The sequence below is a fragment of the Ahaetulla prasina genome, chromosome 1 (genome assembly GCF_028640845.1).
Source record: "Ahaetulla prasina isolate Xishuangbanna chromosome 1, ASM2864084v1, whole genome shotgun sequence".
Lineage (NCBI taxonomy): Eukaryota > Metazoa > Chordata > Lepidosauria > Squamata > Colubridae > Ahaetulla > Ahaetulla prasina.
Genome location: NC_080539.1, coordinates 377,317,629 through 377,440,547, shown reverse-complemented (window position 1 = coordinate 377,440,547; position 122,919 = coordinate 377,317,629). Strand labels below are relative to the sequence as shown.

Here is a 122,919-nt window from a genome sequence, read left to right as displayed (position 1 = left end):
GCTCGGAGGCCCCTCTTTTTTAGCAACAATTTTGAAAAAACCCAGGTTTAGTCGATGGGTTCGTTTTTAAACGGTTTTATATGCGCGTTCACCGTCTTCCTTGGTGGGAGGGCTGCAAAGCAGGGGGGAGCTACTCAGCCCTTTTTCCTCTTGGCCCATCCAAACAGAGCTGAGCACCGGCAACCGTGGCCCTGAGGGGTTTCGAGGGGCAGGTCAGCTGGGGGCTGGCAGGGAGCACCTCTCTCTCCCCTGCCAGGATTCAGGGGTGGCAAAGCGAAACCCGGAATCTCGGAGATTTCCCCAAAGCCTCTCGGGCTGCACCAACAAGGGCTTCCGCGGTGTCCTGAAGGGGGCGCTGCTGAGCCACGAGCGGCCATCCCTCGCCTGCCTTCATGGCCCGTGCTGGGGGGGAGGGGCTTCCGCATCCCATCCCTTTGGGGCGTACTGCCCCGCTTCTCCCCTTGGCAGCTAAGGGCAGTTTTCACAAATTGCAATTAGCCATAATGTCTCCGGTCTTGGCTGAGCAAAATACCTGAACACGCCAATGAAGGCTTAATTAACAAGCCATAGTTTAACCAGGAATCGCTTAGCATGCTTCTGAGACAAGCTTGTATGCACGTATGCGCCTGTGTGTCCCCAACCGTGCCGTCGCCGCTGCCCTTCCGGATTTTGCCGCCCCCCCCCCCCGTGGCCGCCCAGCATCCCTCTAGCAGTAGAGCGGCCACACCAGCCCGGCGGTCGGCAGCCCGAGGAGCCCCTCCGGCAGAGCCACGGGAAGGGGCTGGGGGCGCCTGCGCCTCCTTTTGCCGTGGCCATCCGGGCAGGGGAGGTTGGACACGGGTGCGGCCCAAGGCAGAGGGGAGCCGCATCCGCACCTGGGCGCCTTTCTGCCGCTGCTGGGCAGGTGGGCGACAGAGGAACTTCCCTAGAGTGGGGGGCTCAGGCTTCTGGGCAACAGGGGAGGGGCGACTCCGCCTGGAAGGAGAAGTCGCAGAGGGAGAAACAGAGACCCTTTTCTATCACTCCCCTCCCACGGCGGGGAGTGGGGCAGGGAAAGGCAAAGGCACAGAAATGGGGGCTGATGGAGGAGGGGGCCAGCACGTCGGAGAGTTTTTTCAGCTGGTCCTTCTGACCAAAGCGAGCCTCCAGGCCCCCGCCCGCCCCTCCTTCCCAGTTACAGGTCCCGTTGGGAAAGAGGTTTCAAACGGGGATGGCAAACTGCGCATACCCCCCATCACCTGGAAGGGTCCTCTTACTTCGCCCATATTCCCCTCCGTTCCCACTGCCCGCTGCCTATGCACAACTACTCCCAAACTCATCCCACATTGGGATACAAGGCACATCGTGCGAAGCAGCGCACCCCCGCCACCAGCATGAGGCTGCAGCCGGGTCTCTTTCGGGACAAGGGCCGCAACGCAGGGGCGCCAGTGCTCTTCGTCTTCTCTTGTGCCGGGCGTGGGGGGGGGCAGGTGATGCTGGATTTGGACTGGGCAGGCCGGGGTCCTTCAGCCATGGGACCTCCTTGGTGACTTTGAGCCAGCCTACCTTGCAGGGCTGTTGTACAAAAAGGGCCACCAAAGGAACACAAGTCCTGACTTGTATTAGGACTGGCAATATCCCTCCCCCCCAAGACCAGCAATCGTAAGGAGTGCTGCGTGCAGGAAGACCCTGGCGAAGAAGGGGGGGAAGGTCCTCGGAGCTGTCGGTCTGCTCTACCAGCCCCCGCACCGCCATAACAATCCCCTTTTCCCAAGCGGGGGAGAGGCACAGCTGGGAGAAAGGGGATCCTGCGCGGGAGGGGGTTCCTTTCCTCCTCTCCCGCTTCCTTCCCAAGCCCCCTTCTGGGAAGGAGAACCCGTCGCAGCCGTCAAGCACGCCTCTCTTCCTGCTGACTTAATAAAGAAGCCCGTTTCACACGAGCTCAGCTCCTCCTCTTTTTATTCGGGCTCCGAAAAACTACGCCGGCAATTGAGGCTTCCTCTTCGCCCTTTGCTTGCTTGCTTGCTTGCCCGCCGGCTCTTTCTGGCACTCCGTTCCCACGCCACCGACAACACTCAAAGGCTTCGCGGGAGCGCGCAATGGACGCGTGTCGCGGGAACCCAATTCCGAGGAAGGCCCGCCGCCCTCCTGCCAGAGCAAAGGGGAAGCGGGGCCGCCGCCCCAGAGATCATCCGGCCTGACGCTCTCCGAGCCACGACCCGTCGCCTCCTCGGACTCCCGATCTGCCTCCTCCAAGGCCCGGCGTCAAGCGGAGGGAGAGAGGCGCAGGGCCACGACAGGCGGGAGAACGCGAGGATTCCGCGGAGACCAAGCGCCGCCTCCCCTGGAGACCCGCCGCGTCGGGCGAAGAACGGCGGCACCTCGCCTCGACGGTCCAAGATGGCGGCCCCGCGCCGAACTACATCCACCGGCAGGCGCCGCGCGGCTCCCCCCCCCGATTGGACGCGCCCCGTTTCCCGAGGTGCCCCGCGACGGGCGTCGCCTTCGGCCGTCCGTTGGCGCGCGCCGCCATTTCGTGGGATTGAATGACCCGCGCTCGCCCGGCGGCCTCCGCTGGCGCCATGGCCTCCTCCGCCGCCGCCGCCGCCCCCCCCGCGACGCCCCTCTCGCCCGCGCGGCTCTCGCGGCTGCAGGAGAAGGAGGAGCTGCGGCAGCTCAACGACCGCCTGGCCCACTACATCGAGCGGGTGCGCGCGCTGGAGCTGGAGAACGACCGGCTGCTGCTGCGCGTCTCCGAGAAGGAGGAGGTGGTCACGCGCGAGGTGGGTTCGGGGGCGGGGGGGGTGCGCGGCGGCGGCGGCGGCGGGAGGGGGCGCGTGCTGGGGGCTGGGGGCGTCACGGAGGCTCTCTCCCCTCCCGGCAGGTGACGGGCATCAAAGCGCTGTACGAGGCGGAGCTGGCCGACACCCGGCGGGCCCTGGACGAGACGGCCCGGGAGCGGGCCAGGCTCCAGATCGAGGCCGGGAAGCTGCGCGCCGAGTTCGAGGAGCTGCGACGGAGGTGGGCCCGCTGGGGTGGAGTGGCAGCCGCGACGGTGATCCTCCCGGGGGTGGGGGCAAGAAGGGGGCCGGTCAGCTGCCCCCCCCCCCGCTTGTTCTTGATCCCAGGAGGGGGAGGGGGACTTTCGGCGTTCCAGCCGTCTGAACCCGGAAGGAAGCGGGGCAGCTGCGGGTCTCCGCCTGGCACGCAAGGGGAGGGGGAGGAGGAGGAGGGGGCTCCTGGCTGGGCCTTTGGGATCCCCGGAGCCTCCAGCCGGGACTCGCCTCTTCCAGGCAGGCGGCATTTTGAACTCTGCCCCTAACCCTCTCTCAGGGTCTCTCAGGCAGGCACACCTAAGCAAAGCCCAGCGTTACCCCTGGATAACACCCACTTGATCAGGGTGGAACCTTTTGGTCTCATCCCCTCCCCTTATGGCAGGGGTGGAGGAGGGGGAGGACAGGCTGGTGGACACAGAAGCTGCTGCTGCTGTTGCTGTGTTAGCTGGAGGGGAAGAGCTTGCAGCCCTGCGCTTCCTGGGTCTGCTGGGGAGACTTTTCAGTTTCTCCCCTTTTTGCCCCCTTGCAAAAGCCCCTGGGAGCCACAGCAGCTGCAGGGGAGGGGTTGGCAGGCAGTTGTTTGTTTGGGCACCGTGTCCCCCACTGCTTGCTCTTTTTGGCCAGGGGAGCCATGGAAGGGCAGGTGCTGAGTTGGAGCATGGCTCTCTGCCAGCCTTGTCTGTGCCCATGTGCTCCCCACCTGCTAACGGAGGCGCCACTTGAGCCTGGGCAGCCCAGGGATGCACGTGTGCTGCCCCCTGCAGACAACCGAAAGCCTGAAGCCTTTCACTCCTGGGGAGCCAGAAGTACAAGTTGGGGCACCCAGGAACGGCATTCTCCGTGCCAGCCTTTTCCCAACGAAGACGGGGCAGAAGGTTGCTGGTCACCCCTCCCTCCTGTTTGCAGCCGCTTCTCTCTGCCCTCCCCCTCCCCATTGTGGGGGCTACACGGGGCAAGGGCCCCTTAAGGGATGCACATAGACTGGGACTGTCCTGGGGCAGATGACCCAGGAGATCTGAACGCACAAGACTTCTGAGGCAGAAGCCATCCCTCTGCCCTTCAAAACAGTTTGATGGCATGCTCTGGTGGCATTCACTTGATCAAACCCCCACCATGTTCTTGCATCATCAAATCTTGTCAAGGGTTTGTGATGATAATGCTAAAAGTAGTTTTTGCTAAGTTTGTCTGAAGCTTACAAATCAGAGTGAATGAGTCCTGCACAGATCCCAGTTTTATACATTAATCAAATTGCTTAAATATTGAAAGTTGGTCCTGATGCTCCCAAATTAAACATCGCAGGGAAAAGCTTGTTTATGCTTAAACTCATCCCTGCACTGTTTCTGCCCCCAAAGGATTCCCTCGTGTGGGTCTACTTCTTTTTCTGCCCTTGGCCCAGATTGGCCTGAGCTGAAAAGGGCCAGAAGCACCCGGGAATTGCCCCATCTTGGATGCCTGGAAGCATTGCACGAGGGGCACCCCAAGGGAAGGTTGGGGAGGCGCTCTCTTGCCTCCTCCCTTAGCTGGGCAACCTTTTTTCTTTTTCTTTCCTCAGCTACAAAAAGAAGGACGGGGAGTGGTCCACCTCCCAGGGTCGCATCAAGGAGCTGGAGGTGCTCTTCCATCGGAGCGAGGCAGAGCTCACAGCCACTCTAAGTGAGAAACAGAGCCTGGAGGCTGAGGTGGCTGATGCCCGGGCCCAGCTGGCAAAGGTATAGGCATGGCAGCTGCCGAGTGAGAATGTGGAAGGTGATTAGGGTTAGTCCTTGTAATGGTCCAGTGGCTGAGAGAGAAGCCAGAGTGGCCTCTGTAGTGTGGCTCCTTTCTCCTGGGTAACCTCAGAAACCACCGGTGCCGAGTGAGACTGGACAGCAGCAAGAGATTTTGGTGAATCAGTTGCTTCTGCAAATGAGGTGACAGTTGGGTATGAATTTTTGGGGCTGCATCGTGAGTGTCTTCATGACAGATTTCTACAAGTGAATCTACCTCATGGAAAGTTATCTCTGTGGATCTTGTGGGGCGGGGGGATCACCGAAGCCTAAAAGGAAAAAAGGGCCGCAAAGCTGACAAACTCTTTCAGTTCTGAAATGTACATGCCCTTGGCCTTGATCGGTCCCTAGCTGGGCAGGGAGCACACAGAAAAAGATAAAAAGGGTTGCTGCCAAGAAATAGGTGTGGTTCCCTGGGAGGTCGCAGAGGGAATGATGGCAAAGATCTGTCAGCTCCTCTCCCTCCTAGGATCTGAACTCGGGATTCCTAAGTCCGCTTGAGGAATGCCCCAAGTGCTCCCCCAAAGCTCAGGCTGACAGTGGGTGACTCAGTGTTCGGGAGGCAGGGTCACAGCCTGAAAGAGCGGCTCATCCTTTGCAAAAGAGAAGATTCCAGAGACCAAGGCAGAATTGACCAGCCGGCCGAAGCGAGTTGTTCGGAATTGACCAGGGAGAAAGGAAGGGAAAATCCTGACAAGCCCCTAACTCAGAGGGTTGGGGGGGGGGCTGCAATCCAAAGAGGAGGATGCAGGGGGTGAAAAGCGGAAAGAATGGGCCCAAGAGGGGTGGATTTTCCTTCTTTATAGAGGTCTTCGAGTAGTGCCTGGAGTGGCCATCTATCCAGATACGTGGTGGTTCCTGCACAGGGTGGGACTAGATGGCCTCTGAGGTCCCTTGCTTCTGTGCTTGGGTGGAGCTGTGTGGACTGGAGGGGGGTTTGGAGGGATTTATATGCTTTCTCCCGCCCCAGTGGCCTGGAAACACCCTTTGTCCAGAGGCCTCGGCCCCAGAGTTTCCTCCCACTTTCCCCCAGTTTGCTGAGCTGGCGTGGGGGTGGCTGTTTGGGGACAAGCCTACAAGCCTACGTGGAAGCACAAGGGAGCCATGGGGAGCCCATCTCTCCACTCCAGAGGTCACCAGGGAGGACCTCAGGTGCTCCTTGGGAGGAGCCCACTCAGTGCCAGCTCACCATCCTCATCAGAGGCTCCTTGGTTCCTCAGGATGCAGCTGTCTGTGTGGTTTGCGAAGTGGCCATCTCCCCTTTGCGCCCTCTCCTGCTCCTCAGCCCACAGGACAGCCAGAGGGGCTGGGAGGGGAGAGCCAGTGCTTGGGTGGGGGGTTTCCCTGAGGGAGGGACCCTGGCCGCTGTAGACGGGACCTCTCTTCCCACTTGGCTCCAATGGCTGTCCAGAGGCGGCTCCTGGAGCAGGGGGAAAGGGAGCTCTTGACTTTGCTTTGGGTGGGGGCCAGTGAGGCAGGAGCTGCCTGGGGAGGGGGAGAGGCTTGGATGGGCCAAAGAAAGGTTAGGGTTAGAGTTAGGTTGGCAGGTAAGAGAGTTGGAGATGCTCCTGGGTGGGGGCCATGGGGGCGGTCTCTCCTGCCTGCCCATGTGAGCTCAGCCTGCCTGGCAAATGAGCAGCCCCCACCCCCCACCCCGAGGTCCAGCTGCAGAAGGCTGAGTGCTCATGTCTGGTCTCTCCCCAGTCGGAGGACGCCCATGCTGTGGCCAAGAAGCAGCTGGAGAAGGAGACCCTCTTGCGGGTGGACCTGGAGAACCGCTGCCAAAGCCTGCAAGAGGAGCTCGACTTCAGGAAGAGCATCTTCGAGGAGGTGGGTAGGTGGGGCGGGCTGCCCTCAGGTGAGAGGCTGCTTCCTGGAGGGCCCCCCTTAAGGGGAGCCACGCAGTCCCATGGTGCTGATCCAGCCGCTCCATCCTCAGGAAGTGAGAGAGACTCAGAAATGGCACGAGCGCCATCTGGTGGAGGTGGACAGCAGCTGCCAGAAGGAGTACGAGTCGAAGATTGCCCAAGCCCTGGAAGACCTGCGCAGGCAGCACGACCACCAGGTGCAGCTCTACAAGCTGGAATTGGAGCAGACCTATCAGGCCAAGGTGAGGGCCTTCCCCATGGGGTGGGGGGAGGGAGGCAGTAGGCCAGCCTTGTCCTGGGGGATGGGGGCATCTTGAGACCAGCGGGGCCCCTGGGTTGAAGCCCTATCATGGGCCCTCCCTGGGGGGGGGGGCTGTCCTCTTGCAGAGAAGCCCACAGACAGTGGGCAATGTGTTGACCTGTCCTCAGCTGGAGAACGCCAAGATCTGCTCAGATCAGAACGAACGGGCAGCCAGCGCCGCTCGGGAGGAGCTGAATGAAGCCCGCATGCGGATCGAAGCTCTCAGCTACCAGCTCTCTGGGCTGCAGAAGCAGGTGAGGCTCTTGCCAATTCCAGGCTTGGGCTTGCCTGGCGAGATGTCGTGGGTGGGGTTGGCCCCTCCAATCCATGTGGACCTGCTTTGGGTGCCCCCCCCCCGGATTGCCTCTGGTGACCAGCCTCGGGCCCCTGGAGAAGGAAAGTGGGGGTCCCTAACAGCCCCTCTCCCTGCCCCTCAGGTGAGCACAGCGGAAGAGCGGATGCGGGACCTGGAGGAGCTGATGGCCGGAGAGCAGGAGAAGCTACGGAAAATGCTAGACGCCAAAGAGCGGGAGATGACGGACATGCGGGAGCAGATGCAGCAGCAGCTAATGGAGTACCAGGAACTGCTGGACGTCAAGCTGGCCCTGGACATGGAGATCAGCGCGTACCGGAAGCTGCTGGAAGGGGAAGAGGAAAGGTAGGTGTCCCCTAGACCCAGAGAAGACGGTTAGAAGCAGTCCCTTTGTGGAGGGAAGAAAAGCCAGGGTCCCAGGAGCCCCCCTCCTTGACCAGGCATGGCTCTGCCCGTGGCCCAGGTCCCTCTTGCTTCCCTGCCAGGCTCAAGCTGTCCCCTAGCCCTCCATCCCGCATCACCGTCTCCCGGGCCACCTCCTCCAGCACCTCGGGCACTCGCTCTTCACGGGGCAAGAGGAAGCGGGCGGAGGCCGAGGAGCTGCCAGGACAGATGCCTAGTGGGAGCACTCGTGGGGGGGGCAGCACTGGCAGCAGCCTCCAGGTCACCCAGCAGGCCTCGGCCAAGGGCAGCATCAGCATCGAGGGAGTGGACCCCGAGGGGAAGTTCGTTCAGCTGAAGAACCATTCTGACAAGGTAGGCTCCCCTGACCCTACCGGGCTGCCTTGTGCCCCCCATCCATGGCTCTGCTCCTTAGGCAGGGGGCTGAACCATCACCGCCACCTCCTTCTGCAGGACCAGTCACTCGGGAGCTGGAGGCTGAAGAGAACAATTGGGGAGGGAGAGGAGATTGCGTACAAATTTACTCCCAAGTATGTCCTCCGGGCCGGGCAGACGGTGACGGTAAGTCCTGGAGCGCCCTGCCCTGTGGACAAGGGTGGTCAGGTCAGCGCCATAACCTTCTTATTTCTTCAGGGCCTTTTACAGCCCCTCAACTCTTCAGGGATTTCATTTCTGTTCCTACACTCCCCCCAGGCACCCAATGCCAAGCGGGTGCCCGATGCCAGGTTCTGGGTGGGCTCCGGCTGGCCAGGATGGGAGAGCTGGGCAAGAGCCAAGCGTGTTTGTCTTCCTAGATCTGGGCTGCTGAGGCTGGGGTGGCACACAGCCCTCCCTCGGTGCTGGTCTGGAAGAACCAGGGCAGCTGGGGCACTGGGGACCACATCCACACGTGCCTGGTGAACTCTGAGGGAGAGGTATGTTGGGGAAGGGACACGGAGGGGGGTAGGAAAGGGGGCTGTGAAGCGCCCTGGGTGTGGTCAGCCAGAGGAAGGAGATAAACTACACGATCCCAGGTGGCACGACCCCAGGAGAAGAAAGCTCTCCTGACACAGAGGGAACTGCTCCTATCTGCACTGAGAGAAGCGGGGGAGGGGGGGCCCTGGGAGGTGTTAATTCGCACCTTCCATTGAGGCCAGGGTTGGACTCCAGCCTTCCGCCTCAGGTGCTGCACAGAAATTGGCCTTTTCAGGAAAGGGGACTTGAGATGGTGGTTGCTTGTTGCTTGGCATCCCCAAACCTTGGGGACAGGGTGTTGCCCTGCTTGTATTGTATCCCTGGTCTTTAGTATCCCCCTTCTGAGGCTTCTTTGGATGGCGCCCTTCTTCCTCTCCCTGCTAGGAAGTGGCTGTGCGGAGTCTGACCCAGCTGACGACCGAGCTGCAGGAGAACGGGGAGGAGGAGGAGGAGGAGGAGGCCGAGTTCGGGGAGGAAGATCTCTTCCACCAGCAGGTAGCCTCTGAAAGTGGCTATTCCCTGTCCCCCTCCCTCTTTCCCCTCAGCTGAGGGGAATAGCTCACCTCTGGGACAGCAAGAAGGGCGAGGCAGAGCCACTCCTGGGCAGAAAGTGTCCGCAGGGAGGTGGCTCCCCTTCTGGTACGTAGTGGGACTGCCCTCACCAGGTAGACCCTAGGAGGCCTTTGGCAAGAGACCCTCAGAACCACACACAGCCCCCTTTGCATGGGGGGGAGGGGGGTGCGGGAGCCTTGGTGCTTGAGGGACCTCCCACTTCAGGCTGCCTTTCCTCTTCTCCTAGGGGGACCCCAGGACCACCTCCAGAGGATGCGCCCTCATGTGAAAAGAAGGAACCCTTCGTCTTCCCCCTCCTTCCCCCCCTTTTTTTTTCTTTTGCCTGCATTTCTGGGAAACTATTTTTCTAAGTCTTCTATGGCTTATTTTTTACTTTGAGCGGAACTGAGTTTTAAAAAGCAGGAAGTGGGTCTGCCCGGGTTGCCTCTTGTGCTCTTGCAGCTGCTTTTTAGCCCCGAGCAGAAGGGGTGGGGAGGGAGGCACGGCGTTTCCTGTGGCAGCTGCAGGGATGAAGAGCTTGAAGGGGCGGGGGGGGGGGGCGCTGGATTCCACCTTGGAAGAAGCAGGCGATTCCAAACTCTGGGCTTGTGTCCAGAGCCTTTTGCCTCCGTTCAAACAAAGCACAGAAGGGGATACCACAACCCTGGGACAACCCGGGAGCCCGGCTGGTCTCTGTGGCCTGGGTGGGGTGGGGTGCTTGCATGGCCTCTGCCTGAACATCTCCAACCAGCTTCCTGTTGAGAATCCCTCTTGTGACAGGATGGGCCAGCATTCGGGAGCCATGGCAGGAGGACGGGACACAGGTGAGCAGGTGATCACCACCACCACCACCACCCCTTCCCCTCTAAGGAGGGATGGGCAGCAAAGGAGCGGTTGGAGACGGGACACATAAGGTTGAATCCAGAGGAGATCCGGCATAAAAAACGCTGGCCTCTGCCACGAGCTGAGGGCAGCACCAAAATCAAGCCCAAAATGACTTGATTTTTCTTAGGTGTTGTGAAGAAAAGAATCCTTACGGAACCAGTTATTTCCTGACAGATCATAGAAATACCGTTGAAATGCGATCTGGCCAACTTTTTGTATGAGAGGTTGGATTCTAAAGTGGTTTTGAGTTGCCAGAGGCCGTTTCAGCTGGGATTCCTGGCCCTTGGGGTGAACACATCCCAATTTTAGTCAGCTCTCATGGTCCAAAAATTACATTTGTGTTTAGCGCTGATCTTCCTCTTTGAACACTAGCCTTGAAACACACTGCCTTGGTTCTTCATTTTATGTATTTTTTTAAAAATGACAAAATTTTAATGAAAAAAAAGTCTTGAATTTCAGTGAGCTACATTCCCAAGAGTTGGTTGCTAGTCCATCACCTTCGATGGCAACATCGAAGGGCTGGACTGCCCTCTGTCACCTTGGCCACTCTGTCTCACTTGCTCTGAAATTGAAAAGAGCTTGGAAGGGACTGGAGACTGTCCAAAATTGGGAAGACCCCCAAATTCATAGAGTGCAAAGGGACGTCTAATCCAAGTGATGTTTCTGGGACGTGATATCAAAGAGAACAAAGGAAAAAATTGATGTCTGAGACGGTGCTTAGCTGTAGCAAGATTGTGACTAGGAAATCAAAACAAATAATGTTTAAGCAGCAAACATTACAGAGATGTTTCAATACTACATAATGTGTTAATAACCAGTGTGAATTAATGTAAAAGTATTTTAGATGTAGAAACTCTGAGCCACTTTCTGTGGAGCTGCTAGTGTTACAGCTCAGAAAAGGGGGCTTGACGTGGGATAAGGTTACATAAATTCTTATCTATTCCACACACACAAACACACAAATCCTCCCGGTCAGTTTGCAGGAGGGAGGCTGGATGGACCACAGCCATGCTTCCTGTGTGATTCAGGATTGGGGGGAGGGGGTCTGTCGGAGGAGTCCATCCTCATAGAGCCTTGTCTGTGGACCTTCTGCCTCCCAGCGCATCAGCTGCAACATACACACACACACCCCACCCGAACCCTTCTTGGGGCTGGCCTTCCCTTTAACGGCCTCCAACATGGAGAGATGGAGAGGCTGAGCCGGAGGTCACCCATTGACCTGTCCATGGGGCAGGAAGTGGGGGCAGAGGGGCACAGTTTCAAAGGCACCCTCCAATAGATCTGCCTGCCTTTCTTCACCCACACACCCCTTCCCCACAGTTTGTGGGGCTAACAGTGAAGACACAGAGGTGCAGATTCTTTGAGAGCCATATTTGGACTGCCTTGATCTTTCTCTGGGTTTTTTGCACTGCTCCCTGGAAGTGCTGGGGGTGGGGGAGAGGAACCAGGGTTAGCTAGGAGATCCATTTAGCACCTGACCAGCATTTGGTTGTGACGTCGTGTGGTTGGTTTGCTCTGGAAATACTTGCTTTATACTTCATACAAAATGTGACTTAAAATTTATTTTAAACCCATGTTTACACATAGTTATTGATAAATCTTAGCACCCCTTTGAAATACACTGGATATTGGGGGGGGCTCTTTGGACCCCCTCAGTTTCATCCCTGACAGCCGCAGCTTTCCTCAAAAAAAATCGGCCAGCCAGCCTGGACCCCACGAACTGGACTTGAGAAAGGCCCAACTCCTCTCCAGCCTTTTCCCTTCTCTCCACTGCCCTGAACACATGCACTGGGGGGAGCACCTTTGTGGGGAGGAGTGCTGGGAGTGCTTGGCCAGCTCGGCAGGATCACACTACATTTTGCAAGCAATACACTTTCTGAAAGCCCTTGTGGCGAGGCAAGCATTGACTTGATTCCTAACCCATTTCTTTTTTAGAAGTCTATTTTTGTAGCAGTGTGATTTGTTTTGTTTTATTTTGTTTACTGGGGAGTTTTGTTTCCCAAAATGGGAACGGCTGAAAGGATCTGCTTGTGGTGGGAGGGCACTTAACGCTGGCCAGTGCATCATGTTTTCAGGGGCAAACTGACCCCTTGTGTTTTTGTGTTCTTATGGATATGCATGCTTCATGTCTTGTCTTTTTCAGCAATCTATAATACATTTTTTGGACTGGAAACATTTTGTACAACACAAATAAATGTTTTGCATTTTTATCTGGACTCTTGCAGCAAATTGTGAACAGCAGTTGAGTGCCTATCACTCCACAAGATGCTGGAAGCTCTCCCCACCCCCAATTGGTTCTGGGGCAGAGGGATGCTGGGGTGGGGGTTTCCTCTGAGGTGGGAGGGGTGAGATTCTCTTCATTTCTCCTGTGCTCCAGTGAGTTTTTAAACTGTTTTCAAGCCTTTGAGCAGCCAGCCTGGCCATGGGGAGATTTGCCTTCTGCTCTACCAAAAGCCCAGAATGGGAAGCCCAAGGGTTGGGCACGTGCACAAATACACACCATGCACATGCTAGGAGGAAGTGCTGACAGCAGCCCCCCCATTCTCGGTGGGCAGCCAAAGGTGGCTGTGTGGAGAGAGCAGAAAATCCCCTCAAGTGGATGGCATCTCTGCAGCTGCTCTTCCTGGGGGATTTAAGCTCAGGAGGGCAGGTTACATCTCTGCATTGGTCCTGCAGAAACAGCCCCAGAGCAGTTCCTGGCCTCAAAGTTCAAGGCTGAGGAAGGAGTACAGAGAAGAGCAACAGAGGATTAGGGTTAGACTGGAGCCTTAACCAGTTGCAGAAACTGGTCTAAGGAAGAGAAAGGAGTATTGACATGATAGCCGTCTTCTAATATCCGAGGGGCTGCCACAAGAAGAGGGGGTCAACTTATTCTCCAAAGCACCTGAAGGCAGGACAAGAAAACGGAAACTCCTCAAGGAGAGAAGCAACCTAAAACTAAGAAATTTCCTGACGGTATCAGTGGAAATAGCTCCAGAAGTTATAGGTGCTCAATCACTGGAGGTTTTTAAGGAGAGACTGGGCAGCCATATGTCCGGAATGGTAGAGTCTCGGTGGGCAGGACTACAAGACCTCCGAGGTCTCTTCCACCTGTTATTCGTTGCGTTCGTTTGCTCCGGGTGGCTCTCCGCTATCCAGTGGGGTCTCGTCAGGGCAGCTGGTCCGCCTAAACCCTGCTTGGCCAGAAACCGGGCGCAAAGACAGCTCTTTGCCCTGGGACGGTGCAGGGTCGTAATGGGCCGCTGTCCCTCCCTCAAAGAGCCAAGGTCTGAGCTGGAGCCCTCCGACTCGGCCAAAAGTAGCTTTTGATTGGGAGTCGGTCTCCCCCTTACAAGCCTCGGCTGAGCAAGAGAGGGGGCTTCTTGGGGTGGCAGGACGGACGTAGGCGTCAGAAGGGGCACGGGAGCCCGGGGGCCGCTCCCTACCCCGGAGACCCACAGACTCGTGGGGTTGGTTTTTCCAGCTGGCAAGCGGCCTGGGCGGCAGAGGCTCCTCCCTCTGCCCTGCCTCCCCCCTCCAGTATATAAGAGCTCTGGCATATGCTCCGGACTGGCCAGACGCTCGGGGAGCAGCTGGAGGGAGGGACGGCAAGGGGGGCCAGAGGCCGCGGGGCCGAGGCCGGGATGGGTCTGACTGCCGACGCCCGGAGGAGAGCCGAGGGGGACACCTTAAAATACTTCGTGGAGGATCCCGGCACCGGGACGCTTTACAAGCGAGGACAGCTTTTGGGACAGGTAACCCTCCCTCGCCCTGGAGGCTGCGCGGGGCGCTGGACGCGGGACGCCGGGCGGCTGCAGCTCTTCCGAGGGCAGTGCCGGAGACTGGGCAAGCTGTCCTGAGCGGACGCCGTGAACCCGGCGGCGGGGAAGGGTCAGCTGCCGGTCTCCTCTTTCAAGTCCAGAAACTACGAGCGAGCCAAGGTCACAGGCGGGGAGCCGCGAGCGACCAGGCGTGCCCAGAGACAGACTGGAGCCGCTCGGCTCCTCTGATCGCCACGCCTTGCCTGCGCGCCCCGGGAGCCCGAAGCTTCAAGTCCTGCTTACTATTGCCGCTGCAGCCGGCGGGGGGCGGGGTTTGCTCGCCTCTCGCAGCATGCTTTCAAAGAGCGTCTTTTCCTCCTAAAAACTTGCCCAAATATCAGCTGCTCTTCTGCAGAGCCGGAACAGTGTAATCCTGGCCGGCCAGTAAGGCAACTCCCGCCTTCAAAATGTGCTCGTCTCTCCCGGGCCTCCCTAATGGCAGAGGGGCTGCCATCCTTCGGATGGAGCTGGCTCTGAGTGCAACTGGCACATCAATGGCCATTTCTTCCTGGCTTTTCCAAGGATTGGAGAGGCCGGCCAAAACAGACAGTTTCAGCCCTGGGATGGGATCAGAGCTGGTGATTTGGGGGGGGGGTGAAGCAAAGGTCTTATCTTCAGACCCAGAACAACCCAAGTGCCCTAGGTAGGAGGGACAAAGGCTACTTCGACTGACACACCCCCCTCTGCCTCCTCACTCCCAGGGAGCATTCGGACAATGCTATAAATTTACGGACACATCCACCAACAGAGTCTATGCTGTGAAGGTGCTCCCTCAACAGCGAGTCACAAGGCTGGGAAACCGAGGAAAGGTAAGAGGGATTATTAGAGTGAGGGGGCTTGGTGGTCTTCTGCCAAATTCCTCTCCTGGGAGATCAGCTCCCACAAAGGAAGCGCCAACCCTGCCTTATCGGAGTCAAAATAGAGAAGAAGGGCAGCATGAAAATCTCATAAAATTAATTAGTGAATGAATCTTCCCCTGGTTGCAAGCTTCCTGGGTTGTGCTGTCTCTGGATGGGGTGTGGGGGGAAACCGAATTGGGGTGCCCAACCAGGAGCTGAAGAGGTTAGGTACCGCCTACCCACCTGACCATCTCCTGCAGGCAAGGCTTGTCCACACAAATTCCCCTCTTCAGCTTCTTTCAGTTCTGCCAAAGCATTTCTGTCTTTGCCAGCCCATCCGGTCACAATCCAGGGGTGGGATCTTCTATACACTGACCGTTGCTTGAGGGGGTTGTTGATCAGAGGTGGATGGAGGCCCCAAATGCTTTCCCTGCTGGGCAAGCCTCTGGGATGAAGGGATGGGGCCAGGGCAGGGTCCTACAGACCCCACAGACGGGCCAAGTGCCGAAGGCACTGAGAAGGGCTCACATAGAGCCAGCTTCCTTTTAGGAGGCTGGGTGAGTGGGGCAAAGCTGTCTGGTGAGTTGAGAGGGAGGAACTGGGCTCGGTGGCTTCCCGTGGCTGCGTGGCTCTTTCTTTCTCACTTCGGGTACTGACCTTGGACGTCTTCTTGGGTCTCCCCAGGTGTGCTGGGTTTCAGCTGATTCTAGCACTTCTGCTCTCTCGCATGTGCCCGTGTGTGTGTGCTTGAAATGTCTTAGGCTTGTGACTTGGCTTAACTCTTTGCAGGTTCAACGCGAGATCGAGCTGCACAGCCAGCTTCACCACAGGAACATAGTGGGGTTCCACCAACATTTTGCTGACCAGGAGAACATCTACCTGGTGCTGGAATACTGCAGTAGGAAGGTTAGAGAGGGAGGGGTCCCTTTTTTTCCACTCTCCCATGGGAATATTTAACGGGGAAGCTAAGCAGAACCTCCTAGAGTGAGGAGCAGGCTGCCAACCTGGGCAGCTTCTACAGGGTTTGCTTGCGCTGTTTTATATCCTCACAAGTAACCTGAGAGGTCAGGATGAGAAAGCTTGAAAGCAGAACACGGCCTGAGATCAGGGAAATGGCCACCATTGGCCAAGGGACCTTGAGGTGGTCAGAAGCCTTAATAGTACAGGCTGTCCTTTCTATTGGGAGACCCACCTGCCCCTCGCCTGAGCCCCCTCCTCCTCAGCCCCTCTCTTCATTCTAGTCCCTGGCCCACATTCTGAAGGTCCGGAGAACGCTGACGGAGCCAGAGGTACGGTTTTACCTGAAGCAAATCACAAGTGGCCTGCAGTACCTCCACCAGCAAGGGATCATCCACCGTGACCTCAAACTGAGTAGGTGGCAAAGACTGAGGGTGGGCAGGGGGAGAGAGGAGCCCCAGTGCTGGGCAGTGGCCCTCAATCTGCCCTGGGCTCCAGGAGTCCTCTTCCTGGGAAATCACCATCGGGTGCAGCTTATGGTCAACGTTTCTTTATCTATATGCCATCCACCCAGCTCAGACAACAACCAAAACCATAAAAAAGAGGAAGGGGACAATCCAGTCAAGGACACAGCAAATAGAATAAAAGGAAAACAGACCAAGAACCTGGATGATTCCTCCAAGTTGTCTTGAGCCTGGTGGCCAGTTTGCTTTCCTGGGTGCCAGCACAAGAGGCTGGAGGGGCAACCCTGCCCAGGCCCCTCCTCCTGGCGGGGGCACGAAGATCAGGCCACAAGGAGATGAGTGCCTTCACAGGGGAGGGTACCCTTTTCAGGAGCTCCACCCTTGTCGATGGGGGCTCTGGGAGCCCCCCTCCCCGGGGTTGCTGGTGGCCAGGAAACTCTAGGGAAGGCAAGACAATCTTTGCGGGCACCATCGGGACCCCACCCTCAGACTGTCCATGCCCCACACGCTCCCTTTCCAGGCAATGTGTTCATCACCGAATGCATGCAGGTAAAGATTGGCGACCTGGGCCTGGCAACGCGGGAGGACCGGGCGTGCCCGAAGAGAGGGTGAGTGCTGGATTGCAGGGGAGGGATGGTGGCAGGACCCCTGGAGCGAGGGGGGAGGTGTTAGGTTCATCTGCCAGATCTGATGGCTGCCTGGGAAGCCAGTGAGCAGCTCTGCAGTCAGGAACCTTGGAGGGCAGGGAGATTCCTATGTGCCAGAATTGGTAAGCCCCACCTGTCCTGCAGACCCTGCATTTCCCCCCCCCCGTTGAACCTTCCTCCCCTCCTCCTCCAGCAGCACCCCCACATGCTTAATGGGTTCTGTCATAGGGAATCTGATCCCACCCCCGCCAGTAGCTACATGTGCATTTCTGAATTCAACTTTCTTCTCTACAGGGTGGTCTGTGGGACCCCCAATTACCTGGCCCCCGAAGTCATAGCTAAGAAGGGGCACTCCTTCAAGTCAGATATTTGGGCCCTGGGCTGCATCATGTAAGTGATTCCCACAGGAAAGGAGGGTTCCTTTCATTCTGGGGGGAGGCTGGGCAGTGCTCGGGGGTGGGGGGGTCTGCTGATGGGGTGGGGGGGTGGGGCTGGCCATGGGTGGGTCAAGGCACATTTGCCTGACCTTTTTCTCCTCAGGTACACTGCCCTTGCTGGCTTCCCACCCTTCGAAATCACACACAAGCAGAAGTTGTTCCAGAGGATCCGAGAGGGGTGCTACCCCCTTCCCGGCCACTTCTCCCCAGCTGCCCGCAGCCTGATTGGGAGGCTGCTGGCCCCTGACCCGTCTGGCCGCCCTAGCCTGGAAGAAGTACTTGGCCACCCCTTCTTCACCCAGGTGTGTCTGACTGCCCTTCGGAGTAAGGAGGACAAGCGGGTGGGGGGTCCCGATTGCAGCCAGCTCCCCTGGGGATGATATGGCTCCTCTGAAGACTGGCTTCTCGGTTGATTGAGGCTTTTGGGGCTGGAAGGAATTCAGTTCCTCCTTCACAGAGACCCCTTTGCTCCTTCTCTGGGCCCTCCTGAGTTGCAAAGCCATGAGCTGCTCAAGTGGAAGGACCCAAGGAACTCCGCAGAAGGCAATATGCAATAATAATACTATAAAATCATGTCTAAACCTGTATTAAAGCAACTTTCAATCAATCAAAGCCAGCAGAATTAAAACAGGATGAACATAAAAAGTCCGCATAGAATTCAAAATCCAAATGCTCATCAGAAGAGCCTCTCTTGCTCTCCTAAAATTTGGGAGGTAGCTGGAGCCTGGAGGAAGCCTGACCCAGAGAGGGTCTCCTTCTGGCTGCCCCCTCCTCTTGCAAGGAAGGCGTCCCTGGGTTGAAGGAGCAGGAGGGCTGTGCTGGGTTCCTCAAGAGCGGATGGCTTGGGGGAGGATTTCTGGGAAATGAATTCCTGGGGCTTGGGTCAGGGGCGCCCAGGTGAATTCCTGGGGTGGGGGCCAGAGCACCTAAGAGCCTCCAGCAGGTGAGCTGCTGCAATCTGACCATCCCCCCCCAACCCTCATTGTGCTCCCCAGTTAGTCCCTGGGGCTCCCTAGGTAGAGTGTGGGGCTAGTAATCCATTCTGATGGGCATGGCTATCCAGCCCCAGCCTCCCCACAGATTCTGCCCCCTGACCTCACCTGCCTGCCCCTCTGAAAGGACTCGGGAGAGCCTCCCCTCTCCAGCTGTCACTCAGGGCAGACTGCAGCCTCTCCCTCGAGGGTCCCGAGCAGGAGCATAACTTGGTTTCCGTCCTTCCTCTCTCCCCAGCACTTCATCCCGGCCAGGCTCCCCTCTCGAGCTTCTCGTTCTGCCCCCATTTTTCCTTTTGCCAACCCGCTTGGAAAATTCTTCCAGAAAGCAGCCATGCTCCTTTTCCGGGGCACCCCTCGCCAAGACCCCCAGGCTGGTGAGTGCTCTTGGAAGGAAAAGGTGATGGGGGATTTGGCAGGGGGAGGGGAGCCAATTCTCCTAACCTTCTCCCAGTCCTTTTGCAGGTAACAAACTTGTTTTGTAGTCCTCAGTGTACTACAGAAGGCAAGTGTATCTAATCGTGTCCCTCTACTGCTGCCCCCCCAGTCAGTCCTGCACCCCAAGAACAGGAGGAGATGCCACAGCTGCAAGAAGAGGGACCTGTTGCCCCTCTCCACTTGGTAAGAAAGCCCCGCCCCCCCTGCATCAGGGTCTTCTCAAGTGTCATCACTGTGGCTTTGTGGAGCTCATTATCATAATGATTATTCAGAGGACTTTCATAGTCTGGGTGTTTTCTGATGGTTGGGTGCTAAGGGAGACCCTGGGAGTCTTTTCCCCTGTTTGGTACCACTTGCCCTTCTTTCCTTGCCTGATGGTGATGTAACTGACTGGACTTCCCTCCATCCGGTCACCTCTCTGCCATCTGTGTGGCGAACACTTCGTGTGACATCCTTTTCCCTCAATCTTCCCATCTGCCAACTGGGAATCAGAGCAGACCTTCCTTTCCTTTCTATGGCAGCTTCTGCAATGTTGTTTTACTACCTCCGTATAAATTGGGGCCCCACCAGGCTGCCTTTGCCAGGGGGTCTTTTGAGAAAGCCCACCTGGTTCTTCCCACATGGCACCCCCCCCCCGGCTCTGGCCTTTGCAGAGGGTCCAGGGTGGTGCTGCTCCCAAATGTCACAGCTGGAAGGCATTTGGGGAACGCATCTAGCTTCGGCATCCCTGCTTTGTGGGATTCACGGGTTGCTTTCATATGCCTCCCCCCCAAGATCCTGAAGAAAGAAGCCAAAGAGGGGAGCATTGACCCCATGGAGGAGCCCAGCTGCCTTTCCCCCCAATTGCTCCGAAGAGGGTCCCTGCGCAGCCGGCTGCCCGAAGGTGAGTGGAGACGCAGGGAGGGCAGCGGGCACGCAAGGGAAAGCTAACACTGTTAAGTTCGGGCAATGAAGAGGCAGGAGACGATACAAGTGACAACAGCTCTTTGGTTTATTGTGATCCCAGCAAAAGCCAACAGGCAAAAACCCCTCTTTAAATAGTATTTTGGCTGAGGCATCAGCCAATCAGCAACGTGCATTTTCCCGCCCAAATTTCCCTCCTAAAATTCAAATACATTAAAAACACCTCCACCACTGTTTCTCTCTCCCTTCTTTCCTTCCTTCGTTCCCTCCTGGCAGATGCCGCTTGGGGCCCCAGTAAAGTGCTGGGGAGTGTAGACCGAAGGCTGTGCCGCTGCTTGCAGATGACCCCCCTGGGTAAGGCTGCTGCCTGACTGCCCCACAGTCTCCCTGGGGTCTGCCTTGTCTTCTCCTGGGGGCTTGGTCCCCTCTTATGTCTCCCTCGGAGGGACTGGCCAAAGACCAGAAGCTCATGCCCAAGGGGCTTCCACCTCTCTGGCCATGTTGTGCCAGCTCCTCTCCTTTCTGTGTCATCATCTGGCAGTCCTGGGGTGAGACCTCTCTGCAGCTGCCCCCAGCCCCCTCCAGAAGGACCTGAAGACCTGGCTTTTGCGTGGGTGCTGAGTGGCAGTAGAGGTTTCAGGGTTTTGTACTGTTATTTGTTGCAAGCCAAGGTCATTTTATATTACGTAGATAAAGAAGTAAATCCTGCCCATCTAGGAAGGGGTGGTTGGGCACCGTGCCAGGTGAGGAGCTCCGGTGCTCTCCTTGGCACAGAGCCTCCATGGGCATTTTCATATTCCACAATAGACCTGCACTGAATCTTGGAGGACTGGAAACTCGACAGGGCCGGGGGGGGGGAACAGGGGGTGTTACGCCTCCATCCCATTTGGGCTGAGCAGGGCACCTCTCTCTCCAGTGAAAGAGCTGCCCGAAGGCCTGTGCAGTGCCCGTCCTGCCCACATGGCCACCAAGTGGGTGGACTACTCCAATAAGTATGGGTTTGGCTACCTGCTATCCGATGGCTCAACTGCGGTGCTGCTCCCCGATGGGACCCACATGGCCTTTTGCCCCCAGCACCAGTGAGTGCCCCCTTTGTGAGTCAGGCACAACCATGCTGTGTCTGGTTTGGGTTAGGGCAAAGAGACCCAAGCCCTGGGGGGGGGGCAGGGTACACCCAGTCGTGATCCTGGAGAGAAGGGGACCCAGGTGTTTTAGAGAGCTGGCCTGGCTTCTCCTATCTGTGAGGGTCCTTTCGGGTGCCCGCCCTACATTTTGGCAATTCCTCCTTTGATTCCCCCCCCCCCAGGCGCATCTGCTACTGCAGTGAGGTGGAGAAGTCCGTGTCCTTTGGGTGGCGAGAGGTGCCACTTTGCTTGGCCACAAAGAGGCGCGTCCTTCACTTCTTCACTCAGTATATGCAGAGGTGGCTGCAGGAGGTGAGAAGCTGGGAAGCGGGGGAATAGGGATCAGCAGAGAGAGGGCTGTGGGACCCCCACCAAGGGCCTCTGCCCCCTGGTGACCCTGCCTCTTTTGCCAGGGCGGCCCATGCCAGACCAGCCCCAGCAGACCACTGAGGGCCCTTTCCCTCCTGCATTTTGCAAAATCCGACAAAGCCCTCCTGATGCTCTTCAGTGATGGCACCCTCCAGGTAAGAGGAGGCAGGCCCCAGCTGCAGTGGGCTGGTCCTTCACACCCACTCGGGCGGGGAGGGTGGTTGTGGGTTGGCTCCAACCACCCAAAGTGGAGAGGAAGGTTAGGGCCTGCAAGGACCAGCAAAGGATGCTGGAGACCCCTTTAGCAGCCACCTTCCCTCACCCCAATCCTGACACACACACCCAGAGGGTCGGCCTGCTGGAACAATACTCAGGCACAAACATTAGAACAAGTGAGGTGCCAACCCTCGGGCACCAGCTGATGCCACTCCAGTCACTGGGCACATGCAGCATCCATAAAAGAGATTGAAAAGAGAAAGGCAGAAATTGTTCAACTGAGAAGATGGGCCTTCCGAGGAGGCCAGGGGGCTTTGCTAAAGCCAGAAGGGATGGAGGGCTGTGGGACTCAGGCTGCTTTGTAGGAGGAGTAGCTGCCACGTCTCGGGGTCTGCACCGTCTCTGCGGATCCTTCCCTCTCAGGCTCTGCTGGATTCATGGAAGGGAAAAGGGCCGCTGAGGGTTAGTTTTGGCTTCTGGACATGCCTTGTGTCAATCCCAACCTCACAATTCCTGGGATTTTCGTCAGTGCATTGAGCCGGTATGGTGGCAGAATGGAGCCAAGGAGCCAAATATGGCAGCCCCCCCCCATTTCAAAAGCTACACAAAGGGGCTTTTAAACGGCCAAAGGCCTTGGCTGCTTCATAACGTGTAAAACCCAGGGGTGGGACAAAGTTAAACTACAACCCTGGTATGGAGACGGGGCCTTCCCTAGTGGGTGGAGGATGGTGCCAGCTTCCCCTTGCCCAATTCTGCCAGCAGAACTCCCCGCCGTACCTTGTGTCTCCCAGGTGAATTTCTACCATGACCGCACCAAGATTGTGCTCAGCCGCTCGGCCGAGGGAGTGGACCTCTTGACCTTCGTGGACTGCCAACATTGCAGCACCACCTTTCCTCTGGGCACCCTGGCACGGCAGGGCTGGACGCTGCCCCTGCGCGAACAGGTGCAATATGCCCTGCACTTGCTGCACTGCCTCTAGCAGATGGTCCCCTCCCCACCCCCACCCCAGCCCAATTGGCCAGCCAGAGTCCAGCTCTTCTGACCACGACTGCCACTGGAGGGCCTGGGTGTCCTGGAGGCGGCCTTTATGACTCACCTTCCTTCCAGGGACCCCAGATGGCGCATGTAGGCCTCCCACAACAACCCTCCTGCGGGGCAGGCCAGCTGAGAGAGGAGCTCTGGCCTCAATTCCCAGGCAGCATCTGGGGCAAAAGGGGGGCAGAGGCTGGGTCTCCCTCTTCTATACCAGCATCTTCACCCCAAGGGTCTCCAGATGGGAATGGTGCCTTACCCCCCTGGAACAGGCTGGGAAAGGGTGCAGCCCAGTGGTCTCTTCAGCTGTTGTGGGGAGGCTCTGCAAGCACAGTGGGGTGGGGAGGCCATGCAGGTCAGACTTATGGCTGCTGGAGGACAGAGTCCAAATGGGTGGGGGCTTGGAGGGGGCTGCTTGGCTGAGAGGGCAGCAGAAGGGGGAGCGAGTTCAGACAGTCGCAGGTTTGCAGGATTGTGGTGCTACAAAAGGGCAGGAAAGCAGGGGATGTGTCAGAGAGAGAAGCGGGTACGTTGGGGGCAAGTAGCATGGGAGCCCTGCAGAAAGGGCAGGGCAGGTGCAGGGAGGGAGCGTGTGGGGGGCAGGGCAGCAGAGGCTGCATGCAGACAGTCTCTGCTGCTTGGCCCAGGGCAGAAATTCTTAAGGCCAGCTGGCTCCCCAGGGCCAAACGGGAGTTACTTTCTCAGTGCTGGCTTGGAGCAGCCCTTAAGGGGTCCCATGAGGTATGGAAGGGGCCGCCTTGGCTGGCTGCTGTTACTGGGATGAGAGGCAGCTGGGTACAATTCTTTTGAAGTCTCAGTCACCCCAGGGGGCCCGAGACAGGGTCCATGTTTCCTTGGCAGTGCCAACATTGTTATTATTTATTAAATGTGTGTGTGCCAAATCTTTTCAGTCTCACAGCAGCTTACAAGAAGTTTGAACACAATACGATTAGAAGAAACCTGAAGTGAAATGACGTTATGACACAACTACAACAAACAAACAGGCCCAAAACAGGAGCAAATGGATGTTGCTGTAAATACACCAACATCCATGGTGTGTGATCCCTCCCTGGAGCCCCCCACAACCCTCCTGAAGGCTCTGGCCAAGGAGGCCCATCTTGTCCTGCCTGGTCCCTCTCCCCAGAGAAAGGCCATCCCCCCAGCAGCGGCTTCTCCTGGAGCCTGGGCAGAGCTTCTGGGAGTGGGAGGGTCTCAGTGGGGAAAAGCCTGCAAGCAGCCTGTGGCAGGCAGCCTCCCCAGGACCCAAAGTGCCATGTCAGGCCACCTCAGAGGGCCAGAGAGAGTCCTCGGCAGGAGAGGCTGGGCCTGGAGGCATGTATAAGCGCACCAGCGTGCCTACCTTCCCTGTCCTAATGTTTTCTTTTATTCATATCCTTTACATGTATTTATAATTATGTTTACACATCTATAGTCATAAAACAACATGCTTGGAGAGACCTCCAGGCAGGGATGCAGGGAGGAGCTCAGGGGCACCACATCTGCTCACCCGGACATGAGGTGACTTAAAAGGCAAACTGCAGGTTTTCCCCCACCCCCATCGGGAAAGGCTATGTTTCCCCTAACCCGTTTCCTGGGGGGAAATCGTTAACTGTCCAAAGACAGAGCAACCAAAGACCCGGCTCGCCGCTTGTGGGCTCCTGCACGGCTTCTCCCAGATGACAGCGAAGTAGACACTCCACCCCTGTCCGCTGGCCCAGAGGACCCCGCAGAGTCACTGCTTCAGAAAAGAGGCCCCCTGCCCCGCCTTGCCAGCCCCAGCGGGAGGGGGCCGAGCCGCCCTAGGCCCTCCCGAGCTCATGAAGGGCTGCCCAAAGCCTTCGCCTTTGCGGGGAGGGCACCTTGGCCCGGAGCTTTCGAGCGCCGCCTCGGGCTCCCCCGGCAGCACCCGCCGCTTTTGAGAGGCGTCGACTGCGAGGGGCTACGTGTCCCGCGAGCAAACCAGCTGCCGCCGCCGCCTCCTGTCCCCAGGCCCGGGGGAGGGGAAGGGCAGCAGGTGGCCGAGCCCCATTCGGAGCTCCAGCAGCGCACATGGCTAATTTGGACGCTGCTATTTAAATCGCAGGCAAGCTGAAGAGAGACGGGAGGAATGGGTAGTGGGCTCGCAGTCGGCCAAGACCGGGCCAGGAATGCTGGAGTTCCCACTAGATCACCCACCCGTCTGCCCCAGCAGTCCATATCCTGGCTGGCATGCAGATGGGAGATGTAGTCTTGCTACAGCAGGTCAGGACCCATCCTCCCCCTCCATCACAACTATGCACCGCACCCTCGCAACACGGGGAGGAAAGGCCAGGCCGGGAACAGCCCCGAAATTGCAGGAGTGGGGCTGTGGATCGTAGCTGCCTGCTTGCGGTCGCCGGACCCAGGGATGAGCCTTGGTCCCCGCAGGACGGGAAGGCGCTGTGCTGGTCCCGGCCCGGAAGCCTCGCTAGCTCAAGGGGCGGCTCAGGTCTTTCTTCGACTACAGAGATTCAGGGGGTGGGCGGACAGCCCTGCTTTGGGAAACGGCTCCCCCCACTTCCCCGGTGGACGGCGCCGTCACTCTCCAGGCCGGGCCCGCGTCAAATTGCAGCTCAAGCGCCGTCGCCATAGAGCCGCCACCGGGCTGCGAGCTCCTTCGGGCGCTGAAGACCAGACGAGCACTGCAGAACTTAATCTGCCTGGATGCACCCCCAAAATAAACGGCCTGAAATTAGCCCAGGCTAAAATTAGCCCAGCCTGTCGCCCTTCAACGGCGGCTCCCGGATCCCCCTGGAGGGGCCGGTGTTGGGGAGAAGCAGTCGGTTCAACTGGAGGCCCGGAGACCTCCGCCCCACAAAGCAAGCCTTGCATAAAAAGTGTCGGATCTGGAAATCAAGCGGGAATCTTCCCGATCCCGTGGGGATATAGGATCTCTCTGGAAACACCATCGAATACTATTGCACCATGAAATGCAGGGTGGCGCAGTGATTAGAATGTGCCTGCAGTTTGGCAGTTCGAATCACACCAGGCTCAAGGCTGACTTAGCCTTCAATCCTTCCGAGGTGGGTAAAATGGACCCAGATTATTGGGGGCCAGAGGCTGATTCTGTAAACCCCGGTAAAGCATCCGGCTGCCTTCTGAAAAAGCATCTTTGGGGCAACCATGATCTTTCAGCTATGCACTTTAGTATGGACACCCTTCAAAAGGTGAGGGAGTATGAACCGATTCCCAGAAAAACAATTTGTAGACTACAGGAACCATCTGAAGTTTGAGATGCAGACAAGACAGACCCCCCCCCAACAGCCTGCACCTGTCTCCAACAGGGAAGGGACACAGGGCAGAAAACATCCTGCAGCCAAGAAGGCTGCACACTATTGGCACTACCCGTGGGACCCTGAGGACACAGGTAATTCTTCCAGCAGCCTCGATGACACTCATAAGAATGCAAGTGACCAGCTGTCTGCAAGGAATAATAAATCCTTCCATTCCCCACCATCCAGTCAGAGATGAAGAAACTTCTTGGATGAGAAGTGAAATGTCTTCAAAGAAAAAACAAGGAAGTCCAGTTGTCTTCTGAAAAAGCACCTTTGGGTGTCACTGTCAGGAAATGGGATTTTGCAGTATCCTTCCCCTGGAGTTGGCTGGGAATGGAGATTTTGCAGTATCCTTCCCCTGCCACACCCAAGCCACACCACACCCACCAAGCCACGCCCACAGATCCAGTAGTAAAAAAAAAAATCGAGGAGGGGGAATTCCCCCCTCATGGAGAACCTCTTTTATTTCACTGATACCAAAAGAGGAACAGGATTGTTCTAAACCTGGGAACTATAGGCCAATCTCGCTTTTAAATAAAGATTATAAGATTTTTGTTAAAATAATAGCTAATAGATTAATGTTGATTTTGCAGCGAAGAATTCATAATGATCAATCTGGATTTATAAAAGGGAGACAGATGAGGAATAATGTTAGGCAGATTGTTAATTTACTGGAGTATTTAGAAAAGAAAAATTTTATTCCAGCAGCATTTATTTTTCTTGATGCAGAGAAAGCTTTTGATCGATTGCATTGGGATTTTTTATTTAAATTAATAGAAAAGATGCAATTTGGAGATGGTTTTACAAGAATAATTAGGGCAATTTATTTTATTTTATTTATTTATTTATTTTTATTTATTTTTCATATTTTTATACCGCCCTATCTCCCTAGGGACTCAGGGCGGTTAACAACCAGATAAAAATATACATATAAATACAAATAAAAACATCCATTAAAAAACTTATTATAATTGGCCGAATAATTAAAATGATGATAATAAAAATAATAAAATCCCCATTAAAACCAATTCGAATTTAAAATCTAGTCCAGTCCTGCGCAAATAAATAGATGTCTTAAGCTCGCGGCGAAAGGTTCGGAGGTTATGGAGAGCAAACAGCACAGATTATAATTAATGGTAGCTTAACAGATCTTTTGTATACTGAAAGAGGTAATTTGCAATTAAAATCTCTCCACGTACTAAAAGAAGAAGGGAAAAATTATACTTGGTTTCAATATGAACAACTACGTGCTAGATGGAAGGAAGATCAGAAAATTGGTATAGAGCAGAACGAGGGAAATTTGGTAAAGCAAATTAATCAGTCTCAGGAGCATATAAAGAGATTGTATAATGTGTTACTTGAAATAGATTCTGAAAGGGACTTGGTAAAGGACTGTATGATAAAGTGGGCACAAAATTTTCAGGAGCCAATATTATTGGAAACTTGGGAAAAAATTTGGGTTAGAAATGTTAAATTCACGCAGGCACAGAATCTGAGGGAAAATTTTTATAAAATGTTTTATAGATGGCACTTAGATCCTAAGAAATTATCGTGTATGTACCCAGATATGCAAGCAAAATGTTGGAGATGTAATTGTGATGATGCTACATATTTTCATATTTGGTGGACTTGTAAGGATATAAAGCCTTTTGGATAAAAATTTGGTGGATTTTACAAAATGTTTTGAAAAAGAAGATAAAGTTCCTGCCGCAATTTTTTTTGTTGGGAATTATTACGGACTGTACAGTAATTGAGACTAAATTGATTTTAAATCTAATAACAGCAGCAAGATTACTAATAGGACAATACTGGAAGAAAAAAGAAGTACCTACAATAGAAGAATGGATATTGAAAGTTGCCAATTTGGCTGAGATGGCGAAGATACCAGCCTTTTTGAAAGACAATACGCAAGAAAGATACTTAAAGGAATGGGAAAAATGGATTGACTATATTCGAAGTAGATATCAGACTAAGAGTTATCAGACTGTTTTTGAATGATTACGATGTATTATTTTTGATTGTTTTCGGGGGAAGTTAGGAATTGATGATTGTAGGGGTATAATTAAGTTGGGACGAAAATTTTTTAGCATATGTTTGTTTTATTTAACTATACCTTTTATTTTATTTATTTAACTATACCTTGTGCTCGGTCCGGGAAGTCGGGGGGGGGGGTTGTGAAGGGAGGGGGAGGGGAGGTGGGGGGAAAGGGGGAAAATTTTTTCTGTAAAACCTTTTGAATAAAAAAAAAATCGGATTTCACCACTGACTAGGGGTGACATGATAGCAGTCTTCCAATATTTGAGGGGCTGCCACAAAGAAGAGGGGGTCCACCTGTTCTTCAAAGCAACTGGGGGTAGGACAAGGAGCAATGGGTGGAAACTAATCAAGGAGAGAAGCAAACTGGAAATAAGGAGAATTTCCCTCCCTACTCCTGAGGGAAGGATATTACAAAATCTCCATTCCTACCCCGCTCGGGCCAGTTAGAGGTGGTATTTGCCAGTTCTCTGAACTACTCAAAATTTCCGCTACCGGTTCTCCAGAACCTGTCAGAACCTGCTGGATTTTACCCCTGCCCCTAGTGCTTTTCTCTAGATTAGCCATACTCAATTTCTGGAACCATTTTTGTATGTTTTAGCCTCCAGTCTCCTTTTTTTAAATTGTGACCAAAACTGGATGCAGGATTCCAAGTGTGGACTTATCAGTGCAGTATAAAACCGTACTAACACTTCACATATCAATCCCTGCAACACTGCAAGTCACCTGTTATGCCACCATACCTTTGTTATGCAAAACCAGATGCAAGGACTGTGCATTGAATCAGAAGGGTCTTTGGAGTCCATCTAGAGACCAACTCTCTGCTTAGTGTAGCATCTCTAGACCAACTCTGAAAGGTTGGTCATTTGAAAACCTTGGCCCAAAAAGAGGTCACTACTTCACAGGGCAGCCTCATGGAGTCAACCACTCCTCCTTCCTGACCTCACAGGACGAAGTGTTGAAAAGATGGGAATTACTTTGAGGGAAAGTAATTTGGCTGGTTTACAATCCTGCTGTATGTGGCCGGGGAAGGGGAGGAGGGGGCCAAGCTCTCCATGCCAAATCTTTTGGTTTTGCGCATTAGCAGACACACACTCCAGGGGGTCACCTGGCGGGATCCTTCTCTGCAGCCCCTTCAGAGTATCAGCAAAATTTACGACACCCACCCTGGCACCTCAACTGCGGGGGGTGGGTGGGTGGTTGAGGCGGGGAGGGATTTGAATAGACTTGCTGATCTGTCCACCCTCAGGGGCATTTTCTTTATGTATGTTGTCATTCTCTGGGATTGAAGTAATGCTTTCCTTGTGATAGCCACCCAGAACTACGTTTGCAAGATAGCTGGCTCACTGGATCCCATGCCGAATTTTAACACCCACCCACCCACCAAAGATGCCATCTAGGGCAAGATGTAGCTCAGACAAGATCCATAAGTGCCCCTCGCCATATCAGAGGCCAATGACCGCTCTGTGTTAGGTTACCATCATGTACTGGACGCAGGAAGGGGCAGTTGGGGCCCACTGGGTCTTGTAGGAAATCCATTCAGGATAGTGGCTTAGAAGCTGGTGTGCGATTGTGGGGGACGGTTGAATCCAAACCCCTCGCATGACCCGTGGAAGGTCCAGGGAGACGGCAGGCACAGCCGGGTTTCCCCATTTCCCTGGCTGTCCAGGCTGGCAGCCACTTTTGGTTCTGTAGGATCCGATCTGGGTTGGTCACCGGGATAGCTTACCCTTTCCATTCTTTCCAGCCGCCTGAAACGAGGACTCGTGTTTGGTGTCAGGAACCAATTTTTTTCCACTACTTCTGAGAATGTGACCAACTGTGGGACAAAGAGGGAGGGGCAGACGAGCCGAGCCCCCCCCCCCCAGGCCCTGGTACCCTTCTCCTCACCCTGCCTCCTTCCAGAAACTGGGCTACTTCCAGGCAAGGCAGACCTCTTGGGAGGCCCCCATTGCCACAGCAGCCAGCACGGGGCCCCTGCTCTGAGCCCCAAAGGACAGCAGCGGAGCCCAGAGACCAGTCAAGCTTTGGCGCTGAATTACTGTAGGCCCTTTGCAACAGGAAGAGGCCAAATCTGCCCCAGGCAACGGAGGCCCAGGAGGGAGGCCATCGGCAGGGCAGGGCAGGGCAGGGCAGGGCAGGGCAGGGCAGGGCAGGGCAGGGCAGGGCAGGGCAGGGAGCTCTGGAGCCTCTCGTAGGCCTCCAGCCTGACCAGAGAGGCCTCTCTGCCCTCCCCTCTCCAGGACTGCAACACCGGTGGCAGCAGCTGAGGCACCAAAGACCAGCCACCCAGAGTTGAGATCCCCATCGGCCCAATGTGGACCCCCTTCCTCCGAGTCTGGCTTCACACGGTCCTCCGCAGGAGAAAACCCTCACACTGGATGCCCTGGCCAGAATCTGCCCTGCGGCCATTGAACGGATGGGAACTGCTGGGCTCAGCCAGAGACCAGGCCTGTCCAGAGAAGGTCCAGGCAGAAGGAAAATGCCAGCCCTTGCAGACTGCCCCTCGCTCCCACTGTCCACACTGGCCCTTCCCAGGCCAGCGTCACAGGCTGTGGGTTGCCTCCTGTTCCTGGAGGGCTCCGTGCCCCTCAGGAGAGGCTCCCTCCAGCCTGGGAACCCACAGAGCCCCCTGGGAAACTGAATCAAAGCTGGCCTGGGGTGGGGTCAGATCCCTGGCTCAGAGAGACATGATCCCAGGGCGCCCCACAGGCTGCCCTTCCCTTCCCCCTTGGAAAGGGCAGAAACTCTCCCCAGAAGGTGCTTGTCTGAAGTGAGGCTCGTTCCATCCATGCCTTGCATGCCGACGACCCCGAGCGCCCTTTCTAGCACCGCCACCACAGAATGCGGGTGAGAAAGCAGTTTAATAATGCTGCCCTCCCTCCCTGTGACTAGAGCAGGGGGGCAACTTCAATCCAAGCACACCACTAAATCTACCATGGCAGCATCCCGGGAGAGGGCCATGTCCAGGGCTGTCCCAGAGGGGCAGCAGCCACTCAGCACGCTGAGGGCAGGGAGACGGGAACCACGGCCAGCCCCTTGCTTTCCAGGAAGGCGTCCTGGGTGGGAGACCTTCCAAGGAACTGGAGCAGCATCTCTGCAGCGTCCACCGACCCGCCTGGCCGAAGGATGCAGTTCCGGTAGTCCAGCCCCACCTGCAAAGAACAAGACAGGATCTGTCTGGGGGTCCTCCCCTTGGCAGGCGGGAGGGAATCTTCCCCAGCTTTGTGGGAGGGGTTTCCATACCTTGGAGTTCATGACCCCCTCCTGCTTGAAGCGGGTGTAGAACATGTCCATGGAATAGACCTCACTCCACAGGTAGCCGTAGTACTGGGCGTCGTAGCCTCCTGCCAAGTGGCCAAACGTGGCCGGCATGTTGGTACCTGAGGGCAAGGAAGGAGAGGGCGGCGTCAGGCCTGGCTGCGGCTAGGTGGGGGGAAAGGCAGTAACCCCTCCAGCTGGGACTGCGCACTTGGGAGGCTTCCAAGGCCCTTCTGAGCAACTTCCTCCTCCTGGTTCCCTCTCCCCCAGGGAATCCAAGAGGTTGGCTTTGCTTTAGACAGCCCCAAGAGAGGGGGGCCACCCAGTGGAATCCCTCACAAACCAGATCTCCTGGCAGAAAACGTCCCCTATTGATCAGCCTACACTCTGAGAGAGAGTGGCTGCTCCCTGCATGGACTTTGGGGTAACAACCTAAGGAGCACCCAGTCTTTCCTCTCTAGTCCTTGGAGGCCGGCAGGGGCCTTGGGTGACAGAGCTGCTGAACATGGCCAGGCCTCAAGCAGGGGCTTTGCTCACCAAAGCCGAATTCTTCCCTGGCACGGATGGCCTTGTGCTTCATGCCGGACAGCTGTCCTCCTGCTTCCCAACCCCTCCCAAACCGGGGGTGGGGGGGACGACAAGTGCCTTGACCATGCCAGGCTGCCTGCAGCCTCTTTCTACGGACTCACCAGGGGTGGCTGGGACCCCCAGGATCTCCTCGCAGAGCCGGGCATATTCCTCAGCGGGATCCGCTTTTGGCTGCCTGTGAAGCGCCTGATCAACCTTGGCCAACACAATCTGCCGCAAGTTGAAGAGCCCTGAGAAGCAAAGGGGGAAAAGAGGCATGGGTTAGGGCTAACCCTGACCCTACCTCTGGGCCAGTCCCTCATGGGATACCCGGCACCTCACCTGGTACTGTCAGTTATGCTGCAGCGCAATTGGGGAGGAGAGGTCTTCACAGACACCCCCCTCCCCAAGGCAGGATATTACTTGAGTGTGACACCCGGCTCAAGTCGGGTGGCTTCTGCCAATTGGGGTCCTTCGGCCTATGTCCTCTCCCTGGGCCATGTTACGCCCATGTCCTCTCCCTGGCTCTGCAGGACAGCTGGGGCAGAGCCCAAGTGGGGCCAGCCTAGAGAGAGGGCACAGCCCACCACAACAATTGCAAACACACGAGTGGCGGGGCGCAATTCAGGCTCCCTGCTGCTATCTGTCCCTCCCACGGCCCTAGATTCAAGGTGGAGAGCTGGCCAAGTGGAGAGAAGGCTCCCCCATGGGAGAAGGCTCCTTCCCCATGAAGACCGTCCCCCCTCCACAGGCCCAGCAGCCACTCACCTGTGTTGGCCTGGCGAGAGCGGATGAGCTTCTCCAGCAGCTCGGAGGGGATGCGCTCGGCCGTCTTGTAGTGCCTGGCCATGCGCTGCAGGGGCACCTTCTCCCACACCCAGTTCTCCAGCATCTGAGATGGGGCCTCCACGAAGTCTCGCTCCACGTGGGTCCCGCTGAACATGGCGAAGTCGGCCTGTGGGAAAAGGGGGTCAGAAAGCTCGCCTCGGGGGCAGGATGGGACCCCCCTTCCCTGGGGCCTGCGCCTAACCTGGGAGCACAGCTGGTGCATGACGTGGCCAAACTCGTGGAAGTAGGTCTCCACCTCATCGTGCTGCAGCAGGGAAGGCACCTCCTGCGTTGGCTTGGTGAAGTTGGCCACCATGGCAGCCACGGCGGTCTGGCGGCTGCCATCTGGCAACAGGCATCCGGGCTGCAACCCGAAGCAGGCCGCGTGCCCGTATTTGCCCTCCCTGGTGCACACAGGAGCCAAAAGAGGTGGTCAGAGCAGCCCTGAAGCAGACGATAGTTTCCAAAGACTGACAGCGGCCCATTTCACCCCCAAATGCTCCCACTTACAGGCATAAATGAAGACCAATTCCTTACTCTGTTGTAAATGAGCCAGAGGCAGGAAACCTCCCTGGAGGCTTTTGAGAGACTGGACAGCCATTTGTCTGGAATAGCATAGGGTCTCCTGCCTGAACAAGGGGCTGGACTAGAAGACCTCAAAAGGTCCCTTCCAACTCTGTTAGTTGGTTATTCTGTTTTTTTGGAAACACTGGAATGGTATGCTGACCCCCCAAAAAGCAGGTGATGGGTTGCTACCCATATACAGCCTTTGAAAAAGTTAATGGTTATTTCTGAAAATAAACAGAGGCCTTGAATAATAAATATTGTTTTGCTTTGTTATAAACTGCCTGGAAACATTTTTTCCTGGGGCACTATAAAAAAAGTCTGCACATAAATTTGGTATCTGCATATTTTGCTCGCACCATTTTCATGTTTGCATCACTCCTGTTTTTAAGTTAGAACAGGTGAGGCTTACAGGTGAGGTAGGAAGCGATTCTGCCCAGGACTCTTTCCTCCCTGGGGGCCCGAATCTTTGTGCAAGTGGAAGACGAAGCCAGAACTTCAACAAGGTTCTTGCCTGTGTGCCAGAAGGTAAAGACAACCAACCCTGCGAGTCCATAGCAAGTCACTAGGCTACAGGAAGTGATGGAGACTCAAGCAACAGAAGAAGAACCAACCTAGGCCAGCAAATCTGGAGAACAACACAGTGGCCAACCTATTGCGAGAGGTCAATCTACACTCCCACACACACACACACACAAAGAAATTTCACAGAACGTGCAAACTATCATACAATGTCCTTACTTTCCCACGCAGCCCAGATCAGTCTGACATGGAAGAAAAGATGCCAGGCGTTCAAGCCAGCTTTAGGAAAGGCCGAGGGATGGGGGCAATGCTGCTGCTGCTGCTGCTGCCACCTGCTGGGAACTGAAAAGGCCAAGGAACACCAGAAAGAAATCCCCACCAGCTTCAAGGATGATAGAAAGGCCTTTGTGTTGATCACATGAAGCGGTGGAATGACCCTAAGGAAATGGGAATCCCAGGAGGTCTCCTTGTCCGGGTGAGACACCGAAGGGCAGGCCAGGAAGCCTCAGGATGGCCAGAACATGGAGAAGCTCCAGGCCGGGGGCGGTAGGGGGGAGAGAGGACAAGGTGACATCCCCTCGCTTCAGTTATTCAGCCTCTATGTGGAATAGCTGTCAAGGAAGCTGGACCGGGAGAAGATGAGCAGGGCTTGGGAACTGGTGGAAGGGACACCTACAGCCTGCGCTGGGCTCTCATGACTCTAATGGCCGAAGACACACCGGATCTGCAAGAAGGGAAGTCCAAGAGCAGAGAGGGAAGGGACGCAAAAGAAGGACCGAGAAGGCCCCCCCCCCCCGAAGATCCACAGGCAGAGCAAGCACCCTCAGGGTCCTCAGTGAAGTTACCCAAAGGGCGCAGAGTTTCTGTCTCTTGGGGTCAGCCACGGACAGCGGAGGAATCGGATGTCAAGAGACCCGCCACAGACGGCAGATAAAACAGCCGCGAAGGCCTCGGAAGGAGGCTCAGATGCCTCCCTCCCTACAAAGACCTGAATTGGGGAAGTTCCCCCCTGGCCCTCCATGGAGAGGAAGGCTGGGCTTTGAAGGAGAGGAAGAGGATGGACGCCTCTGGACACTGGGGTTGGACAGCAGCCCCAGAATCCCAGGGACAGCCAAGCAGACCAAAGAGCCCTTGAAGAAGCAACCCGGAGGGCTCCCTTGGAGGTGCCCATGACCCATCCTCCTTCGTCGGATGCCTCAGGCGAAGAAGGTCCGGCTTTGCTGGGAAAGGGGGATGGAGAGAGAAGAGGATGACCAGCAGCCATGGGGAAGGACTCAGCCACAGGGACAACAGAGGTCCCACTGGGAGGCTTGAAAAAAGAAGGTGGGGACTGACCCTCCTGAAAAGAAACTGAAGCCGTCATTGAAACTGTCCATTTTGTCAATTTCTCTTTCATTTTTCAAACCTTTCCATCCGAAGCTGTGGTTCCCAGACTGTGTGCCCCGGTGCACTGAAGCAAACTGCAAGACGGTGGCAGCCTTCCTGGGTGAGGTGTGGGAAAGCGTGGGGAAGGCTGGAGGGCACCAGCAAGGAGCGGTCAGCAGAGAGATAGGGGGAGGCTCTGCAGAATATTTTAAACTCACAAGGGAAACAACGATATTCAGTGTCTGCCAGATTCCACGCAAACCACCAGCCTAGACACGACTGCTGAGATGCTGGGGGGTGCCACAAATTGAGAAAGTCAGTAAGCCTCTGCCCTTTGTGGCCAAAATATTCCCCAACCCCTCTGTTTCAAGATAAGTTCTCAAGGCATTGCCTATCTCTGCACACTCGCTTCCTTCCCAGATCAAGGCCTGAGGTGTGCTAATTTCCGATTGGAAAACAGCGCCCTGAATTTGGAAAGGGGCAACCGGAGCTCTGCAGGGAATCCCAGCGGCCTCTTCATTGAAGGCAGTCCAGCAGCCCGGCCTTCTCAGAGCAGCCCACGTCCCATGTCCCACCGCCTGCCCACTCCTCAGGCTCACCGCGGGTAAAGGTCCAGGTAGAACTGGCCAAGGGTCTCTCCGGAGGCCAGGTCCTGCACAGTGTAGAGCTGGACGTCCTCATGCCAGGCCTGGGAATCCTCCTCCCGGCGGAAAGTAAGCCCCAGCAGCTCCTGGTAGATGCCCAGCAAGCCTTCCGTCACCACTTGCATTGGGAAGAACTCCTTCAGCAGGTTCTGGTCCACGCTGTACTGGGTCTCTTCCACCTGATTCATGTAGTAGCGCATGTCCCAGGCATTGATGCGCCCATCGAAGGGCAGTGCCCGCTGTTCGCACTCCCTCTGCTTCAGGCCCAGGATCACTGCTCGCTCCTTCTCGCCCAGTGGCTTCAGCTTGGCTGCCAGCTCGTCTGCAGGGAGCCCAGGAGGTGAGCAGAGACCACCGGCCCACTGGTGCTGAGCTTGTCCCCTCCACCCACACGAGGGGAGCCCCTGCCAGAGCCTTGGGGGGGGGGCACTGCAGCCAAGTCTCTTCCCACTCGCAGACACATGGCCCCTTCCGAATTTCAATCTATAACACGTTTCCCCTTTACACCCGCCCAGGCCCCTCCCCAGCAGGGCTCTGGGGCTGCTCTGAGGTAGGAGCTCAGGCATTCCTGGAGAACGCAGCCCTTGATCCCTGAGCAGCCAGAAGATGCCGAGGCGGGCAAGGCTCCCCCATCTCTCTGCTGACTGCTCCTGGTTGGTGTCCTCCAGCCTCCCCCACACCTCACCCAGGAAGGAGGCCACTGTCTTGCACTCTTTGGCCATGTTCATCTCCAGCACAAAGGCCGCGTGGGTATCGAACCCCAGGAGCACCGACTTCTGGGCCCGCAGCTCTACCAGTTGCTGGAGGATCCGGCAGTTCTCCTGTGCCGTTTGGGGGGAGGGGAGCAAGTTCAGCCTCTGGGGGGACCCTCTGCCCCGCCAGTGCAGGTGCAGGAAAGGCCCCCCTCTCCCCCATACCTCTTTGCACCGGGAGTTGAACCGCTCCTCCATCCGCTTCCGGGTCTCAGGCACATGGCACTTCTTCATCAGGGGAAAGTAATGGGGGTACTTGAGGGTAACCTTCAGCTTGCCATCCTCCGCCTTCTCCAGGGAACTCAGGAAATCCTCGGGGAGCCCTCCTGAAGGGAAAGAGCCCCGTTAGGCAGGCTGAGCCCCTTACAGCCAAGACCACCCGCCCACTCGGAGAAACCCGAAACAGGCCCTGGCACAGCTCTGTAACCCATGGGTGCAGTTTTCCCCACCCCAACACCCTAACCCTAACACACACACACACACACAGGCTGTGTGACTTTGGGTCCCCACCTGTTACAGCCAGTTCAGGAGAAGCAAACAGAAATGGGCTGCCAGCATTGCAGGGCATGAGTGGAGAATGAGCGGAAAGAGGTGGTGGAGGAGCAGGAGGACTCGCAAAGGCAGCCCAGCTATATTGCTCTGAACATCGCAGGAGGGGCTCCCGGGCAGAGGGGATGAGAAGTGCCAAGAGAGCCTCTGGCAACAGCAGAGATGCCAGGCAACCCCCCTCCCCCATCCAACGCTTCTTCAGGGCCAGCCTGACATGAAGGCCACCCACCCTTGGCTGCTCGAGCTGGGAAAAGCCCTCCCTCCCATCTTCGGCAGCAAGGTGGGGACAGCAGGAAGAGACTTTGGGTCCAAGAAGCGGGTCCAACCTCCCAGAGAGAGAAGGAAGGAAAGGGGAGGAGAGCCATGGTGGATCAGGCTGTAAGATAGCCTGTTATTAAAACACAGCAGCCTGCAATTACTGCAGGCTCGAATCCCACCAGGCCCAAGGTTGACTCAGCCTTCCATCCTTTATAAGGTAGGTAAAATGAGGACCCAGATTGTTGGGGGGCAATAAGTTGACTTTGTATATAAATATACAAATAGGAGGAGACTATTGCCTTACACACTGTAAGCCGCCCTGAGTCTTCGGAGAAAGGCGGGATATAAATATAAATAAATAAATAAATAAAAAATTAGGAGGGGATTATGGAAGTTTTGACAGAACAGAGTCTCTGTAGTTATGAATTCAATCAAGGGGCCCATGATGTTCTCTGAGCTTGGCTTTTTTTCCAGGCGTTTCATTACCGAACTAAATAACAATCAGTGCTAGACGGTTGAAGTTTACAAGATGTTCAATTGACACTGTTGGCTTTACCGACAGATGCACTAAGCCTGTGAGAAACCTTCCTTGGACTAATTCTTATCCCTGACGAGGCTGCAATGCGGCTCCCAGCCCCCTCCGAGGGGAAAACGTGGCACCCCGGAGGCCACAGCCGAGGGCCAAACCTATCCTCACGATGACCGCAGGCCCACTGCAGCCTCACCCAGCTCCTCCCTGGTAAAAGCCAGGAAAGTGGCATCTTCGTTGAGGTTTTTGCTGAAGTCGATGCAGAGAACGCTCAGCTTCTTCTTAATCTCCTTGATTTTCTGAGAAAGAGAAGAAACGACGTGAGCAGCCCTCCCAGCCCCCAGCAGAGATCCAGGCCCCCAAAGCAGCCGCCCTTCCTTAAAAGCTGCCTGGGCAGCCTCCCTGCCAAGGATCGGAGGTCCCTTGCTCTGGCCCAGCCACTTGCAGAGAGGACAGCCTCCTCACCTCCTGCACCTCCCCGGCAAGGTGGAGACCGCTCCGTTGGCCCAGCTTGACCAGCCTCTCCAAGTAGCGCTTGGCTTCCGGCTTCAGGGAGGCACCGTCCATCTTCTCCTGGGGAAGGAAAGGGGTCTTTGGCAGAGCAGCCAACCCCACTCACCCAGGGCCGCCTGGGATTCCTTTAAGTGCTTGCCAATCTCTGGCCCCAAGGTATCTGGGGCCACGGCGGCCACTGACACGCTGGGCACGAGAAAGGCTGAGTAGGAAGCAGCTAAAAGAGCCAGGAGGCCCAGACAATTGGGGGGGGGGGCGCTTGGGGTGGAGATCAGAGCAGAGGTGTCCTCTGAGGCTCCCGCACAGGCGGCTGCGAGACAGGCTCCATCATTACAGCCTATGCCTTCTCTGCTGGCCGAGGGCTCTTGACTCATCCTTGTGGCCACACAACCACCCTATCCGGCTTTGGCAGGGCAAGTCTGGACATCTCCCCGATTGTGCCGGGGGCCAGGGAGGGCCACATGGGGCCAGAACCGACAGAGTCGGGCAACTGACCTGCAGCCAGGTGATGCGCTGGTAGACATCCTGCCGCATGCTGGTCTCTACATCAAACTCCGAGAGCTGCTTGTCTGCCTCGGTGCTGGCAGTGCGGATCTCCCGGTTGGGGGACACGTGTTGTGGGAAATCCAGCATATTCCGCTGCACTGCGGGAGGGGGGGGCATGCTCAGGCTAGGCTGGGAGATCCTGACTTACGTGTCTGCCCTACTAGCGGCACCTGCCCACCAGTGTGCCCCCCCATGCCCGGCTTCCCTGCCCTCGCCCACTAGCGTCCCCTGCCCGCCTGTCTGCCGCGCGCCCTCGAGCCTCCCCCCCTGCAGGCTTCCCTGCCCAGCCCCACTACCACCCGCTGCTCATGTGCCGCGTGCCCTAACGCCCCCCGCCCGGCTTCCCTGCCCGCGCCCACTAGCACCCACTGCCCACCTGTGTAGTCCAGCTCGGCGGCGGCCAGGGCGCGCAGCGTGTTATGGTAGGAGACCTCCCGGCGCTCGAGGGCGCCCACGGCGTCGTACACCTGCCGGGTGCGGGTGACCAGCTGGGCGGCGGCGCTGCGGATCTGCTCGGCGCCCAGGTCCCATCGCAGGCGGCTGCCGCGGGGCGTCGGGCTCGCCGGGGCGCTTCCTGGGCGGGGGACAATGCGGGCACCGTCAGAGCCCCCTCGGGCCAGTCCCGCCAGGGCGACCGAGAAGGACCCCAGCCCCACGGAGGCGGAGGGAGGGAGGGAGGGAGACCCCGGCCCGCAGTTACCCGTCGGGGGAGCCATGCCGCGTGCTCGCTCTCGTTCGAGGAGAGCCGGACAGAACGGGACCGCCCCCCGGGAAGTAGGAGCTCTTCTCCGCCCCGCCCCCCCCGCCCGCCCAGCCCAGTGGCGGGATGTTCCGTGGGCCCGGCGCTCGGAGGGGAGAGGCAGATGCTCTGCCAGCGTCCCAGGCTCTACGCCCGAGAGCCCGGCCCCTCCTCTCCCGCGTGCGTGCGTGCGTGCGTGCGGGGGAGGCGGGTCCCGCGTGTCCGGCGTCCACGGGCGAAGCGGACCTGGGAGGGACGAGAGCATCGCGCTCCCTGTGCGCGGGACTCGGAAGCGAGCTCCGGCAAGCAGCGGCGGCCCCTCTACCCTTTCCTAGCTCTGGCAAAGGGGGAAGGCGACCTGGAGGCCGGCAACTGCGCAGCCGCGGCGCCCTGCCACGGCCTGCCCCGCTCGCGCCTGCGCAGACGGCCGGAAGGCGGACAAGGGGCTGAGCACGCCCGCCGCCGCCGCCGCTGCGCTGGGGCGATCGCCGAGGTGAGCCGCGCCGGGCCGGGCTGGGCGGAGAAGGGAGGAGGAGCCAGTGTGGGGCGGGCCCTTCCGGGTGTGGTGGTGCCGCGCGGCCCCAGCAGAACCCTCCCGCGTCTCTCCCTCCCCCCGCAGGAAGGACCGCCGCCGCCGCCGCCGCCGCCGCCGCCAGGGCCCCGGGCCAGCATGGCGGAGCAGAAGCGCCTGGCCTTCGCCATCATCGAGTTCCTGCAGGGGCAGCTGCAGCACGGCGGCCTCTCTCCGGACGCCCAGGAGAGCCTGGAAGGTGGGAGGGCTCCTCCCCGGCCCGGGCCGCCGGGTCTCCCGAGGGCGGGGGGGCTTCCCGGGGAAGCGGGCGGGCCTGACGGGCCTCTCTCTCTCTCTCTCCCTCTCTCTCCCTCCCGCAGTGGCCATCCAGTGCCTGGAGACGGCCTTCGGGGTGTCCGTGGACGACAGGGGCCTGGCCATCTCCCAGAAGCTCCCGGACATTTTTGAAGCCGCTGCGGCCAAAGTGAGCTCTTCGGGGGAGCCTCTCTGGCCTCGGCTGAGCAGAGAGAAAGGGGAACCCCCCCACCCCGGGGGAGGGAGGCGAAGGCCTTCCTTGGGGGGGGGGGGGCTTGACGGGAAGGCATCAGGCGGGGCTGAAGCAGGGGAGGCCCCTGGGGTCCAGTGAGAGCATTCGGCTCTCTCTGGGAGGGTCAGGATGGCATAAATGGCCAGGCCCCGCTTCCTTTTTTTAATTCCAGGGAAAAATTTTAAAAAAATATTAAAACAGTCACCAGCCATCACCACATCTTCATCCCTCTTTGCTTGATGCTAATATGCCCTCAGCTGGAAAGTAGAAACTAAGCAGCCTTTCTAAGGAAGATCTCAGGGCAGGGAGGAACCGCACCCAGCTTTTACTGCTAAGTTTGGGGTTTTTGTAGTTTTACCTCCCGGCACTATGAATCCAGATACCTCCATCCCTGGTCTGGGCAGAGCCTCGGGTGTTGGCATCCAACTTTTGACACTTGGGGCCTGTGGAAGTTGACCACCTGCCCTTTTGCAGGATCCACTGTAGTCAAAGAAGCACTTTTAGGATTCCTTAAAACTCCTAAAATGTTGATTGGTCAAAATAAGGTACTCCGATTCCCATTTCCTTCTCTATACAATCCACATCTTGTGGGCCTTGGAGGCCTTAATGCAGGAAAAGCAGCTACTTCTTGAGTAAAACGAACCAGCCCCCCCCTCTCCCGCTGTGATCCTATGATAATTATACTGACTTTCAAGTTTCAAGCCCTAAGGGATCTGGAAAATAAACTCCAGGAAAAAAGAAAGGTCAAAACTCAAGGCCTGGAAGATCACACACGCACAGGCAGCCTTCATGATTAGAGACCTGTAATTGCTGAGTGTGTCTGCATTGCATAAGGACTCTCCTTATATCGCTCTTTTGAGATCTCTGACAGAGATTGGCAGGTTGCTCTTTGGAATGCCTCCCAGGGCCCGACAGACCCTTCCTGTCTAGAAAGCCAGCTGAGACATGGGCTCTGGCTGTGGCACTGCTCCCACCATCCCAGGCAGGAAGAGGGCATGCAGGACTGACACCTCTGGTGGGACTGGACAGCCATCAGCTGCCTGGGGTAGGGCCACCCTTTCCTAACTTGGTGTCCTTCAGGGTATTAGCCGGTAGTTCCCATAATCCCCAGACAGCATTGCCATTGAAGAAGACTGGTGTGGAGAGGAAGAAGCAGTGGAGGTGACTACCAGGGGATGCCATCGCGGGCCCTTCTCTGGCCAAAGATTCTTGGACAGCCACTCTGACCCTGCACACCTCTTGATTGCTATAGCGTCCCTCATGCACCACAACATTCCCCCCCCCCCCCGTCACTCCCGGTGGCTTCTCTCCAACAGGAGCCATTGCAGAATTGCCCCGTTCCTGAGCCCGCCACTCCCTCTGAAGAAGATGCAGCTGAAGCTGAAAGACTGAAAACTGAAGGTGAACCTTTTGGGGAGGGTGGAGCTCCTATTTGTCCTCGGCACCCAGGGGAGGGTTTTTTTTAAATTATTATTTGAATTTATATCCCGCCCTTCTCCGAAGACTCAGGACGGCTTACAATGTGTTAAGCAATAGTCTTCATCCATTTGTATATTATATACAAAGTCAACTTAATTGCCCCCAACAATCTGGGTCCTCATTTTACCCACCTTATAAAGGATGGAAGGCTGAGTCAACCTTGGGCCTGGTGGGACTTGAACTTGCAGTAATTGCAAGCAGCTGTGTTAATAACAGACAGACTTAGTCTGTTGAGCCACCAGAGGCCCCTGGTGAGGGTGGCACAGACAGCAGGGAACTCCCCAGCACCTGGACAGGGAGCATCAGGAGGGGATTCTGAGAGGACATCATTGTCAAGTCCCAAAGAACAAGAAAGACATGCTGAGCTGTTCCCTTTATTGCTCCTAGCCTAAAAGCGGAAACCTTGCAAAACTCCAGCGACTGTTTCTATCCTCAAAGGCTTGCTGGGGAGGGGGCCTTCTTGGCTCCTTTCCCCCTGAGCAAACTACTCTCCAAGCTTCTTGTTGCTGCTTTGCCCTCTGGAGTACAGCCCCCTCCCGGGAATGGAGACTGCATTCTGCCCCAGTCATGGTCCCATTAAAAACTTTATGGGTGGGGGGGCAGAGTAGCCTCCATAGGCCAGTGGACTGTAGCACAAGAGAAGCCACAATCATTAATGGAGGCTGGGTTCCTTATTAAAGTGCCCTCTGCCTCCAGCGATGGGGAGGGGGGGGCTTTCCTGCTGTGCACACACACACACACACACACACACACACACACACGACTGCCCAGCCAGGGCAAGCAAGGTTTCAAATGGAAAAGGCCCTTTGGAGAAAGAAAGCTGGCTGGCTGGCAGCCCTGGCTGTCATCCATGGGAGGTGAAATGAGCCCAGGCTTGCCAGCAGTGGCCCTCAAGGCGAGACCCGGGCGAGGGATCCCCAGAGCGGCTACCAGGCAATTATGAAAGGATGGGGGGGCAGGATTGCCCTTGGCCATGTAAGGCAGCTCGTCCCTGTTTCATCTTTCTAGGAAATGAGCAGATGAAAGTGGAGAATTTTAAAAGTGCTGTCTCTTTCTACGGAAAAGCCATCGAACTCAACCCGTCCAACGCAGTGTATTACTGCAACCGGTGAGAGAGGGTTTCTGCCTCGGTTTGCCAGCTGTGCTTGCTCCAGCACCTCTATGGGAACGGCTGCCTCAAATGGGGGTGGTTGGGTGCTGAAGCGGCAGAGGCCCACTGGAGAGCCTCTCCCAAGGACCTCCCTCCCCCCCTTAGGGCTGCCGCTTACAGCAAACTCGGAAACTACGCCGGGGCAGTGAGGGACTGCGAGAAAGCCATCAGCATCGACCCCAAATACAGCAAAGCCTACGGCAGGATGGGGTACGTGGGTCCCAGCACTGCTCTCGGGACTGGCAGGGGAGGGACTGCCGACTTCGGGGGGAGACCCTGAGCAGGTGGAAGAAAGGCCCCTGCCCCCCTCCATCAGGGGTCGTGGAGAGCCCCTCCTGCAAAGCTTTTCTCTCTGGCTTCCAGGAAGTGGGGTCGTTGGGTCTTTTCATGAAATGGCACAAGTTGAATTCTTGTGTAAAGGTGGCAGTGTAAAATTTGGGAGTGCCTCATTCACTGAGCAAAGATAGCCTCAGTGGAGGGAGCAGAGCGCCCCTTCCTCTGGGAGCTTGGTGAGCTCTCGCCTGTAGGAGAGCCGGGGTGGGGGAGGGAAGGAGGGTGCCTCTTTTGCCACCCTCTGTTTCCTCTGCAGGTTGGCCCTGTCCAGCCTCAACAAGCTCTCGGAGGCCGTCTTCTACTATCGGAAGGCACTGGAGCTGGACCCAGAGAATGAAACCTACAAGTCCAACTTGAAAGTCACTGAGCAGAAGATGAAGGAGGCCCCAAGCCCGGTGAGCGGCTGGCTGGCTGGCTGATGAAGACGACCCTGGGGGAGTTGTTGGGCCAGGGCACCCAGCCTCTTTGCCCTTGGATGCCTGGCAGAGGGCCACTCTGATGTCCCCTTTCCCTGTTTCCCCACAGACGGGCAGCGCTGGAGGGTTTGACCTAGCTGGGTTGCTTAACAACCCCGGTTTCATGAGCATGGTGAGTGTGGGAGCCGGACGGGCTCTGCTTTTCTGGGTTGCGTATGCTGGTGGGTCTCAGGGTGGCCAGCTGGCTGAGTTGGGTTCCCCAAACAGGGCTCAGTTGAGGCCAAGGGCCAGTGAAGCGGCCCGTGTGCGCCCCAAAAGAAGGCAGTTCTCGGCATGGGGCACCGTTTGGGGGCTACAGGTGTCAGTCGGCAGGTCTCTCTGTGGCACTTTGGCACCTGAGCTGCCAGTTGCCTCAAAGAGTCGCTTCCTCTGGATAAAGTTTAAGGATTTTGCCTTGGCAGAGGATTGTGGGAAGTGTAGTCCTGTCATGTCAGGGACAGTCGAGAAAGGCCAGTGAGGCTTCCGGCCTGCTCTCTGACCGGGTCAGCCATCTTCCTCCCTTCTGTCCCTCCACAGGCCTCCAACCTGATGAACAACCCGCAGGTGCAGCAACTGTGAGTGCCACAGGCTTGTTGGCCTTTCTGTCCTTCCTGAAGGATCCACTCTGGGGGAGACCTGGTTCAAGGGCTGCGGTCGAACCTTCGGCCCCAAAGGCTGGGAGCTGGAGGAAAGGGTCCTGGCCAAAATCCACCAGGACAGACACCTTTTAATTGAATGCTTTAAAAAGACTTACTTCCCCTCCTTGGAAGGAAGTTCAAAGCCAGGAATCTTGGTTAACATGGGGCTTGATTTTTTTTTTATTTACATTTATATCCTGCCCTTCTCCGAAGACTCAGGGCGGCTTACAGTGTGTAAGGCAATAGTCTCATTCTATTTGTATATTTACAAAGTCAACTTATTGCCCCCCCCCCACAATCTGGGTCCTCATTTTACCTACCTTATAAAGGATGGAAGGCTGAGTCAACCTTGGGCCTGGTGGGACTCGAGCCTGCAGTAATTGCAGGCTGCTGTGTTTTAATAACAGGCTATCTTACAGCCTGAGCCACCACAGCCCTTTTGGTTTATTGTGTCCTGCCAACCCCTTTACTCTGTTTTGCCAACCCTGGTTTCCTGGCAGGCCAGCAGCCAAAATCGAGGTATCATTAAAATGGCTGCTTACTCTGAAGAAGAGGCTCTGTGGGACCACTCCCAACGGCCAGGAGCCAGTCACTGCAGCCCTGGGAGGGAGGGGAGACTCTGCCCCCGCTATCCATGGGGTGGGAGAGGGAGCCTTTCCTGGGGGAGGTTTGACTTGAGCAATCCAAATCGGGTTGGGAGAGGGGTGGATTCCTGGGAATCCTCTGACCCCCCCCCCACCGGCCCTCATAGCCTTTCCAGGGGTCCTGTGCCCAGTGAAAGGATTTCCCACCCCGCAGTGGGATTGTTTGGGCCTCAGCGACCCCTTTCAGAGTCGTGGCTGGGGCCCTGCTGGAGAGCCTCTCTCCGGCCACATGACTGACCCATGTGGAGGGTCACAGATCACCCCCTCCCTTTTGCAGCATGTCCGGGATGATTTCGAGCAGCCAGAACCCCATGGCCGCCCCGGGAGCCAGCACTGCCCCCCACGATCTCGCCAGTCTCATCCAAGCGTGAGTAGGGGGGGTGCTTCCACCCAACAATCCCATCCATGTCTTTGGAGGCAGGAGAGTAGCAGCCAGCTTGGCTCCCTTCTTTGCTCCTCTTGCGTCCTTCCCCTTGTGAACCCTCCCCCCCAAGCCCCATAGGAGTTTTCCCCACAAGCCCCTCCTGCAGCTGTTCGGGGGTCGGGGGGGGAGGCAAAGAGCATACCCCTTGCCTGGGCTTGTGACACTCAGAACAGTTGCTTAAAAAGACGCAGCCTGAAAAAAGTCATGTTGAGGGTACTGTCACAAGCTCTGCTGGTTGCTACAAACAGCGTTGTGAGAGTGAAGATGTCGCCCCTTCCAGCACCCATGGTAAAGTTCTGGGAAGCCACCCAGCTCTCTTGCCCTTTGGCTTCTGTCCGGATTCCTTATAGTTGCCCAAGGCCAGAAGCACCAGGGTCTCCATTTGGGGGGAAGGAGAGGGATGGGGAATGGCTGCTCCTTCGTGGCAGGCTGGCCAATATGGGTCAGCCTTTCCAAATGACCCCTCAGCCCATTCCTCTCCAGGCTGGTGCCCTAAAAACAAAGGGAAGCACAGCAGAGCCCTGCTTACCTGCCCAGTTGGGAGGGTCCCTCTGAGTCCTCCAGGCTGGGAAGCTGGAATCTCAATAAAAGCCTCCCAGCCCTCCTATGGGCCACGGGCTCCCCTGTCCTTCCACCCGGACTCTCTTGGGGTCCTCAGCCATCGGATTCCACCTTCCCATAATCGCAGTCCACATCCAGCTTTCTGGCAGGGGCAGCTCTTCTGTCATGTCCCCCCCACCAGGTCTTTTGGTCTCAAGGCTGAATCTCCCAGCTCTTCCACTGCTCCTTGTAGGATTTGGTTTCCTGTCCCTAACCCTAACAGCTTTGCTGAGCTGGCCCCGGTTTGTTTGAATTCCGAACGTCACCCAGTTCTTGAGATGGGTCTGAGCAAGGACTAATACAGCAGAATGATGGCTCCCTGTGATGGTGTGGCACTAACCACCCCACCCCTGCCCCCGCTTCTGCAACCTGATGCTTTGCTTGCCTCATTTAGAATAGAATAATTTTTTTATTGGCCAAGTGTGATTGGACACACAAGGAATTTGTCTTGGTGAATATGCTCTCAGTGTACATAAAAGAAAAGATACATTCATCAAGAATCATAAGATACAACACTTAATGATAGTTATAGGGTATAAATAATCAGGAAACAATATCAATATAAATCATAAGGATACAAGCAATAAGGTTACAGTCCGATAGTCATAAGTAAAAGGAGATGGGTGGGTGGGAAAAATGAAAAGATTATTAGTAGTGCAGACTTAGTAAATATTTTGACAGCATTGAGTGAATTATTTGTTTAGCAGAGTGATGGCCTTTGGGAAAAAAACTGTCCTTGTGTCTAGTTTTTTTTTTTTTTTTTGTTTACATTTATACCCCGCCCTTCTCCGAAGACTCAGGGCGGCTTACAGTGTATAAGGCAATAGTCTCATTCTATTTGTATATTTTTACAAAGTCAACTTATTGCCCCCCCAACAATCTGGGTCCTCATTTTACCTACCTTATAAAGGATGGAAGGCTGAGTCAACCTTGGGCCGGGCTTGAACCTGCAGTAATTGCAGGCTTTGTGTTCTTAATAACAGGCTTTACCAGCCTGCGCTATTCACCGGCCCTAGTTGTTCTCCTGCGCAGTGCTCTATAGTGTCATTTTGACGGTAGGAGTTGAAACAGTTTATGTCCAGGATGTGAGGGAACTGTTAATATTTTCCTGGCCCTCTTCTTGATTCGTGCAGTATACAGGTCCTCAATGGAAGGCAGGTTGGTAGCAATTATTTTTTCTGCAGTTCTAATTATCCTCTGAAATCTGTGTCTTTCTTGTTGGGTTGCAGAACCAAACCAGACAGTTATAGAGGTGCAAATGACAGACTCAATAATTCCTCTGTAGAATTGGATCAGCAGCTCCTTGGGCAGTTTGAGCTTACTGAGTTGGTGCAGAAAGAACATTCTTTGTTGTCCTTTTTTGATGATGTTTTTGATGTTAGCTGTCCATTTTAGATCTTGCGATATGGTAGAACCTAGAAATTTACGGCCAGATGGCTCTGAAGAACTCTGCTGCCCTTGTCCCTGGTAAACTCCATCCTCTTCCTTTTGCCTGACTTACCTTGCCCATCAAGGTAGCTTTGCATTTCATTCCTACCTTCTACAGCTGTCTGCCCATTTTTATGTCATTGGCAGATCTATGAAGGACTGGACTTTGATACTCCTCCTGCCTCCCCACCCCCAGCCTCTTCCCCAGCTTGAAGAGGAGAGATTGCAGAGGGCTTCCCGAGTAGCTCTTGAGCTGACTCTATGCCTGCCTGGCTACTGTGCTGCCCAATAGGAATCACAGTCCCTGGTTAACACAGCTGTTTTCTCTCCTGTGTGTCCAGAGGCCAACAGTTTGCTCAGCAGATGCAGCAGCAAAACCCAGAGCTCATAGAACAGCTGCGCAGCCAGATCCGGAGCCGGACCCCCAGCGCCAGCAATGAAGAGCAGCAGGAATGAGGCAGCTGCTGGTGAGGTAAGGGAGGGGCACACCTGTCTCTCTCTCTCTCTAAGGGAAGGTGCGAATGGCCTCAGGGAAAAGGGGGGCTTAACAGAGGAAGAAATTTAGGAAGCTCTCCCTGGTAAGCCAGACAGGAAATATAACCAGAAGAGCTGAATCTGCTTGGATTGTGGGCTGCATTAACAAAACCCCGCAGGTCTGAAGGCACAAATTTCCCCACCGCTTTTGACTACTTGGCCCGTTAGGGCTGGTCTTTCCTGCGTTTCTTCTGACCGTTGCAAGATTCTGAAGGCTCTGGCTTCTTTGTTGTCTGATTTCTTTTCCTAGGCAGCATCTCTTCCCCTCTTTCTCTAAGGTCATTCACAAATTACACTTTCTCCTCCTCCTCCCCCCTCCTTTGTGGGTGATTTATTTTTGCAGCAGGCCCAAAGGGCAGCGAGCGGGAATCCAGAGAGGGCCAGTGGCTGGAATAGGGCCCTCGCTGTGGGAGGGAAGCATCTTGAAGGGAAACCCATGGAAGGACTCTGAGGGGGGAGATGGCAATTTGCCACATGAAGTTGTAGACCATCCCATGGGACAAAAAGCACCAAGGAAAGAGGCCTGGGGCACGAAGTGAAGATGCTGGCTGGGAGGGCAGCCACCTGGCACCTTGATCAGATGCTCCATAGCTGCAATGACCGGGGGTCTTCCTGGACCCGTTTGCATAACTCCTGCCCATGTGCTGGGCTGCCCAGTGTATGGATGCCAGGCAGGTGGACTTAGGTGGCAGCTGAAGGCCCCGGTGTCCAACCCCCATTCAGGGCAGAAATGCAAAGGGAAGCCTCCTTGGTGAATGGCAGTCTATCGAGGCTGGGGGAGCAACCAGAGCTTGCCCGCCCTTGTCCTCTGTAGAAGCAGCAAGGCAAGGAAGCCATCCGCTCCTGGACAAGCTCTGCTTATGTTTGTTTCTGTCTTTCAGGACGACTCTGCTCCTGGTCAGGAAGACCCCTTTTGCCGCAAGGGAAGGACCAGCTGAAGAGCCTTTGAGCTGCTGCTGCCACCAGCCCAGCCGTTCCTCCATTGGAAAAGCCCACAAGGGATTGAGGGGGAGGGGGGAGGGGAGCCAAGCCTGATCCAGCCCTGCATGTTAAGAGACTGTTTTGCGTAGCTTCCCCTCCCTGTTTCCTCCCCACCTTACTTCCTTGTGGATTTTGCCAGGGGGGAGGAGAGTTACTAACCACAAATCAGCATCTCCACCCCAACCTCGAAGGCAAGCTGTCGAGCTGTCAACGCCATGCCTTTCCTGTTGCTCAGAAGAACGCCCCCCCCCCCTCCCAGACTGCACCATCCTCCAGCAGGGAGAGCCGCCTTTTTCAAACTGGGATTTCCTCCTCTTCACCATTGTTGGATCCTGACATACCAAGGCTGGATGGCCCCTCTCTTGGGAAGAGGCCCAGTTGACTGGCTAGGACTGGCATCGGTGCCCAGGGAAGATGGGAGGGCTCTCCTCTGCTTTTCAGTAGGACGTTTATTTTTAAGAAGGATCGTGGCTAGTCTGGTGTGACTTTTCTGTGAGCGGGTCAGGAGCTGCTTTTAAAAATTCATTTCTTTGGGTCTGGGCCTGGAGAACTTGCGTGGCTGGACTGGCTAACAGGGCATTTCCTGCCCAGCATGAAGGGTGCCAAGAGGACGCGGCCGCCTGATCGGGATTGGGCCAAGCAGAGCAGCTTGTTCCTGAAGTGCGCTCCTTGTCACCAGGACTCCCCTCAGCATTATAGCTCTCGCCTGTGGTGGTGCCTCCCGGAGGGCGTTTGGCTGCTCTCATTTGAACCTCTTGAATCTCCCAGATTCCCTGCAGCCAGCAGGATGGGTCAGATGGTATCCCAAGGACTTTTGAGGGAGTATGGTCACTTTCCTTCAGTGCCATCTGCCAGAAGCCCCCTAGAGACTGGCCTGCCCAGCGTCAACCAGGAGCCCCTTTGCTGGCTGGCAATGGGCCCGGGAACCTTCTGATGCCCTCCTGGTCAGCCCAGATGTGCCCACCCCACTGGCTGCCTCTGACTTCTCATCTGACCCTTGCCAGGGGCTGCAAAAACCATCTTGCTGGGCGCTGGGGCAGATGCAGATTTTAGGGCAACAAAGTAGGAAGGAGGCGGGTGGGGGGGTTGAATTCCTGCCCATGGCCTCTTCCATGGGTGCCAGGAGGGGAAAGCTGCCAGGCTAGAAAGGTAAGTAATTCCAGGGGAGGGGTGGGGTGGGGGAGGGACCCCAGGGTGCTTCCACTAAGCAAGGAGGGGCTGAAGAATCACCGTCTGTCTCCGGAAATGGCTTTTCTTTGATGTAGGAAATAAACTTATTTGGACACTGTCGGCTGGTACCTGGAGGGTAAGGGGTAAGTAGGGAAGGTGCGGGGCAGGGGCCCCTTTGAGGGGAATCTCCGCCTGAGAGCTGCCAAGGGGGTCGTGAGGGAAGGGGGTCGGTCCTCTGCGCAGTTATCCCCCAGCCAGCCAGCGGGACTGAGCGCCTGGACAGGCGCTGGGGGGGTGGGTGGGGAGGAGAGGGGTTGTCGCTTTGCGGCCTTGGCTCCAACCGAAGTTCCGGGGCTGGAGGAGCGATTTCCGCGGGGAGCCCGGGCAGCCCCTTCGGCAGACCCTCCGTGATCCGCGGAAGCGATTGACGATCGACCTCTGGAATCGCCGTCCCCAAGAGGGTCCGCCAGCAAAACTCCCCTTCACCGGGGTGGGGGGATTCGTGGCGTTCCGGAACCACTTCGCGGGAGGCGCGTTCCGCCCGGTCACCTTTCCGGCGCGGACCGAGGGCGACCCTTCCCTCCCGTGAGCGCCGCCGTGACGTCATCGGGGGCGGGGCGTCCCGGGGCCCCTCGGCGGCCGGCCATGGAGGTGGTGGCGGCGAAGGTGCTGTGCCTGCTGGGCACGCTGGCGCTGATGCTGGCCGGCGCCCTGTTGCCGGTGAAGGTGCTAGAGGCGGACCCCGAGCGGGCTCAGCGCTCCCGGCGGGCCCTCGGCCTCTGCAACGCGCTGGGCGGCGGCGTCTTCCTGGCCACCTGCTTCAACGCGCTGCTCCCGGCCGTGCGCGAGAAGGTAGGGGAGGGAGGGCCCTCCCGGGTCATCTAGTCCACCCCCTCCCGCCCCGCTTGGCCCTAGGCAGGGAAGGGAGCTCCAGGCCTCCCCGCATCCCGGTGTTTCCGGGGTGGGGGTGGGGGTGGTTGGGGAGGGATCTCTCGCCTCCTTTCTAAACTGGGTCCGGCTTCGGTAGGCGGGAAGAGGAGGACTTTTCAGCCTTTGACTTTGCTGGCCTTGGTCCGTTTGATCGGGATCGTCCTGGACCTTTTTCTTCCTCCCCCCGAGACGTTCCCTCCCCCCCACCAACGAGTCTGGAACTGCCCTGTAGGAATTTCCCCCAGGCATTAAATCATTGACAGGATCCTCCTTAATCCCCTCTTAAGCAAAAAGCCCCCGGCCGCCCCTTTCCTCCACACTCTTCCTCTCTCCGCATTGCAACCATTGCCCTTCTAAGCATCTATTTGTTAAACTGAAGAATTTCTGGCTCCTGGATCAAGGAAGCCTTTTCTCCGCTGGTTGAAATGGGCTCTTCCAGAAGGGACCCATTTTGCTGGTCCCCCCACTTCCCCGCCTCGTCCCTCCTTGGCTTTATGATCAGAGCTAGGAGACCCCACTCGCCGCGTCTCTTCTTCGGGCAACAGAGATGGTCACGGGGGGGGGGGAGGCTTGGAGGGCTCCTACAGCCAAAGGTGGTCGCTTTTCCACCTGCTGTTTCCCCCCCCCCCCATCCGTGCTCTGCTTTTCCTCTCCATTGCCCCTCCCTTTGGCTTGAGGACCTGCAGCCCAGTCCTCCCACCAGAGCTTCCCTGTTTGACCAGGACATCCCTGCATATTAAGATCAGACCCAGGGAACAGTTCCATTCTTTGAAAATGAATCGGGGGTCCTAAGAAATTCAGTGAATGATTGCGCCCATCTTCTCTTCCCATACCCATCCCTTTCAACTCTTTGTATTTAAACTCAACTGTTTCCCAAGGCAACTGTTTTAGTGGAGTCTGAGGTCCTTGGCCTCCAGTGCTTCCCGGAGATTTCTGCAGAGGCCAAAATGTGGAGAGGGAAGGGTCAGGAGCAGTTCTGAATGCAGCCCCCCGCCCCTCCCCCCTCATAAGAGGGCTGTGGCGGTCTCAGCAGGTGAACAGAATTTGGATTATCGGCTTCTGTCTTGCAGCTCCAGGAGGTTTTGAAACTTGGAAATGTGACCACCGATTACCCTCTGGCAGAGACCATCATGATGCTGGGCTTCTTCATGACTGTGTTTGTGGAGCAGCTGGTCTTGACCTTCCGGAAGGAGAAGCCGTCCTTCATTGACCTGGAGACCTTCAATGCTGGCTCAGACATGGGCAGCGACTCCGAGTACGAGAGCCCCTTCATCGAGCCTTCCTGGGGGCACAGTCACCGGGCCGACCATGGCCGCCACAGCCATGGGCTGGCCATCTATGAGCTCTCACATTCCAGCCCCCTGCGGCTCTTCAGCCTGGTCTTTGCCTTGTCTGCCCACTCCATTTTTGAAGGCCTGGCCCTAGGCCTGCAGGAGGAGGGTGACAGAGTCATGAGCCTCTTCCTGGGGGTGGCCATCCACGAGACTCTCGTGGCTGTGGCCCTGGGGATCAACATGGCCAAAACCGGGCTGAAGATCAAGGAAGCGTCCAAGCTGGCTGCTGCCGTCAGTCTGATGATCCCCCTGGGCATCGGCATTGGCATGGGCATCGAGAGCGCCCAAAACATGACCAGCAGTGTGGCCTCAGTCATCCTGCAAGGAATTGCCGGGGGCACCTTCCTCTTCGTCACCTTCTTTGAGATCCTGGCCAAGGAGCTGGAGGACAAGAACGACCGGCTGCTCAAAGTTCTCTTCCTGGTTCTGGGTTATGCGGCCCTGGCTGGGCTTGTGTTCTTCAAGTGGTGAGGGGCCTCCATTTGTCATCCCAGGGATGGGTCGGGACCCTCCTGCACATGGCCAGTGGAGAGCCAGGCAGCAGGGGAGGGGAGTGGGGGGTCACCGAGAGGCCTATCCCGAGTGCTGGGCTCTTCCCCGGCCATTTACTCACATCCATGAGGGGAGGGGATGGAAGGCCTGGGAAGACTGTGTCCTTTTCAGCCGGGGTTTTTGCCTAAGACATCAAAGTCAACCTGGCACGGCACTTGATGGCTCCACTTTGCCCTCAGGGAGGCACAAGTGGTGAACTGGGGGGAGGCTCTGCCCTTTGACTGAAGGATAGGGCAGGTTTCCGCGTCCTCCCCTCTTGTCTTGCGAAAATATTTGTCTTAGCCAGGCGCTACTGGTTCATTTCCTGAAACTTGGTCTTTTCCTGCCAATAGCTTATTTGACACCTGGTATTGTCAAGGCTTCAGTTACCTGCTGGGGATTTTCTTGTGGTTTTGGTTTGGACCAACCCTTAGAAAGGGGCTGAGCATCTGGCTGTCCACAAGGCCCAATGTCATCCCCAGCTTGCTCAGTTCCTCCAAGCAGAGATCCTGCCCTTCAGAACTGCAAGGGATTTCACTCTTCCAAGGGGGGGTGGGCCTTGCCCAGGGTGGCCCAGGGCCAATTGTCTACTTCAGGATACTTTTGTTTTATGCAACTTGAAGCTCCTTGTTTGATTCTGTGTGTGAGTGTGAGAATGAGAGAGTCTCCTACGCTGGGCCAGATTTGAACAACGTCATTGAGAAACAAAGATTTCCAGGGGCATCTAGGCATCTTTGGGGTCTTCGGAATGTGGAAGGGCTGAAATATTTGCTGGCTCCCCATGTCCGTCTGCAGCAGAGGCCACAAGAACTGCCTGCCTGGAGGGTCCGTCTCCTTTGCAGGCAGACAGCCGAGACCAGGTGGGTCCCCTCTGGCGACCTCAGGGTTGCAGCTTCTGCTGGCAGAGTGTTGGCTCTGTTGCCGGACTGTCTTGTTAGCTTCTTTGCCAAGCTGTGAGTCCAGGCCCTTGATCAGGGCAAGGCAAAGCTGGTGCCCGGCCTGCCTTTCCTGCTTCTGCAGCGAAGAGACTGCCAATGCCTGCCGGGGCCCTAGCTCAGGAACCACCTCAGCCATTGTAACCCCAAGGATAGGCCTCCCTTCCTTTGGCTCCGGAGAAGGGGTCCCTCCTCCTCTAAGCCTCAGGCAAAGCAGAGCTGGACTTTCTGCCCCACCAGACAGGCTATTGGAACCAGGAAGTGGTATGGGGGGTGAAGGCGGTGACGGAGGACCACACACGACACTCCTGCTGATTATTTGGCTGAGGGGATGCAGTTAGGGGGGAGATGCCTATTCTTTTCTCTCCCTTGGCTGCAGCTGGGACCCAAAATAGCACCCCTGGCTGGCTGGGTACATGAGGGCATTTTCCTCCCCAATTGTGGCATCAGCCTGGCTGCTGGCAAGGCTTCCTGAGGCCCTCAAAGTTGGTGGGGAGAAGTGGTCTGCTTGTGGGCTTGTGTGTGCGCGCACATTATTTATTGCATTCCTGCTGTGGGATAGGATCACACCCATCTGGTTGGGTGGTTTTATTACACTTACGTTAATCTCCATTGTGCTAAAATAGCCAGTCTTTGCGGGCTGAAATAAACCTGCTTTATCGCCCCTTATGTGACTCTGTCTATTGTGGGCAAACCAAGCCACATCAGGGGAGCCGGTGCCCTCCTTTCTGTGGGCAAAATGCTGTCCAGAGCCTCACAAGCTTCTCGCCTGGCCAAGAGATGGCCATTGGCAGGGAGGGCAGAGAGAAGCTCAGCCAAGTTTTGGCTTCCTGACTCCTGGATGGCCTTTCATCTCCCACCTGATGAGGAGGTTCTGCTCCTCCCCACTCCTACAGGGATCTGTGGGCCAGCCCTGCCCAGCTTTAGGGGCCTCGGCACCTGGCTTGGCCGGACTGAGCACCCAGCATCACCACCCGGCGGGTGTCCCTTTGCAGCTCTCTTCCCTCTAGGGAGCTGCTTCCTGTGTCCCTTGGCTTCTGCTGGCCTTGTCCAAGCATCGGGGCCTCTTCCGGTGTTGCACTGCACTGTGTGATGCGTTGAGAGAGGATTCAGCCCATGGTGCTTGGCACCTGGCAGGGCACAGAGTTGGGGGGGTGCATTTGCAGATGAGGGCCTGGCTGACTTCTTGGCCCTGAGGAGTGGGCGGGGGGTGAGCACGGCTAAGTGTGGGGCGCTGGTGGAGTTTCCTTGCAGAGGTCCCCATGCTCCTTCCTGTTCTCGGCCTTAGCTGGGCTGATCCGATCCGGGTCTCTTCCTGCCTCATCTGAAGATCTCCCTGCCCTTGAGCCTCGTATGGGTCCAAGGGAGCCTCACCAGAAGAATCCACAGGAAAAGGGGCTTTTGATAATCTGTGGGGAGAGACGTCCGATGCTCGGTGCAAGCAGGGGGACCCAGGAGATTCCTGCAAGGGAGAAAGCTGAACACGCTCTGGACCAGGCTTGGCCCCTGAGTCCTGGCTGTGGCAGCACTTCCCCATTTGAGGCTGTGCCATGATCTGGGGGTCACCGGCGGCACCTGCGGCCAAGAAGATATTTGCACAGTTCCAACACACAAAGCAGTGGTGCCCCTTTCTGGGTCAGGAGGCCCTCCGAGCAATCATATGATGGGCAACCCTCAACTTGACTATTGCAGGGTGCTATATGTGGGGCTGCCCTTGAAGACCACTTGGAAGCTATAGCTCAGGGGTATCAAACCAGATCGCATCAGGATGTTTTTTGCCCTTGAGGAGCCTGTATTCACCCTGCAAACAAGTCAGTGGGGAGGGGAGTTGTAAAGGGGGAAACAGAGCAAAACCCTCTGCCCTGACACTGGGGTGGGAGGACAGGAGGGCTCAGGCCGTCAGTCGAACAGACTGGGGTGGGGGCAGAGATGAGAAAGGAAGAGGGTCAAGAAAAACTCTGAGTCCACCCAGTGTAGGAAGTGGGTCTGTGCTAATTGGGTTGGGGGGTGAAACCAAACATGGGAAGACTGGCATCAAATCATCTTTCCATCTGTCCTGGCATCCCTCTTGGTTTGCCTGTCCCAGAAGAAGCTCTACACGGGGAAAGAGCTGGCGGGAGGCAGAGAGCTGCCCGGGCATCAGCCACTTCCAAGAGTGGAGTCTCAACATCTTTTGTGGTGACCAAAACTGGATGCAATAAATATGGTTTTACCAAGATATTGTAAAGTGATACTGAAACTTCAGATGCTCTTAATACTATTCCTCTATTAATGCAGCCTAGGATTGCATTGGCTTTTTCGGCTGCTGCTACACATGCCTGGCTCGTATTTAAGTGATTGTGCAGTAGGACTCCAGGATCCCTCCCACCATGACTACTGCTGAGTCAGGTACCCACCTATTCTATATCCCAAAGGTGATTTTTTAAGAGGCAACTGGACTTTCTGCTTTTTCTCTGAAGTCGCTTCGCTTGTCATCCAAGAAGCTTCTTCAGAGCTTTGGGACAACCATGACCTGGATGACTGAGAATCTCTATAGGCACCTATTCTATACCTGTACATTTGGTTTTTCTTGCATATGTATTAAACATTTTCTTACTATTGATTTTCATTTTATTAAATAGGTTCAAGTCTCTTGAGATCCTTCTGGATTGTGAGCATATCTTCTGGGGTGTTAGCTATTCTCGCCAGCTTGGTGTCATCTGCAAATTTGAGGAGTTCCCCTTCCATTCCTCTAAATCGCTTATGAAGATATTGAAGAGTCCTGGGCCTAGGATAGAAGTTTGGGATCTGCCATTATATGCTTGCATGGAGATGTAGTTCCATTGAGGACTACTTGTTGAATAAGGTTGGTCAGCCAGTCACAAATCCGTATGGTGGTGATATTGTCTTACCCACATTTTTCTAACTTACTAAGAAGTACCGGGCTGGAAAAGAGCTGATGTGGTTCTCATCTTCAAAAAAGGAAAAGAAAAAAAAACAGACCTCGGAAATTACAGACCAATCAGCCTAACATCAATACCCAGGAAGATACTGGAAAAGATGATAAAAAAAATCTGCCAACACCTAGAAACAAATAAAGTAATAACTGGCAGCCAACACCAGTTTGTTAAAAACAGATCATGCCAAACCAATCTTATTTCATTCTTCAACGTAGTGACTAAATTAGTAGACCAGCAAAATATCATGGACATAATATACTTAGACTTCAGCAAGACAAAGTAGACCACAACCTACTTCTTCGTAATCTACCAAAAAGTGGGATAGATAGCTTCACCACCAGATGGATTCGCAACTGGCTGACAAACTGTACTCAACGAGTAGTCCTTAATGGGTCTAAGTCTACATGGAGAGAAGTAAGCAGTGGGGTGCCACAAGGTTCTGTCTTAGGCCCAGTACTCTTCAATATCTTCACAAACGACTTAGATGAGGGAATAGAAGGGAAACTTACCAAATTTGCAGATGATACTAAGCTGGCAGGAATAGCTAACACCCTAGAAGTTAGGTTCAAGATCCAGATGGATCTTGACAGACTTGGAACACTGGGCCCTATCTAACAAAATGAAATTCAATGTAGAGAAAAGTAAAGTCCTACACTTAGGTAAGAAAAACCAAAAGTACACATATAAACTGGATGAAACCAGACTTAATAACAGTGACTGTGAGAGGGATCTTATTGGACAACCAGCTAAATATGAACCAGCACTGTGCAGCGGCAGCTAAAAAAGCCAATGCAATCCTAAATTTAAATAAATCCTAAAGCCAATGTCTTACACATTTGTAAAAAGAATCAGAACACTAAATACAAACTCGATGGACATTACCTTGTACATGACTCTCACCCCGTTAAAGACCTTGGAGTTTTCATATCAAACGATCTAAGTACCAAAAGCCCACAGCAACTACATCGCCAAAAAGGCTTTAAGAGTTGTAAATTTAATCTTGTGTAGCTTCTTCTCCAGAAAGATTGCTAACCAAAGCATTCAAAACATTTGCTAGACCAATTCTTGAATACAGCTCACCTGTCTGGAACCCACACCTTATTTCGGACATTAATACAATTGAGCGTGTCCAGAAATATTTTACAAGAAGAATTCTCCACTCCTCTGAATACAACAAAACACCTTATGCCACCAGACTTGAAATCCTGGGTTTAGAAAATTTAGAACTCCGCCGCCTTCAGCACGACCTGAGTTTAACTCATAGAATCATCTGTTACAATGTCCTTCCTGTTGAAGACTACTTCAGCTTCAACCGCAACAATACACGAGCACACAGCAGATTTAAACTTAAAGTGAACCGCTCCAATCTTGATTGCAGAAAATATGACTTCTGTAACAGAATCATCAGTGCTTGGAATACTTTACCTGACTCTGTGGTCTCTTCCCCAAATCCCCAAAGCTTTAACCAAAAACTAACTACTATTCACCTCATCCCATTCCTAAGAGGTCTGTAAGGGGCGTGCATAAGAGCACCAGCGTGCCTACCGTTCCTGTCCTAGTATTCCCTTTGATTGTATCAAATTCATATAGTTATTTCATGCTTACGCTTATATATACTGTTGTGACAAATAAAAAAAATAAATTGCATTAACAGAGGGATACAATCAAGATCAAGTGAGGTACTAATATCACTCTATAAAGCCCTAGTAAGATCACATCTAGAGTACTGCATCCAGTTTTGGTCACCACATTATAAAAAAGATGTTGAGACTTTAGAAAAAGTGCAGAGGAGAGCAACTAAGATGATTAGGGGACTGGAGGCTAAAACATACGAAGATCAGTTACAGGAACTGGGCATGGCTAGTCTAGTGAGAAGGACGAGGGGGGACATGATAGCAATGTTCCAATATTTGAGGGGCTGCCACAGAGAAGAGGGGGTCAAGCTGTTTTCAAAGCACCTGAAGGTCAGACAAGGAATAATGGATGGAAACTGACCAAGGAGAGATTCACCCTAGAAATGAGGAGGAATTTTCTGACAGTGAGAACAATCAACCTATGGAACACAAGTTGACTTCAGAGGTTTGGGAGCTTTGTCACTGGAAGCTTTCAAGAAGAAACTGGATTGCCATTTGTCAGAAATGGTGTAGGGTCTCCTGCTTGAGCGGTGGTGATGGTGGTGTTATAGATGACCTATAAGGTCCCTTCCAACTCTGTTAATCTGAATCTGAATATGAATCTGAAAAAATGTAGGCTGCGGTCTATTTTGTCAAATGCCTTATTGAAATCTAAGTATACTATATCCACAGCATTTTGCAGGTGTATTAATTTAGTCATTTTGTCATGAAATAAGATTGGTTTGGCATGATCTGCTTTTGACAAACCCATGTTGGCTTCTGGTTGTAACTTTGCTTTCTTCTAGTGTTCGCAAATCTGTTGCCTGATTATCTTTTCCAGGATCTTCCAGGGTATTGATATCAGGCTGATTGGTCTGTAGTTTCCTGGATCCATTTTTTCTCCTTTTTTCAAGATGGGAAGCACATCAACTCTTTTCCAGTCCTCAGGTAGTTCCCCAGGCTTTACATCTGTCAGTCCCTTTAGACCTCTGGCATGTAATCCATCTGGTCACGATGATTTGAACTTGCCTAGGGAGGACAGGTGTTCTCTTACCATTTTCTAGCCGATTTTAATTTGTATCCCTATTCTGATTTATGGTTTTGTTTTTGATAATTTGGAATGTTTTTGTTCCTTTTGCGTGAAGACAAATGCAAAAAATGAATTAAGTAGCTCTGGTTTCTCCCTGCTGCTCATCACTTCCTTGCCATCTTCTTCCATTAGTGGACCAATTATTTCCTTGACTTTTTTCTTGTTTTTTTACATGTTGAAATCTTATTATCATTTTTGATATTAGTTGCTAGTTCATTCTGAGCCTTACTTTTATAAATAAGGGGATCACATGCACCCACGCGCACACACACACACTTTCTTTTCCAATTCCTCACCATCCCATTGCACAGAGTGGGTGTCACTTCCTGGTTTCCTTACAGATTCCTCAACAACCAGAATTGGTGGTCTGGCACACCCCAGATTTTAAAAGTGGTTTAGTACTTTTGGGTCAATAGCTGCCCCTTTCCATCAGATGCCAGCAATGGGATCTCAGGTGGCCCTACCTCTTCTGAATCCGGGTTTGGGCATCTGGAGGATCTGGGCCACAAATCTTGGCATCTGGGGCAAAGGCAGGATTTGCCAGTTTGGAGCTGATCTCTGCCGGCAGGCAAAGCTTCTTCAGGCTGCAGCGGGGAGAGGTTGCTCTCTTCCGGTCCCCTTCTGCTCTCTGTGGGCATCCAGGGCGCCTGGTCGCTGTCATCGAAAAGTCTCCTTTTCCCGCAAGGCACGCGGGGCAGAGCGTCGCCTGGCCAGGCTAAGGCGGGGGAGGCCGATGAGGGGCGGGATCTTCAATTGCTGGCTAAAACGGTCGGGCGGCTGTGGGTTCCAGCCAATTCTGCCCGGGCCGCTCTTCGCGTCGCCCGGAGGGGCTTTGGGCAAGGGAAGCAGGAGGCGTTTGTCCGCTCAACAGCTGCTCCAGTTCTTGCCCAAGCCTGGAAGGAGCCCCGACCGCGCCTCTCTCCCAAGCGCGTCGCTGCAGCGTGGAGCCGCAAGAGCAGGCGGGGAAAACCCCTCCGAGGAGCGGGGGCGGCGGGACCGCGACGGACTCGCTAGCTGAGGGAGCGCTGCAGAAGCCGCGGTCACGCCAGCAAGCACCTCCCCGTTCTGCCGTGTGGCAGCGACGTTCACACGTGACGCGAATACCTCCTCTCCCCCCCCCGACGCAGCAGCAGCATCTCTGCCGCCGCCGCCGCCGCAGCAGCAACAACCGCCGCCGCGACCCTCCTCCCGCGCCCGCACGGAGCGCGGTCCCCGGATGGCTGCTTGTCGTCCCGGTCCACTCCGCGCTTCCAGGGCAGGCTGAGCCCCTTTCCGCGCCAGGTAAGACCCGGGAAGGCGCGGCGGGGAGAGGGCTGCGATGCGGCGAGGGTTTGCGTCGGGACCCCCGAGGGACCTCAGATCCTCCGCTGCGACCGAGAGAAGGGCACAGCGCTCGGGATCCTCTAGGCCGGGAACTGCGGCGGCAGCTGCACTGCTGGATCCCCGGGCGGGCCCACCGCTTTCCCGTCGGCTCCCTCCTCCCCTCCCCTCCCCTCCCCTCCCCGCACCCAGCTCAGCGGCCGGCCTGACTTAGCGGAGCGGTGGGAAGGAAGAGCAGGGCAGGGGCAGACGGGGCTTTCTTGGGCAGGCCGCCTTCCCTGCCCCGCACTCCGTCCCCGAGTTCCCGGGGAAAGGTTGCAAGCGGGCGGAAAGGCGCGGGACTCCGGGATGCTCCTGCCGCGGCGCCCCCGCCGCTCCTTGCGCGCTGCACTTTGCCGGTCGAGCTGCGACCCTCCGCTCCGCCAGCCGCTCGAGAAGTAGCGCCACTCCGCCACCTTGTTGCTGCCGTCGCCGCTTCCTTACCGGCCACCAGGTAGGGCCCGGCCTGCGTCAGTGGCTCCGTGGTAGAGTCCCACCGGAGGGAGGCGGCGCGGCCCCTGGCGCGATCTTGCTGCCTTTTTGCCAACTCGGAGTCCGGGATCTGCTGGGGGATGGGGATGGGGGAACCAGTTGAGTTCCACCATTGCGGGACGTCGCCCTCTTTGACCCACTGGGCGGCAGAGGAGAAGGCAGCCGTTTTGCCTACTCACTCCCACACCGTGTCCCCTCCACTCCGCTGGGCAGGGACTAGAACTGCCAGACTTCTCCCCCAGAAAACAGCCTTGTTACTCAGGTCTGACTGTTATGCCCATCCCCAGCCTCGGGGAGCGTCCCCCACCCACCTATCTACGCCTGCTTTTTCCCCAGTCTGCTCCCCCCACCCTTGGTATCAAGAGAAGGGAAGGTGAGGTGGTGTCCCCCTCCTCCTCCAAGAACACTCTGAGCTGTGTCTGGGAAGCCCCTGGGGTGGCCCATCCCCCACTCCCTGATGCTAGACCATCTGCCTGGTGGGGGGGGGCATAGAGGGAGTGCTTGGCATTGTGGGCTGGATCCCAAAGTTCTTCATCAATTGTTTATCTGTCAATTTTATATCACCCTCTCTCTCACATCAAGGGACTATGCGCTCAATAAACCTGCAAAAACAAAAGCAATTAAAACAAACGTAAGATAAAAAACGAAACTGAAATCCTCCACATCTTCCTCCTCTCATCTTCCCCCCCACTTTGTTTGATCTATCATAAAGTATTTCTCCCCACCCACTTTTGAGAAAGCTGAGAGGGCCCCAGAGTTTGGAAACTGTTTGGAAGCCGCACAGAGAAAGGAGTTTGAGGGTGCATCTCCCCCCATTATCCCCAAAACCTCCGTTTGGCTCATTGCCCTCCTTCCTGAGTCCCAAGTTGTGATGATGGGGTGAAAACCTGACTGACTGTACAGAGTGACCGGAGGAAGCCAGTGCCAGGCCTGGTGGGCTCCAGGGCCTCCTTGCCAACAGAGGCTGCCAGGTGCTGTTGCTTGGATGTGGCTAGGGAAACCCCTTATCCCAGGGGCCCCCTGGCTCTCTTCACACCCCCTCCATTTTGGCCTTCTGGGGTCCAGCTGCTTCTGTCTTGTTCCTGGAGTTTCAGGGGTGCCCATAACACACATACCCACATACATTGGTGCTTTTGGCTGGTGAGAGCAGATTCTTCTTTGGGTAGCAACAGCTGAACAGGAGGCCAATCAGGGTCAGGGACAGATGCTTTTGTGGGCTGCAGTGTGCTTCTCCCTCCCACAGCACACTGCAGCTTCCAGAGATTCTTCTCCCCACTTCCAGGCCCCCACTGCACCCCAGCCCTGCTCTCAAGGATGCTGGCCCTTGCTGAGCAGAGGGAAATTCCTAAGGGAGTCCTTAGTTACACAACAGAACCTCTCTGGAAAATATCGGCTTCCACCCAGTGGGCGCCTCCTTCCTATCTACAACTCCCCTGAATTAACAGGCAGCTGACACCCTCGGCCAGCCAATCTATGACGGCTGAACGGGTCACAGTGGCTTGAGTCCCATCCAAGGCTAAGTCAGAAAGGGGGACTTTGTCGAGCGTGCAAGAAGTGAGGGCACTGTGGCCTAGTGCCAGCCTAAAGCTTGAGGAGGTCTTGGGGAGGATGTCCTCTGGGGCATTTGCCAAGGAAGGACATCTCACAGCCATCTGGCTCCGACAAGGGACAACCAAATTTCCCCCTGGCTCCCTGAGGGGCTCTGGAAGGAGACTGGTTCAAGCTGTGTTTGTGTGTGTATAGTGGGAGGTGGATCCTGTTTGTCTGCCACGGCCGAATCCCCATTTTCCCCATCCCCATTCTGCCAAGGTTTCTGGAGGTGGGGGATTCCAGTCACTAGTGAGGAGACTTTGACGATAGTGTGGATATTCCTCCACTAACTGTGGTCTGTGAACATTTGGCGTTCTTCTGGGTTTCCCCACAACATCCTTGTTGAGCGGACCATCAGGTTGACATGGACTTCCCTATCACCCCTTAGAGCCCCTCTATGGGAAAGATAGGAAATTTGATGAATCAAACAAATAAATTAAATAAATAAATAAACTGATAAACAAATAATTTCCCCCTTCATTTGTCCTGAAGAGGAAGGCCTCCCCTGAACGACCAGGGGCTGGGGAAACTCCTGTTAAGCCAAGATGCAATAACTCCGTCTGGGACCACTGCAAAATTAGTCAGTGAGTAGTTCAGAGAGCACTAGTTGGTTTGGTCTTGGCTTGTTACACCAGAGACACTTGCCCAAGGTAACATGGGAAGGCAGCAGCTCCTGTGCTCAGGGCCTGAGGCCAAAGGGACATGAGAGGCTCTCAGACCAGAGAAGAAACACGATCAAATAAGCGAATGCTATTTTCTTGTAAAGCTGCATTGGCTGATTCCCACAAGTCCAAAAGTCCAGTTCCCCCACTCTGCAGCTGGGGGGTTTGGAGTCTTTCCTCAGCCTCTTCCTCCTCCTTCCAGGGTGCAGCTGCAGCTCTGTCCTCTCTTAATCGTCCCTTGCCATCTTTCCCTCCACAAGTTCTTTCTCACCATTATTTGGGCCCAAACTTTGAGAAGGCCATGAGACTAGGCCAGGCCAGTCCTGCCTATCAGGCTTCTTTTTCCTGACCAGTCAGACCGTCTGGGGACCTTGAATGGCCCACTCCCAATAGCAACAGCTCCCTAGGGCTTCTGGGGGTTCAGGGGAGATCTCTCTCCTGAGTTGTGGTAAGCTGCAGCTTTCGAAAGTCTCCTGGAAAATGGCATTATTTGGGCAATGTAAGAAAACTCTTACGGAGTCCCTAGGCCAGCTGGGTCTAGGTAATCTCCATGGCCTCAGTAGCCGCCCTTCAGCATCAGTTTGGTGGATGCAATGAGTTACCCCAAAAGAGGTAACAGAGACATTTTCTGGAGGGAAAGTGCTTGGTCTCCCCCTGCTTGCTGAGGAGCTGGCAACTGGGTTCTGGTTGAATGGATGGGCAGGGAGGGGCAGCATCAGTTGACCAAGCAAATGCTTGATCTTCCCCAGGTAGAGAGAAGGATGTGCTGCCCAGCTATTTTCTGACCTCCATCAGCAGCCCTGGCACCAGCAAGCCAAGACCCCCCCCCCCCCCCCCCGCCGCCCCGCCTGCTCTCCAGATTTGCCTGCCTGAGGATGTGACAGGCCCTGCCAAGGCGGCCTGCCTCTTCCTCTCCTCACTATGCACTCTGGAGATTGCTGCTTCCATTGTGGAGCCTTCGGCCACCAGAAGGGCAGCGCCACTCCAGGCACTACTCCATCAAGACTACCCACACACCCCATGCCCTGGGGCTTGACAGGGCTCCTAGGGTGGGCAAGCAGGGAGGGGCCTGCCCTGCTTCAGAATACCAAAGATTCCTGCGGGCTTCCCCCACAGAGATGCCCCACCCACTCCCCCCAGGTTCTGTGGTGGGTCAGGCCAATGATCAGAGGCTGCAGGAGTGGGCCCAGGTGGGACAGCTTCTGAGACAGGGAGGTTTAATGGGGGGGGGGTCTGGGAATTGGAGGGTCAAGCAGGGGATCTCTCAATCAAAGGTGGGTATCTTCCAGTTCACTGTCCTGGACAAGAGGAGAGAGACAGTATTTGAGCAGGGACTACTTGTTGTGCTGGTTAAAATGCAGGCAGTTGGACGGCCCAAATCCCTAGTGCGGTGCGGGCCGCTCAGAAGGAAGAGAGGTGGGCCAAAAATCGTCTGCTGGAGCTTGGAGGCTGATGCCATGCGATCACCTCCCTCGCTGCGGGGCAGGTTCAGGCCCTCTTTTCCCTGTTGCTGGGTGGGAGCCCCGCGCCACCTTTGTTCCAGACGCCCCTCCCTTCCCTCCTATTGGCCGCTTTTGAGGGGCAGGCAGGAACGTGGCGGTGGCCTGCTGGGGAGGCGGCGAGGGCAGGGGCGCCCTCGCAAGGGAAAGACCCCGGACAATGGGAGGGCCGGAGGCAAGTGGGGTCCAGGCCTCTGGCCCGGGAAACAATGCTCGGCTTTGCTCCAGAGGGCAGGGGTCGTGGGGTTTGTCGCGGACATTTCTGGGCAGAGGGGGACCGGTGCGTCAGCCACCATCGGCTGATGGTTTTGGGGACAGCCGTGCCTCACTCTCCGACTCCCTGGCTGGCTGCTGTCTTCCCCTTCCCACCCCAGCCTGATCTGGAGCTCCTGCTCTGCTTTGTTCTCGAGCAGGGCTCGCGAGGGTCTCTGATGCTTCTTCGTCTTGCCTGTGGTGACTGTCGTCACAGCGCAACCACCCCTCGGAAGGGTGCCCTGTCACAGTCTCACCTGCCGCAAAGGCAGCTCCTTCTCCGAGGCTACTTCCTGCTGGGCTGCGAGGACCACCGCGGGCAGGAGGGGGCGCTCGGAGGAGGCCAAGCGGGGAAGGGGCTTCAGAGAGAGGCCAGCTCCAAGCCCCCCTACTCTGCACAAGCTCCGCGGAGCAGCCTCACTCGGGAGCCAGCAGGCCACAGACCGCTTCAACTGGAGCTAGAAATAGAACCGCTGATCCTATTAAGGGATGTTTCCTCCCCTTTCCATCCCCCCCCCCCAAGCCAGCCTGCCTCCTGCTTACCCATGGGCAGGGCTGCTGGGGGCTGGCCCTGGCAGGGGGCTGGACTAGGACCCCAGCCTTTGTCCAGCTGCCCCACCAGACAGCTTTGTGAACCAGGAGTGGAGGCCAATCGGACATGGATGTGGGCTGCCATTTAGGGGAGAAGGTAAAACCCTGCCAGGAGGAAATTCTTTGCCACACAATTTTGTCCCTCCCAGGTGGGAGTCAGACAGCATTCCTGCAAATGTCCCTGAGACAATCGAATATTTAGTCTTAAATGAAAAAAACAAGGAGTTGGAAGGGCAGCTTGGGGACATCCAGATCAACCCTCTGCTCAGTGACAGAATTCAGATGAAAGCCGCCAGGCGCATGTCTGGTCACTGGTTCCCTTGCCAAACAGCTCTTATGGTCAGCAACATTTTTCAGTCCTTCCCTCCAAGTCTGCCTCTCTGGTGGCTTGGAGCCCAGATTCTCCCTTCAGCCAGGGGGCTCTTGGCCTGGGCTGAGGGATTTGAAGTGAGTTGCTTTTCTCCAGCCCTGAGAAACCCCTGCAGCTCCTTGCTCTCTACTCCCAGAATGTGGCTTTTAGTCCAGGTTCATCTTTGGCACTTTTCTCTGGATCCTACAGGACGACGACCGCTTGTAGTTTGGAAACTACTCTTTCATTGATGTAAGGTAAAATTGCCTCTGCGGTTTTTTGGCAGCCACATCACGCTGCCAGCTCCTTTTAGCTTGCAATCAGCTCCTATTCAGTGATCTCTTTGCCGTTATTATTCCCAAGCCAGGAATCCCATTCGGTACTCGGCTATCTGATTTCTCTGTCCACAATCAAAACTGCTGCATTTGTCTGCTAAGTGTCATTATTTGTAAGCGGTTCCTAACTTCTCCAGATCTGTTTTGGTTGTTGGCGGTCTTCCCCATCTTGTGCTGCCTCAGGGTTGCTCCGAGGCTATGGCCAGATTGGTGTCTCTTGACCCCAAGGTCTTTGTACCCAGGGAACAGCAGGAGAGCAGGCGGCAATTGCTGAAACTTCACTGGAATTGCACCCCAAATGAGCATGACAGCACCAGGGTTCTCTCCTGCTGGGATCAGTCTTCGGAGACGATTCACCTGGGGAACCAGCAAACATCACAGAAGGGAAGATGCACCGCCGGCAGAAGCCCAGAGAGTTCGCACAAGACCTGGAGGATTTCCTGGCCACTCCCAGCTCATCAAGGCCCCTTCCCACCAGTTCCCTCCGTGGCTTAAGTCTCCCACTAGCCACTGGGGTGGCTGTGATTTAGAAGCCACAGAAACAATTGCATCTCCCACGAAGCAGCAGCTCCTTCTACCCCTGAAGTTTAATTCCGCTTCTCCCTGATTTTGTGGACTTTCCTTGGTCTTTTCAGCTGTGGAGCTGCACAATTAACATGGTCAGCTTCTCAGAAGCAACTCAGGGCAACACATAATGAAAACAACAAAACACTAAAAAAGGATCAGTCATAAATAGTAATAAAACACGAAACTATCCTGCTAAAGCAGTCCAATAGTCTGAACCATCATCCCGGCCTGCTTCAAAGTCCTCCTGTCCTGATGCCTGGGGACGACCCAGGACTCTGCAGGACTCCGAAAGGCAAAGGGGCTGGGCCAGAGCCTGTCTTCTGCCTCCCCTGAAACGGCAACAGGTGACAGGGACAGGAGAGAGAGGGGGAGGGGAGGGGAAAGCACCTTGGGACTTCATGATGGGTGGTTTAGAAGTCAAATGAAGCCAGAGAAGAACGAAGCACAAGATTATTATTATTATTTATTCGATTTTTATACCGCCCTTCTCCCGAAGGACTCAGAAGATCTTGAGGTTGTCCACCCAAAAGTTCTTAAAGGAATCAATTCCAGAAAAATACAGGGAAAAAGTGCCAGGAGGTGTCACTGGAGCTCCAGTTAGTTCTAGGCAGCTCAGCTGAACCTCCCTGCTGAGAAAGCTCCGAAGGGCAGAGTCATTCCATCCACCCAAGAAGGATCAAACCTCTTGAGTTTATTTTATTTATTTATTATTTTAATTTTTGGGCAAGTTTAAATCAGTTTTTTAAGGGTTGTTTTAACTATTGTGTATGTCTGTATTTTATCTGCCTGTTCACCGCCCTGAGTCCTTCGGGAGAAGGGCGGTATACAAATTAAAACATCATCATCATCATCATCATCATCATCATCATCATTATTATTATTATTATTATTATTATTATTATTATTATTGAGGAAGATCTGGATGGATCCCACCAAGGGAAATCCTGGGAATCTCCCTGCAGGGCTGAGCATCCTTTCCACATTTCAAGCAACTGGATTTTCTACAAGCCTTGGACAGGGACGCTTGGCAGTGGGGGAGGGGAGGAAGCGTTGGCCATCACCAGGATCTGGGTGGGGCTGGGACTTGCTCCTCCTCTTGAGTAATTGATCCATGTTGGGAAAAGCCCTTAGTGTCACATCTGATAAGACGGGGTCCGAGCTGCCTGAAGCTCAAAGATCTCAGGGTGAAGGTGAGAGCCGTGAAAAGGGCCAAGGTCTTGCCAGGATCATCAGGAAGGGCTCAGGAATGTGGACGCCAGCATGGGATGATGCCCATACAGGAGTTGCCTCCATTTCCTCCAAAGGGCAAGGATCAGCAAACAGGGGCTGCAAAGTCCGATACTGATGGGAAAAAAACTGAGGCGCAAGTCCAGGATGGATGAACCATCCCAGTGGGCAGCCAGTGGATCACCAGCTAAATGTGAGCCAACAGCAGGGCTTGGATGCAGAAAAGGCAATTGCCCATTTCCAAGCCTGGAACCAAAATCTCCCAGGGAATGGCTGGAGGCACTTCGGAAGGCTGAGCCTGGGGAAGAGATACAATTGACTTGCTCACTTCAAGAACCTGGAGGCAGAATTGTTCCAAGAAACCAGGAGGTTGAACAGATTTCAGCTGGATCTTAGAAGCAGGCTTTCCCGGAAGTTGATCCCCCTCAAGGCCTTAACCAGAGGCCGGAGGATGTTCCATCTGAGAGCCAATAATGGTGGATTCTTACATTGGGCAACGGGTTGGGCTAAATGGCCTTCAAATGCTTCCGTTTGATTCTCCTCTCCTTCCCAAGTGCTTTAGGGATCCCGAAGGGAGTGAAGTGGGTGGGGAGCCCTTGGCCAAGGGATGAGGAAGCCCAGCCGGGTGGCTGGAAGAGGCTTCTTCTCAAGGACATGTCTTGACAAGACGGAGCCCCTCCTCCCAAAATGGGCACTGATGCAATCCAAAAGAAACATTTCAGAAAAATTGTGGCTGGGTGACAACTCCCCCCCCCCTTTCCCCTGCTCCCTCCTGTTGCAAAGAAAAAAGAATGGGGAAAAAATATTAGACTTCCTACAAGAGAAAGAGAAATGGCCAGGCTGGGCTGGGCCCTTCTTGCCGCCAGGTGGGTGGGTAGTGTTCCAGACCCCTGCTGCCTCCTCCTCTTGTTCCCTGTTCTGAGGCCCTTGGAGCTGATCTTTCTGGACCAAGCCCTCTGCTCCTCCCTCAGGGAAGCTCCCTCCGAGAATGCACCATGCCCCCCCAAGCCCAGACCTGGTGCTGCAGGGATCTTGTGGCTGGTGAAGGCCCCAGAGCCTAGCTGCTCAGTCTGGGATTGCTCATTTTTTATCAGCCTTTTAGCAGCTGGGGGTGGGGGCATGTCTTGCTCTTGATCCCCCAATGCTTTGTCATCAGGACCTGCAGTAGAAGTGGCCTCTGCAGCCCCAACAATTCTCTGAAAATGTTCCTGTTCAGAGCCTGGCTGGTGCCCTTTTTTCTGGTTGAAGTGTTTGCTTTAAATGTGTTTATAAGTCAAGGGAAAGGAAATGATAATATATCGGAGTCCAAGAATTGCAATGGGGGGATTTAATGTCCTGCATTCTGGAACGGCAGAGAACAAGTCCTGACTCAAAACCCTTCTCTTCTCTTTTCTTCTCTTTTGTTCCTCTTCTCTTCACTTCTCTTCTCTTCTCTTCTGTTCCCTTCCCGTTCATCCCTCCCCTCCCCTCTCCTCTCACACCCAAACCCAATGTTCTCAGGGTCTTGTCCACCCAACTTTTGCCATCTTCCTCGAGGGTTTTTGGTTAGCAGGCACAATTCTAGGGCAACTGCCTGCTTTGTAGGGCATTTGGGAGTATCCTGAGCCCAGGAGAGCCCTGGGGTCGAGGCGGCCTTCAAAGCTTTTGCACTTGCAGAGCAAATCATCCACAGCAAAGTCCCTGCAAGATCTCAGTGAAGCCTTTGAGGGTTGCTTCACAAGCCTGGGGGGGAGGGAGGGGGAAGAAACTCACTTCAATCAAAGCTGCATGGGGGTGGGGGGCAGAGAGGCATTTCTGGGGCCTGAGAAGTTCAGGGCCCTTCTCTGCAGTCAGTGGGACGGGGGCGGCCTCTGCCTGCTGGCCTGGGTTGATGGTCCTTCTTCTTTCTTCCCCTCCTCCCCCCCAGGTGGGCAGCCGCTGACCCCTCCCCACCACCAGCCCATCCAAGATGCCGGAGCAGAGCAATGACTACCGGGTGGTGGTCTTCGGGGCCGGGGGTGTGGGCAAGAGCTCTCTGGTGCTGCGTTTTGTCAAGGGCACCTTCCGGGACACCTACATCCCCACCATTGAGGACACCTACCGGCAGGTGATCAGCTGCGATAAGAGCGTCTGTACGCTGCAGATCACCGACACCACCGGCAGCCACCAGTTCCCAGCCATGCAGCGCCTGTCCATCTCCAAGGGCCACGCCTTCATCCTGGTCTTCTCGGTCACCAGCCGACAGTCACTGGAAGAACTGCGGCCCATCCACCAGCAGATCGTGCAGCTGAAGGGTGGCGGGGAGGCCTTCCCCATCATGCTAGTGGGCAACAAGTGCGACGAGACCCAGCGAGAAGTGCAGACACCAGAGGGGGAGGCTGTGGCCAAGGAGTGGCAGTGTGCTTTCATGGAGACCTCAGCCAAGATGAACTACAACGTCAAGGAGCTCTTCCAGGAGCTGCTGAACCTGGAGAAGCGCCGCAACATGAGCCTCAGCATCGACGGGAAGCGCGCCAGCAAGCAGAAGCGGACAGAGAAACTGAAGGGCAAGTGCAGCCTCATGTGAGCGGCCGGCCGGCAGGAGGCGCCCACCCACCCCTCACCATCCATCCATCCGGTCACCTCCGCCTCCTTCCCCCTCCCGTGGCCCGGCTCTTGGTGCTCCCCGGACCCAGCGGCCTCCCCTCCTGCCCCTCCAACTCCCCAGCAGCAGCGGACTTGGACTTGGGCTCCGCTTGGAGCGATTCAGGCCTCCCTGCAAACTGACAACCCAGCCGGACTGTGGTGAGCCCCCTCCCCTTCTGTCCCCGGAGCAAACTCAGTGGGAACAGAGGAAAGAAGAGCTGCTTCCGCTCAAGGGGGATTCGCCCACTGGCTCACCATTCCTCGGACTGCCAGACGGGAGGGGCCGAAGGTGCCCTGACTGACTTCGGCCTGACGATGGAGAGCCAGCGGCACACCCTGCCCATCGGCCTGGAGCTGCAGAAGACTGGATTTGCTCAAGTGGGGCCCTTGAGTGACTGCGACCCTCCCAGGTCTGCAGAAACACCGGGGGAGGGGCGGGGGGCGGGATTCCTCACCAGTCAGACCCACCTCACCCCATCACCCTTGCCAGACCCCAGCCTGCCTTTCTTGGTTTCATCACCCAGGCCCTGCTGGAGGCCACTGAAGTAGTGTAGGGCCCCAATGAAAGGGTCCACAGGGAGAGCCCCTCCCCACTCTAAAGAAGGCCTCTCTCACTGCCCTGGTGCTCCAGAGCCTGCAGGCCAGAAGGGGGGGCACTCCACAGGACTCCTGGCACAGCTGCACAACAGAGCAGTGCCCCCCAGGCGGCATCCCTCCCCCTTTCTCTCCCCATATGCCATGCCAGACAGCGAACATGCAGCTTATTATGACCCACCCTTATCATTATTTATTTTTTATTTATGGGTGTGTTTTTTTCTGGAACAAAGCAACAAAAACAGCACATATCTGGATCAGGAAGGCTGGGAAAGGATGGCCCTGAATGGGCTGGAAAGCCATAGCTGAGCAACAGCTGGCAAAGGGCAGTACGGGGGAGGGGAGTGTGTGCCTCCCAGCCTCCATCTGCTGGAGACTCCCAATACTGGACACCACACCCCATCTACTGAGAAGGATGGAAGCCACGAAATGAGTGGTTAAGGAACACCTGGCACTGTAGCTTCTCCTCCTGCCCACAGCTAGAAGAGGCTGGACGGCCACCCCCCCCTCGCCCATCTCACTCTGAGGCCAGAGGATGGAGGGCTTCCTGCAAGGAAGGGAGGCCCCTTTCTCTGTGCCTGGCATGGAGAAGAAGGGCACCTTCCTCATTCCAACAATGCCCTGTAGGTGCCCTTCAACATTGTGCTTCACTTTTCTTTTTTAAAATTCCAGTGGAAGAAGTTGTGTCTCATGGTTGTAAAACCAGGACTTGAGGTGCACAGGCAGCGCCTGTCATGAAAAGGGTGAATGTGCGTTTAATTCCTTCTTGTGCACAGGATGCGTGTGCGTGTGTGCGTGCACTCACGGGCAGGTGGAAGGCAGTCTGCATCAGTTTCTCCTCTGCCAGTCTAATTTGCTTGGCATTCATCTCCAGCCCCTTCCTCAACTGGTGACTTCAAGCAGCTGGCAAGACAGGTGGGGAGGGGGCAGAGGCTAGGGGGGTCCTCCCTCCCACCCATCCAGAGGCTAGTTCTCTATTTGCAAACTTGCCAGGGATCCTGCAAGATCTTTAAGGGGGGAATTTTCTGAATTGTTCACTTATGCCAGCCGACAAGATCCCCAAGAGGAAGGCAGGAGGCGTCTCTGCCTGGTCTGCCTGACCCTCCATGCAGCTGATGGCAGGAGGAGGCTTTTCTCCTGGCTGCGGTTTTCCCACCCCCTTGGGAAAGCTCTCAAAGAATGGGAGGCGGGAGGGCAAGTGGAGTGGGCAGAGAGCTTGGCTATGCAGGAAAGGAGGTCTGTGGGACTCTGGCGCAGCCTGCCCGCCCTCCACCCCTCACCAGTGTTCTTCTCCTGCCTTTGGGCCCCTGTGTGTTCCCCCCTGCCCACAGCCTGCCTTTCCTTCCTCTGTCCCTGTGTGGGGTGCAGAAAGAGATGGATGGCAGCTGCTGCCCAGCACCCTCCTTTCCCTGGGCAGGGCAAGTGAGGCCTCCCTTTGGAGTGGAAAGATCTGAAGCTCTTTGCAAAATGCTGCTGCTTCAGGTCAAGGACCAGAGCTCCTTAAGTGCATCTTAATTCTTTCCAAAGGGATTAAGCACCCCAGAACCACTACTGAGGACTTCTCCCATGGACCACCTTGGCTACCAGCCACTCCTCACCCGCTCCAGAGGCGCCTCAGACGGTCTCTGGGGAGCACCGCTGAGACTGCCCACCAGTAGTGTCCAAGCTGAGCCTTCTGCCGTGCAAGGGACCAAGGCTGGGCACCTGCAGGGAGCCACTGAGGCTACTCTGAGCAGCCCCACCTTGGCAAATGGGTGTGTGTGTATTGACCCCGCCCCCACACTCAGCCCTTCTGAAATCCCCAGGCCAGGCCTGTCCAAAGGGTACTCGGAGAGAGAGGAGGCCTCTGTCCGGGGGCTGCAGTAAACTGACTAGGAAGCGGCCGGGATCCTGCTCTCCGGTCTGCCTGGCCGGACGGCTCTCGCTCCAGCCCCACCCCCCAAGGCGTGGTGGGGGCCGGGGCCGGGGCCGGGGCCGGTATGTCTTGGTCGAGGCGGGGAAAGCAGATCCTTCGGACACGGGGTCTCTAGCACGTTCCCTTAGTGAAGCCGTCTGGGCAGTCCTGTTGGAGGCTTCTGATGGTAGGGGGAACCCGCTGAACCCGCTGTTGGAATCGAGGGGGGGAACCGGCTCCTCTAGGCTGAAGAGCCCATTGGCCACGGGGGTGGGGATGTAGGTGGGCAGGCCTGGGCAACTCTTGACGAAAGCAAGTGACCAGCGGCGGCGGTCCCGGGGGCAACTGCACGCCCTGACCGGCTAGGATGGGCCGCCCTCCGGCCGCCAGTGCCCCGATCAGCTGCCCCCGTTCTGTGTGCGCTCTCCAAGCCTCGGGGCCGGCGGAAAGCTGAGTTCTCGCAGCTTCTCAGCTTGTGGGCCGCCAGAATTCACCGCAACCCCAGTTGAAGCCGTTTCCGGCGGCTGCTTTGGCCCGCCGTTCCTTCTCCCGCAACCTGGTACCCTCCGCCGCCCCCTCCCACCCTCGGCCTCCCCCTACGTGTGAATGCCCCCGCTCCGCCTCCTGCTCCTGCTGCTGCTGCACCGAAGAACGGGCGCGCGCGGAGCCTCTGCCGACTTGCGAGGCGCTCCCGCTGGGGCAGGCCGGCCGATCTGTCCGAGGGCCGGTAGGGGCCGCGATCTTCTTCCATCCCTGGTGCTCCTGACCTTCCCAGCCCGGCGACCCTGCCTTGTAAATACGACCCTCCCGACTAGTTCTCCTCTCAGCAGCCGGCATGATGATTCGAGCTACTGTGCAAAGGGGTTTTTAAAGCGAACGAGAAACGCACACGCCGAAACATGAGACAAAACGATAATATTATAATAACAATATAATAATAAAACGGAGATAAACGAACGGTACAATGTAGCCTTTATTTAGAAATAGTCTTCCTTGAATGAATAAAAACGGATTTATCCCACCCGCCTCCCCATGGCTGGTCTTATTCTTCTGGGCCTTGGGGTGGGTGGGGGAAGCGGCCAAGCTCTTCCAGGGGCAGGAACTGGCCACCAGACTAGGGACACCCACACCCAAATGTGGGCCCATCCCCCCTTCCTTGACAGGTGTCCCGGGGCTGGACTTCAGATCCCATAAGCAGCCCTGGCAGGAGATGGCTTTTCATCCTAAAAGGACACAGAGGGTCCCAAGAAGAGAAAGATGGCGGGTGGGTGCTGGGAGTAGGGTTGGGCCACACCTGGGGACTTCTGCCTGACCAACAAGGCCATTTCAGATGGCATCATTGCCCGCTGCCCACCCTCGCCCCCAAACAAAGGTTCTCAGCTGCTAGATTAGCAGGTGGCCATTCTTCCTGCAAACGGGTGACCTTGGCAAACCGCTCCCACATCTGCATTCTGCCCAAGCTCCAAGGGTGGGTGGGTGCCCCCCAGCAGCGCCCCTGGCCAGCAGCCCCCCCTCGTAGGTGTGGTTTTCTCTGCCCTGCCAGGCTCTGATGTTCATCTGGTGGACCCAAAGTGCGTCATGCCTACTGTCACCATGGAGACCAGTGGTTCCTCTGTGTTTGAGAGCTGCTCCTGGGGACGTGCAATGAATGGCAAGGAGGAGGGAGCGTTGGCGCTGGGGGAGGAACTCTCCCCCCACCACACACGCTTGTGTGCCCCTCCCTCAGCAGATGGTGTGAGCAGATGACGTCAGTTCTGGGGGAGCAGCTGGCATCCCTCCTGTCTCTCCAGAGAGGGCTCCTGCCTGCTAGATGAGCCCAACCTGAAGAGAAACGGGCAGCACCTTACCAGGAAAATGGCTGGCAGTTCTCTGGTCACTTAGTTTGGGATCTATGCCCAGAAGGAAGCTGGATCAGTCCTCCACCAGGATATGTCTCTGTGCTGCCCCAGGCAACACTGGGGTTCCTCTACTGAAGGCCTCCTTCCCATTTTCCTCCAGGGGGTCATGTCTGGTCCCTTTATTTCTGCAGGGGGGGAGGGCTAAGCCCCCAAGCCCTTTACCCAGCTGCCAGCGCTAAGCTTAGCTTGCACCCACACCTCCCCAAATGTTTCCAACACTTTCGTTCCCACAGCTCCCCTCTATGGGTGGCTGGAAATAAAACACAGCTACTTGAAGGGGGGGGCAGTTTGGTTTCCCCTCCCCTGATAAAATCACAGCTGCTCTGAATATAAAGTGCCAGCAGGACTCAGCCTCCCACCCAGTGGTGACCCTTTCACCCAAAGTCTTGCAAACCGGCTGCTGTGCAGAGATTGTGTGTTCTTTGTGTGCTCCTGGCCACATCCATGCTTGGCAAGTGGGAGCCCTGATTAAGTCTGAGGGAAGCGGGGGGGCAGCAGATGGAGCAGATTGGCTTTGCCAGGGTCTAAAACCCTTTTATCTGGGCAAAACCCGGCCCAGGAAGTCACAATTGCCTTATTTATTTATTTATTTATTTATTTATTTATTTCGATTTTTATACCGCCCTTCTCCCGAAGGACTCAGGGCGGTGTACAGCCAAGTAAAAATACACTGTATACAAATTAAAAGAAATTTAAAAAGAAACATATTATGATGTGGCTGAAAAATTTAAAACAATTTAAAATCTAAAAATATAAATAACCCCACTAAAATTTTAATCCAGTCCCGCTTGAATAAATAGGTGCGTTTTCAGCTCACGGCGAAAAGTCCGAAGATCAGGCACTTGACGTAAACCAGGGGGAAGTTCATTCCAAAGCGTAGGGGCTCCAACAGAGAAGGCCCTTCCCCTGGGGGCCACCAACCGACATTGCTTGGTGGATGGCACCCTGAGAAGGCCCTCTCTGTGTGAGCGTACGGGTCGGTGGGAGGCAAAAGGTAACAGCAGGCAGTCCCGTAAGTACCCGGGTCCTAAGCCATGGAGCGCTTTAAAGGTGGTAACCAAAATCTTGAAGCGCACCCGGAAGACCACAGGAAGCCAGTGCAAACTGCGCAGGAGTGATGTTACATGGGAGCAACGAGTGGCTCCCGTTACTACCCGCGCAGCTGCATTCTGGACTAGCTGCAGCCTCCGGGTGCACTCCGGGTGCACTTCAAGGGCAGCCCCATGTAGAGAGCATTGCAATAATCCAAACGGGAAGTGACAAGAGCATGAGGCATCCCGGTCAAGGAAGGGGCGCAACTGGCGGACCAAGCGAACTTGGTAAAAGGCCCTCTTGGAGACGGCCGCCAAATGATCGTCAAACGACAGCCGCCCATCCAAGAGGACACCCAAGTTGCGCACCCTTTCCATTGGGGCCAATATCTCGCCCCCCACAGTCAGCCACGGCTGCAGCTAACTGTACCGGGGTGCCGGCATCCACAGCCACTCCGTCTTGGAGGGATTGAGCTTGAGTTTACACACTGTAAGCCGCCCTGAGTCTTTGGAGAAGGGCGGGATATAAATGTAAAAAAACAAAAACAAGGGGGAGTGTCTCCACTCATGGAGGGGGGGGAAGCAAGATCATCTATTATGATTCCCTATGCAGCATCTACACACACACAAACACACAGACACACAGACAGTCTGAGCACCAGAGCTACTTCAGTGCTGGAAGAGGCCAGTGGTGTGATGGTCTTGGGTCTCTGCTAGGAATTGGAGCCTTTGGTGGTGGAAGGGAAGCTCCAGGTGCAGCCAGCCTGGTGGAGCACCAAGATATCTAACAGGACCCTCTACCCAGGGCAGGCAGGACCCTCTGCTGGATTTGCTCTTCACCTCCCCCACCTCCCAGGTTCTGCGGGCAACCTCTGGCCCTCCCTGCCTATTCTGGCTGCAAACCTCCAAGGATGCATCAGATGTCTGTGGATCCCACCTGGAGTTGGGATCAGAAGGACCCCAAGCAGTTCCTTGTCCAATATAGGATCCACCAGAACATCTGCAGGACTTTCAGCATCTAAGCTGGGACCTCCTAGCCTGTTGGATGAGACACCCCCCCCCCCGCTTATCCAGAATTTAACCTCCCAGTGGCCCTTCATGGATGGACCTGGCCTTTTCTCCTTGACAGGGCATGGTTATTTGGGTGGCTGTCAATCACCCTCCACCGAGATGTCCTGGCACCCATCCCCGAGTTACTCAGGTACCCAAGGCCTCCAGGTAGTCTCCCTTCTTTGGGACCTGCTCTCTTTCCCCACCTGTTTGTGGGTGTCCTCATCACTGTAGCTCCCCCCCCCCACTCCAAAGATTCTGCATCCATATTCCCTTTATTGCATGGTTAGAGAATGCCAAGATCAGGGAGAAATCCTGGGGGAGGGTGGAACATCACTGGCGCATCCGGGTGTCAGATTTCCTCAGATTCGCAATGACTTTGATCAAAATCCACATCTTTTGAGGGACATATAAATGGGTAGGCAGAACAAATGAAGGGATGCACTTTTTTGATGGTAAAAATGAATTCGGCCCCCTCAGAAGGAAAGTCAGCATCTCCTCTTAGGCAAGGCTCTAGCAGGGCTCCTTCCTGGTTGTGGGGAGCATCTTGGGGTCCATCCAAAGACTTGGGAATTTGCATGGGAAAACTGACTCTGGGAAGGCAGAGCTGGGCAGCCAACAAAGCGGAAGGTGGGTTTGAGGCACCCAAGAGGCCTGAGCTTTGCTTCCCTTTGGTCCAGGTGGCCACAGATGTGGACAGACTTGGTGGACATCACCTGCTGGACCCCCTTCCTAATGGGGAGGGGGTGGCCAAACTTTGGGAGGCTGAGCTTCGAGAGGCACCCACCTCGCAGGGTTGTTGTAGCAAAAGGGGAGGGGCTCCTCCTTTCCCCCGCCCCCTCCGGCCAAGCTCGGCTTTCCTCGGGGACCCTCCCAGCCCACGGACCGCCCCCATTGCGGGCCCAGCCTTCCATCTGGCCATCAAACAGCCGTCCTCATCCTCGCCCCGCCCCTCTTGCCGAACCGTCGAGGGGGACAAGTCCGCCGTCCTCGGAGGCGCTGGAGCGGATTGGCCAGGCGAGCTGTCGGTCAGGTGCTCGGGGCCGGCGGCCTCGGCGGGGCTGCGTCGCGGGCAGAGCGGGAGGTGGCCGAGCGGCGGCGGCGGTAGCGGAGCCGGTGAGGCGGGCCGTGGGCTGCGGCGGGGTCTGCAGGGCCGTGGGGGCCGGGGAGGGGTCTCCGGGCCCCGACGACTGGGGTTCCTCCTGGCCGGGCTGCTCCGCTTCCCTCTGCCCGCCGCCCCTCAGCGCCGCCCGGCCAAAAGGTGGGCAGCTCCCGGCCCAGCGCGGCGACCCTCGAGGTAGGCGGACCCAGCGGTCTGTTCGTGGCCCCCCGCCTCAGGTTGCGCCCCTCCCCGGGAATGGCTGGACCTCCCTTGGCGGCCGCTTGTTGGACCCCGAGGCGGCTGCCGAGTCCCCCCGGCAGGGCGCCCCGGCCCCTCCCTTCAGAATCCCACTCAGACCCTCCGGCTTGGCATTCCCCCACCCCAAGTGTGTGTCCGAAGGGGGCGCGAAGCTCCCGCCCGGCCCCCCAGAAAAGCGGGGCGGCCCCGATGCTGCTGCCCAGGCCGGCCTCGTCCCACGCCGGATCCCCTCCTCGGGATCCTCTTGAATCTCCATGCGGCCCCTAAGGCGTTAATTGGTCAGTGCCACATTTTGGGCCCCCACATTCTGCCCTTTCTCTCTCAGCTCCTGCTTGAATGCACCTCTGGGTAACATCTCCCCTCTTCTCTAGTAGGAAACCCCCCTCCCAGTGCCTTGCTGAAGCTGAGGACAAAGGAGGTCCAAAAGGATGGGCTGGAGGGGTGGCTTCTTCCTGGTCAGCCCCCTTGGCCTGCCAAGCAAGAGTTTCTCCCCCCCCCATCTCTTATGGAGCTCCCCTAGTTGTATCCTGTAGGAAGCTGTAGTGGGGGAGGGTGTGTGCCCCCATTTGCTCCCATCCTCTAGCACTTTGCCTGGCTCCCAGGTTCCTCCCAGGCTTTCTGGTGTCTCCTGTCTTGGCATCCCTCTTCTCGCCCTTCTGTCTTAGGCCAGCAGCCCTTCCGGGGCCTGTTTGAACCCCGTTCCTAAGCTGCTTCAAGTGGCACAGATGCTGATACTTCCAGTCAAAATGGCAACACCTGTGTAATGTTAGCATCACACAAACACTACAGTTAGGTACTTGTGTCCTGGTCTCTGCTAGATGTGCCTTGAGGTTTGCGTGACTGCATCACCACGCTTATGCCCCCATTCACGACCCTTCCCCCATGTTTTCCTACCAAGTGGAACCCTCCTGGATCTCTTTGCCCCAAAGATTCCTGCCCCATGGAGCAAAGGTTTCTGCCCAGCTCTTCTGAAACCGAGCGAGGGAGCGTGTGCGGTTTTTGCCTTCTTCTTCAGACAGGATCGGATCTCGGAGCACGGATCCTCCATTCGTGTGTTTGGGAAACAAGGTCCATCGGGACTCATGCCTGTGTTGGCTTTCACGGTGGGGAATGGGCTGGCCTCGGGGGTGGGGGAAGCCACCCATTTTCGGGGTTGCTCCCCCCACGGTTTGCTCAAGGATCTAGTCAAGGAGGGCTTTAGCTGTCTTTTGTGAAATGTGACGGGGTCATTGTGAGTTTGAGGCCAAAATCCTGTTCGTTTTGTGCTTATCCCTGCCTACAATTAAGTTTGCGATGGGCACTTTCCTTAAGCCCATAACTCTCTTAACCTCTCTCTGCCCAGGAGGAAGGAGGAGACTGTGGGTGCCGTGGGGAGACTTCATTTGCTCGCTCTCAAGAGAACCACTTGATCTCAGGAAGAGGGGATCTGAAGTAGTCTTATGGGCTGTGGGGGCTCTCTGGAAGCTCTCCTGCCCCTCTGCTCTTCCTCCCCGGCATCTGAGCCTTCCTTTTCTTTCTCCCCGCCTGAAGCAGATGCCCAGGGAAGGGACCCTCACATTCTCCAGCCTCTCTGACCAGAGCAGGGAGGAACAAAAGCTCTCCCCTCTGATGCCCTCCCTCTGCGGGAACAAAAGGCTCAGCTGTAATTGCACCCAGCAGGAGCAGGAGCAGGAGGTGCAGAATATGGATGGCCTGGGGGGTGGGAGGTCCATTTTGGCTCCCTTCTTCTCCTGGCTGAGCACTTTGCTTTTGTGGCTCTCCTTCTCCTCCTCCAGCTAGCTTGCGGAAGCCCCCTCCTCTCAGGCACCCATCCATCCCCCACCCAATTGCTCTTCAGCTTGCTGTTGCCCCTCCCCTCCATCTGGGAGGAATAGAGGGCGCACAGCCTTAGGAGGGTTCCAGAGAGGGAGAGGCTCTTCCTAAGGTTCCGGTGGGCAAATTCAGCAAAGGCCTTTATGGCAGCCTTGAGTTTGCTGGCCCTGCGTTGCAATCCCAAGGTTCCCCTCAGCTTCCTGGGGGGTTCTGGCAACTGAAGTGCCATAGGAGGCGGTTGGAGGAAGAGAAAGAGTGAATCTGATCCAATGCCCACATTCTGGATTCCAGGGCAGACTCAATGGACCACGAGATCTTTTTCTGCTGTCCAGTTTCTGTGTTCCTAATGAGAGCGACAAAGTGCGATTTCTCCGCTGTTGGCCTTTTGGTGATCTGTTTCTTGCTGGGACAGGAACATCTTCAGAGCTTCTGGGAAGAATATTGCAGCCAGGAAAAAAAATCCACTGAGATCCATCTGGAGTTTAGTGGCAGTGCCCAGAGGATGATCTTAGGAGGTGGTCTGGGATGAGTTTGAGCCTGGTGGTCCTCCAGGCTGGAGACTCAGCCAGGTCCCTCCTGGGTTATTAAATCCGCCCAGGAGCAGCGGGGCCATCTGGTGGCCTTGGCTTCTGCTGCAGTACTGGGTGGCACTCAAAGTGGCCAAGAGGGGCTTTGCATGGGGTGGGGGTCCATCCGATTCACCAGCTGAAGTACTCTGGGATCAGGAGAGGACCCCCAGATGGTCCCTCAACGTGGACTGGAGCAGCACACTCTGTGGGAACCAGCCTTCAAGACTCCTTCAAGAAGCCACAGCTGGTCCAGAATGGGGCACTCTGGGTTGTATGAGGTGGCACTGCTGCTCCCCAGCTGCACTTCACTGCACTTCCGGTTGGCCTTTGAGAGCTGTCTACTTCTCTGAAACCCCTCCTGGGTTGGGCCTGGTTCCTTGAGGGACTGCCTGTCCCCGAGAGGCATTCATTAGTGTTTCCTGCTTTTAAGGTTGTAAGCTGGTCTTATGGTGCTGGCCGGTCTCTAAACTCTACACAAATGAATAGAATAGAATAGAATAGAATAGAATAGAATAGAATAGAATAGAATAGAATAGAATAGAATTTTATTGGCCAAGTGTGATTGGACACACAAGGAATTTGTCTTGGTGCATATGCTCTCAGTGTACATAAAAGAAAAGATACGTTCATCAAGGTACAACATTTACAACACAATTGATGGTCAGTATATCAATATAAATCATAAGGATTGCCAGCAACAAGTTACAGTCATACAGTCATAAGTGGAAAGAGATTGGTGATGGGAACTACGAGAAGATTAATAGTAGTGCAGATTCAGTAAATAGTTTGACAGTGTTGATGGAATTATTTGTTTAGCGGAGTGATGGCCTTTGGGAAAAAACTGTTCTTGTGTCTAGTTGTTCTGGTGTGCAGTGCTCTATAGCGTCGATAATAAATAGATAAATAAATAAATAGATAAATAAATAAGAGGGAAAGATACGAGAGTGACCTGAAGCACACAGCCAAGGCCTACAGAAGAGCTGCCGAAGGGACCCCTGGGGCCCCAGCAAAGTCAGATGGTGCCTGAGGACCCACCTTGGAGCATGGCCGAATGTTCTGTGGGTTGGCCCAAGGGGGCTCTTCTCGCAGCTCCATGGCTGTTTCTGTTAATTTGCCCCAGCGGGTCAAGGAAGGCCCCTTTGGTCCCCAGCCACTCTCTTGCACCCCCCCTCAGTGTGACGGGGCCACAGCCAGCCGGCCTCTGAGGCCCCATTCTGGTCTGCAGCCCAGCTGTTTTGGATGTGACCCTTCTGCCCAAATGGCCGAGCTGAGCCGTGCCAGGGACTGGTGGCTTGTGTCTTGAGATTTGCCTGGTACCTTTCTGTGCCCTTCCTGTTCTTTATTTGATAGGCAGTTGTAATTTCCTAAGCTGACAGAATGCCAACTTCTCTCACAAATTGTAAAATATGATGGTGTCGGGTATTTTTATCAAAGTGTGCTTTCTTGAGGTAGGTTGATAGGCAAAGAATCCTGCCAGCTCTTGGATATATATCTTGCAGTCTCTCGTTTGATACTTTTCCTGCCTCTTGGGGGAGATCACTCCATCTGAGAATCTCGTCAGCAACTGGCCGTTAGAAGCCTTTTGCTTCACAGGTTTCTCTGGAGCTGCTAATGCAGCCGTGGGGTGACTATAAAGAATTCAGGACGGCTTCCAATTAGCCATCAGTTTTTTCCCCAAACCTCTTTTCCTCTGTGGCCAGAAAAGTCTTGGTTTTGTTTTTAAATCAGTCACCGGTGATCCAGATTGAGCCGTGTACAGTGAGTCTATCTGGCAGATTTAAAAAATCCCCTCCTTTCTGCAAAGGAAACGGGTGGGGGGGATGTTTCCTTCCCCTTCTAAGCTTGCTTTGGTTTTGGACCTGTGCCAGAGCTGTGAAGCCTCATCATCTTAATTAAAAGACGTAAGTGAGAAAGCGCTTGTGGTCTGTGCGGGGTGGTGCTGGCTGCTACTGTGGGGAAGCGAGATTAGCCGAGGTCCACATCTGGTTCCCTTTCGGAGAATTGGCTTACTTTGGGTCTCTAATCTGATCCGATTAGTTGATCTTATTCAAGACAGGCTGCCGCCTCCGCGACTGTGGCCAGCTGACCTCTCCCGGTTGGGGAAGACAGCTTATTCTGCCTTTGGGATCATCCACCTGAAGCCCCCAAAGGCCCCCCCCCCCCGGTTGCAGTGGGGCTCTGTTCCGGGCTGGACTCCCTGACTTGTTCCCATTGGGAAATGGGGCGGGGGGAAACTGAGCTGGGTGCGGTGGGGAGAGGGGCTCCAGAGGCCGGCCTGAGATGTGGGGCCTTCTTGTCGCCCAGGCCTGAGTGTGGGCGCATGTGGGAATTGCACGCTTGAGGATCTCACTTCCTCTCACCTGGGCCGTTCTCTGGGGAAACAGACAAGGCTGGTTGGTTCTGTGGGCCCAGCCAAGGAGACGGGAGCAGCAAGGAGGGCTGGTGAGACCTGGCCCTTTCCCCAGAAACACGGAGGGCGTCCCCTGTGCCCCTCACTTATGTACTGCATGGGGGCCTCCTTGGGAGGAGGAAATGGGCACTGGCTCTTGCTCTGCCAGGGCAGGAGGGCCTCCTGTGGGTGGTTTCGGACGGCTTCCTTTTCCCAGCACTATTTCAGCTTGGTGCCACTTGGCACTCCAGACCCCTTGTGTTTGGTCCTGTCTGGGGGCTTCTGGGAAATTGTGCCATTCAATGTGAAGGCAACATTTTTTTGGTCCCAGTGTGACTTTTATTTGTTTTAATCCTTCTATTCTGCCCAAGGGGTAGCCCTAGAGAGCTGCCCTAGGAGGCCCTCTGTACCTTCCTTGCATAAGAATTCATTGATCATCTCTTTAGATTCCAGCTGAAAGTTCCCCTCTGAAGGAACCGGCCTCAAGGGAAACTGAGGCCCGCCCTGGGTCTTCTCTCCACTTTCATGCTTCTCTTTTGAGGTGGCCCCAGGCAGCCTTGGCTGCTGCTGGGGAACCTTCCTGTGAGCTCCGCCTTCCATCCGGATTCCACCTCTGCCTAAGTGGAGCTCTGCCCCGCCCCCCTTTTCCCTGGGCAACTTGGGATGTGGGCCACAGGAGGCGATGCAGGCAGAGGGAGCCATCGCCCAGCATTTGGGATGACACCTCTGGTGGGAGTTGTAGTCCAAACCCTTGGAGGCTGCTTCTTTATAATAGCCCCTCAGCTGCAGGTGAAGCCCAATCACTGAGATTGTTGCGGCATCGGGTGTAAACAGTGCGGACCCGCCTCCATCACCACCATCACTCGTGTTGCTGACTGCCCAAGCCAGGTAGGTATATTGATTCTTGGGACAGGAGAACCGCTCAAATTGATTCATGTCTTTGTTTTGCTCTGGTCCTTTTAGGAAGGCAGCCTCTGCGGTGCCCTTTGAGTCCAAAAGAGGGGCTTGCGTGACAGGTAAGGCTCTGCCAGTCTCCCTGTTGCATGCACCCCCTTGTTCACCCTCCTGATGGCACAACAAGGGGGCTGGCCAGAAGGAGGGGGCCAAAGAGAGGAGAGGAGACAGGCGAGCTGATAGATCCAGCTGGAGCTCAGCCTGGAGGAGCGTGGACCCAGGAGGCCGTGGGGCCAGTCCCAGTGGTGGTGGTGGTGGGGGGGCTCTGGCCTGAGCAGTTGCCTGCTCTTTTGCCTAAGGAACGGGAGGGAGGGTATAACTTAAATCACGACCCCCTGGCTCAAGGAGAATGACAACCTGCCAAGGACCCCTTCAGCCCAAAAGGACAAATGGTTGCTCTCTAATAGAAGCACTTGGGGGGCTGTGAGAATACTTTGGGGGACAAGAGGGGGAGGCAGTAGCCTGAGTACAGTCGAGAGAAGAGGGAGGGGTGTGCGGAGCATCGTCTCTGAGGGGACCTTCCCTAAATCTTGGGGTGATGGTGGTGAAGAAGTGCTTTCAGACTTGCTGGATTGTTATTGCAGCCTCAAAATCAAGGCAATGTTGCAGCTCACGGGTTCAGTTTCCTGTCTGGACTACCTCGCAGGGCTGACAGGCTGGTCTTGGCTTCTGGCCTCATGGCAAACGAGAGGCTCCTCCTAAAACCTGGCCAGACTTGGCCCTACAGTCAGGGCTGGCCCTCTTGGGATGTGGGACCTGCAGCCGTATCGATCTGCCAGCTGATGCAGATGAGTCTTTCATCCAGAGGGCAGAACTTTTCCAAGGGTTTGACCCCAGAGGGCCCTCATTATTTTCTTTATTGCTCCGGTTCCGCCATATCCCAGTTTGTATCAGATTTCTAGAAGGCTCTTGAGAGAGAGACAGCCAGTGCAGATTGAGGAAAATCAATTCTTTTTATGGGCTACTTGTAACAGGGAGAAGGAGCCACCCTTTGAGTTTGTCTTGACCAGTGATGCTTTGCATTCATGGCTGGCAATTTGGGGTTTCTAAAGAAACTCCAAATTGGTTCCTGGGTTTATTTAGCCAGGTCGTTGTGGCTATTGCTTCCATTCCCTGCCTTCAGGAAGCCATTGAGGTGAAGGCTTCAGGGCTTGTGAGGCGACGGGCATAAGATCCCCCCTGTTATCCCGGCTGGTCTCCTTGGGTCTGTTTGACATTCCTCCCCAGGGAACGGGGAAGAAGCATCTTTCTGCACGTGTGTGTGTGTGTGTGTGTGAGAGAGAGAGAGAGAGATGTGGGGGGGGGAGAGGGAGAGGGAGGGAGAGAGAAAGAGAGGCGGGGCCCTCTAACACAGCTAAAAGTTTCCAGCCACATCCAGGCTGCTTTTCGGAGGGTGGGGGAGAGGCTTTGCTCAGAGCTGCAGAGCCTTTGGGTTTCTCTGTGCTTCTCCTTCTCTTTGGGGCCTGTGACTTTGAGGCACACGGAGAGTGTTTGGCCGCTGAAAAGACTGTTGGCCTTTCCATGGGGCGAGTTTATTGAGTGACCTCCTGGGTGATCTTTACAGACTGGTCCCAGGTGGGGTTTTCATTTCTCCTTATTTGATTTGTGCCACAGTCTGTTCTGCCTTTGAGGAGCCCTCCCTCCCCCTCCCCCCATTTCCCCATAAAGGCTGCCCTTGTTTCTTTTCTCATAAAAGCCCCCCCCCCCCGGAAAGGAGCCTGTTTCCCCTTCAGACTGTCTTATTGAAGCTGAGAGCAGTTCGGCTGGGAAGGTGGTCGCACTCCTTTGGTGGGGTGGGGGTGGGGGCATCTCAGCCGGAGAGGGAGCTAATTCACGAGGGGGGGAGGGGGCACTGCAAGAGAAATGTGTGTGTCTGTATGACATGTGCCACCTGGAGGCGCTGCACACCTGTGGCTCTCCAGCCAGGAAGCTATTCCTGTCTTCCATGGGCTTTGGCTAGGTAGCTGGCAGTCCATGCATATGTGCCTCTGAGCCCCTGCCAGCTTTTCCCACAGAAACACGTAAGAGTGGTGGTAACTCCTGCACAGAAGTGTCTCCTCTGGGGCTGGCAAAAGAAAGAACTATTCCAGTCCATTTTCAAGTCTGGTTTTTTAAAAAAATTTATTTACATTTATATCCCGCCCTTCTCCGAAGACTCAGGGCGGCTTACATTGTGTAAGGCAATAGTTTCATCCTATTTGTATATTTATATACAAAGTCAACATTGCCCCCCCAACAATCTGGGTCCTCATTTTACCTACTTTATAAAGGATGGAAGGCTGAGTCAACCTTGGGCCTGGTGGGACTCGAGCCTGCAGTAATTGCAAGCAGCTGTGTTTAATAACAGGCTTCTTACAGCCTGAGCCACACCGCGGCCCACCCTTTTATACCCACCCTTTCCTCTTAAAATACAAAATGGAAGATGAAACAGTAAAAGAAACGATGATCTGTTGGGCAAAAAACTTCGGGCATAATATAGAATTAGAAAAATGGGACAGATTGTGGGATAGAAATTATAAATTAACCATGGCAGTAGCCTATAAAGAAAATTTGTATAAAATGTTCCACAGATGGCATCTGGCACCAGCGAGACTGGCCAAAATGTTCCCAAATTTACCACCAAATTGTTGGAGATGTGGGTATAAGCTAGGCACATACTACCATATGTGGTGGATGTGCCCCAAGATAAAAATTTTTTGGCAAAACATCAAAAATTGGCTAGAGGGAATTGCCCAACTAAAAATGGAATTCAAACTGGAATTTTATCTATTGGGAATAATTAGTTCAAAAAAGGATAAATCTTTGCAATACCTAATACTTCATTTATTAACGGCAGCAAGGATCACTGTAGCACATGTATGGAAACAAAATAATGTTCCAGGAGAGGAAATAATAATCCAAAAAATTTTACGGTGTGCAGAAATGGACAGGATGACATTAGAAATTAAGGAAAGGGAAGAGTCGGAATATTACAAAGTGTGGAATAAATTATATGATGGTTGGAAAAAAGAAATCAAAATTATAAATTGGATTGTTAATCTAACTAAATTAAAATTTGGAAACGTAAATGATTGGATTGGTAAATAGAATAATAGCATGTAAATATAAGCATGTATAGGATTGAGTAAAAAAAGAACAGAGAATATATACCATTGCCGATATGACAAGCTGTAAAATATGTAATGCTATGTTTGTGATGTGTTTTTAATGTGTTTTTGGGGTTTTTTTGTGTGTTTTTTTTCTTCATTTTGTTTTTAAGGGTGAAAAGCTTAATAAAAATTATTTTTAAAAAAAGACTAAAACAAGCCTTCTCAAAGTGCTATATTAGGACTCAACCGTCTGCAGGGAAACCTCAGTTTTGAAGAGTAGCATTCAAAGCTTGAAAAGAAAATTGAAAAGATATAACTGACTGGTTTGGGAGAAACCAAATTTGCTCCCGGAGAGTCTGGGAGCAGCAGCTATTGAAGGAAGAGCCCCTGCAGAAGCCCCCTGCCCTCTTATGGTTTGGAGGGGGCTCAAGTACCTCTCTCCTCCCAGGCAGGAGGGAGAGGAAGGCAGCTTTGATGCTGGATGGCTGACCTCCAGCCCCCCAACACTGTGCAGGCATGAAGGGGTCTCAGAACCTCTGGGCCAGCTCTAGAAACATCCTGGGGCGTCAGATGCACTCACTCTCTCCTCTCTTTCTCCTCCTTCCTTCCTTCCTTCTTCTTGGTAGGGTGGCAGGGGGTAGTCCTGGCAGTTAAGAGACTCACACAAGCAGTGGAGGGGGGAGTCACCTGTTGTTTTGGGTTGAGCCAACCTCATTGGAGGGAGTGGGGGTAGCAGGCATATCCCACTTTGGAAAACGGGTTGCTGTGTCCACCTAGCGAACTCGGTTAGTTGGCAGGCTGCTTTGTGACATGAGGGCTGTGTGTGTGTGAAGCCTTGCATCAAAGCAGGAGCCGGGCACTGTGGGGAGAATTTCCTGCAAGCGGCTTGTTGCACTCAGGAACACCTGTGCAGCTTCCAGGGAAGGGCTGGCGGTTCAGCAGGGGGAATTTCCTGCAGGGGATCCAGCTGGGCCACATCTCTGGGGAAGGAGCCCTGTGCAACGGCTGGGCCAGCAGAGCCCATCGGACTGGCAGGACTCCCGACTGACCAGAGGCCCCTGGCTTCCTCCAGCTGCAAAGGAAGCCCCTCAACCCCCTCTCCCTTGAGCTTCTGCAGCCCCTGTGCAGAGCTAAGCAGGGTCCCGCTGGAGGGAGGGCCTCCCTTCTGCCTCCCTTCTGCCTTGTGATCTTGCGCCCTCTGGGCTGGCTTTCTTCTCTGGGAACAGCAGAGCTGCCTGGCACAATGGACAGTGGTGCATGAGCTGCTTCTTCCTGCCGGCCTCCTGACCCCTTCGCCCCACATGCTCCTGGGCAGCTCTGGGGCACAGAGGTAGCCTCAGCAGGGAGACCCTGTGGACGGTGGGCCCTGCATGGCTCCTGCCCCCTCAGTCCCCTGGGCTTGGAAATTGCTGCTGCTGCTGCCTGGGATCTCCCCCCCTCCCTGAAGAAATAGTGTTCTGGTTCTCCCCCACAGCCAAAATTGTGACCTCTCAGGGTAGCAAGCGAGGCCCTTTGGGATTCCAGCTGGACTGAGTCCCTCGCCTGGGACGAGATGGGAACATGTAGCTGGTTCCCCAGAAGATCGCTGGGCTTGTTTTGGGCCAGGAAGGCTGAAGGGAGGCTAGCTTGGGCCCCTGTGTGAATTGCTTGGCCTCTCAGAAGGGGAAGCATCCCCCCCACCCTGGAATCCAAGCCTGGCGCAGACTGTCAGCTGCCAGCCTCTGGGAGGGCTTGCTTTGCCTTTTGGCCTCTGCCCAGGAAAGTGGGAGGGGGCTGGGGAGAGCCAGTTTGCCTTCTCTGATCAGAAGCCCTCTAAGGAAGGGGCCTGGGGGGTCTCTCCTGCCTGCTTGATCTTCTCACCCAGCCCCTCTCCAGCCTGGCTGCTTTTCCCACTTGGGGTGGAAACGGTGGCATGGGCACATGGCAGGGACCGTGCTGGGGTTGGCATGACCTTGTGGAGGGCAAGTTGCAGGCCGAGCCCCTTGTGCCTGTCAGGGTCCTTTCAGCAAGAGGGGCCACCGTTCGCTTGGCTTCGCCACGGCCAAGGCCCCCAGCCACCACCTTAGCCGGGTCCCACGTCTTGCCCTCCTGCTGTCACTTAGCTGCAGGTGGGCATCTTGGGAGGGAGAAGTTCTCCCTCAGGGCTGCTGCATCTGTATGACAGTGAACCCGCAGTTAAAAATAAAAGAAATGTGGGTTCCCGAAGGGGGGGGGGCTAAGTTGAGATGTTACAACTACAGAAAGTTTTCTATTCTTTTTGGGAAGAGCCACTTCAGGTGGAGAAGGGGGTGAAGTCTAATTATGGTGTGTGTGTGTGTGTTTTAAAAAAAGGGGGGGTCAGAATCAGTCAGTTGAATGAGTGGAAAGATCTGGCCAGGGGCTAATTTCCCATAGTGGACCTGCCCAGTGTTCTGCTTCTCCCTTGCAAAGGCTGTGGATGGTGGGAATTGTAGGCCAGCACTACCGGAAAAGGTGGTTCTGGCCCTTTCTTCTACAGGGCTCTCCCCAAATATCTAGAGGAGAAGCAAGGGGGTGCCAGATTTCCTTGGTGCCAGGCTGGTGTCCCGTCCCCGAGTCTGGCCTGGCCTGGCCAGGCCAATCTAATTGGCTTGGGGGGGGGGTCCTGCAGCTGTGTCACATCCCCCCATCTTGGAGGGGGGGAAAGCCTGGTGGGGATCACTGGCCTAGACAGGAGAGGCCTTGCTTGCCTGATCTGTAGCTTAATTTCTCTGCTGTATCTCTCCAGCCAGGTGGCTGTTCCCCCCACCCCCCACCCCCTGTCTCCCTTCTCCTAGCCAAGAACTGGGAATTTCCGTGGAAAAGTCCACGGGTGGGTCCCAGCAGCATCCCAGCCAGGTCAGAGATGCCCTGCAAGGCCACTTCTGATGCACGTGAGGTGCAGCTGGGAGCCTCGGTCAGACAACTCCTCGGCTTGCAAAGACCCCCGAGGGAATTGGGGGGCCCAAGGGAGGCCAGGCGTGGAGGGGTCGTCTTGCCTGCTGAAGGGTGTGTGGGTGAAGCAGAGGGGCTGCTGAGGAAGAGGAGATGATTTCTGGAGGGCAGGAGATGCCCTCCAGAATGGGGGAAATGGAACTTCCATCTTCAGAGGCAGTCTGTCTTGGGCAGGGCTATTTCTCCCCTTTTGGACAAGAGATGTGAACCCCCTTTCCTTGAGCTGTGGCCCAGGCTGATTCCAGGAGAAGCATGTGCCCACAAGCCATGATGCCCCCAGCAGGCCCTTGTGTCCTGGGTGGGAAGCACCCGCCCAACAGGAGGGGCCAGTGGTCCTTTCCTGGTTGGCCAGAGGAAGAGGGGGAGGCGCTGCCATGTCCTAGCCAGGCAGCCCCTCCCTGCGGGAAAGTCCTTGGCAGAGGACGTGGGCAAAGGCCACATGAGGTGCCCTGGGTCTCCGCTGGTTGGACTCGGCCCTGTGACGCCCCTTCCGGGCTTCCCACCTTGACGCACAGCACGCTTGGGGGCCGGTTGGGGGCTTAAGGCCAACGAAAGGCTGGGCTGCTCCTGGCAGCCCTGACCAAGTCCTTCAAAAGGAGCTGGGCAGTGGATGACCTTGTGCAGCGCCTGGTCCTGCAACTCCTGGCCAGAGAGGCTCTCTGCTAAGCTGCCGTGTGTGTGGGGGACTGCACCTGTGGGGCACCTGGAAAGAGCCACTTCTGGATGTTTGTGCTCAGCAGCAGCAGAGTTGTCTCTCTGACCTTCAGAAGGTCTGTTGATCAGCTTCGGTGTTCCTGAACTGAGTGTTCCCAGGCGTGAAAGGCCGGTCGGAGGATAAATAGTTACTCTCTCTGCTCTGCCAGAATGGCATGCCCAGGCGGTGGGTGCTCGGCAGCGGGCAAGTTGAGTGTTGGCATCTGACGTGGAAAACGGCCGGGTTGTTGGTCTTGCTGTGGGCTTTTTCTCCCCACCCGAGGGTGGCTGCTCCCTTTCCCATCTGCCAGGAAAAACCCCTCGTGCCCCTCTGCGGACGGAGCGGGGCCTGGGCTGGGGGGGGGGGTTCGGGGCCACAGCTGGAGGAAAACAGGCCCCTCATTGTGCACCAGAGGACAGATGGGACCTGTGGGGGCCAAGGGAGAGAGGACTTGTGGGGATCGGAGTGGTCTTGGGGAGCTGTCTGCCTCTGGAGACCTTTTAGGGTTGCTGGGCCTAGAGGGAGACTGCGGACAACAAAGGTGAAGGAGACCCTTTCTCTGCTCTGGAGATGCCACCAGAAAAGTTGCCCCTTCTGCCTGGCATTCTGCAGGGCCTCTCCACCAGGTGCCAGATGGAGGGGATGCTGTGCCAGGGGCTTTGAGCTGTGCCAGGGGGCTGCTTGGGTTGTCAAGTCATGGCTGGGTCCTCTTCCTCTTCCCCCCCTCGTGAAGAGTGCCAGCTCTCCACTTATCATGTACCGTACACTCTGTCCCCAAGCAGCAATGAAAGGGTGAGCTGGCTGCTGCCTGGCGCTTGGCACAGTGCCTCTCCCTCACGACTTGGCTCAGAGGTGCCCATGGCTGTCCTCAGCTGCCAGCTGCAGCCTTCCTTGCATAAGGTGGCAGGGGGTCCCAATGGCCACCTCCCCAGAAGGTTGGCTCAGGAAGGGGGCTTCTGCCAGCCTCGGTTGCTGAGAGCGCTTGCCTCCTGCAGCCTCATTGGTACCCAGAGCCTTTTGAAGAAACACAGGCTTGCCTGGGGAAAAGTGGAAGGGATCGATCCTCACACCCAAATCCGGACCAAGAGGAAGAAAGAGAACTTCTGCCTTGCAGAAACAGTTGGGCTCCAAAGCAGCCATGGTTGCTGTCTGTGGCTCTTGGGCTTCGGCTGTGTAATCGACCTATGAGCCTGGACTCCATCGACGGAGACTTTGCTCCCCAGGTTTCCCTTGTCCCTTTTGGCTGTGGGGGGGCAGAGCTCCCTGTCAAGGATCCTCTACTTCCCTCAAGGCGCAGAGGATCCTGCAGCTGGAGAGGCCCATGGCCGCCCCTAGGCAGGATCTTACTTGGGCACTCTGGGAATCCCTCCTTACTCAGAACCCCCAGAGAGCGCCTGCCCCCCTTCTGCTACTCACTTAGATCCCCCCCTGGACAAGAGAGGCTTCCCTGGGCCATCCTTCTCATGAAATGGGGATTCAGGCTGAGAGTTGGGATGGAGGGAGGGAGAGCTCCTCCCCCACTCTTTGGTGTGTCTTGTGGGGCAGCCACGGGGTTGTTTGCTGATATCCATAGCCAGAAATGTTTTGCTGAACCCAGTTTGATCTTGGTCTGTGTTAGGCATGAAGCTGGTGTTGGTGGGTGATTATAGGTGTGTCTGGGCTGGCCTTTAAATGCCCCCTTTTTCTCAGTAGATGTCCCCCATGCCACCCCGGTTGGATGAATGCCAGGACCTGTCTGGGCACAGACCATTTCCTGGGCAGGGAGTGGTCCTGGGCAAAGGAAGGCGGTGGGGCCCACTTTCCTTCAGCCGGCTCTACAGGAGAGGCACCCCCGGCCCAGGATTCTCACTTTAAGCATTAAGCTTAAGCGTTAAGCACCCGCCCCGCCCCATCATGTTCATCCAAGGGTGGTTGAGCTCAGCATTGCAACAGAAACCTTCATATAAGATACCCAGGAAAGTCTCCCTTTTCTCTGAATTGGGGGGTGGGGGTGGGGGGAGAGAAGTTTCCATGAGCACAGCTAGATTTTGAGGAAGCTGGAAAAAGTGACTCAGGCAAGCCGATCAGTTCTGCTTTGGGAGGGAGAAGCAGCCTCTGGCAGGAAGGTGCTGAGGCCACGAAGTGTGGAAGAGCCTCGGAAGCTGCAGGTACCCTGGAGGGACCCAGACGGGCAAGTGGGGCCCAGCCCCTCTTCTGCAAATCCATCTTGTTGCTCCTGGTGGAGGGAGAGAGCCTTCGCACCTCCCTGCCCCCTGCAGAATGAACGTCCAAGGCTGGAAATCAGCAACCATCCAATTCCCAGTTCTGAAAATTGGGCAGGGCTTCAAGTGAGACATTAGTGCTTGAACACATCCACCCCCCACCCCGCCCACCCCTGGCATGTATGCAGGAGTGAGTCACCAGGGGCAAATCTGTGGGTTCAAAGGAAAGGAAAAGTGATGAGGGCCCTTTTCCTTCCTCTGGTGCCAGCGGAGAAGCTTTTGTGCACAAGGGGGCAGCAGCGCCTTGTCTCCACTGGGTGGCCTGGGGTTGGTCCCTGACCTCAGTCTAGACTGCTTGGCAGAGTTAGTTCCTCCTACTTCTCTGGGGGGCTGTGCTGGGAGAGGGCTTTCCAGGTTCCTCCCCAAACAGACCCTCGGGAAGGGGCTGCAAACACTCCTTCCTGGCTAGGTACTGGCATGGCCCATCCTTGAGTGTTTTCCCTGTTTGCCAGCCCAGGAGACAGCTCCATTCTCCCCTGCCAGCCGGCCAGGGCCAGGAGGCTTGAGCAGCCTAGCAGGGCCCCCCAGGGCATCCTCTTGTCCTCAGCCCTTGCAGGATCCCTGCTGCTCTCCCACAGCGGCAGAGGCCAGGGGGCGAAGCTAGCAATTTGCCCAGGGAGGGCCAGCCTTACTTTGGGATTGGTGCTCTTACGCGGGAGGGGGGTGTCATCCCTGTTTGCTTATCAGCTCAGCCAGGCAGAGTGAGGCACTTCTTACCTAGGAAGGGACCTATCCTGGGGACTCTCCCCTCTGCCGCAGAGGGAGGGGATGGAGAGAGGCTGAGGGAGAGAGAGGCTGCCTTGCCTGGCTTTCAGGCTCCAGAGCTGGGCATTGGAGGAAACCCCCCTGTTGTGTCTTGTCCGCTCTCACCGCAGCCGGGGTCTGCTTATCTGCTCCCGAACACGGAGGAATGTATGCCTCCCTGCCCCAGTCCTGGCTCCATGCCCAGACAAGCTGCAGAGGAGGGGGCACCTCCCGGTCCCAGCCCTAGCTCCATGCCCAAGTAGGCTGCAGAGGAGGGAGCATCCCCCGGCCCCAGCCCTGGCTCCATGCCCAGGCAAACGGAGCAGCTAGACCCCTCCCCCTCCTCCACAGCATGTGAGCCTGAGGAAAGTTTACTTCCAACAGCTGATTGGAGTGACTCTCGCATCAGAAGATTGGATAGGTGGAGGCAACAGAAGGAAGGGAGGGGCAGGCCTTAATGAGTGCTGAGTCATGGAGCCACACCCCATGGCCTATATAAAGGATCTGCTTTCTGGCAGTCTCTGAGTCAGGCAAAGTCGAACTTATCTTGCTGAAGTCACTTACTGGTCTCCTGCCTGCTCTGAGGACTTTGCTAGGACTTTGGGCAGAGCTGCAGAGGCAAGCCTGATTCGGATTTCCCTGACCCGGCCGTCAGTGGAGGAGTGGGACACGACACCCCCTCTCTTCCTCCCTGACCTGCGCAGCCTGGAGGGAAACAGTGGTTCTCGGGTGGCCGGCAGGCCTTGAACTCCGGAAACAGCTCAGAAATCCCCTTAGCCTCCCTCTCCTTTCTGCCCAGGCCTCATTGCTTCTGGCACAAAGCGGAGGGGGCACATTGTGCCTGCCAGTTGCCATGGCTTTGTGGGTATGAGTCTCACTTTGGAACCCAAAATACCCTCTGATTCAGCCTGGTGGTTGGAGGGCTGCAGCCGAGCCTTTACTTTGTGCATTTTATTTATTTTATTTATTTATTTAATCACATTTCTATACCGCCCTATCTCCCAAGGGACTCAGGGCGGTTTACAGCCTATTAAAACACAAAATACAGAAATATAAATACAAAATAAAACATTAATTAAAAAACTTATTAAATAAGGCCGAATTTAAAATTTATAAATCAAGATAATAAAACCCCATTAAAAACTAAATTTAAAATTAAAATACTAGCCCAGTCCTGCGCAAATAAATAGATGTGTCTTAAGCTCGCGGCGAAAGGTTCAAAGGTCGGGAAGTTGACGGAGTCCCGGGGGAAGTTCGTTCCAGAGGTTGGGAGCCCCCACAGAGAAGGCCCTTCCCCTGGGTGTCGCCAGTCGGCACTGCCTGGCGGACGGCATCCCAAGGAGTCCCTCCCTGTGAGAGCGCACGGGTCGGTGGGAGGCAGTCGGTGGCAGCAGACGGTCCCGTAAGTAACCCGGCCCTAAGCCATGGAGCGCTTTGAAGATGGTTACCAAAACCTTGAAGCGCACCCAGAAGGCCACAGGTAGCCAGTGCAGTCTGCGCAGGAGTGGTGTCACATGGGAGCCATGAGGGGCTCCCTCTATCACCTGCGCAGCCGCATTCTGGACTAACTGGAGCCTCCGGGTGCTCCTCAAGGGAAGCCCCATGTAGAGAGCATTGCAGTAATCCAGGCAAGATGTCACGAGAGCATGAGTGACTGTGCATAGGGCATCCCAGTCTAGGAAGGGGCGCAACTGGTGAACCAGGCGAACCTGGTAAAAAGCTCTCCTGGAGACGGCCCTCAAATGGTCTTCAAAAGACAGCCGTCCATCCAGGAGAACGCCCAAGTTGTGCACCCTTTCCATTGGGGCCAATGACTCGCCCCCAACAGTCAGCCGTGGCTGCAGCTGACTGTACCGGGGTGCCGGCATCCACAGCCACTCTGTTTTGGAGGGATTGAGCTTGAGCCTGTTTCTCCCCATCCAGACCCGTACGGCCTCCAGACACTGGGACAGCACTTCGACAGCTTCGTTGGGGTGGCCCGGTGTGGAAAAGTACAGCTGAGTATCATCAGCGTACAGTTGATACCTCACACCGAAACCACTGATGATCTCACCCAGCGGCTTCATATAGATGTTGAACAGGAGGGGCGAGAGAATCGACCCCTGCGGCACCCCACAAGTGAGGTGTCTCGGGGTCGACCTCTGCCCTCCTGTCAACACCATCTGCGACCAGTCAGAGAGATAGGAGGAGAACCACTGATAAACGGTGCCTCCCACTCCCAATCCCTCCAACCGGTGCAGCAAGATACCATGGTCGATGGTATCAAAAGCCACTGAGAGGTCTAATAGGACCAAGGCAGAGGAATAACCCCTATCCCTGGCCCTCCAGAGATCATCAACCAACGCGACCAAAGCTGTCTCCGTGCTGTATCCGGGCCGGAAGCCGGACTGGAACGGGTCTAGATCAGGGGTGTCCAAACTATGGCCCGCGGGCCAACTGCGGCCCACGGGTCAGTTTTTATTGGCCCGCAGCAAATTCTGAAAGTATAACTGAATATGGCCCTTTTCGGCCGCCTCCCGGTGCTTGCCCAGTGGTTCGCTGCGAGGCTCGCGGCTCCTCCCCATGGGCGGGGAATAATGAAGGGAAGGGGCGGAGGAGGCGGCGAGCGGGAAAGAGGCTGCTGGCCGTGCCCGACCCCAGCAGTTCTACCCTCGCCTTCCTCGGGCCGCCTGGTGAGGCTCCTCGCGCCTCCCCATGTCGGACACGCGTGGCGGCAGTGACAGCCATCGAGAAACAGGTGAGGCGGCGAGCGGGAAAGAGGCTGCTGGCCGTGCCCGACCCCAGCAGTTCTACCCTCTCCTTCCTCGGGCCGCCTGGTGAGGCTCCTCGCGCCTCCCCATGTCAGACACGCGTGGCGGCAGTGACAGCCATCGAGAAACAGGTGAGGAGGCGGCGAGCGGGAAAGAGGCTGCTGGCCGTGCCCGACCCCAGCAGTTCTACCCTCGCCTTCCTCGGGCCGCCTGGTGAGGCTCCTCGCGCCTCCCCATGTCGGACACGCGTGGCGGCAGTGACAGCCATCGAGAAACAGGTGAGGAGGCGGCGAGCGGGAAAGAGGCTGCTGGCCGTGCCCGACCCCAGCAGTTCTACCCTCGCCTTCCTCGGGCCGCCTGGCGAGGCTCCTTGCGCCTCCACCCCTTGGGCAGGGAATAACAAAGGGAGGGGGCGGAGGAGGAGGCGGCGAGCGGGAAAGAGGCTGCTGGCCGTGCCCGACCCCAGCAGTTCTACCCTCGCCTTCCTCGGGCCGCCTGGCGAGGCTCCTCGCGCCTCCACCCCTTGGGGAGGGAATAACGAAGGGAGGGGGCAGAGGAGGCGGCGGCGAGTGGGAAGGAGGCTGCTGGCCATGCCCGACCCCAGCAGTTCTACCCTCGCCTTCCTCGGGCCGCCTGGCGAGGCTCCTCGCGCCTCCACCCCTTGGGCAGGGAATAACGAAGGGAGGGGGCAGAGGAGGCGGCGGCGAGCGGGAAAGAGGCTGCTGGCCATGCCCGACCCCAGCAGTTCTACCCTCGCCTTCCTCGGGCCGCCTGGCGAGGCTCCTCACGCCTCCACCCCTTGGGCAGGGAATAACGAAGGGAGGGGGCGGAGGAGGCGGCGGCGAGCGGGAAAGAGGCTGCTGGCCGTGCCCGACCCCCGCAGTTCTACTCGCCTTCCTCGGGCCGCCTGGCGAGGCTCCTCGCGCCTCCACCCCTTGGGCAGGGAATAACGAAGGGAGGGGCGGAGGAGGCGGCGGGAGAGGCTGCTGGTGCCCGACCCCAGCAGTTCTACCTCGCCTTCCTCGGGCCGCCTGGCGAGGCTCCTCGCCTCCACCCCTTGGGCAGGAATAACGAAGGAGGGGGCGGAGGCGGCGGCGGGAGAGGCTGCTGGCCGTGCCCGACCCCAGCAGTTCTACCTCGCCTCGGGCCGCCTGGTGAGGCTCCTCGCCCACCCCTTGGGCAGGGAATAACGAAGGAGGGGGCGGAGGAGGCGGCAGCGGGAGAGGCTGCTGGCCGTGCCGACCCCAGCAGTTCTACCGCCTTCCTCGGGCCGCCTGGCGAGGCTCCTCACGCCTCCACCCCTTGGGCAGGGAATAACGAAGGGAGGGGGAGGAGGCGGCAGCGGAAAGAGGCTGCTGGCCATGCCCGACCCCAGCAGTTCTACCCTCGCCTTCCTCGGGCCGCCTGGCGAGGCTCCTCGTGCCTCCACCCCTTGGGCAGGGAATAACGAAGGGAGGGGGTGGAGGAGGCGGCGGCGAGCGGGAGAGGCTGCTGGCCGTGCCCGACCCCAGCAGTTCTACCCTCGCCTTCCTCGGGCCGCCTGGCGAGGCTCCTCGCGCCTCCACCCCTTGGGCAGGGAATAACGAAGGGAGGGGGTGGAGGAGGCGGCGGCGAGCGGGAAAGAGGCTGCTGGCCGTGCCCGACCCCAGCAGTTCTACCCTCGCCTTCCTCGGGCCGCCTGGCGAGGCTCCTCGCGCCTCCACCCCTTGGGCAGGGAATAACGAAGGGAGGGGGTGGAGGAGGCGGCGGCGAGCGGGAAAGAGGCTGTTGGCCATGCCCGACCCCAGCAGTTCTACCCTCGCCTTCCTCGGGCCGCCTGGCGAGGCTCCTCGCGCCTCCACCCCATGGGCAGGGAATAACAAAGGGAGGGGTCGGAGGAGGCGGCGGCGAGCGGGAAAGAGGCTGCTGGCCGTGCCCGACCCCAGCAGTTCTACCCTCGCCTTCCTCGGGCCGCCTGGCGAGGCTCCTCGCGCCTCCACCCCTTGGGCAGGGAATAACGAAGGGAGGGGGTGGAGGAGGCGGCGGCGAGCGGGAGAGGCTGCTGGCCATGCCCGACCCCAGCAGTTCTACCCTCGCCTTCCTCGGGCCGCCTGGCGAGGCTCCTCGCGCCTCCACCCCTTGGGCAGGGAATAACGAAGGGAGTTTCAAGTTCATACCAAATACAAAACAAAAGCCAATCTATGCCCATAGCCACATCCACTCAGTCACATGAGCAGTTAGCCTTGCCCACCCAGTCACATGAGCAGTTAGCCACGCCCACCAGTCACATGACCACCAAGCCACACCCCAAAATAAGCCACGCCCATAGAACTGGTGCGAAAAAATTTAGACACCCCCCCTCCCCCCCGTTCAATGGTGTGGCCCAGGCCTTTGCTTATTTTTCTGTATTTGGCCCTCACCAAAAAAAGTTTGGACACCCCTGGTCTAGATAGACAGTTTCATCCAGGTACTGGGATAATTGATGTGCCACCACACTCTCTACAACCTTCGCCACAAAGCGAAGGTTGGAGACCGGACGATAGTTACCTAAAACAGCCGGGTCCAGGGAAGGCTTCTTGAGGAGAGGCCTCACCACCGCCTCTTTCAAGGCGGCAGGGAAGACCCCCTCCAGCAAAGAAGCATTAGTAACCCCCTGGAGCCAGCCTCGAGTCACCTCCTGCGTGGCCAATACCAGCCAGGAGGGGCACGGGTCCAGTAAACATGTGGTGGCATTCAACCTCCCCAGTAATTTCAGAAATCGGGGGTGGGGGTGAGTGGGCAGGAGCAGGGAGCTTCTGTGGCTTAGGCAGCCTTGTGGGTCTCGGGCTGGCCAAAGGCCCCCTTCCTCCCCCGCCTGGTCTGCTTCCTCTGTCTGCTGTGCCCGAGGTCAGATGAGTTCAGCAAGCAGCTTTTTTGGGCCAGCAGCTATTTCAGGACGTCCTTTCCTCTGACGGTCTCCCTAACCGCCATCCTGGGTGGCTGCCCTGCCTCTTGGACGGCTGACAGTGGCAGTCTGGAGATCTTGGAGCCTGGCCTGTTGCTGAGGCCCAGGCGGGCACCACTGCTGCTGCTGGGAAGACCAGGGGCTGGAGACAGCCAGGGCCGATCCCCTGGGGTCTCCCGGGCAGAGTCTGGGCCCTGCCGGGTGAAGGGAAGGGAGTTGCACCAGGGCTGGAAGCAGCAGGCTATGACTTCTGCCTCCACACCTGAGAGGCTCTCACAGCCAGGAATTTGGAGTGGAAGCCCAGAGATCCCTGTTAGGCAGGCAGGAGGAGCTGGGCTGGGCATTGGGTGAAGTTAACAAGCGCCCCATAGAGAAATATTTCCCATACGAAGCGCTCCCCCCCTTGGCGAGAGGCTGGCCCTGGTGGGTTTTCAGGGCCCCCTCTGGCTTCTGGGTTCCTGGAGGTGCCTTTTTCTCACCAGGCAGACTGTGGGGGGGAGGGGTCAGGATGCCGCTGTGGCAGAGAAGCCAGGCCTGGTGATCCAGGGAGGGCCCTGCCTGCCGCTTGACCCGGCCGCTTCCTGCCTTGGGACAGGCACAGCTGAGGGTGTGATGGATGACTGTTGATCCTTGTTTTAGAATTTCTCGGCTGCTCCGGTTTTGATCCTTTTAATATTGCTAACTGCCCAGAGGGAAATAGAGACACGGCCAGAAAGCCCCTGCCTGGCACAGATGGCTGGCTAGGAAAAAGGGCAGAGCTGCTGCTGGATGCAAAGAGTGCTGGTGGCTTCGCGCTTCATCTCTCAGTCCTGTTGCTGGGCACAGCCTTGTCATGCCCCCTTGGCCCAGCGTCCAGCCGCCTCTGCTAGAGAGAAGCTGCCATGGGGCAGAAGGCTTTCTTCTAGGCAGGCAGCCTCAGGCAGCGTTTTAATGACTTCTCTGGAGGAAGGTCCCTCGTTTTTCTCCATGCTACTTCAGCATCGGCCTCTGTGCTTGCGCCAAACGAAAGGCAGGAACTTCACAGTGGTGGAGTGGTGGTAGGGACCTTTCCCCCAAGCAGAGAGCCTGTCAGAAGGGGGAGGCTCCCAAGTCAAGACCATCTCTCAGCAGTTTACTGAGAGAAAACTGAAAGGCAGCAATCCCAGGCAGCTGAGCCCCCCAGCCTGTGGGGCCATGGACGGCCAGGCACGTTCTCCTGACTGCTCGGCCACAGCCTGCAACTCTTCAGGCGATGTCCTGCCCTACCCCACCATCTCCGCAGCCTTGCCAAGGGCTTTGTGGGCCACTCCTGCCCAAGGTGGGCGAGCTTCTGGCTGCTCAGCATCCCCTCCAAGCCCTGCCCTCTCGCCAAACGGGGATGGTGGCCTTCCAGAGCAAAGAGAAATACATCTCTTACAAAAATAAGTAGAATAATTTATTTAAGTTAGTTAATGTTAAAAAGAAAGATCTAGGAAATATTTCGTTACCCTTCTTTCTATTACATATCATAAAATGGTTAGGACTGGAAATAAGCCAAATAAATGAATGTGTCACGATGGGCCATGTGGACTTTCACTCGCATTTGGCGGCTTCTGACGCAGAGAATGCAGGGGGAGGCATGGGGGGGGGGGGACTCATGCCGCCTGCAGTCATTCCTAAAAGGTCTTTTCCTAAAAGGAGCTTTTGGCTCTGCTGACGTCACAGGTTGGATTTATAGCTGCTTATTTCTCTGCTGCTTTCGGAATTTTGCTTCCTCCTCGTGCAAACATGGAGAGGCCCTCACATTCCTTAGAATTTGGCAGCTTCTGGTTGTATTCACTCAGCAGATTAAAGACATCCTAAAGTCGTGCGTGCATGCATGTGTGTGTGTGTGTTGTTTATTTATTTATTTATTTTATTTATTTATTTATTTTGTCACAACAATATATGTAACTATCATACAGAAAGGTTATATAGTATATAAAGGTATAAGCATATATATATAGGAAAAAGAAAAAAAAAACAATAGGACAGGAACAGTAGGCACGTTTGTGCGCTTATGCACGCCCCTTATGGTCCTCTTAGGAATGGGGTGAGGTCAATAGTAGAAAGTTTTTGGTTAAAGCTTTTAGGATTATGAGAAGAGACCACAGAGTCAGGTAAAGTATTCCAAGCACTGATGATTCTGTTACAGAAGTCATATTTTCTGCAATCTAGATTAAAGCGGTTGACATTAAGTTTAAATCTATTAGTTGCTCTAGTATTATTGCAATTAAAGCTGAAGTAGTCTTTGACAGGAAGGACATTACAATAGATGATTCTGTGAGTTAAACTTAGGTCTTGTTGAAGGCGACGGAGTTCCAAGTTTTCTAAGCCGAGGATTTCAAGTCTGATGGGATAAGGTATTTTGTTGTTTTCAGAGGAATGGAGAACTCTTCTTGTAAAGTATTTCTGGACACGTTCAATTGTATTGATGTCAGAGATGTGGTGAGGGTTCCAGACAGGCGAGCTGTATTCTAGAATTGGTCTAGCAAATGTTTTATATGCTCTGGTTAGTAGTGTGGTGTTTTTGGAAAAGAAGCTACGCAAAATTAGGTTTACAACTCTTAGAGCTTTATTTGCTATGTAGTTGCAGTGGGCTTTGGCACTTAGATCATTTGACATGAAAACTCCGAGGTCTTTAACGGGATGGGGGTCGTCTGTAAGGTAATGTCCATCTAGTATGTATTTAGTTTTTGGGTTCTTTTTTCCTATATGTAAGACTGAGCATTTGCTGGTTGAAATGTGGAGCTGCCAAAGTTTAGACCAAGCGGATAGATGATCAAGGTCGTTTTGAATGATAGAAGTATTGTCTGTGGTGCTAAATAGCTTAACATCATCAGCAAAGAGAACACAATTACTTGAGATGTGGTCACAGAGATCATTAATGTATAGTATAAAGAGTGTTGGTCCAAGGACGCTGCCTTGAGGAACGCCACTCTTGACAGGAACAGGATTTGATAAAGCATTGCCAATTTGTGTTGTGTCTGGCTGGGGAGGCATGGAGTGGGAGGGTACCCCCTTCTGGACTCAGCTGTGTTTCCACTGAAGGGCCCTCTCCCTCTCAGTGGACAGAGCCCCCCCCAATGGGCTGCCAGGATAGCCCTCCAGCATGACAGCAGCTGGGCAGTCACTGGAAACTTCATGCCCCCCCCTTTCCTCCCACCCCATGCAGGCAGAAGTTCTCTTCCCTGGAAGGGAGGCAGCCTGGCTCTCTCATACCCGGGAGCTGGGCCAGGCGTCCTCCAGGCAGGGCTGCTGTTTCTGGGAAAGCAGCCACTGGCACCACTACAGCCAGCCATGTGGAAGGCTGGCCTCTCTTCCAGGGCCCTCTCTCCTCACAATAACCCCCCCTTGCTAAAACACCCCCCCATCTGTGCCTGGAGCAAGGCTGCTTCTGCTGGCAGCAACTCAGGTTTGAGAAGATGGGGGCGGAGATCCCCAAGTGTTCTTCTCCCGGAGAGGCTACTGATCAGGTGGGGGTTGGGGAGGATGGCTGAGGCACCTGGGCTTTCCAGGTCAGGGGGCGGAGCAGGGAAGACAGCCCTTTGCCCCACCCTAGCTGTCTGAGCCAGCTGCCCCCCACCCCCATACCAACTGATTCTGGCAAAGGGCGGTTTCTGGTTGCCTTGGGGGGGAGGGAAGGCCAAGGGGTAGGAAGCCTCCCTTCCCCTGGACATGTCGGATCCTTTGCCCAGCAAAGCTGCATTTGAATGCAGGACCTTTTGCCACAAGACTGATCAGCCAGAGATGCTGTGGCCAGTCCTCTCCTTGAACCTGGCTGCCTCCCTGGTCTCTCCTTGGTCTGCGAGGGTTTGGGGAAGCTGATGTTATGCAGGTGCTCAGGTGTGACTCAGTGAAAAATAAAAGACAGAATCTGGATTTGTCTTGATAAGCCAAATGTGTTTATTCAGCTGACAGGGCCGGGTGAGGGGATCAGGGCCAAGGGGTCAGCCTTGGCGCCCTTGGGAGGTGCTACCTTTGGGGCCACATGAGGCTGCTTGCACAGGGCTGCCCAGGCACCTGGGAGAAGCTCCCCAGGGAAGGCGAAGACATGCCCGGGTGGCACACCATATGCCCTAGTTCCATGACAAAGCTGGCAGCTCAGCCTCACACACCAGCCTTCCTCTGCGGGGGGGTGGGGAGGACGGGCAGATGAGACCAGCCGTGCACAGGGAGGACACCAGGAGAGGCAGGGAGCTTTCTTGCCCAGAGAGACATGGCAGGCAAGCATTCCCACTCTCTGGTGTGCAGCACCGTGTGGCTCTTTCACTCTTTGGGTGAAAATGCCAGCAACTAAATGGCATGGGAAAAGGCAGAGAGCCTGCCCTGCAGCATCAAGGAGACGCATGAACTGAATTGGGGCATGAAAGCAGAGAAGTGCCTGGGGAAAAAGGAAGATAATCGGGATCTAGCAGGTGGGCCTCCTCAGAGAGGGGATATTCAAGCGGGGAATGCCCCTCCTTTATGGGCACCACCTGGCATCTTGAAGATGACCGAAAGTCCCAAGCATTGGCACCTGGCAGGCAGGCCAGGAGCCCTCCTGAGCCATTGTGGGCTCTGGAGTTGAGCTCGGCTGCTGGTCACTTCCAACCCTGGAATCTGTGCAGCTCTCTGGACACAGTCAGGATCCAAAGCGGCTGTCTGCAGCTGGCTTCCCTGGAGCGTCCTCCATCCACCTGCTCATCTGGGTCTCTTGGAGAGCAGCAAAGTCAGCTCCTGACTCCCTCAGGCTGTGCCCATGCCCTCGGCCTCCCTCTCAGCCAATGGAGGAATCCGTGAAATTGGCTTCAGGCCTCATGGGGGGGGGGGTTGGCTGCTGTGGTGCCAAAGCAGGAGGCTGCCCTGCTCAGCTTTCTCTTCCTCTGGCTGTGCCCCCCCCCCCCGGCCTGCAGGGCACAATCAGCTGTGAGAACATCCAGGAGGCTGGCATGCCTGCCTGTGCTATCTCTGCTTACCTAGGGCACCCCCAGGGCTCCCAGCTGATCCTGATGGTACAGATAGGATCCCTGCTGCTTTCTGCTGCCACGAGTGCCCACCTCATTCCTGGGAAGTTGCTATCTGACCCAGCTGGGCAGCTGCAACCCGCAGCATTACCAGGGCTCAAGGAAGGGGGTGCCAACAGCAGCAGCTGGGTGGAGTCTGGATTGGGGCTCGGGATAGAGATCAGAAGCTGCTCAAGAAGCGATAGTGATGATTGGCACAATCTGTTGGGCAGCTTGGGGGAGAGGGAGAGAAGCAACTTGGCAGCTAAAAATCATTTCTCTTTAAAAGTCCCAAGTGGGGTCTGGGTGCAAAGCTTGCTCCCTTCTTCCTAGTCCTTGGAGGAGGCCTAGAAGACCTTCAAGGTCCCTTCTATTATTCTGTTATTCTTGGGCTTCCCCGGGGGTCTGCTTGGAAGCAAAGTCCCCCTCCCCACTGATGCAGGTGGGTGCCACGGCATGAAGCAGCTGGTTCATCAGAGGCCCAGCTCCACAGCCTGCAGCCTTCCTGGGTTGGGACAGAAACAGAGGAGGCTGTGCTCCCCTCTTGGGAGCCCCTTCCTCAGCAAAGCAACTGGCCAAGGGACCCTCGGATGGTAGGGACCCTTCAGGCCTCGGCAGACTGATTACCATGCCTTGAGGATTGAGAGCCGGCCCTTGGGAGGCAGTTGGTGGGGTGGGGGCTCCTCTCATGGAAAGTGGCATTCAAGGGAAGCCCCCTCAACCCCCCTCTGGCAGCCAGCCCCCCTTTGCAACAGGAGGGACCCCTGGCTTCAACTGCCAAGTCTTTCTGGAGGAGGAGCAGCCACTCCCTTATGAAGCCCACCCCACAGAGCCAGGCAAGGGGGCTTCCCTCCAGCAGCCAAAGGTGTGAACTGGTTGGCCCTCAGCCTGCTGCTGAGGAAGTCTCTCTGGGGTGGGGGCCACCCTGAGAAAGAATAGCTGACAAGGCACCCCCGTTTCTGCCTCTGCCAGCTCCTGGCGCCCAGTTCAGCAATTTCGCACCAAGGCTGCAATTAGCCTGGAAGGAAAGCAGCCCTGCCCCCTCGTGAGAAAATGCCGCTTCTCTTGGTGGGTTTCTTTTATGTTTTCAGACAGCAACAGTCGGTGATAAGTCTTCCAACAGCTGTTAAAAAATAGATTCATTTAGGTATTAAATTAGCTGGCACCACGGTAGCTGGGTTTAATCCTCAAGTTTTGACTTGATTGTTCCTTGGCAGCAAAATATGCTGCTGTTTGGCGGGGAAGGTGAAGTTAGATCCTGCTGTGATCTGGAGGGTCACTGTCTAGGGCAGGGGTCTCCAACCTTGGCAACTTTAAGACTTGTGGACTTCAACTCCCAGAGTTCCTCAGCCAGCTTTGCTAGATTCTAGGGAATCTCCCCCCCCTCCCCCCCCCCCGTGGCTGACCTGGCCCTGTTGGTCGCTGGGACGCCTCCTTTGGAAGCGATTAAGGAAGGACGCAGCAGCAGCAGCGCCTGGACACCGCAACAGGGCTGACTATCCGACTGGCCCCCGGAGTTTTTGCAAGGCCGGGTGTGCGCAGACAGAGGCTGCAAGAACTGCCCAGCTGCCTCTGGGCACGCGGGAGGGGCTGGGCGGGCCGGGCGGCCAGCCATAATGCCCGGTGGGAGCTGCTGGGGGAGGGGCACCGGGGCCCACGGTCTGCCCGCGCGCCTCTGGAGCGGCTGCCGGCGCTGTGGCCGTGGGAAAGGCTCGGCGATGGGAGCAGCTGCCGGCGCTGCGTCTCTCCCCGTCTGCGCAAAGACCTTGCCAGGCGCGCACGTGCCCAGGGGCCAGGTTGGAAGCCGGCCCGGTGCGTGCAGCCGCTTGAAATGCTCGCTGGCGTCGGCCGGGTTACGAGAAAGCAGCGCCGGTGGCTGTTGCAGAGTTTCCCAGGAGGGCTTGGGAGGGAGTCCGGAGCTCCGGGGATTCCAAGGAGCAGCCGCCCGCCCGCCTGCCTGCCCGGCCTCCTCTTCCCCAGCTGCTGAACCCGTCTGGCTCTGACTCCCGGGTGAGAGATTTGAGGAGCCTCTCGGACTTTGGCAAGGAGCTCCCGGGAGCTGCTCTTCCGTTTACGGCCTCTGTTGTATCATATCAGGCCGAAGGAGTGCCAGATCTGCCGCCAAGGCAAAGATGGAGGGGCAGCGTGACGGCTCAGGAGGAGCTGGCCAAGTTAGAGCAAGGGGTGGAGAGGATTTTTTTTTTGTTGTTTACATTTATATCCCGCCCTTCTCCGAAGACTCAGGGCGGCTTACAGTGTATAAGGCAATTGGGGGTGGGGGTGGGCGAATCACAAGCTGAACCTTAGCCAGGGGTGCCAGGCTGCTTCAAAAGATGTCAGGGCCATCCTGGACTGCATCTGAAGATATCCAGGGTTATGGGTCTCCTCTAGTCTTCATTGGGCCCTGGGGAGGGACTTTAACCCGTTCACAGCATTGTGTGATAGGAAGGAACTGGGGTGGGTGGAGTGAGCAGAGAAGGAGGAGACACTGTGGTAGAGGTGTTGGTGGCCTTGGCACATTGGGTCTGCAGAGGAGACACTATTTTAAGTAATTCAAGGGCTGCCAGTGCCCGCCCCCCCAAAAAAACCGAGTTTAAGTTCCAAATTCCTTCCATTTTTTTTCAGCCCTCCTGGATATTCCAGCCTTTCTGCCATACCAAGTGATGCCTTTCCCAGCTGCCAATAATTCCAGGTGCCTCCTACCCACTCAGGAGGGGAGTTGTGAGGGGGCACCTTCTGTGGGGCTTGGCTGCTTCAAGCACAGCCCCAACCAGATCCTGTGACCATGAGAGGATCTAGAAGCTGTCCCAGATCTCTGCTCAGCGTGACTCTGGACAAAGCCAAGCGATCCATCCAGACCCAAGGCTGCAGAGTGAAGGGTGCCCCATTCTCCAGCTGGGGCTCCCAAAGGGCACCTGTCCCCCAAATCTGAGCAGCACAGTCACTCAATTGCAAAAGCCTTTGTAGAAACCTTTGGGAAAGGATGGCTTTATTTCACAACACTGAAAACTAAATTTACACTTTCTGAAGAAAATGTGAGCTTAAATTTATGACTAAAAATAACAAGAGTTGGAAGGGACCTTGGAGGTTTTCTAGTCCAACCCCTGCTCAAGCTGGAGAGCCTAGACCAGGGGTCTGCAATAGTGGTGGGTTTCAAATTTTTTTACTGCCAGTTCTGTGGGTGTGGCTTGGTGGGCGCGGCAGGGGAAGGATACTGTAAAATCTCCATTCCCTCCCCACTCCAAAGGAAAGTTACTGCAAAATCCCCATTTCCTCCCAATCAGCTGGGACTCAGGAGGCAGAGAATAGATGGGGGTGGGGCCAGTCAGAATTTTTACTACCAGTTCTCCGAACTACTCAAAATTTCCACTACCACTTCTCCATCTCTGGTCTGCAACCTTAAACACTCAAAGAGCCATTTGGACCCATTTCCCACAGAAAACAAAACACCGGAAGCCACAAAACCTGGGTGGGCATGACCAACTCAATGTCACTCACGCCCACCCAGTCACATGACACACACACCCCAGCCATGCCTACCAGGGTTTGTGGCTCCCAGGGTTTCTTTTCTGTGGGAAACAGTATATTTGCTTGTCCTACCTTCAGATACTTTGACTCCCTCCTCTTCTGAGGGCAGCCCCTCAAATATTGGAAGGCTGCTATCATGTCTCCCCTAATCCTTTTCTCTAGACTAGCCATTCCAGATTCCTACAACTGTTCATCATTTTAGCCTCTGGTCCCTTAATCATCTTTGCTGCTCTTCTCGGTGCTCTTTCCAAAGCCTCAACATCTTTTTCATATTGTGGTGACCAAAACTGGATGCAGACTCTCGAGAGTCAAAGTTTTCAAGAACATCCTTGGAACTAAAGTTATGTTCACAGAATTCTGTTAGTGAAAAGGTTGCGCTAAAGTATAATTTAAGACAATGAAGCTTGCAAACAAAAGCATTGCTCAAAAATGCCTTTAGAAGCAAGGCAGCTCCTAAAACAAGCAGCTGGACGTTAGTGGCGAGCATGGCCCACCTGTGCTAAGCAGGTATAAGGTTACCTGCTGAGCTGGGGTGTGTGTGTGTTCCTCCTCCCTCTAGTCAGGAGCTGGGAATGCCGAATCTCCTTCAGCCCAGCTTCTCTCTATTGCAGCCAAGAATCAGGAATAGCCCATGTGTTTGCTTCTTGCCGAATATTACACCTTTATTGAAAAACATCTCCGATTGCTTAAAATGCTATTAAAACTGCCCAGCCTTCCACCTGGGGGCCCCTCACCGGCCTCCTTCCATGACAGGGGCTGCCAGCCATTGCGGGAGGGGGGAGCTGCTGGGGTTCCCTGCTGTGTCGCACTGCAGGCTGACAACGGCCACCGTGGACCTCAGGCGTTCTCTGGGCCCGCTCCCCCCACGGCTTCCTTCTCCTTGCTTTTGGCCACTGCCTTCTTTCCAACCTTGGGTGCACCGGCCTTGGGGGCTCTGGCCTTGGCCCCCCCGGTCTGGCTCTTGGCTTGGCTCCCCTTTGCCACCTTGACTCGCTCACCCACGGGGGGCTCAGCCTCATCTTCTGCTCCTGTCTTGGGGCGAGCTTTGCCCTTGGTGGCTGTCTTGGCTTCTCCCTTGGGGGGCGCCTTGGAGGGGGCCTTTGCCAGTTTGACTTGGAGGGTCATGGGGGGCGTCGTCTTCTTGGGAGCCTTTCCTTTGGCTGCCGTTTTCTCCTTTGGCTTCCGTTTCACAGGGTCTGCAGCCAGGACCTGCAGAGAGACGGATGCGCTTGGCCTTGTACTAGTCGGGGGGGGGCATCCCCGATTCTCTTGGCTCACTGGGGACAGATACAGCCTCTCCCCCCTCCCGAGGGAAGCATCTTGGCTCCGTCGTGATCTGGGGCTTTTGTAATGGGCAAGGGACACGCTACTCCGAGTCAGTTTTGGCCAGGGGGCAGAGCCCCAGAAAGGGCCACTGGAACAGCTGGGAGGGGGCTGCAACCTTGGACTTTGGGGGAGTCACTCGCTCCCGCCCAGAGGCAAACCTCCTTCCCAAGGACTTGGGAGATGAGGGAAGGGTGGAGCTCCCCCCACTGCTTGAGGCGGCCTACATAAAGAGCCCCCCCCCAGGACCTACCAGGTTGGATTCAGCCTTGGCTTTCTTGGTGGTTTTCTCCTTGCCCTCAGCATCTGCTGGGAGAACCAGAATGAGTGCCTTCTCCACTGGGCTGACCTCCCTTCAAGGCAGAAGCTGCAGCTGGGACCTCACAACGTGAAGAACGGGCCCCCGAGGCCCTTGGCTGCCCTCTTGCCAGACCCATCAGTGCAGCTTCTGGCAGTGATGCCATGAGACCCTCACCTTTCCCATCCTCGTCTCCCGAGACACCTGGTGCATGAAAAGGGGGAGCCTTTACCTTTGCCTTTGGGGTTCCCGGTCCTCGCCTTGCCCTCCACCTTCTTCTCTGGTTTTGGGGTTGGGCCTGCCCCCTGGGCAGGCTGGGCCCTCTTCGTCTTTTCCTTCTTGGGCTTTAGAGCTGCCAACTGCAAAATCAGGGCAAGAGGGAGAATGCCAAGTGGGGCACTCAAGGGGCCTCCAAAGGCCAGACTCTGCCAGATCCAAGCAGGAGAGGCTGGCATCTCCCACAGGACCAAAATGCCCTCAGCCGTGGCACATGGACAGTCCAGGCAAGAGCCTGGCAAGGCTGGCATTTCCGGCTGCTCATTAGCCAAGCAGGAAGCAGGTGGGAGAAGGCTCCCTTTAGGGTCCCCCCAGGAAGCCAAATGGGTGGGTGGGCATCCAGGTACAGAGGATGAGGGCTACAAGAAAAGCTCGGACTCAGAGCCACATGGGGCTTGGGCAGAAAAGCCTCTTGCCCCCTTTGGTCCAGGGGGCTGTGGCCATCAGGAACCCTAGAGAACAATAAGCCTGCCCCCAACTCTCCTTATAGGTTTCAGGGGGTGACACAGTAGCCCAAGGCTGAACAAGGGGAGGGGTACAGTAGGCGGCAAGCCGCTTCCACGAACAGAACCCTTCTACCACGAAGTGGGGGCTCCCTCACCTTGAATCTGCCGGTGGCCCCCTGGGCGGAGGAGTTGAGGGGGCGCACCAGGTAGCCCTTCTCCAGCCCCTTGAGCAAAGCCTTGCGCAGGTAGTACTTGAGGCGGATGGGGTCCACGCCGGGGTAGTTGTGGCGGATGTAGCGCTTGATGGCGGCGGTGGAAGAGCCTTTCCTCTCGTTGAGCGCCCCGACGGCCTCGGTGACCATGGTAAGCGTGGGCGGGTAACGGCCCTTGGAGAAGCGGGCTGCTGCCGAGGCCTCTGCGGAGGCCGAGAAAGAGAACCTGCTGGAGGGAGGCGGGGAGCGGACTCCAGCTCCCGTGGGGTCGGCCGGGGAGAGCCCGCCCCGCTCGGCCAGCGGCCTCTTACTCGCCATCTCAGGCGTCGTCCAGCTCAGCCGACGCGTTCCGCGGGAGGGGCCGCACCTGGGGCCGCTTTATTGGGGAGGAGGAGGAAGGCGGCCGTGGTTCCCCAGCCAGCTAGTAGGCGATTGGCCGGCCGGTGGGCTGCAGGTGGTGCCCCGGGAGCCGCTAACAAGCGTCCGGCCTTCCTGCCCTCCCACGGGGAAGACCTTCGGGCCCGGGCCTTGCAAGGAAGCAAGCAGCCGCGGGAGCCCCCGGCAGTGGCCCAGGCAGGGACGCTCCTGTGGTGGGACCCGGGCCTGGAGGGCGGCGGCGGCGGCGGCCCCTCGAACCCTGCGTCCTTGGGAGGGGTGGATGGAGGGGGGCTTCTCAGGGGGTCCCGCCTTGCTCTGCCTTTCGCCCCACAGGGCTCCCTCTCCGGGCTAGCCAGGGCCTTCCCTTCCTTGCTTTGGAAGCCCCTTTTCGCCTCGGAGCCCTGTCCAGAAGGGGAGGGAGATCTTCGCGCGGGCCGCCCCTGAAAGAAGAAGGTGTCAGCCGGGGAGGCCCCGCCGGGAACTCCGACAGAGCGCCATAGTTGGTCCGTCCGCCTTGGGGTGCAGCTTGTTTCTTTTGAACTCTGAGGTCAAGTGGGACCCCCGAAACAGCCCCCTCAGGGCTTTTTCGTCCGAGCAGCCAGTTTGCTCTCCCTCGCGGGGCCTCATCCTGCAGACAATTGCAGCTTCTCTTTGCAGCGAAGGGCCAGCCAGATGCCTCGGAATATCCCTCAATCCCATTTACCATTTGGTTTCTCAAGATAGATTGCCTTTGCCTGAGGAGGTTCCTCATCTTCATGTAGTGAAGATCTGCTGCTCTCATGCAGCTGCAGAAGGAGCGGAGATGATCCTGGGCTGCCACCCACCGGGTGTGGGGATTGTGTGCACAGCTCCTAAAAAGCTGCTCTGGGGTCTTTGGGCCTTTTTCCCAGGTACACAGGCAGGTCAAGGTGTAAGGTGGCTCCCCCCCTTCAGCCAACCCCCCTCCCCAGGGTACCTTGTAGTGCTGCCACCCTGAGCTTGATAGTGCAGGGGCACCTGTCTCCAAAGAGCGGAGGGGGCAATTCTGCCCGGTGCCACCCCTGGAGACGAACAGGGCAGGATCAGGAGCCAAGTGTCACCTCTGGTGTTTCTCTCCCCGCATCCAGGTGCTGGTGGATGCCCCCCCCCTCCATGGCAGATGATGTCGGCCACTAACAACATCGCCCAGGCCAGGAAGCTGGTGGAGCAGCTGCGGATCGAGGCCGGAATGGAGAGGATCAAGGTGGGCTCTGGGGAGGCAGCCGAGGGGGGGGGGGTGAGGAAGCAGGCAAAGGGGAGTGGCAAGTGCCCTGGCAATTGGGGAGGGGAACAGATAGAAGGCAACCTCTGGCTCAAGGTTGAGCTGTGGGGTTCTGGTGCTCTGAGCAGCCTGGGAATGGAGGATCTGCAAGCAGAGTGCAGTCCCCGAGAGCACCAAGGCAGGGATGATGCACCCGCCCGCAGAAGAGGGAGAGCAACTTTTAGCCCAGAGGCCTGCATGCCTCGGTTTTTCCCCGTCCCAAGAATGCCTCTGTGCATGATCAGAGGCTATGAATTCCCTGCTGCTGCTGCAAAGCCAGCCCAAGTCTGGCCCCAGACAGTGACGAGGGAGGGAGAGTTCTTGTAATTACCCTCCCCAGAGCCTGGTTCTTGGAAGAATTTCAGTGCAGCTGTGTTTAGCATTGCCATTATTATCTGTGGGCTGTGTGTGCCCCCTGGGGGTGGGGAATGAGTCTGGTACTGGCCCACTTCTCTGGAGATGAGAAGGGTCTCTTGAGGAACAGGGAGGGAAGCCAAGAAGGAAACTAGGGATAACCGTGCAAGAGAGGAGAGTCAGCCCTCGCCCTCCCCATCAGAATGTCAGGTCCCCCTTCCAGAATTGGGGGGGGGGTGTTTTGGGATCCTGCTGCAGGTTGGAAATGAGAATTAGTGGTAGCCTTGAACCTGGTGGCTTCTGCCTGGTCGGGGGAGGTGTTCAGCTGACATCTGGATTCTCTCACAGAGCTGGGCTCAGCCCCCCTCTCCCCTTGCCTGAGCCCTACAGTGCTCACTAATGGTCTCTCCCTTTTCCTTGGTTTGGGCTAAAACTGGCTGCGGCCAAGCAAGCTGGGCTTCAAACGGCCATCGGAGGCCAGCTGGCTGCTTGCCATCTGCTGGCTTCCTCGGCTGATGTGGCTGCTTCCCTCCCCAGGTCTCCAAAGCCTCCCTGGAGCTGATGAATTACTGTGAGCAGCAGGCCAGGAACGACCCCCTGCTTGTTGGCGTTCCCACTTCGGAGAACCCCTTCAAGGACAAGAAGCCGTGCACCCTCCTATAGCCAGGCGCACCGCCCACCCACCGCCGGGCCGGATGCACCCTCCCCCCCCGCCCTGGTCTCCAGCCAGGCCAAGGGGGGTGGGGGAGAAGCAGGCCTCGCCCTGCCCGCTTGTCCTGTTGGCAGATGACTGAATTCTGAGCCCCGGAGTCAGGAGAGCGCAAGGTCGGGGTTGAGGGGCTGTCCTGGGAGGGGACCCCATAGGAATCTGGTCTGTCCAGCATTGAGGATGCCCCTCAGGTGGAGACCTGGACTGAGTCCGGCAGGCAATGACCACTGCCAGAGGCCCTTCCTGCAGCTGCCCATCCCAGACTGTGGAGGAGGGGGCTTCCCAAGCAGAAATGCCTTCTCTTTTTCACATCGTCTTCTCCTTCGGGATGCTCTCCATCATACACACCACCTCTCTGATTGTCACATTAGAGATTCCTACCACCCTCTCTCCACAGTGCTCCCCTGCCCCTTGGGCTCCCCAGAGACATTTGCAGGCAGTGCTTCCTCCAGGCCAGGCGGGGTGACAGCCGGTGGCCTCTGTCCTAAGCAGCCAAGAGGCCACTTTGCTCAAGAAAGAGGAGGTCCCCCAAGGGGCAGGGACTCTCCCGTTGAGCACCCCAGATCCTATTCGTGCCAAAGCTGGAGAGGGCTGTGCCCTGGCTGGTTGCACCAATCCCGGCTCTCCCTGAGAGAGGAACCAGTGGCCAAAAAGCAGAACGGAGGATGAAGTTCCCTTGGGAGTCCTGGGGATGCCAGCAGGTTGGATGTGCTGTGAGGGGAGGGGGGGTTGTGTCCACTTCTTTAAGGGAGAATCTGCTGTCCAGAATGAGCTCGTCCCTCCAAGGACTGAGAACTGTTCTCCAGGCTAGGAAGAAAGGCTGGGCTTGCTTTTGAGGCCTTGCTTTTGAGGCTGGGGAGCTGGGGGTGGGGTAGAATGGGATTAGCAAGCCCCCCCCCAGCTCCTCCCACTGCAAAGCCAGAGAAGCTGCAGCACTGCCAGCAGCTTGGTGCTCCTTTCCCCTTGCTCAGAAGCAGTGAGTGGGGCATCTCCAGGGACCCCCGACCAGCAGGGTTAGGGCCCCCTTGCTCTCCTGAAGGCTCAGCCGTTGGACCTCTTATGCCACACCCGATGCCACCCCCCACAGAGTGAGTGCCAAAGCAGCCCTTCCCCCACCGCAAAAATGAGGTGGAACATCTGAACATCTGCTCTCTGACGGTCTCTTCTTGGTAAAGCTAAGAACACCTAAAGTCTTTGTAAAATATATATAAAAATTTGCTACACAGGATTTTTAAAAGTACAGCACACACAAAAAGCCACACAAAATCTAAAAAACAGCAACAACAAAAATTTTGAAATTTTGTGAGGCCCTAAACTTGTTTGTTTTATGTCTAAATCCGGCACTGGGCGTTTCCCCTCCCCCCCCAATCCGCCCCCCCTCCTTTGCATTTGCTTCCCCAGCCACTTGGCTGGGTCTTCCCTGCTTTCAGCTCTGCCTCTTCTGTGGATATGCAGGCCCCCCCCCTCCACCCTTAAGCCCTTGAAGCTTCTCACCTCTGCTCTCTGGGAACCTAGACCTTTTACACACACAGAGAGGCGGGAGGGGGGCATTTCTCTCCTTGTCTCAAACTCTTTCAATTGTTTTTTAATTCACCAAAATGACAAATGGATTCAGTTTTTCAAAAAAGCGTGCTGAACATTGTTCTTTTTTTGCCAAACTCTCCCTGTTGCCAAAAAGAGGGAGGGTTATAACGGGGTGGGGGGTAGGAGAAGAGGTTGTATCTGGTCATCTTTTCTTGCTGATTCCTGCCACTCCCTTTTGTAATCAGTTCCTCTCCCTTGTGCCCTGGACTGACTTTCTTGCTAGTACTGAACATGTTATGAGGTTCCTGTTTTAAAAAGGTTAATTGATAACTCAAAGAATAAAGCTTCACTTTTGCTGGAAACTCTGGTTTTTCTAGGCTTGGGAAGGCAGCTCTCCTTAGGCACTCTCTGTAATCTCTTCTTTGGGGTGGGGGGCACAGCTTCCTCCAGGGGAGGGTTCTGCCTCTGCAATGCTAAGAAGGGTCAGAGCAAATGGGGGGGGTGCCCGGTGTTCTGTCTACCATCCACACACTGGGGTCCTCAATTCCCCTGAAGGGCCTCCAAGGTGCCGTTCCTGGGGAAGCCCTGCTCACAACAGCTCATGTGAGGTGGGAAGAGACCCTGCCCACCACAAAGTGCCTCTGCCAGCAGAATACAGAGCAGAATACAGGTGAGGAGCAGGAAAAGAAAAGCAGACCCTCTTTGACCCTCAAATGAGCCTAAAGTGGCCTCCTGTCCTAAAAGAAGGGGTCCGCATCTTCAGGGCAAGACAAACAGGACATGAATACCAGCCCTGGGGGAGGGAAAGGGGGGGGGGAGAGAATTCTTGGAATCCGGCTGTGTGAGTGTGTGTGTGTGTGTGTGTGTGTGTGTGAGAGAGAGAGAGAGAGGTGTCAAAGCCAGGGATGGGCTAGAGTCATTTGGTTGCACCTGGGGAAGGAGGGTCCCCAGGATGACCTTGGCCTGCACTGAGGGCTATCCTGCAAGAATAGAGTGCATAGAGGTGGGGTGGCATCCACCTGTTTGCCATCTCAGTCCAGGGTGTGGGAGGAAGAGGAGGAAAGGCCTTATACACAGTGAGAATCCTCAGTGGCTTCCGCACCGGGGCGGCTCAGCGCTGGTCACACAAGGCTCTATACTTCCTCGCCAAAGCCCGGGAGGAGGGGAGCAGAACGACCACCCGACGCTGCCTCGTTTCCTTCCCTCCCAGGCTGCCTCTCATTCAGGGGAGAGCCTCGGGCCAAGCGGAGCAAGCACAGAGGGAGCGCATAGGCTCCCAGCCCTCGTCTCCAAAGAGCCCCGGAACTAATTCCTCGTCGCCGGTCGCAGGCGCTCTGCGGTCACCTAACCAGCTGCCCGCCGACGGTGCCCTCCACACCCTGTCTGCGGTCTTCGGCCCTCCTCGCCCCGGCTGGACGCAGCGGGTCGCCAGCCGCCGATCCCGGCCCCTCCCTGGGCGACCGGCGGTAGCGCCAGCCAGCCGGGGCAGCAGCGGAAGGTAATTATAGCTCTCGGGGAGCTAAAAATAGCTGCGGAGGAACGGGCTATTTATAGCGGCGTCTCTGAACTTTGTCCCGGAGGCGTCCCGCAGCTTTGCCCCGGGCGGAGGAGGCAGGAAAGAGACGCCGGTTTCCCCGGCAGCCTCCTCAGCAAGGGAAGGAGAGTGTGCGGATGCCCAAATGCCTGGGTCCCTCTCCACGCCTGACTCGGGCAGCTTTGTGCAGTGTGGTGTGTCCCTCCTGTGACACAGCTTTGGGTGGTTGGGTGGGCAGAGGTGGCATCGCCACAGAGGCCTCTTCTGCAGCCTTAGCCACTGAGAAAGTCGCTTGCCCAAGGGGCAAACCCTGGTAGTCCTTTCTCAAGGCTTGGGGGGAAAGGTCTTCAAGATCCCTGAAGTAGGAAGGATGCCCAGCCCTCGCTATCTCCATGCTCCACCCAGGGGATAAACCCAGGGCTTTCTACCTCTGCACTCCAGCAGAGCAGCACAGGGTGTAGAAGAGAGTCCCCACCCTTGCTTCCAACCTGGCACGGACCACCTGGGCCAAGTTGGTTCAACTGGCCTCCTCTCCAGGGAAGGGAGTAGAGTTCAGCTGGCATAGCCTCATCCTCTTCCATGCATTTTGTAGCAGGCCTGGCTGATGGCTGTGCTGAAGGCCCCACTGCCTTGCTACTACTTGCTACCCACTACTCACCTCAATTGATCACTCCTCAGCGGCTGGCACTATTTATTCCTGATGCTGGCCTTTGGCCAAACTGGGGTTCTTTTCCAAATGCCTCACTAATCAGCTGCTTAATAATACTTCCCAGAATTTTTCTGGTATTTAGAAAATTAGAATTAAAAGATAACTTGCCTGCTGCCTATTAAAAAGTAAGACGAGTTGGCAACATTTTGACAAATCTGCCTGGTTTTCAAAGTGCTTCTGACTCAGGCTGTCCATGGTCTGGTTTGGAGTTTAGATATGAGCCTCACTGGACAGCCCTCTTTTTGAACACACACACACACACACCCTTTACCAATTTTCCAGGATTTATTTTTTAATACCGACATAAGGGTTTGTTCCTCTTCATGGATTACTGCCTTGTCGTGGTAAAGGGGCTTGCGCAGCTCAATGAAACTATGAGCTATGCCGTGCAGGGACACCCAAGACGGACAGGTCATAGCAGAGAGTTCTGACAAAATGTGATCCACTGGAGAAGGAAATGGCAACCCACTCCAGTATCTTTGCCATGAAAACCCCATGGACAGTACAAAAAGGAAAAAAGTTATGACGCCGGAAGATGAGCCCCTCAGGTGGGAAGGTGTCCAATATGCCACTGGGGAAGAGCGGAGGGCTAGCACTAGTCGCGCCAGAAAGAATGAAGTGACTGGGCCAAAGCCGAAAGGACGCTCAGGTGTGGATGTTATCTGGTGGTGAAAGGAAAGTCTGATGCTGTAAAGATTTTTTCTCCATAGGAACCTGGCATGCAAGATCCATGAATCAAGGTAAGCTGGACAAACGAGATGACAAGACTGAACATCGACATCTTAGGAATCAGTGAACTAAAATGGACAGGAATGGGTGAATTTAATTCAGATGACCATCAGGTATACTACTGCGGGCAAGAATCCCTCAGAAGAAACGGAGTAGCCTTCATAATCAATAAAAGAGTAGAAAAAGCAATACTGGGATACAATCCCCAAAATGACAGAATGATCTCAGTTCAAATCCAAGGCAAACCATTCAATATCACAGTAATCCAAGTCTATGCCCCAACCACTGGTGCTGAAGAGGATGAAATTGACCGGTTCTATGAAGCCCTATACCACCTTATAGAATTTACACCAAAAAATGATGTCCTTATCATTATGGGGGATTGGAATGCTAAAGTAGGAAGCCAAAAGATAACCAGAATAACAGGTAAGTTTGGCCTTGGAGTACAAAATGAAGCAGGGCACAGGCTGATAGAATTCTGTCAAGATAATATGATGGTCATAGCAAACACTCTTTTCCAACAACCCAAGAGACGGCTCTATACACCAGACAGTCAACGCAGAAATTAGATTGACTATGTGCTCTGCAGCCAAAGATGGAGAAGCTCTATACAGTCAGTAAAAACAAGACCAGGAGCTGACTGTGGCTCAGATCATATTTTTTTTTTTTACATTTATATCCCGCCCTTCTCCGAAGACTCAGGGCGGCTTACATTGTGTAAGGCAATAGTCTCATTCTATTTGTATATTTATATACAAAGTCAACTTTGTATATAAATATATCAGATAAGATCATGAGCTTCTCCTTGCAAAATTTAGGCTTAAATTGAAGAAAGTAGAGAAAAGCCCCAGGCCACTCAGGTATGAACTAAATCATACCCCTGATGAATATACAGTAGAAGTGACAAATAGATTTAAGGAATTAGATCTGATAGACAGAGTGCCTGAAGAACTATTGGCAGAGGTTCACAACACTGTACAAGAGGTAGCAACTAAAATCATCCCAAAGAAAAAGAAAGGCAAGAAAGCAAAATGGCTATCTGAGGAAGGTCTGCAAATAGCTGAGGAAAGAAGGGAAGCGAAAGGCAAGGGAGAAAGAGAAAGATACACCCAGTTGAATGCAGAATTCCAGAGAATAGCTAGAAGAGATAAGAATACATTCTTAAATGAACAGTGCAAAGAAATAGAAGAAAACAATAAAATAGGGAGAACCAGAGATCTCTTCAAGAAAATTGGAGATATGAAGGGAACGTTTCATGCAAAGATGGGCACGATAAAGGACCAAAATGGCAGGGACCTAACAGAGGCAGAAGAGATTAAGAAGAGATTAAGAAGAAGATTAAGAAGAGGTGGCAAAATTGCACAGAAGAACTTTACAAGAACGAGCTTAACATTCCTGATAACCATGATGGGGTGGTCACTGACCTTGAGCCAGACATCCTAGAATGTGAAGTCAAATGGGCCTTAGGAAATCTGAGCAACAACAAAGCTAGTGGAGGAGACAGTATTCCAGCTGAGCTATTCCAAATCTTAAAAGAAGATGCAGTAAAAGTGCTACACTCAATTTGACAGCAAATTTGGAAAACTCAGCAGTGGCCACAGGATTGGAAAAAGTCAGTTTACATTCCAATTCCAAAGAAAGGCAATGCCAAAGAACGTTCAAACTATCGCACCATTGTACTCATTTCACATGCTAGTAAGGTTATGCTTAAAATCCTACAAGCTAAGCTCCAGCAGTATGTGGATCGAGAACTACAGAAGTACAGGCAGGATTTCGAAGAGGCAGAGGAACTAGAGATCAAATTGCCAACATACGCTGGATCATAGAGAAAGCTAGGGAGTTCCAGAAAAACATCTGCTTCTGCTTCATTGACTATGCTGAAGCCTTTGATTGTGTAGATCACAACAAATTGTGGTAAGTTCTTAAAGAGATGGGCGTATCAGACCAACTTATTTGTCTCTTGAGAAACCTGTATGCGGGTCAAGAAGCAACAGTGAGAACCGGACACGGAACCACTGATTGGTTCAAAATTGAGAAAGGAGTCCGGCAAGGCTGTATACTATCACCCTGCCTATTTAACTTACATGCAGAACACATCATGAGAAAGGCTAGGCTGGATGAATCAAAAGTTGGAATTAAGTTGCCGGGAGAAATATCAGCAACCTCAGATATGCAGATGATACCACTCTAATGGCAGAAAACGAAGAGGAACTAAAAAGATTCTTGATCCAGGTGAAGGACGAGAGTGCAAAAGTTGCCTTGAAACTCAACATTAAGAAAACTAAGATCATGGCATCCAGCCCTCTCAATTCCTGGCAGATAGATGGGGAAGAAATGAAGGTAGTGACAGATCTTATTTTCTTGGGCTCCAAGATCACCGCAGACGGGGACTGCAGCCAAGAAATTAAAAGATTTATTTTATTTATTTATTTTATTTTATTAATCAAACTTATATACCGCACCATCTCCCGTAGGACTCAGGGCGGTTCACAGGCATATTAAAACAGTATAATAAATAAACATTAAAACCCAATTAAAACTAAATATTATCATGGCCTGATCACTAAAACAGTAAAACCTATAAAAACCCCATTAAAATATGCTAAAACCTTCTATCTTAGGCTAGTCCTGCATGCTGAAACAATAGAGTCTTCAGTTCACGTCTGAAGGTCCGGAGGTCGGGTAGTTGTCGTAATCCTGGAGGAAGCTCGTTCTACAGAGCTGGTGCCGCCACAGAGAAGGCCCTCCCCCTGGGGGCCGCCAACCTACATTGTTTGGTCGACGGCACCCTGAGGAGGCCCACTCTGTGGGAGCGCACAGGTCGTTGGGAGGCAATCGGCAGAAGGCGGTCTCGAAGGTATCCCGGTCCTAAGCCATGGAGCGCTTTAAAGGTGGTAACCAAGACCTTGAATTGCACCCGAAAGACTACCGGTAGCCAGTGCAGGCCGCGCAGGATAGGTGTTATATGGGAGCAACGCGGTGCTCCCTCTATCACCCGCGCGGCCGCATTCTGGACTAACTGGAGCCTCCGGGTGCTCTTCAAGGGGAGCCCCATGTAGAGAGCATTGCAATAGTCCAGGCGGAAGTGACGAGGCGTGAGTGACTGCGCAAGGCGTCACGGTCAAGGAAGGGACGCAACTGGCGAATCAGATGGACCTGATAGAATGCTCCCCTGGCGACGGCTGTCAAATGATTCTCTAAGGACAGCCGATCGTCCAGGAGGACGCCTAAGTTGCGCACTCCCTGGGGGTCAGTACTTCCTCCCCCACAGTCAGTGATGGTGTAAGCTGACTGTACCGGGACGCCGGTACCCACAGCCACTCTGTCTTGGAAGGGTTGAGTTGGAGCCTGTTCCTCCCCATCCAGACCCGCACGGCCTCAAGGCACCGCCCATCACCTCGACAGCCGTTGGGGTGGTTCGGGTGAAATGTACAGCTGCGTATCATCAGCGTACAGATGATAATCCACCCGAAACCACGGATAACCTCACCCAGCGGCTTCATGTAGATGTTGAACAGGAGGCGAGAGAACAGACCCTGAGGCACCCCACAAGTGAGGCGCCTCGGGGCGATCTCTGCCCCTGCCAACACCGTCTGCGAACGGTCAGAGAGATAGGAGGAGAACCACCGATAAATGGTGCCTCCCACCCCCAATCCCCCCCACCGCCGCAGCAGGATACCATGGTCGATGGTATCAAAAGCCGCTGAGAGATCTAAAAGAAACAGGACAGAGGAACAACCCCTGTCCCGGGCTCTCCAGAGGTCATCCATCAACGCGACCAAAGCCGTCTCGGTGCTGTAACCGGGCCTGAAACCGGACTGGAACGGGTCCAGATAGACAGATTCCTCCAGGTGCTGAGGAAGCTGATATGCCACCACACTCTCAACAACCTTCGCTAAAAAGCGAAGGTTGGAGACTGGACGATAGTTCGCTAAAATAGCCGGGTCCAGGGAGGGCTTCTTAAGGAGGGGCCTCACCACCGCCTCTTTCAAAGCGGCAGGGAAAACACCCTCCAACAAAGAAGCGTTGGTAACTTCCTGGAGCCAGCCTCGTGTAACCTCCCGGGTGGCCAGCACCATCCAGGAGGGACACGGGTCCAATAAACATGTGGTGGAGTTCAGCCTACCCAACAACCTGTCCATGTCCTCAGGAGTCACAGGATCGAACTCAGCCCAGATAACATTCTCAAGACTCGTCTCCGCCATCCCACCTGAATCTATCCAATCAGTGTCCAAGCCATCCCGAATCTGAGCGATTTTATCAGACAGATATTGAACAAAATCCTCAGCACGTCCCTGTAAGGGGTCCTCCCGAGCCTCCTGCCTAAGCAGGGAGCGGGTCACCCTAAACAGGGTGGCTGGGCGATTATCTGCCGATGCGATGAGTGCGGAGAAATAGTTATGTTTCGCCACCCTGATCGCCACTAGGTAGGTCTGAATATATGACCTCACTAGTGTTCGGTCTGGTTCGGAGCGGCTGGACCTCCAGGCGCTCTCTAGGCTTCTTTTCCGGCGCTTCATCTCTCTCAGATGCTTGCTCCTGGGGAGGAAAGCTATGGCAAATTTAGACAGCGTACTAAAAAGCAGAGATATCCACCCTGCCAACAAAAGTGTGTGTATCAA

At 55.6% G+C, this 122,919-nt stretch overlaps 8 protein-coding genes across 18 annotated transcripts; 6 read left to right on the top strand and 2 right to left on the bottom strand.

Annotated features, from left to right (window-relative positions):
• The first annotated feature begins 2,516 nt into the window (after positions 1 to 2,516).
• Positions 2,517 to 12,289, top strand: LMNB2 (lamin B2). 3 transcript variants are annotated; one of them, XR_009152781.1, is made up of 12 exons: positions 2,517 to 2,762; positions 2,864 to 3,000; positions 4,588 to 4,744; positions 6,506 to 6,631; positions 6,741 to 6,911; positions 7,099 to 7,224; positions 7,408 to 7,628; positions 7,769 to 8,039; positions 8,139 to 8,246; positions 8,480 to 8,599; positions 8,971 to 9,134; positions 9,439 to 12,289. XR_009152781.1 is itself a non-coding variant. In XM_058163751.1 (12 exons), exons 1-12 carry the CDS (start codon positions 2,526 to 2,528, stop codon positions 9,478 to 9,480), a joined length of 1,827 nt encoding a protein of 608 aa, XP_058019734.1. In that variant the 5' UTR covers positions 2,517 to 2,525; the 3' UTR covers positions 9,481 to 12,288. The 3 variants fall into 3 exon arrangements, 2 of the variants coding, with proteins under 2 accessions (XP_058019734.1, XP_058019736.1); XM_058163751.1 differs by having other exon boundaries at positions 9,024 to 9,134; positions 9,439 to 12,288; XM_058163753.1 differs by lacking the exon at positions 8,139 to 8,246 and having other exon boundaries at positions 9,024 to 9,134; positions 9,439 to 12,288.
• An 879-nt stretch (positions 12,290 to 13,168) lies between these two features.
• LOC131188457 (inactive serine/threonine-protein kinase PLK5-like) lies at positions 13,169 to 22,716 on the top strand. 2 transcript variants are annotated; one of them, XM_058163738.1, is made up of 15 exons: positions 13,169 to 13,810; positions 14,578 to 14,685; positions 15,505 to 15,621; positions 15,978 to 16,086; positions 16,657 to 16,744; positions 17,078 to 17,173; positions 17,324 to 17,522; positions 18,451 to 18,589; positions 18,760 to 18,833; positions 19,425 to 19,533; positions 19,830 to 19,907; positions 20,470 to 20,632; positions 20,860 to 20,989; positions 21,091 to 21,201; positions 22,054 to 22,716. In XM_058163738.1, exons 1-15 carry the CDS (start codon positions 13,616 to 13,618, stop codon positions 22,240 to 22,242), a joined length of 1,905 nt encoding a protein of 634 aa, XP_058019721.1. In that variant the 5' UTR covers positions 13,169 to 13,615; the 3' UTR covers positions 22,243 to 22,716. The 2 variants fall into 2 exon arrangements, with proteins under 2 accessions (XP_058019721.1, XP_058019720.1); XM_058163737.1 differs by having other exon boundaries at positions 13,204 to 13,810; positions 15,957 to 16,086; positions 22,054 to 22,702.
• Positions 22,717 to 30,467: 7,751 nt separating this feature from the next.
• On the bottom strand, positions 30,468 to 39,646 carry THOP1 (thimet oligopeptidase 1). Of its 2 annotated transcripts, none has more exons than XM_058163735.1 (13): positions 39,506 to 39,646; positions 38,897 to 39,094; positions 38,470 to 38,618; positions 37,927 to 38,034; positions 37,658 to 37,760; positions 36,291 to 36,451; positions 36,059 to 36,194; positions 35,329 to 35,695; positions 32,481 to 32,682; positions 32,219 to 32,405; positions 31,573 to 31,701; positions 30,869 to 31,005; positions 30,468 to 30,777 (listed from the first exon to the last, which is right to left on the bottom strand). In XM_058163735.1, the coding sequence occupies exons 1-13, from the start codon at positions 39,522 to 39,524 to the stop codon at positions 30,619 to 30,621; spliced, it is 2,055 nt and encodes a 684-aa protein (XP_058019718.1). In that variant the 5' UTR covers positions 39,525 to 39,646; the 3' UTR covers positions 30,468 to 30,618. The 2 variants fall into 2 exon arrangements, with proteins under 2 accessions (XP_058019718.1, XP_058019719.1); XM_058163736.1 differs by lacking the exon at positions 39,506 to 39,646 and adding an exon at positions 39,221 to 39,422.
• On the top strand, positions 39,638 to 50,139 carry SGTA (small glutamine rich tetratricopeptide repeat co-chaperone alpha). Its single transcript, XM_058163740.1, has 12 exons — positions 39,638 to 39,752; positions 39,879 to 40,029; positions 40,151 to 40,254; positions 41,634 to 41,718; positions 42,805 to 42,904; positions 43,052 to 43,156; positions 43,536 to 43,674; positions 43,805 to 43,867; positions 44,272 to 44,309; positions 45,294 to 45,383; positions 47,810 to 47,940; positions 48,884 to 50,139. Exons 2-11 carry the CDS (start codon positions 39,930 to 39,932, stop codon positions 47,922 to 47,924), a joined length of 939 nt encoding a protein of 312 aa, XP_058019723.1. The 5' UTR covers positions 39,638 to 39,752; positions 39,879 to 39,929; the 3' UTR covers positions 47,925 to 47,940; positions 48,884 to 50,139.
• Positions 50,140 to 50,477: 338 nt separating this feature from the next.
• On the top strand, positions 50,478 to 54,547 carry SLC39A3 (solute carrier family 39 member 3). The gene is made up of 2 exons (XM_058163741.1): positions 50,478 to 51,005; positions 52,154 to 54,547. The coding sequence occupies exons 1-2, from the start codon at positions 50,799 to 50,801 to the stop codon at positions 52,886 to 52,888; spliced, it is 942 nt and encodes a 313-aa protein (XP_058019724.1). The 5' UTR covers positions 50,478 to 50,798; the 3' UTR covers positions 52,889 to 54,547.
• Positions 54,548 to 60,668: 6,121 nt separating this feature from the next.
• On the top strand, positions 60,669 to 73,132 carry DIRAS1 (DIRAS family GTPase 1). 2 transcript variants are annotated; one of them, XM_058163743.1, is made up of 2 exons: positions 60,669 to 60,806; positions 70,355 to 73,132. In XM_058163743.1, the coding sequence occupies exon 2, from the start codon at positions 70,397 to 70,399 to the stop codon at positions 70,991 to 70,993; it is 597 nt and encodes a 198-aa protein (XP_058019726.1). In that variant the 5' UTR covers positions 60,669 to 60,806; positions 70,355 to 70,396; the 3' UTR covers positions 70,994 to 73,132. The 2 variants fall into 2 exon arrangements, with proteins under 2 accessions (XP_058019726.1, XP_058019727.1); XM_058163744.1 differs by lacking the exon at positions 60,669 to 60,806 and adding an exon at positions 61,238 to 61,338.
• Positions 60,678 to 115,665, top strand: GNG7 (G protein subunit gamma 7). 6 transcript variants are annotated; one of them, XM_058163746.1, is made up of 4 exons: positions 60,678 to 60,806; positions 84,613 to 84,665; positions 112,566 to 112,681; positions 113,630 to 115,665. In XM_058163746.1, the coding sequence occupies exons 3-4, from the start codon at positions 112,598 to 112,600 to the stop codon at positions 113,753 to 113,755; spliced, it is 210 nt and encodes a 69-aa protein (XP_058019729.1). In that variant the 5' UTR covers positions 60,678 to 60,806; positions 84,613 to 84,665; positions 112,566 to 112,597; the 3' UTR covers positions 113,756 to 115,665. The 6 variants fall into 6 exon arrangements, with proteins under 6 accessions (XP_058019729.1, XP_058019732.1, XP_058019730.1 ...); XM_058163747.1 differs by lacking the exon at positions 60,678 to 60,806 and adding an exon at positions 61,287 to 61,338; XM_058163745.1 differs by lacking the exon at positions 60,678 to 60,806 and adding an exon at positions 78,574 to 78,635.
• LOC131188460 (protein B4) lies at positions 109,213 to 111,495 on the bottom strand. Its single transcript, XM_058163742.1, has 4 exons — positions 111,025 to 111,495; positions 110,380 to 110,506; positions 110,103 to 110,155; positions 109,213 to 109,735 (listed from the first exon to the last, which is right to left on the bottom strand). Exons 1-4 carry the CDS (start codon positions 111,397 to 111,399, stop codon positions 109,364 to 109,366), a joined length of 927 nt encoding a protein of 308 aa, XP_058019725.1. The 5' UTR covers positions 111,400 to 111,495; the 3' UTR covers positions 109,213 to 109,363.
• Positions 115,666 to 122,919: the final 7,254 nt, after the last annotated feature.

What these genes read in the sequence shown, in the direction of transcription:
- LMNB2 (XM_058163751.1), top strand. Translation starts at nt 2,526, where the DNA reads ATGACCCGCGCTCGCCCGGCGGCCTCCGCTGGCGCCATGGCCTCCTCC. An exon ending in TCTCTGGGCTGCAGAAGCAG is followed by an intron (nt 7,225 to 7,407) that starts GTGAGGCTCTTG and finishes CCTGCCCCTCAG; the next exon opens with GTGAGCACAGCGGAAGAGCG. An exon ending in GGGCCGGGCAGACGGTGACG is followed by an intron (nt 8,247 to 8,479) that starts GTAAGTCCTGGA and finishes TTGTCTTCCTAG; the next exon opens with ATCTGGGCTGCTGAGGCTGG.
- LOC131188457 (XM_058163737.1), top strand. Translation starts at nt 13,616, where the DNA reads ATGCTCCGGACTGGCCAGACGCTCGGGGAGCAGCTGGAGGGAGGGACG. An exon ending in TCGCCAAGACCCCCAGGCTG is followed by an intron (nt 18,590 to 18,759) that starts GTGAGTGCTCTT and finishes CTGCCCCCCCAG; the next exon opens with TCAGTCCTGCACCCCAAGAA. An exon ending in TGCAGAGGTGGCTGCAGGAG is followed by an intron (nt 20,990 to 21,090) that starts GTGAGAAGCTGG and finishes CTCTTTTGCCAG; the next exon opens with GGCGGCCCATGCCAGACCAG.
- THOP1 (XM_058163735.1), bottom strand. An exon ending in TGCACCAGCTGTGCTCCCAG is followed by an intron (nt 32,406 to 32,480) that starts GTTAGGCGCAGG and finishes CTTTTCCCACAG; the next exon opens with GCCGACTTCGCCATGTTCAG. An exon ending in AGGGGGTCATGAACTCCAAG is followed by an intron (nt 30,778 to 30,868) that starts GTATGGAAACCC and finishes TGTTCTTTGCAG; the next exon opens with GTGGGGCTGGACTACCGGAA.
- SGTA (XM_058163740.1), top strand. Translation starts at nt 39,930, where the DNA reads ATGGCGGAGCAGAAGCGCCTGGCCTTCGCCATCATCGAGTTCCTGCAG. An exon ending in GCAGTGTATTACTGCAACCG is followed by an intron (nt 42,905 to 43,051) that starts GTGAGAGAGGGT and finishes TCCCCCCCTTAG; the next exon opens with GGCTGCCGCTTACAGCAAAC. An exon ending in CTCGCCAGTCTCATCCAAGC is followed by an intron (nt 45,384 to 47,809) that starts GTGAGTAGGGGG and finishes CTGTGTGTCCAG; the next exon opens with AGGCCAACAGTTTGCTCAGC.
- SLC39A3 (XM_058163741.1), top strand. Translation starts at nt 50,799, where the DNA reads ATGGAGGTGGTGGCGGCGAAGGTGCTGTGCCTGCTGGGCACGCTGGCG. An exon ending in TCCCGGCCGTGCGCGAGAAG is followed by an intron (nt 51,006 to 52,153) that starts GTAGGGGAGGGA and finishes TCTGTCTTGCAG; the next exon opens with CTCCAGGAGGTTTTGAAACT.
- DIRAS1 (XM_058163743.1), top strand. Translation starts at nt 70,397, where the DNA reads ATGCCGGAGCAGAGCAATGACTACCGGGTGGTGGTCTTCGGGGCCGGG.
- LOC131188460 (XM_058163742.1), bottom strand. Translation starts at nt 111,399, where the DNA reads ATGGCGAGTAAGAGGCCGCTGGCCGAGCGGGGCGGGCTCTCCCCGGCC. An exon ending in CGGGAACCCCAAAGGCAAAG is followed by an intron (nt 110,156 to 110,379) that starts GTAAAGGCTCCC and finishes TTCTCCCAGCAG; the next exon opens with ATGCTGAGGGCAAGGAGAAA. An exon ending in CCAAGGCTGAATCCAACCTG is followed by an intron (nt 109,736 to 110,102) that starts GTAGGTCCTGGG and finishes GTCTCTCTGCAG; the next exon opens with GTCCTGGCTGCAGACCCTGT.
- GNG7 (XM_058163746.1), top strand. Translation starts at nt 112,598, where the DNA reads ATGATGTCGGCCACTAACAACATCGCCCAGGCCAGGAAGCTGGTGGAG. An exon ending in CCGGAATGGAGAGGATCAAG is followed by an intron (nt 112,682 to 113,629) that starts GTGGGCTCTGGG and finishes TTCCCTCCCCAG; the next exon opens with GTCTCCAAAGCCTCCCTGGA.